This window comes from Littorina saxatilis, linkage group LG13 (assembly GCF_037325665.1).
Source record: "Littorina saxatilis isolate snail1 linkage group LG13, US_GU_Lsax_2.0, whole genome shotgun sequence".
Lineage (NCBI taxonomy): Eukaryota > Metazoa > Mollusca > Gastropoda > Littorinimorpha > Littorinidae > Littorina > Littorina saxatilis.
In genome coordinates, this window is record NC_090257.1 from 1 (window position 1) to 144,179 (window position 144,179).

General features: G+C 43.7%; 3 protein-coding genes and 1 long non-coding RNA gene across 13 annotated transcripts in view; 1 reads left to right on the forward strand and 3 right to left on the reverse strand.

Moving 5' to 3' along the window:
* The first annotated feature begins 393 nt into the window (after window positions 1-393).
* Window positions 394-20,018, forward strand: LOC138946203 (beta-1,4-galactosyltransferase 4-like). 2 transcript variants are annotated; one of them, XM_070317712.1, is made up of 7 exons: window positions 394-496; window positions 724-918; window positions 1,530-1,765; window positions 6,623-6,819; window positions 7,517-7,639; window positions 13,226-13,333; window positions 19,805-20,018. In XM_070317712.1, the coding sequence occupies exons 1-7, from the start codon at window positions 400-402 to the stop codon at window positions 20,016-20,018; spliced, it is 1,170 nt and encodes a 389-aa protein (XP_070173813.1). In that variant the 5' UTR covers window positions 394-399. The 2 variants fall into 2 exon arrangements, with proteins under 2 accessions (XP_070173813.1, XP_070173814.1); XM_070317713.1 differs by having other exon boundaries at window positions 13,238-13,333.
* Window positions 20,019-27,737: 7,719 nt separating this feature from the next.
* LOC138946204 (leukocyte elastase inhibitor A-like) lies at window positions 27,738-57,696 on the reverse strand. Of its 2 annotated transcripts, none has more exons than XM_070317715.1 (9): window positions 57,496-57,696; window positions 41,952-42,164; window positions 35,671-35,877; window positions 35,101-35,314; window positions 34,071-34,228; window positions 33,385-33,493; window positions 31,199-31,421; window positions 30,575-30,682; window positions 27,738-28,702 (listed from the first exon to the last, which is right to left on the reverse strand). In XM_070317715.1, the coding sequence occupies exons 1-9, from the start codon at window positions 57,554-57,556 to the stop codon at window positions 28,520-28,522; spliced, it is 1,476 nt and encodes a 491-aa protein (XP_070173816.1). In that variant the 5' UTR covers window positions 57,557-57,696; the 3' UTR covers window positions 27,738-28,519. The 2 variants fall into 2 exon arrangements, with proteins under 2 accessions (XP_070173816.1, XP_070173815.1); XM_070317714.1 differs by lacking the exon at window positions 57,496-57,696 and adding an exon at window positions 49,669-49,945.
* A 6,624-nt stretch (window positions 57,697-64,320) lies between these two features.
* Window positions 64,321-66,032, reverse strand: LOC138946021 (uncharacterized). Its single transcript, XR_011449171.1, has 2 exons — window positions 65,170-66,032; window positions 64,321-64,879 (listed from the first exon to the last, which is right to left on the reverse strand). It is a non-coding gene; the product is annotated as an uncharacterized lncRNA (long non-coding RNA).
* A 9,753-nt stretch (window positions 66,033-75,785) lies between these two features.
* The window catches only part of LOC138946212 (E3 ubiquitin-protein ligase TRIP12-like), a 158,397-nt gene continuing 90,003 nt past the window's right edge, over window positions 75,786-144,179 (reverse strand). For 3 of the 8 annotated variants that reach the window (XM_070317731.1, XM_070317732.1, XM_070317728.1), the window contains exons 21-43: window positions 143,746-143,894; window positions 143,384-143,499; window positions 132,149-132,230; window positions 131,715-131,821; window positions 131,248-131,433; window positions 129,105-129,212; window positions 127,564-127,656; window positions 126,860-126,991; window positions 120,235-120,303; window positions 115,995-116,197; window positions 115,367-115,461; window positions 113,341-113,385; window positions 107,090-107,247; window positions 105,798-105,943; window positions 103,346-103,505; window positions 101,923-102,021; window positions 96,775-96,889; window positions 93,504-93,658; window positions 90,113-90,277; window positions 89,442-89,603; window positions 86,414-86,527; window positions 85,928-86,126; window positions 75,786-83,788 (exon numbers count right to left, since the gene is read on the reverse strand). In XM_070317731.1, coding sequence (XP_070173832.1) covers window positions 83,592-83,788; window positions 85,928-86,126; window positions 86,414-86,527; window positions 89,442-89,603; window positions 90,113-90,277; window positions 93,504-93,658; window positions 96,775-96,889; window positions 101,923-102,021; window positions 103,346-103,505; window positions 105,798-105,943; window positions 107,090-107,247; window positions 113,341-113,385; window positions 115,367-115,461; window positions 115,995-116,197; window positions 120,235-120,303; window positions 126,860-126,991; window positions 127,564-127,656; window positions 129,105-129,212; window positions 131,248-131,433; window positions 131,715-131,821; window positions 132,149-132,230; window positions 143,384-143,499; window positions 143,746-143,894 — 3,055 coding nt within the window. In that variant the 3' untranslated portion in view covers window positions 75,786-83,591. The remainder of the gene's footprint in view (window positions 83,789-85,927; window positions 86,127-86,413; window positions 86,528-89,441; window positions 89,604-90,112; window positions 90,278-93,503; window positions 93,659-96,774; window positions 96,890-101,922; window positions 102,022-103,345; window positions 103,506-105,797; window positions 105,944-107,089; window positions 107,248-113,340; window positions 113,386-115,366; window positions 115,462-115,994; window positions 116,198-120,234; window positions 120,304-126,859; window positions 126,992-127,563; window positions 127,657-129,104; window positions 129,213-131,247; window positions 131,434-131,714; window positions 131,822-132,148; window positions 132,231-143,383; window positions 143,500-143,745; window positions 143,895-144,179) is intronic. The other 5 variants (XR_011449207.1, XM_070317730.1, XM_070317729.1 and 2 more) reach the window with 5 other exon arrangements.

Sequence of the window (144,179 nt, forward strand, 5' to 3'; positions counted from 1 at the left end):
GTTCCTATTTTACAGGTCCCCTCCCCCCCCCCCCTCCCCCTCCCCCCCCTCCCTCCCTCCCCCCCCCCCCCCCCCCCCCCCCAGATCAACCTGAAGCTTGAGCGAGCATGCATGGCTCCATCACTTTTTCGGAGCCTAACAGGGGAGAGACGAACCTCAAAATAGACCGTATTCGCCAAGTGTTGACCTTGTTCCCAGAAGCGGCCACAAAGCTGCAGCTGAAGCACAGGGACGCCCAGAAAATCCGCGACAAGCTTTACACGAAACATGCCCCGCCCAATCGCGAATCCGCAAATAATAATTTTTACGTCATTTCACACTATTTTGAGATGCATAGTCGTGGTTGCCTCCCTTGCCAAAGTCATTCGGAGTTGCTTCCCTTGGACCGTTCTCATCACAATGCTTCCATTTTCTGTCTGCATCTTCCCGCCGTTGTTCTGGCCGATATTTACGGCGTTTTCTTCTTCTTTTCGCCTTTTTTACCCTTCTTATCATGGTAAGCAGTGACATTACTCGTTTATCCTTCCATTTATTACCTGGGTTACGGTTATCATTTTACCCGACGTCATCCGCCAATTCTTTTTATCTATGACGTACTTAGTTATGACGCTTTAGCAACAAATGTCAGTGCATCAACCATTCACACCCTGATGCGTGTTAAGCTTTTTCCAAAATGGCGCCATCTTGGACTATACCTTTTTGTCTTTTCCCTCATGTCTTCAGTACCCTTCATCATTTCGCTACACCGTATGTTGGCATCCCGGCTCACTTCCAATGCCTATCTTCAACTTCAAAACATCATCGACGCGCACACAACTCTCACAGGGCATTTCAACGTTAACACAGTCACCCCAAATTGTACTGGCGTCTTGGCAGAACCGTATTTACCTTGGTGTCCACAAAGGCCACACATCAAAGGTAACATGTCACATGTCACCATTCTGTCTGTCTCAATCAATCAATCAATCAATCAATCAATCAATCAATCAATATGAGGCTTATATCGCGCGTATTCCGTCGGTACAGTTCTAAGCGCAGGGATTTTTTTTATTTTATTTTAATTTTATGCAATTTATATCGCGCACATATTCAAGGCGCAGGGATTTATCAATGCCGTGTGAGATGGATTTTTTTCTTTACACAATACATCACGCATTCACATCGGCCAGCAGATCGCAGCCATTTCGGCGCATATTCTACTTTTCACGGCCTATTATTCCAAGTCACACGGGTATTTTGGTAGACAGTTTTATCTATGCCCATACAATTTTGACAGGAAAGACCCTTTTGTCAATCGTGGGATCTTTAACGTGCACACCCCAATGTAGTGTACACGAAGGGACCTAGACTAGCACTTGAACCCACCACCTAGGTTAGCAAAAGGGGGGAGAAAATTCCTAACGCCCTGACCCAGGGTGGAACTCGCAACCTCTCGCTTCCGAGCGCAAGTGCGATACCACTCGGCCACCCAGTCCTTTACGGTTACGGTTAATACTTACTTTCTGTCTCTTATTTCTTCTCCTCTCCAGAATATCTTGTGCCTTTAAACCTCATGGAAATAACATACCCCCAACTGGTGGCCCAATATGGTACCGTCATGAAATCAGGTGGCCACTACTCACCACCAACCTGTCAATCAACTGAAAACCTAGCCATAATCATACCATACCGGAACCGGACACGGAATCTGCATATCCTGCTCAACAATTTGCTTCCCTTCCTATGGCGACAACAAGTGCAGTTCACAGTGTTTCTCGCTGAGCAGGTAAGCAGCATACTCTAATATCATCAAAAATTATAATAGCGTCATGATAGTGTCACACTGTCTTTTTTTATATTTAGTCAAGTTTTGACTAAATATTTTAACATCGAGGGGGAATCCAAACGAGGGTCGTGGTGTATGTGTGTCTGTGCGTGTGTGTGTGTGTGTGTGTGTGTGTGTGTGTAGAGCGATTCAGACTAAACTACTGGACCGATCTTTATGAAATTTGACATGAGAGTTCCTGGGTATGAAATCCCCGAACGTTTTTTTCATTTTTTTGATAAATGTCTTTTATGACGTCATATCCGGCTTTTCGTGAAAGTTGAGGCGGCACTGTCACGCCCTCATTTTTCAACCAAATTGGTTGAAATTTTGGTCAAGTAATCTTCGACGAAGCCCGGACTTCGGTATTGCATTTCAGCTTGGTGGCTTAAAAATTAATTAATGACTTTGGTCATTAAAAATCTGAAAATTGTAAAAAAAAATAAAAATTTATAAAACGATCCAAATCTACGTTTATCTTATTCTCCATCATTTGCTGATTCCAAAAACATATAAATATGTTATATTCGGATTAAAAACAAGCTCTGAAAATTAAGACTATAAAAATTATTATCAAAATTAAATTGTCGAAATCAATTTAAAAACACTTTCATCTTATTCCTTGTCGGTTCCTGATTCCAAAAACATATAGATATGATATGTTTGGATTAAAAACACGCTCAGAAAGTTAAAACAAAGATCGGTACAGAAAAGCGTGCTATCCTTCTTAGCGCAACTACTACCCCGCTCTTCTTGTCAATTTCACTGCCTTTGCCATGAGCGGTGGACTGACGATGCTACGAGTATACGGTCTTGCTGAAAAATGGCATTGCGTTCAGTTTCATTCTGTGAGTTCGACAGCTACTTGACTAAATATTGTATTTTCGCCTTACGCGACTTGTTCTTTCTTTTTTTCTTTCTTTCTTTTTTTCTTTCTTTCTTTCTTTCTTTCTTTCTTTCTTTCGTTCCTTCCTTCATTCCTTCATTCCTTCGTTCGTTCGTTCGTTCGTTCGTTCGTTCGTTCGTTCGTTCGTTCGTTCGTTCGCTGTTTATTCTTTTCCCCTCTTTCCGTTAAAAGGAAGAAACAGGGTTGTGCCGTACTGTATGGCAGTTCGCTTTTCCCAAGTAGAACCGACGCAACCCGAATTTCCATGAGGGTAACCTAACACAACTATTTCATATTAGCATATAACTTACTTTGCCTGTCCCTACCTTACCTTTATACCTTATCTTAACTTTATACCTTATCTTACCTTTATACCTGATCTTACCTTTATAACTTATCTTACCTTTATACCTCATCTTACCTTTATACCTGATCTTACCTTTATACCTTATCTTACCTTTATACCTGATCTGACCTGACCTTTTCTTTCCTTACCTTACACCCCAATCACACACAGATGCCGCTTTTAATACGTTGTAAAATTGGCCTCACCTCACCTCACCTCACCTCACCTCACCTCACTTCACTTCACCTTACTTCACCTTACTGTACTGAACTCCGGTATGTCTCCCCCCCCCCCCCCCCCCCCGAAAAAGATTTTTAACTTCATCAAGATTTTTAACTGGGAGATCAAGATTTTTAACTGGGAGATCAAGATTTTTAACTTGCACATCAAGATTTTTAACTTAGAGATGAACATTTTTAATGTGGAGATCAAGATCTTTAACTTGAAGATCAAAACAAGTCGCGTAAGGCGAAAATACAACATTTAGTCAAGTAGCTGTCGAACTCACACAATGAAACTGAACGCAATGCCATTTTTCAGCAAGACCGTATACTCGTAGCATCGTCAGTCCACCGCTCATGGCAAAGGCAGTGAAATTGACAAGAAGAGCGGGGTAGTAGTTGCGCTAAGAAGGATAGCACGCTTTTCTGTACCTCTCTTTGTTTTAACTTTCTGAGCGTGTTTTTAATCCAAACATATCATATCTATAGGTTTTTGGAATCAGGAACCGACAAGGAATAAGATGAAAGTGTTTTTAAATTGATTTCGACAATTTAATTTTGATAATAATTTTTATATATTTAATTTTCAGAGCTTGTTTTTAATCCAAATATAACATATTTATAGGTTTTTGGAATCAGAAAATGATGAAGAATAAGATGAACGTAAATTTGGATCGTTTTATAAATTTTTATTTTTTTTTACAATTTTCAGATTTTTAATGACCAAAGTCATTAATTAATTTTTAAGCCACCAAGCTGAAATGCAATACCGAAGTCCGGGCTTTGTCGAACATTACTTGACCAAAATTTCAACCAATTTGGTTGAAAAATGAGGGCGTGACAGTGCCGCCTCAACTTTCACGAAAAGCCGGATATGACGTCATCCAAAAGCAGTTCTATAGGGCCACTGTAGAAAGCATTCTGTGTTTTTCAGTCACCGTGTGGTTTAGCGGTGCCAGTGCTAGGAACAAGGAAGAGCTGGAGCGCATTGTCAGACAAGCGTCTCGTATTGTGGGTTGCGAACTTCCGTCAGTCGCCTCACTGTACAGCTCACGTTTAGCAAAGAGAGTTAGGGGTATAGTGGCAGACTCATCTCACCCAGCCGGCCATCTGTTCGAGCTCCTCCCGTCAGGCAAGCGCTTCCGCGCTCTGAAGAGCAGGACTTCTCGTTTCAGAAACAGTTTCTTTCCTGAGGCAGTCCTTGCGGCCTCAATGGTGGATCGTTCTTAGATCTGTTAGATCTGTGATATGTGTCAGTTAAAGTTTTGAAATGGATCGAGTATCCTTAAATGAAATATCTTAATAGATGTAAGGGTTGTGTCCCTTGAATAACTGTGTTAGCATGTACTCGGATTTATTATATTGATGACTATATTTTTAGATATGATTTTTAGGGAATTCATTTATCTTTATCCATGCAACCTGTGATTGCTCCTGTCAGATTGGTGCTAAAGGAACAACCAGTCCGTTTTGAACTGTCTGGTTGGTGTGCACACGTAGTGGGCCCAGTGAGATTGAACACTTTGTCTGTACATAGTTGTTGTGATATATGCGTGTGGAAGGAGTGTGAAGTTTTATGCATACACCATAACAAAATCCTGTGCTTTGCATTTGGTAAATAAACTGTTTGACTTGATCAAAGACATTTATCAAAAAAATGAAAAAAACGTTCGGGGATATCAATCCCAGGAACTCTCATGTAAAATTTCATAAAAATCGGTCCAGTAGTTTGGTCTGAATCGCTCCACACACACACACACACACACACACACACACAGACAGACAGACAGACACACACACACACATACACCACGACCCTCGTCTTGATTCCCCCCTCTACGTTAAAATATTTAGTCAAAACTTGACTAAATATAAATACTAACAAGATTTCAATAAACAAATGTAAAAGTCATAAAGTTTTATAACCTCCTTTTCACAGTGATACACCTGATTGTTTATCGCCGGTACTCTGCAAAAAACCAAACTTGCATCGGTCTCCAATAGCAAAATCAGCTGGGGGGAAATTTTAATAATAACCAACCAGCCAGCCAGCCAACCAACCAACCAACCAACCAGCCAACCAACCAACCAACCAACCAACTAACCAACTAACCAACCAACCAACTTTTCTGTACTCAGGCATTACAAATCTCCGCGATTTCCAAAGAAAAAAAGAACAAGTCGCGTAAGGCGAAATTATAACATTTAGTCAAGCTAACAGAATGAAACTGAACTCACTGCATTTTTACAGCAAGAGCGTATACTCGTAGCATCGTCAGTCCACCGCTCGATGCACAGGCAGTGAAATTGACAAGAAGAGCGGGGTAGTAGTTGCGCTGAGAAGGATAACACGCTTTTCTTTATCTCTATTCTTTTGAACTTTCTGAGCGTGTTTTTAATCCAAACATATCACATCTATATGTTTTTGGAATCAGGAACCCACAAGCAATAAGATGAAATTGTTTTTAAATCGATTTCGGAAATTTTATTTTAATAATAATTTTTATATTTTTAATTTTCAGAGCTTGTTTTTAATCCGAATATAACATATTTATATGTTTTTGGAATCAGAAAATGATGAAGAATAAGATGAACGTAAATTTGGAGCGTTTTATAAAAAGAATTTTATTTTTACAATTTTCAGATTTTTAATGACCAAAGTCATTAATTAATTTTTAAGCCACCAAGCTGAAATGCAATACCGAAGTCCGGCCTTTGTCGAAGATTGCTGGGCCAAAATTTCAATCAATTTGATTGAAAAATGAGGGTGTGACAGTGCCGCCTCAACTTTTACAAAAAGCCGGATATGACGTCATCAAATGTATTTATCGAAAAAAAGAAAAAAACGTCCGGGGATATCATTCCCAGGAACTCTCATGTCAAATTTCATAAAGATCGGTCCAGTAGTTTGATCTGAATCGCTCTACACACACACACAGACAGACAGACAGACACACACACACACACACACACACACACACACACACATACACACACACACACACACACACACACACACACACACACACACACACACACACATACACCACAACCCTCGTCTCGATTCCCCCCTCTACGTTAAAACATTTAGTCAAAACTTGACTAAATGTAAAAAAGGGACTATAACAAACATGTTTTAAAGTAAAACCTAGGTGAGAGGGACACAATACTTTGTTTTTTACATGCACATGTTATCTTTCACCACATATTAACAAGGTCAAGGCCAAATAGCTTCAACTTCTGGGGGCGTTGCCACCAGACTCCCCACCTACGCGACCCCCGGGACCCCCCCCCCCCCCCCTCCCGGCTCTATTTATTTGATTGAAACTCATTCTTCCTTGTTGGGATGACCTGCTACTTTGCAGACGAAGGACTATGATTTCAACAAAGGACTGGTGTTCAACGCTGCCTACAGAGAAAGTCAAAAGTTGGGCAAGTTCACGTGCTACATTATGCAAGACACTGACGTCATTCCCATGGACTACAGAAACCTGTACAAGTGTGACGATACGAAGCCCAGACATCTGTGCCAGGCTGTTGGTCAAAAAGAATGGCCAAAAAGGTAGGTTTTGGGAAGCGGGGGGGGGGGGGGAGGGGGGGGGGGGGGGGGGTTTACTGAAGGGTGTGGGCATTTTAGCATGTAGGGTTTGGTTGACGGACAGAACAAATGGGCAGTTTGGGGTGTTGTGTGTGTGTCTGTCGGTCTGTCTGTCTGTCTGTCTGTGGGTGTGGGTGTCTCTCTTTCTCTCTCTCTCTCTCTCTCTCTCTCTCTCTCTCTCTCTCTCTCTCTCTCTCTCTCTCTCTCTCTCTCTCTCTCTCTCTCTCTCTCTATTTGTAAGTGTGTGATTGTATGTATGTATGTATGTATGTATGTATGTATGTATGGGGCGATTTATATAGCGCTTGACGTTCTCTAAGCGCTTTACATATTCATTTCTGCCGTGTGAGATGGAACTTTTTTACTCAATATATCACGCATTCACATCGGCCAGTAAATCTCAAGCCAATTAAGGCGAATATCTACTTTTCACGGCCTAGTATTCCAAGTCACACGGGTATTTGGTGGACATTTGTATCTATGCCTATACAATTTTGCCAGGAAAGACCCTTTTGTCAATCGTGAGATCTTTAACGTGAACACCCCAATGTAGTGATTGATTTATTGACTAACTGACTCTTAGATGCATACAATGATTGATTGATTGATTGACTGACTGACTGACTGATTGACTGACTGATTGATTTTTGTGTCGCTCCAGGCTAAAATATGCGGGATCATTCGGAGGAGCCATTGCATTTCGACCGAAACACTTTGAGATAGCCAACGGATTCTCAGTCTCTTATTACGGCTGGGGCTTGGAAGACGATGACCTTTGGCTAAGGTGACTACTTTTCAGAGATGCCGATCGTCATACATTTCCACTATCCCACAAAACAAATGAGATTAGCCAAAACAAATTTCTGTCACTGTCAGCCCACACAAATGTCCCACTGACCCCAACATGACCACCAGCACATGTCCACTGTAGTAGCCCACTAAAACTGTCCTCTAGCCCACAACAATTTCTACTGGCTCAAAGACTGTTATTTTCCTCTCCGAAAGGCAGTCTCTATATAAACACGTTTCAAAGCTTTTAAACCAGAGTGTTTGGGCCGAAAGGGGATCTGTGTATATAGACGAATAACAAACAGGGCTCTCAGGCCGACTCCCGGGCAAATGTCGTTTTATTTGACAGACAAATGCATGTAGTCTATGGAGCCACCTACATGTATCTATGGAGCCACCTACATGTAGTCTATGGAGCCACCTACATGTAGTCTATGGAGCCACCTACATGTAGTCTATGGAGCCACCTACATGTAGTCTATGGAGCCACCTACATGTAGTCTATGGAGCCACCTACATGTAGTCTATGGAGCCACCTACATGTATCTATGGAGCCACCTACATGTATCTATGGAGCCACCTACATGTAGTCTATGGAGCCACCTACATGTATCTATGGAGCCACCTACATGTATCTATGTACCCAAAACTGGCAGCAGCTATACACAATTTTAAGGCAAAGAAGCTCAAATATTTTCACAAATGCACCACAGGGCTAGAAAAAAACGGCAGTATCAGCTTAACCGCAGGCAGCAGAGTAAATATTTCTTAGTGAACTATCAAGTAATTGCAAGGAGTTAAACAGCAAGAGAAAAGATTGTTTGCGTGCAACACATAGGATCACCAGGAGGCCTTGCATTTCAGAAATTGGGTTACGGTTACGTCACGTCATTTTCACTTTTTTTTTGATTATGTCAAATCTTCTCAAAGACGTTTTGTAAGCCACAATCTAATTAAATGCAAATCAGAGAAAGTGCATTCATCGGGTGGCTCATAAATACTAAGTGTGAGAGTTAATTTCCGAAGTACGCCCCCAAAGTCTGTAAGTCAAAGTTATGTCATGAAAGCCTTTTGAGAGGCACTCTTACATGTAAGGGTGGAGTGTAATGGACCTAACATGTACGTTCATACAGACAAAAATGCCTGCTCTACGCGTAGGTGCAAACTATATAAAGATACCTGGGAAGAAATGTATGCGCGAGACGATAACTGGGTGATGAGTCTCATTCAGTAAAATAACGCCTTTAATTGCTTTTCATTACATTTAGTCAAGTTTTGACTAAATGTTTTAACGTAGAGGGGGGAATCGAGACGAGGGTCGTGGTGTATGTGTGTCTGTGTGTCTGTGTGTGTGTGTTGAGCGATTCAGACTAAACTACTGGACCGATCTTTATGAAATTTGACATGAGAGTTTCTGGGTATGAAATCCCCAGACGTTTTTTTCATTTTTTCGATAAATGTCTTTTATGACGTCATATCCGGCTTTTCGTGAAAGTTGAGGCGGCACTGTCACGCTCTCATTTTTCAATTAATGACTTTGGTCATTAAAAATCTGAAAATTGTAAAAAAATTATTTTTTTTATAAAACGATCCAAATTTACGTTCATCTTATTCCCCATCATTTTCTAATTCCAAAAACATATACATATGTTATATTTGGATTAAAAACAAGCTCTGAAAATTAAAAATATAAAAATTATTATCAAAATTAAATTGTCCAAATCAATTTAAAATCAATTTCATCTTATTCCTTGGCGGTTCCTGATTCCAAAAACATATAGATATGATATGTTTGGATTAAAAACACGCTCAGAAAGTTAAAACGAAGAGTGGTACAGAAAAGTGTGCTATCCTTCTCAGCGCAAGTACTACCCCGCTCTTCTTGTCAATTTCACTGCCTTTGCCGTGCGCGGTGGACTGACGATGCTACGAGTATACGGTCTTGCTGCGTTGCATTGCGTTCAGTTTCATTCTGTGAGTTCGACAGCTACTTGACTAAATGTTGTATTTTCGCCTTACGCGACTTGTTATATTTTGAGGCAGTGCTGGTTTTCATAACAGTTGCATTTCAACCTCCAAAATGCTCGTCAGTATAAAGTAAGAAGCTAGAATGTAACTGTGATTGACAATGTGCGCCATATTTATTGAACATTCACTGCGGATGCATACCGTTTTTGACGGTTTTACGTTTCACTGAAAAAAACCGGAATTGAGTGTGTTATACAAAACTCTCTAGTTACAGGGCCGGACCAAGTTCGTTTGAGAGGGGGGGGGGGGGGGTTCCAACTGAAGGCAGGGGTCCAGGGGCCGACCAGGCCCCGGTGGGGTGCAGGGGCAATTTTGCATTTGTGAGGTCATTTTTTGGTCTTTCCTTGCAATTGGGAATCAAAATTACACATTTTCAACAGTAACAAAATACTTCATATATTCATTTACCATAGTGGTTCAGTGGAATAATCCCAAAGACATATATGCCTAGTAAATAAGTCTGACAGGACTCTTTACTTTGAATATTACTATGATGATGGACTTATAACGGGGAGGGCAGGCCGTTGTCGACTTGATGTTGTTCATAATTTGAAATAGTTTTGGAAGACCAAATAAACTGAGGGAGTTGGGGGAAGAGCTTAAAAAGTCCACTTTTTTTTCTTCTCTGAGAGGTACATTGGATGGCCAGGGGGGGGGGGGGGGGGTTCCGGGAACCCAGGAACCCCCCCCCCCCCCCCCCCAGATCCGGCCCTGAGTTAACACGATTTACATAGAATACAAAAGTACAATTTATGCCATGTAGTTACTAAATGTAGGTTGAGCTTGCGGAATAGGGTTTGAATATTGCACCTGCAATGATGACGTCACACGTGACGTCCAAGCTACCTCACCAATTAGCGATGTGTAAAGTATAGAATGAGCACAGTATACTAGTCGGCCAACATGGTTCTCAGCCCGATTTTAATGCACAGTCGGTACTCCCGAGCAAATTTGCTATCATTTCAATAATAAATAAAAAAAATACTACATGGCTTGCTGTGTCGTACCAGATTTACACGATTTTTATTTTTAAATATTGAACTGCGACCTAAAGCGAGCTGTTCACTATTAGGGTTAGTTCTAAAAAATTCATCGAGCGGAATTAGCGAGCCCAATGTTTTTGCTATAATGACGTTTGTCTTGGTGACTTTGGCATTATAAGCAGAGAAAAAACAGGTTTGGTTGACATTACCTCATTTGCATTATTTACACACGTGTGGTTTGAACGAAAATATTTTCTCTGCTGCCTGCGGTTAAGCTAATATTGCCGTTTTGTGCAAAAATGTTTTTTTTTCTGAACTGCATTTAACAACAAAAACTGGGCTACATTGCCTTAAAACTGCGTATAGCTGCTGCCACTTTTGGGTACCAACAAAAGCTGTTTCACAGACTATATGAGTTGTTCTTCAGTACTGGTGACAGAAAGGGGGAAAAGTGGTCAAAATTCAAATCTCTAGTTTTGTTTTTGAAATATTGTTTTTCATAAAGCAGAAATACTGTAGTATCTGTTGTAGATAACAAAAAATCACTGGTTCACATGGTTCCTACATAATCTAACTTTTAAAGCTGGTTCTTGTGTGTCTGTGTGTATGTTTGTATGATGACGATAGGACCCGAAACGGCTGCACGGACTGAGACAGGAATTGCAGAGAATGTTCTTTGCCACTCGAGTCGTGTCATAGGGTACTTTTGGAATAGCAAATTTGAAAGGATTCTTCAAAAAACGGCGGAAAACATTATATACCCTGTGAGCTATCGAGGATCCTCCCCGTCTGGGCTGTCGAAACATGGTCTTGTTAAAAGACGTTTTCAAATGCGGTTAACGGGGAGATACACTCGAAGCACATTTAGCGAAGTTATGTTGCCAAATCATCAAAGATCAACATTTCACTACACGGATCGATGCACGGCACAGTCGAAATAGATGTGACTTTCACACGACCGAAGACTACTTACTAGCAGACTAGCAGACGACAAGATCTAAATATTTAGATCAGTGAGAGCAATCCGTTGAAGAACAGTTACTCCGCTTATTCGTCTTCAGTTAAGCTTATATCCCCTGCCATAAGTTTCCTTGCAGATCTGCAGTCGCGTAGTGAAATGAACTAGTGTCATCGGAAGATTCTTCTCAGTCAATGATCAAACCACAGTAAGTTCTATGCTGACAAAAGTCACTTTCGGACAACACGACGATTGACTTAATTTATGAGCCCAAAGGTAACAATATCGACAAGAATGTACGCATTTGACGTTAAATGAAACATTCATAGACAGTTTCCAACTCACCAGATCTGCCAAAGAGCCGTCATTCGTGAAAAAAACGATGATTTTAATCAGACAGGTATCGGAAACAAGTCTTGGTCACCTGCGTTATTCCTTCCGAGGCGACGTGACGGCGCCACATTTGTTTGTTTATGGCTGTTTATCGCGAAACAACACAGTTCAAATTTGTGTGTAAAATACCACAAATGTGTGGTGAATCAGTTCGTCATCTGCGTTTCGATGGTAATTCAGTCAGATTGGAGTTACTTTGAATCGAAGGCGAGGGTAACCTGCGTTATTTGTGTGACGGCGTGAACAAATTTGATTGCAATATTTTATACAGAAACAAAGTAACTTTCAATGATTCTGGCTCAGACTTGTAGATCTGTTATGCAGTGTTTTGGTAGTGTATCTGCTTTTCTGCTATGAAGCTCATTTGGAGTGATACGCTGATCGAAGTGGGGTACCCTATGTGGGACATCAGCCGTATGCAGATTACGCCTCAGAACACTCTCGCATTTCACAAAGACAACAATAATTTGCAACATTTCAAGAACTGCATCAGTTTTATTAGATACTATTTCAACAAAAACAGCACAAACACGACTATTATCAACAACACAGAACGGGAGGTAAGTCTTCAAAGACGCACTAAGTGTGCGTTCCCATTTTTGGACGCCATTTTTGCTAGCATTTTCACAGTAAATCTTAATATTTCCATATCTATTGAATGATTTTGGTATTTTCTTTGATTGTGCCGATTCTCCTATCTCTCTGGCATGTACTGGGTGCTTTGTGACCAGTTTCTCCCCTAGACTGTATTGAAAAAATGCGTCCGTGTGAGCTGACCCCCACTTGTGACCAGTAGCAAAGAACAACTCATATGCATTTGTCTGTCAAATGAAACCAAATTTGCCCCAGAGTACCTCATGTGCCTTAAACTCCTTAACTAAGCGCCTTTTTCCGATGTGGTTCCTCGTCTAATATGCGTGTGCAAGTCACAATGTGTATGTCCGATTTGTGCGTGCGTGCGTGCGTGGTGCGTGCGTGCGTGGTGCGTGCGTGCGTGCGTGCGTGCGTGCGTGCCTGCCTGCCTGCCTGCCTGCGTGCGTGCGTGCGTGCGTGCGTGCGTGCGTGCGTGCGTGCGTGTGTGTCTGTCTGTCTGTCTGTCTGTCTGTCTGTCTGTCTGTCTGTCTGTCGTTTCTCAAAAAACAGAACATTACATAGCATTACAAGCTCAAAAATTGAAATGTCAGATTTTCTTCCACGTTGACACGTCATACTTCAATAGTATTTATTGCAGGTTTCGCAAGTTTGCGTTTAGGATTGCTCGCTACCCCTTTCTGATTGGCAAATATCACCGGCTCGACCACCCAAAGCAGACACACAATCCTCGCTGGTAAGCATTTCTGCTCAAACTTTCTACATTTTATACATAAGTCCATGTAACGTTCGCTTGCGATGAACATTTACAGAGATAAGTCTTAGTGCTTTTGTGAACAAGAAACAATTGACAAGTGGCTCTATCCCATCTTCCCCCTTTCCCCGTCGCGATATAACCCTTAATTCGTGGTTAAAAACGACGTTAAACACCAAATAAAGAAAGAAAGAAAGAGATAAGTCTTTGTATTGTTCGCTTGCGATGAACTTTTACCGACATAAGTCTTTGTAATGTTCGCTTGTGATGAATATTAAATTACATTCTTATCCCAACTCACATCAAGCAATTTACTCCAGTTTAGTGCTAGGACGCTGAATAGCATCGCCTTGGTAACAAGGGGAGGTCACCCTAAAAAAGAGCTACCTTGACCCCTTATCATGACAAAGTCACGCGTGACTTCCTGACCTTGCCGCCATCTTTGAATCATTCACTCTCCAGCGATCTGTGTCTACAGACGTGTTTTGATTTTGCTCCGGCTTTCAGCCGGTTTGTCTGACTTCTGCCTTTGTCAGACCCTGCCTTGGTACTTGCACACGGTCCCTCTGCTCCTACTGTGTGTTTGGGTGAGCTTTTTTGTCGTTTGTTATCGTTTTGTGACTTAGGTTTGGTCGAATACTTAGCTTTGTTTACATTTTTTCCGTTCGCCATGTCGGATAAGGAAAGAATAAAAATGCTAAGTTGGTGGCCGAGCCTTCTCCCACAAAGAAGCCTTCTCGTAAGTCGTAGAGTTCGGCATGTTAAGCTTTGATTAAAGTCACAGATCCTTGACTAAATCCTCGTTTGATGTGCGATAGACTTACCTAATTCTCCGGCTATGCCTAGTTTGCCTTCAGCTGCTTCACCGGTCTTGTCCGGTTCAGGCCCTGTTAGCGAGAAGCAGGATGTTTATGCTATTTTGCACTCCTTGAGTGCTTAGATATCCTCTCTTTCAGCCGAGTTTTCGTCTACCAAGGCTGAGATGTGTCTTTGCCTTCCGGTGTGGGAGGTGTGCGTTCCCTTGCCAGGGTGTGTGTTCCGCCTTCCTCCACTTTTACGTCCGCCGACGTTCACGCCTCGTTTGAGGGCATCCGTGGTGTTTCCCTGCTGCGTTCCCAGGCCTCTTGGACTGACGACGATCAAGGTATTTATACTTCGCCAGTAACCGGGTTCTCCGGCCAAAACGAAGTGCGTGTTTGGAGAGAGTAGCCACACCGGTTCGTGTGCGCGAAAGCTTAGGCCCTAGGTCTACGTCGTTCCGATTGAGTGAACGTCTAGATCGAGGGAAAAGCCCAGACACGCGTTCGGTCTCTGACCGAACAGGGGAAGTGCGTCCTCCTACACTCCCTAGAGGAACAGTGGGTGCGGCAGCACAGCTTTCATAGCTTTCCCCGCTTCCGCCTTTCAGGCAGGAAGCAGTCCCTAGGGACGTACCGCTTGGGTATAAAATCCCTCGTGGGCGTCTCTTCCGGGCGACACTTCGTCGGACTATGGTAGTCACGGCGGAAGTGTCTTGCCTGACTTCACGGAAGTGAGGGACTACGAGTCGGATTTTGGCACTTCCGTCCAGGGTGACGAAGATGTCAACTTCCGCATACCGACTAAGCTTCCGCAAGCTCTGGCTTTAGCGGAGGAAGTGGCTTCACGGTATTTTGAGGAGGGGGTGACATTCCCCGCTTCCGCCCTCTGGGCAGGAAAGCAGTCCCTAGGGACACACTGCTTGGGTATCGCATCCCTCGTGTGTCGTCTCTTCTGGGTGACGCTTCGCCTGACTATTGTAGTCAGGGCGGAAGTTCGTTGCCTTGTTGCACGGATGTGCAGGATTATGAGTCGGATTTTGGTGCTTCTGTTCAGGTTGACAAAGATGCCAACTTCCGTGTACTGGTTGAACTTCCGCTAGCACTGGCTTTGGCGGCGGAAGTTACTTCAAGGTAGTTCGAGGAGGGTGCGGCAACACTTGTAGGCTTGTTGCCCAACCTCCTTCCGCTTTGGGGGATTCCCGTTCTGCGAAGGACGGAAACAGCAGTTCAGTTTTCGGAAATTCCCGTTTTCGGAAATTCCCGTTGGTAGCGTTTGAGCTGTCTATGCTACTGACTACTGGGCAGTACGGCGGTGCGTTTCACGCTGTACCGTGGTTAACAGCACAAGGTCTGGCTCCTGATTCAGCGCAGCCTTACCGTGCTTCTTTGTTTTTAGCCTCAGCTTTGCCTGCTGGTTTGGCTAAGAGGTTTACACTGCTGCATAATTCAGTCAATTTGATTGGCTCGTTTGCCTTGCCTCGTTCCACTTTTCCGGAACTTGCAGTCCTTAGGCAAGATGATACAGCAGAGACAGAGTAGTCCCGTTTTCGGAGAATTCTCTTTTGTCTTTGGAGTAACTGGCTTACGCTTGCTTGAGTTATCGTCTCTCTCTGAGACTTTGCAGAGATCTCTGTCGAGATTGATCGCGTCGTCATTAGACCAATTCAGGTTTCGTGACGATGCGGTAGAGAAAGTTGTCACTATTCTGGTAGGGAAGACGGCTACAGTAGAACAGTATGTTATACTGAGTCCTCTTTCTTGTCTCTGGGGGAATAAGCACATGATCTTTTCAAGTTATCCTCTGTTTAGGAAACTTTGCAAGATTTTTTTTATAGAGCTCTATCTTCTCTGCTCTTGTTAACTTCGAGTTTCGTCGTGACGCACGGGAGAAGGATGTCATGTCGCTTCTAGCTGCTTTGGCTAAGTCTTTTGAACAGCGGAGCCTCCCAGCGCTTTTCTTGGCACATTGCTTGGCTCAGGTTGCAAACAAGAGGCGGATCTACTCCGCTCTTTGCTTTTTGTGGTTCATCTTCTGGGAGAAGCTGTGATCTGCGTCGGCTGGCCACATTTGGCCTTTATTTAGGCAAGATACGGAGCTAAGCAAACACACATTGGGTTAAACCCTCTGCCTTAGGCAGCTTCGCGGTATGTACGCCCATCTTTGGTGCGGCATACCTCTTATTTTTCACCTTCTAGGGTGAAGTTGCTAAGGCCTCAATTTTTGTTTTTTGCCTCTGTGGTGAAAAACAAGGCAAGCTGTTAAAACTTTCTCGGCTTTTACGGCTTACGGAATTGCGCTTTCTCATCAGGGTCATAAGCTTTGGTTTCTGACAAGTCGCCAGAACATGTCCAAATTATGGGCTCACATTCTGACTAAATTTTTAGGCTCACTGAGCCATTGCTCGTAACCTCTCAGTCGGAACTTTTCCGGCTAAGCCTACCTCTTGAGGCAGTGGCTTCTGTCAGCGACTTTCGCTGCGCAGCACAAAGGACTCGCAGGAATTCCTTAGTTTCAGCTTTTCTTTCTAAGAGGTTACGGAAAGAACTAAACACCATCATGTGGCTAAGCCTAGGTTTGGCACAGACGTTTTTAGCATTGGGGTTGTTTTTCTTCCACACGCAAAGACATACACCGTCGATTGGCGGGTACGCCCTTCACAGAGAAGGGTGGACAGGTTGCAAAGTCTGTTTCGTACTCTGTCCTTGATAAAGAGAGCGGCTGTACGTGTTCTGACCTCTCTTCTTGGCCAAATGGAATCGATGGCCACTCTTGTGCCCTTAGGCAGAGTCCAAAAGCGGCCATTTCAGGCTGCCCTGAGTTCGCTGTGGAAGCCTTCTCTTCAGGGCTGGGAGACAGTAGTCTCTCTTGAAAGCTGGTTTCGGCACACAACGAGGCAGTGGCTGCTCCCTGGGATTTCACAGGGAGTGCCAATCTCGTTTGCCCCCCCCGGACGAGTTTCTGTTCACAGACGCGTCTATGGAGGGCTGGGGTGCCCATCTTTCTGTTCACACTGCGTCAGGTCTGTGGAACGAGACGCAGAGTGGGGGGCACATTAATGCCCTAGAGTTAGAGGCTGTTTTCCTGGGACTCCAATCGTTTCTGTCTATGGTCAGGAACGAATAAATTGGGGTTCGCACAGACAACACGACCATGGCGGCCTATTTCAACAAACAGGGAGGCACTTTGTCTCTCGCTCTTTCTGTCAGGTCAGGTCGGATTCTTGCCTGAGGCAGCCAGCACCTTATTCTGTTGTCAGCGAAGTACGTCCCAGGCATACTCAACGTTCTTGCGGACTACTTCAGTCGCCCGTAGTGTACGATGCACACGGAGTAGACTCTGACTCATCAGGTCCTACAACGTCTGGGTGGCATTTCAGCAAGCCTACAGTCGATCTGTTTGTGACAAGATTCTCCTGCAGGCTTCAGGTCTTTATCTCCCCCTTTCCAGACCCAGAGGGGAGGGAAACAGACGCCCTCGAAGTAAACTGGTCGCGTCTGAGCCTATGCTTTCCCCCCGTTTCATCTCTTGGGAAAGGTTCTCAGGAAGGCGGAGCGGGGACAGCCTTGCTTGGTGTTGGTGGCCCCTTGGTGGCCCAGCCAACATTGGTTCCCCGTCCTCCTTCGCCTCGCAGACGGCCCTCCTTTCTTTCTAGGTCGCTGCGCCGTTCTGGCTCCTCAGACGCTACTTTAGGCTTTGTCCAAAAGGCCCACAGGGAATCGACCAGCACTGTTTATGCGTCACACTGGTCAGCTTGGACAAAGTGGTGCTCGGAGAATGGAGTTACTGCTACTTCACCTCGCTCTATGCATGTAGCAAATCATCTCTCGTGTTTGGCTGCTCAGGGCTTGGCTCCTTCTTTTTTGAGAGTCAGGCGCTCAGCCATTTCTTCTACTCTGAAGCAATTAGGGCATAGCATTAACCTGGGCGGTGTAATTGCTAGTGTTCTTAAGGGGGCAGCGATTGGTTTTACGAAGGCTAAGTCCCCTCTTCCCGCGTGGGACTTATTTTTTGGTACTCAAGTTTCTAGCCTCTTCGGATTTCGAACCTTTAGCTTCAGCGAGCTTAGCTAACTTGACTCGTAAAGCCTTGTTCCTCGTTTTGTTAGCCTCTGCCAGTGGAGGCGGTGAGGTGCACGCTCTTTCGGGCCTGGCTAAGGATATTTCTTTTGAGAGCTATGGCTCTTTTGTTTTAAGATTTCGGCCGGAGTTCCTTGCCAAAACCAAAAACAAGGTCTGTCCTCCTCTGTTATTCGCATTCCTCCTTTAAGTAGGATTCTTGCGTCTGGTGACCCTGATATGGTCAATTGTCCTGTTCGTACTCTTACCAGCTACTTATCCCGTACCACGCCCATTAGGTCTAGGGACCATAAACTGCTCTTCATCTCAGTTGACACTGAAAGGAGCAAGGACTTGTCGCGGGTCACTTTGGTAAGATGGGTCTCTACGCTTATTAAACAAGCGTATGCGTGGTGGCACAGACAAGTTGGGATTGGGCATTCTGTCCTTCCTATGAAGTTGTCAAGAACTCATGAAGCCAGAGCCTGGGCTACTTCTCTGGCAGTCCTCCGCTCAGGCGTGCTGGCAGAGGTCTTAGGCGCTGCCTACTGGAAATCGCAGGGTGTTTTCATCAACTTTTACCTGCGAGATGTGGCCAGCACTCGTTATGGTGGCAGTAGCTCCCTACCAGCCATTGTCGGCTGGACAAGTGGAATTTTGTTTCCCCACCTCCTTCATTAGCATTCTGCTTGATGTGAGTTGGGATAAGAATGTAATTTAATTGAAAATTTTCATCTAAATTTTAATTTGATTATATACTTACCCAACTCACATAGTTGATACCCGCCCGCCTGCCCCGCTTTTGGGGTTTTTATGGGGGTTTTTTCCTAAAAAAGAGGGACATTTTTCTATGTTCGCTTTCGATTGAATGATTCAAAGATGGCGGCAAGGTCAGGAAGTCACGCGTGACTTTGTCATGATAAGGGGTCAAGGTAGCTCTTTTTTAGGGTGACCTCCCCTTGTTACCAAGGCGATGCTATTCAGCGTCCTAGCACTAAACTGGAGTAAATTGCTTGATGTGAGTTGGGTAAGTATATAATCAAATTAAAATTTAGATGGAAATTTTCAATTCACTGAGGTAAGTCTTTGCAATGTTCGCTGGCGATGAACGTTTACAGATAGATTCTTTGTATATGATGTTCGCTGGCGATGAACATTTACAGAGATAAGTCTTTGTGATGTTCGCTGGCGATGAACATTTACAGACATAATTCTTTGTAGTGTTCGCTGGCGATGAACATTTACAGACATAAGTCTTTGTTATGTTTTGGCGTGTGGACAAACATTCAACAAGCTTGACACTTATCCGTACACGCACGCACGCACGCACGCACGCACGCACGCACGCACAACACACACACACACACACACACACACACACACACACACACACACACAGACACACAGACACACTCAAAATTAACGTTGAGGTTTTTACGGATGCTTTGTAAAGCTAGAGCTTTGACTTTTGACACACTGAGGATTCTATGATCTCTGGTGTCAACATTTCAGGACAGGTAGGGGTCGAGTTAGGTAAAAGAGAATTACATTTTTATGTCCAAAACGTTTTACAAAATCCAGAACTCTCATGTTTCAGGACCAAACTGAAAAGGACTATTTATCAGCGGCGGGGCAAGGAGGGCCTCAACACGCTGAACTACACCTTGGTCGCCTCGGAGAGAAAGGAACTGTACACGCGCTTTCTGATTCAACCCCCTCCGCCCCCTCCATCCATCTACGGCCAACTGACTACTGTCGCGTCTCCAACTGCAAAGATAACTCAAGCAGGATCGCCCGCCGCGGGAAATTAGATGGTTCAGCGGCTCAGTCCTAACCGCTAGTGTTCCTGAAGGGTCAAAATACAGCGGTACCTGTAATAAAAGAAAACGCTTGGGACCACGGTACCTGTGATGAAAGGTCACGCTTAGAACCACGGTACCTGTGATGAAAGATCACGCTTAGAACCACGGTACCTGTGATGAAAGGTCACGCTTAGAACCACGCTACCTGTGATGAAAGGTCACGCTTGGAACCACGGTACCTGTAATGAAAGGTCACGCTTGGAACCACGGTACCTGTGATGAAAGGTCACGCTTAGAACCACGCTACCTGTGATGAAAGGTCACGCTTAGAACCACGGTACCTGTGATGAAAGGTCACGCTTGGAACCACGGTACCTGTGATGAAAGGTCACGCTTAGAACCACACTACCTGTGATGAAAGGTCACGCTTGGAACCACGGTACCTGTGATGAAAGGTCACGCTTAGAACCACACTACCTGTGATGAAAGGTCACGCTTAGAACCACACTACCTGTGATGAAAGGTCACGCTTGGAACCACAGTACCTGTGATGAAAGGTCACGCTTAGAACCACGCTACCTGTGATGAAAGGTCACGCTTGGAACCACGGTACCTGTGATGAAAGGTCACGCTTGGAACCACGGTACCTGTGATGAAAGGTCACGCTTGGGACCGCGGTACCTGTGATGAAAGGTCACGCTTAGAACCACACTACCTGTGATGAAAGGTCACGCTTGGGACCACGGTACCTGTGATGAAAGGTCACGCTTGGGACCACGGTACCTGTGATGAAAGGTCACGCTTAGAACCACACTACCTGTTATGAAAGGTCACGCTTGGGACCACGGTACCTGTGATGAAAGGTCACGCTTAGAACCACGGTACATGTGATGAAAGGTCACGCTTGGGACCATGGTACCTGTGATGACAGGTCACGCTTGAGACCCCTTCAAAGTGTCTCTACATTGTAGGTGGCTTGTCATGCATGAACATTTTGGTAAAGATAAAAGAATAAGGGCATCCAGAAGGTGTCCTTTCGTGGGAGGTGTCCACTCATCTGAGGGGTCTCACATTGCAGGTACCACCCTACAGTGAAGGCCGTTTGTTTTTAAATGCCAGTCTATCCTCATTTTCGTTTTCGACTGTGGCAGCTTATTTTGGGGTGTACTTTTCACCATGTTTCTTTATTTGTATTTTACCCGGCACTGTAGACCTTCGTTACAAAGACACTGTAGACCTTCGTTACAAAGACACTTGTGACCTTCCTTACAAAGACACTTGTGACCTTCGTTACAAAGACACTTGTGATGGGAGTGGTTGCACTGTAGACCTTCGTTACAAAGACACTGTAGACCTTCGTTACAAAGACACTTGTGATGGGAGTGGTTGCACTGTAGACCTTCGTTACAAAGACACTGTAGACCTTCGTTACAAAGACACTTGTGATGGGAGTGGTTGCACTGTAGACCTTCGTTACAAAGACACTTGTGATGGGAGTGGTTGCACTGTAGACCTTCGTTACAAAGACACTTGTGATGGGAGTGGTTGCACTGTAGACCTTCGTTACAAAGACACTTGTGATGGGAGTGGTTGCACTGTAGACCTTCGTTACAAAGACACTTGTGATCGGAGTGGTTGCACTGTAGACCTTCGTTACAAAGACACTTGTGATGGGAGTGGTTGCACTGTAGACCTTCGTTACAAAGACACTTGTGATCGGAGTGGTTGCACTGTAGACCTTCGTTACAAAGACACTTGTGATGGGAGTGGTTGCACTGTAGACCTTCGTTACAAAGACACTTGTGATGGGAGTGGTTGCACTGTAGACCTTCGTTACAAAGACACTTGTGATCGGAGTGGTTGCACTGTAGACCTTCGTTACAAAGACACTTGTGATGGGAGTGGTTGCACTGTAGACCTTCGTTACAAAGACACTTGTGATGGGAGTGGTTGCACTGTAGACCTTCGTTACAAAGACACTTGTGATGGGAGTGGTTGCACTGTAGACCTTCGTTACAAAGACACTTGTGATCGGAGTGGTTGCACTGTAGACCTTCGTTACAAAGACACTTGTGATGGGAGTGGTTGCACTGTAGACCTTCGTTACAAAGACACTTGTGATGGGAGTGGTTGCACTGTAGACCTTCGTTACAAAGACACTTGTGATCGGAGTGGTTGCACTGTAGACCTTCGTTACAAAGACACTTGTGATGGGAGTGGTTGCACTGTAGACCTTCGTTACAAAGACACTTGTGATGGGAGTGGTTGCACTGTAGACCTTCGTTACAAAGACACTTGTGATCGGAGTGGTTGCACTGTAGACCTTCGTTACAAAGACACTTGTGATGGGAGTGGTTGCACTGTAGACCTTCGTTACAAAGACACTTGTGATGGGAGTGGTTGCACTGTAGACCTTCGTTACAAAGACACTTGTGATCGGAGTGGTTGCACTGTAGACCTTCGTTACAAAGACACTTGTGATGGGAGTGGTTGCACTGTAGACCTTCGTTACAAAGACACTTGTGATGGGAGTGGTTGCACTGTAGACCTTCGTTACAAAGACACTTGTGATCGGAGTGGTTGCACTGTAGACCTTCGTTACAAAGACACTTGTGATGGGAGTGGTTGCACTGTAGACCTTCGTTACAAAGACACTTGTGATGGGAGTGGTTGCACTGTAGACCTTCGTTACAAAGACACTTGTGATCGGAGTGGTTGCACTGTAGACCTTCGTTACAAAGACACTTGTGATGGGAGTGGTTGCACTGTAGACCTTCGTTACAAAGACACTTGTGATCGGAGTGGTTGCACTGTAGACCTTCGTTACAAAGACACTTGTGATCGGAGTGGTTGCACTGTAGACCTTCGTTACAAAGACACTTGTGATGGGAGTGGTTGCACTGTAGACCTTCGTTACAAAGACACTTGTGATGGGAGTGGTTGCACTGTAGACCTTCGTTACAAAGACACTTGTGATCGGAGTGGTTGCACTGTAGACCTTCGTTACAAAGACACTTGTGATGGGAGTGGTTGCACTGTAGACCTTCGTTACAAAGACACTTGTGATGGGAGTGGTTGCACTGTAGACCTTCGTTACAAAGACACTTGTGATGGGAGTGGTTGCACTGTAGACCTTCGTTACAAAGACACTTGTGATGAGAGTGGTTGCACTGTAGACCTTCGTTACAAAGACACTTGTGATGGGAGTGGTTGCACTGTAGACCTTCGTTACAAAGACACTTGTGATCGGAGTGGTTGCACTGTAGACCTTCGTTACAAAGACACTTGTGATGGGAGTGGTTGCACTGTAGACCTTCGTTACAAAGACACTTGTGATCGGAGTGGTTGCACTGTAGACCTTCGTTACAAAGACACTTGTGATGGGAGTGGTTGCACTGTAGACCTTCGTTACAAAGACACTTGTGATCGGAGTGGTTGCACTGTAGACCTTCGTTACAAAGACACTTGTGATGGGAGTGGTTGCACTGTAGACCTTCGTTACAAAGACACTTGTGATGAGAGTGGTTGCACTGTAGACCTTCGTTACAAAGACACTTGTGATGGGAGTGGTTGCACTGTAGACCTTCGTTACAAAGACACTTGTGATGGGAGTGGTTGCACTGTAGACCTTCGTTACAAAGACACTTGTGATGGGAGTGGTTGCACTGTAGACCTTCGTTACAAAGACACTTGTGATCGGAGTGGTTGCACTGTAGACCTTCGTTACAAAGACACTTGTGATGGGAGTGGTTGCACTGTAGACCTTCGTTACAAAGACACTTGTGATGGGAGTGGTTGCACTGTAGACCTTCGTTACAAAGACACTTGTGATGGGAGTGGTTGCACTGTAGACCTTCGTTACAAAGACACTTGTGATGAGAGTGGTTGCACTGTAGACCTTCGTTACAAAGACACTTGTGATGGGAGTGGTTGCACTGTAGACCTTCGTTACAAAGACACTTGTGATGGGAGTGGTTGCACTGTAGACCTTCGTTACAAAGACACTTGTGATCGGAGTGGTTGCACTGTAGACCTTCGTTACAAAGACACTTGTGATGGGAGTGGTTGCACTGTAGACCTTCGTTACAAAGACACTTGTGATCGGAGTGGTTGCACTGTAGACCTTAGTTACAAAGACACTTGTGATCGGAGTGGTTGCGGTGTAGTTCTTGGCAACATCTATGTTCTTGGACTTGGTAATGAAACAAGGCGTGAACGAGGGCTTAAGTGGCACTTTATCCACTGTCTTAACTCTTAATGTTAATAATCTAAAATCAAGAAAGGTAAGTTGTTGGAACGTTGTTATTGACAAAAAAAATTACGTTACAGACACGAATATATATCGACCCAACGGTCTTTTAAGTGAACAGACAAACAAATATCACACAAAACTTATCTTCATGAAATTCAGTATTCGCCCACTCGCCAGGAAGCCGAGCGAATTTTCAAATAAACGAAAAATAAAGTGATTTTCGTCGTACAATCGTTCATTCGCTCGGCTTTCTGGCGAGTGGGCGAATACTGAATTTCATGAAGATAAGTTTTGTGTGATATTTGATTGTCTCTTTATTTAAAAGACCGTTGGGTCGATATATATTCGTGACTGTAACGTAATGTTGTCAATAACAACGTTCCAACAATTTACCTTTTTGACTCACATGCGTAGCAAAAGTGAGTCTATGTACTCACCCGAGTCGTCCGTCCGTCCGTCCGTCCGTCCGTCCGGACGTCCGGACGTCCGTCCGTCCGGACGTCCGTCCGGAAAACTTTAACGTTGGATATTTCTTGGACACTATTCAGTCTATCAGTACCAAATTTGGCAAGATGGTGTATGATGACAAGGCCCCAAAAAACATACATAGCATCTTGACCTTGCTTCAAGGTCAAGGTCGCAGGGGCCATAAATGTTGCCTTAAAACCAGCTATTTTTCACATTTTTCCCATTTTCTCTGAAGTTTTTGAGATTGAATACCTCACCTATATATGATATATAGGGCAAAGTAAGCCCCATCTTTTGATACCAGTTTGGTTTACCTTGCTTCAAGGTCAAGGTCACAGGAGCTCTTCAAAGTTGGATTGTATACATATTTTGAAGTGACCTTGACCCTGAACTATGGAAGATAACTGTTTCAAACTTAAAAATTATGTGGGGCACATGTTATGCTTTCATCATGAGACACATTTGGTCACATATGATCAAGGTCAAGGTCACTTTGACCCTTATGAAATGTGACCAAAATAAGGTAGTGAACCACTAAAAGTGACCATATCTCTTGGTAGAAAGAGCCAATAAGCACCATTGTACTTCCTATGTCTTGAATTAACAGCTTTGTGTTGCATGACCTTGCAAGGTCAAGGTCACATGTATTTTGGTAGGAAAAATGTGTAAAGCATGTGAGTCGTATGGGCTTTGCCCTTCTTGTTTTGTTTTTTATTCTGAATTTTTTAACGTTGTTAGTCTTATTTCATTAATGTTAATAGTTTTAATTAGGGTGAAGGATTTACAAACAAAAAAATTAGTCAGAGCATACTTGGATCAACGTTTCCAAGAGTAAACGTCCAGTCATCCTAAAATGTGTGCATTATTTCCTTAGCTGAAGTTCATACAGAGATGAGCTTACTTTGGACAATCTAAGCTAAAAAGATAAAAGCAAAATTGTCAGGTTGTTATTTCCCGATTGTGACCTTGACCACCAAAAAAAAAAAACACTCTGAAGAAGGGTTCAATGTTTTGAACTCTGTGAGGCCTGTACATTGCATATCCGACGAATGCCATTCTGAAATGCTTGAGGACTTTCATACCTGTTGTGTATCATTCAAAATGGCGCACAACATGGCTTCCACATTTCAACATAGACGGAACTGTTTTTTGACTCACATGCGAAGCAAAAGTGAGTCTATGTACTCACCCGAGTCGTCCGTCCGTCCGTCCGTCCGTCCGTCCGTCCGTCCCGGCGTCCGTCCGTCCGTCCGGAAAACTTTAACGTTGGATATTTCTTGGACACTATTAAGTCTATCAACACCTGATGTGGCCTGATGGTGTATGGTTACAAGATCTCAAAAAACATGTGCGGCAACTTGACCTCACTTCAAGTTCAAGGTCACAGGGGGCGTAATTGTTGTCTTAAAAACGACCATTTTTCACATTTTCGCATTTTTTTTCTGAAGTTATCGAGAATGGCAACCTTAGCTATGTATGCTATACAGGGCAATGTAAGCCCTATCTTTGGACACCAGTTTGGTTGACCTTGCTTCAAGGTCAAGGTCGCAAGGGTCCTTTAAAGTTGGATTGTATACATATTTTGAAGTGACCTTGACCCTGAACTATGGAAGATAACTGTTTCAAACTTAAAAATTATGTGGGGCACATGTTATGCTTTCATCATGAGACACATTTGGTCACATATGATCAAGGTCAAGGTCACTTTGACCCTTATGAAATGTGACCAAAATAAGGTAGTGAACCACTAAAAGTGACCATATCTCATGGTAGAAAGAGCCAATAAGCACCATTGTACTTCCTATGTCTTGAATTAACAGCTTTGTGTTGCATGACCTTGGATGACCTTGACCTTGGGTCAAGGTCACATGTATTTTGGTAGGAAAAATGTGTAAAGCAGTTCTTAATGTATGATGTCATTGCTGTAAAGGTCAAGGTCAAGCATGTGAGTCGTATGGGCTTTGCCCTTCTTGTTTTCTCCTTGTGTTGAAAGTTCTCGCGTTGACTCTGCATTCAACTTGAACAGCGATTATACTGTTGCAGAAAAGAACTCTAACGTTTGTTGCATTAGTTAGTCAGTCAGTCAGTGTGTGTGTGTGTGTGTGTGTGTGTGTGTGTGTGTGTGTGTGTGTGTGTGTGTGTGTGTGTGTGTGTGTGTGTGTGTGTGTGTGAGTGTCCCCCCGCGGGTTAGGGGGAAGAATTTACCCGATGCTCCCCAGCATGTCGTAAGAGGCGACAAACTGATTCTGTTTCTCTTTTTACCCTTGTTAAGTGTTTCTTGTATAGAATATAGTCAATTTTTGTAAAGATTTTAGTCAAGCAGTATGTAAGAAATGTTAAGTCCTTTGTACTGAAAACTTGCATTCTCCCAGTAAGGTAATACATCATACGTTGCAAGCCCCTGGAGCAAATTTTTGATTAGTGCTTTTGTGAACAAGAAACAATTAACAAGTGGCTCTGTCCCATCTCCCCCCTTTCCCCGTCGCGATATAACCCTCGTGGTTGAAAACGACGTTAAACACCAAATAAAGAAAGTGTGTGTGTGTGTGTTTGAGTGGGTTTGAGTGTGTGTGTGTGTGTGTGTGTGTGTGTGTGAGTGTGTGTGTGAGTGTGTGTGTGTGAGTGTGTGTGTGTGTGAGTGTGTGTGAGTGTGTGTGTGTGTGTGTGTGTGAGTGTGTGTGTGAGTGAGTGTGTGTGAGTGTGTGTGTGTGTGTGTGTGTGTGTGTGTGTGTGTGTGTGTCAACAGAAAAATACAATAATTTGCACCTAGTGATTCGGAAGTTTGAAATCTACTGTGATTGGTAAAGGAGGTATAAATTCGTGAATATATAGATTTTAGCAATGTGTGTGTGTACTCTTGTATGTTTGTCAGTATGTGTATCTCTTTGTTTCTTTGTTTGATCTCCTTTTGATACTGTCAGCGTGACTTTTCAAATAAAAAGTAAAATATGTTAAGAGTTTTCAGCATTGCTCTCACATTCTCCACCCGAACAGATAATACGACAATGTGAGAATCATGTATGAATTATTTGAATCATATACATAACTTTTTCATTTCACTTCAAATTGATCAACAAAGCACATTTTCATCTATTCTCTCCCCTTAAGCAAATTAAAGGGGACATTACTCTTACAAATAAATTAATAAGCAAATACTCTCCTCTTTCATTGGATTTGATGCCATTTTTCTGACATCTCTACTCAACAAAAAAGAAGAAAGACAAATCTAAAGAAAATATATCACTGCGTAGTTGTATCTAAATAATAACGTTAATCATATCCTTTTTTCTTTTTTTAACACGGAGGTACACGAAGTCTATAAAAACATCATATAACACTGACTACATAGGCCTAGTACCCTCTCCTAACAGTCAATTGGAATCCAACTTCTGCATTTTACTTTTTATTGTTCTCATTTTATCTTCTTTTTTTGTTAACCGATTATATGCAGCCGATAGATAACAAAACATTATAAAACCAAAGACACAGCACGTTTCGCCCTGCAGTCCGGACTGACGATCTAACAGCGAACGACAAGAAGAAGAAGAAACCAAAGACACGCTCACTTTCAAGTTTACACAAAAAGGCTCTAAAGAAATCAAAGTAACATTCAACTGAGATCCGTCCCTTGACAACTCGTCAAGCAAAAACGTGTTCAGTTTCTCTGAAGTTTAGAAGACAAAAAAGGCGGGGCCACTCTAAAGAAAGCAGAGTATCACTGAACCGAGTTCCTTCCCCTGACAATCCGTCGGACGCCCAAGTGACCAGGCAAAAGACAGCCAGACCCTCACTACTGCCGGGCGTTGTAGCGGCCCATGAAGAGCCAGACCTTGCTGAGCTTGTCTCGGATGCCGTAGATGAAGGGATGGTCAGCCTTGACCTCAATGGGGTTAGGTGCGAAGGACCTGAGGCCGATGACAACTCCCGTAGCGGCCGCAGCCTCCGTCCCCTCTTCCGACACCTCCACCACCGCCTGGTTGCAACAATGGATTAATTATGTTGATTGACTTAGTAATTGATGGTGACTGATACTTGTTTCTGACTGTTTCTCTATTTATTTCTCTGACTCTCTCTCTACCTCTCTCTCTGTCTCTCTAGCACTAACACACACACACACACACACACACACACACACACACACACACACTAAAGCGACACACACACTCACACACACTAAAGCGACACAAACACACACGCACACACACTGACACACACACACACACACACACACACACTAAAGCGACACAAACACACACACACACACACACACACACACACACACACGCACGCCCATCTGCAGAATGAGGAACGGATTCATCTCTGCACTAAAAATTGCGTTTCAAAAACATTCCAAAAAACACGATCTTGCGTTGTGCACATACCGCTGAAAGAAGCTTGGAGTGAAGTAAAAGTACACACACTTCTCGATGCAGACATACTTTACTCACAAAGTAAGAAGAAACAAAGCAAACAAGCAAACCTATCTGATGGATGCCATCCCAAACAAACCTATCTGATGGATGCCATCCCAAATAAACCTATCTGATGGATGCCATCCCAAACAAACCTATCTGATGGATGCCATCCCAAACAAACCTATCTGATGGATGCCATCCCAAACAAACCTATCTGATGGATGCCATCCCAAACAAACCTATCTGATGGATGCCATCCCAAACAAACCTATCTGATGGATGCCATCCCAAACAAACCTATCTGATGGATGCCATCCCAAACAAACCTATCTGATGGATGCCATCCCAAACAAACCTATCTGATGGATGCCATCCCAAACAAACCTATCTGATGGATGCCATCCCAAACAAACCTATCTGATGGATGCCATCCCAAATAAACCTATCTGATGGATGCCATCCCAAACAAACCTATCTGATGGATGCCATCCCAAACAAACCTATCTGATGGATGCCATCCCAAACAAACCTATCTGATGGATGCCATCCCAAATAAACCTATCTGATGGATGTCATCCCAAATAAACCTATCTAATGGATGCCATCTCAAATAAACCAATCCTGCAATGTACTAAACGCTGCTCTTGGAAGACATTCGAGAAAATACTCAGACCACGCTGAAAGAGGCATCAATCTGAGGTCAGACAACGCTGAAAGAAGCATGAATCTTAGGTCAGACCACGCTGAAAGAAGCATGAATCTGAGGTCAGACCACGCTGAAAGAGGCATCAATCTGAGGTGATGTCAGATCACGCTGAAAGAAGCATGAATCTGAGGTCAGATCACGCTGAAAGAAGCATCAATCTGAGGTCAGACCACGCTGAAAGAGGCATCAATCTGAGGTGATGTCAGATCATGCTGACAAATAAACCTATCTAATGGATGCCATCTCAAATAAACCAATCCTGCAATGTACTAAACGCTGCTCTTGGAAGACATTCGAGAAAATACTCAGACCACGCTGAAAGAGGCATCAATCTGAGGTCAGACAACGCTGAAAGAAGCATGAATCTGAGGTCAGATCACGCTGAAAGAAGCATCAATCTGAGGTCAGGTCAGACCACGCTGAAAGAAGCATGAATCTGAGGTCAGGTCAGACCACGCTGAAAGAAGCATGAATCTTAGGTCAGACCACGCTGAAAGAAGCATCAATCTGAGGTCAGACCACGCTGAAAGAGGCATCAATCTGAGGTGATGTCAGATCATGCTGAAAGAAGCATGAATCTGAGGTCAGATCGCGCTGAAAGAAGCATCAATCTGAGGTGATGTCAGACCACGCTGAAAGAGGCATCAATCTGAGGTCAGACATGGTGTATGCAGACAAAAAACACTATGACATGCTAACAAACAAACAAACTAACAAACCAAACCTGATGGATGACGTCCGATATAAACAAATCGTGCGACGTGCAGATGCCGCTGAAGGACGCCCGTGTTTGACTGAATGGATCGCTCATGCCCATGTTCTGCAGAGCTTCCTGAAAAAAAACTGATCGTCAAAACTAAACTCGTTCATTAACTCACTCACTCACTCACTCACTCACTCACTCATTGACTCACTCACTCACTCATTCACTCACTCATTTACTCACTCATTTAATTACTCGCGCATTCACTCGACCCTATTGGACCTCAATTTCCCCAGGAGCTGGCGTCGAAACTGAACTCACTCATTGACTCATTAATCAAACCCTCACCACCTCACCTTCAAGCTAAACTTGCTCTCGCTCTTGAATCTGTGCAGAAGGAGCTCGACTTTGTTCGACCTTAACGTCTGCAAGAGCAGGTCTTCGAAACTGCACTGATTGACTGTCTCCCTCCCTCCCTCACTCACTCACTCACTCACTCACTCACTCACTCACTCACTCACTCACTCACAAGATCACTCACTCACTCACTCACTCACTCACCCACCCAACCAAACACCCACCCACCCAACCAAACACCCACCCACCCACCCACCCACCCACCAAACCCTCACCACACCAACTGACCTTCAAGCTGAACTTGCTCTCGCTCTTGAACCTGGGCAGGTGGAGCTCGACCCTGTTGGACCTCAAGGTCAGCAGGAGGTGGTTGAGGGTCTCCAGGTTGAGTCCAGCCTCCACCTGGTTGAGCGCGCCCCGTGTCTCCGGCAGGATGACGTACATGGAGAACCGGCCGTCCTGGTAAGGCAGCTCAACCACGTGCGCTTGTAGAGCTTGCGAATGACTGTAGCTGTACAAGATGTGTCAGTTATGTTAAACACGTATAAAGCGGCTGACAGCTGACCAAAAAATGTTTCAGTGACTTGTCTGTCATGCTGTTGGTGTCGTATATTTTTAATTTTGTATGTGTTTTTCTTTTTAAAACAGTATAGTAATGTCAAACTACATACCACACCTTCAGCAATTGATTTGGCTTGCAGACGACGGAAATGCGTGGAGCTGTAGAAAAGATTCGAGATGGTAAAGTCATACGATACCAACGATATCAGAACCGACTGTCCTAGTACGGCAGCTCAACGGCGTACGCTTGTAGACGTTGCAAATGGGCGTCGCTGTAGAAGAGAATATAAATGTTAACAAGAAGAGCAAACGCTCGATCGAGTCACTTTCGCAGTTCTGAATATTATATGAGGCATCAGATGGACAGGAAGAAATTGCTATTCACAACACAATGAGTCACGTTCACATAAAATTTGAGCCCGGTCACTTTTATAGTTTCCGAGAAAAGCCCAACGTTAAGTTGTGTGTTGCCGAACAGAAAAGGCTAGTTATCTCCCTTGTTTTTCTGATAACGTTCGTAAAAGGCTACAGATGTAAATACTTTGATGTAAAGAATAATCCTACAAAGTTTCAATCACATCCGATGAACTTTGTCAAAGATATAAAATGTCTAATTTTTCCTTTGACGCGGCTGACCTGTGACCTTGAAAAAGGTCAAAGGTCAACGAAACCATCGTTAAAGTGTAGAGGTCATTGGAGGTCACGACTAAACAAAATATGAGCCCGATCGCTTTGATAGTTTCCGAGAAAAGTCCAACGTTAAGGTGGTGTCTACGGCCGGCCGGCCGGCCGTCCGGCCCGGACAGACTAACACTGACCGATTACATAGAGTCACTTTTTCTCAAGTGACTCAAAAACCTGAACAGCATATTATCCGACCAGTCTGTAACAGCAGCTCCATCGCACGCGCTTTCAAGACGCGAATGCGCGCGTTTGCAATTGACGCGTATGTTTGTAGCTAAAGCAGAGGATACAAATGTTAAAAACATACACCAACACGATGTGAACCGACCTTCATGCGACGGGAGATTCACCGCGTGTGCTTGCAGACCGCGCGAATATGTGTAGCTGTAGGAGAGGATTGACTAGGGTCTGTGATGTTAAAAACATACGACACGACCAGCATGATAATGTATGGAACACAGGTTGTTTTCTCTCAGCTGTAGGAGAGGATTGACTAGGGTCTGTGATGTTAAAAACATACGGCACGATCAGCATGGTAATGTATGGAACACAGGTTGTTTTCTCTCAGCTGTAGAAGATGTTTGACTAGGGTCTGTGATGTTAAAACCATACGGCACGATCAGCATGGTAATGTATGGAACACAGGTTGTTTTCTCTCAGCTGTAGAAGATGTTTGACTAGGGTCTGTGATGTTAAAAACATACGACACGACCAGTATGATAATGTATCGAACACAGGTTGTTTTCTCTCAGCTGTAGAAGATGTTTGACTAGGGTCTGTGATGTTAAAACCATACGGCACGATCAGCATGGTAATGTATGGAACACAGGTTGTTTTCTCTCAGCTGTAGAAGATGTTTGACTAGGGTCTGTGATGTTAAAAACATACGACACGACCAGTATGATAATGTATCGAACACAGGTTGTTTTCTCTCAGTTGTATGCGACTTTTTATCATGCGAAGATTAGGTCATCGTCTCAGACTCGGACATTTCAACCATAAATGTTGATCGGCGTTGGATTCTTATCATGCCCAACACAAAATGTTGCACGCATTCTTTCATTCTCATTTTGCTAACTTTAGTATCTCATTCCTGTCAAATTGGGGTCGCTTCTTCCATGTGCAAAGCTAGCAGCAAGAGTCGCGTTACACAGGAGTGGGAGGTGAGTGTTATTTGTAATCAGCCACCAGCATTTCTTATTTATTCATCGTGAATACCGTTGGCTTACTTAAAATTTGCAGTTCTCTTCATCATCTGCACGGGGACCGTTGATCCTCTCTCTTGATAGAAAGTCTGCTCAGAGGTCTCATCCGGCTCAAACTTCTCCTTCCAGTTTCCTGAAAAGTTAAACAAAATACCCTAGATTAAAAAAGAAAACAAAAAGGACTAAAATATTATACTGTTTGGCAAGCCAATAAATTAAGGTAGTACTGACATCATCAATGCATGCCATGAGCAAAGTAGGAAGAACTGACGTCATAAATGGATGTCGTGAGCGTATAAGATAGTACTGTCGTCATAAATGGATACCGTGAGCAAACTAAGAAAGTACTGACGCCTTGGATGGATACCATGATCATACTTACATATTACCGACGTCATAAAGTTCCTTACTTTATTCTTTCTGATCAAACCGATGATGTTGTTATAGTCTACAAAACGATAACAACAAATGTTCCCACCATTTCTTCAAGGGTTGATAATTTGCTTTACTTTAACACACACACAAACATACACACACACACACACACACACACACACACACACACACACATACTCACGCACACACACAAGCACGCACGCACACGCACACACAAACGCACGCTCACACACACACACGGCACACACACACACACACACACACACACACACACACACACACACACACACACACACACACACACGGCATCTGACCTTTAAAGTAGATGGCATTGACGATGACCATGGCGGTGAGTGGAGTTATAGTGCCGCGCTCCAGCAGGTCAGTGACCTTGTCCTGTGTCATGCTGGCCACCCAGCGGTTGATGGGCACCTCCGGCCCGTTCTCCGCCTCGTAGTCAAACACGTCAAACCTCGACACCAATATTAGCTTGTAATGATATACGACACCGATATTAGGTTGTAATGATATACGACACCGATATTAGGTTTTAATGATATACGACACCAATATTAGCTTGTAATGATATACGACACCAATATTAGGTTTTAATGATATACAACACCGATATTAGGTTTTAATGATATACGACACCAATATTAGCTTGTAATGATATACGACACCAATATTAGGTTTTAATGATATACGACACCAATATTAGGTTTTAATGATATACGACACCAATATTAGCTTGTAATGATATACGACACCGATATTAGGTTGTAATGATATACGACACCGATATTAGGTTTTAATGATATACAACACCGATACCTGCACAGCCTGGCGGTGAACTTGCGATTAATTTTCTATTGGTGGTAATGTCAAAGTCACTGAGACCAACTTCGTTTTTGAAATATGTTTGTCACTTTCTCGGGAAACATGCAGAAAAAGTGACAGAATGTTTACGTGACGCGTTTATCGACGTTATGGCGTCTTTTCAAACTTGCTTTGGATTTTACCAAACAAAACTAGCTACCCATGATAACACGCTAGCACCGACATGGCCCGTAGATCTTCAGGTTGGTCGTGAAGGTCTCATCTATGGGCAGCTTGGCCCCCCCCCCCCCCCACTTCCCTTCCCCCTACCCCTCCACCCTGCACACACCCACCAATAAAAAAAAAACACCAAACAAACAAACAAGAAAAACAACACAAAAACAGCCCGATGAAGAAGTAGCACTGACTCCAGCTTGGCTCAGAGGACATCCTCTATTGTCAATCGGGGTTTGCTGTAAACGGCACCCACCCCCAGACAAACATCGACTCAGCACCAGCACTGACTTTGCCTTGTAGAGGTTGACGAGGTTGGTCCTGAAGGCCTCCTCTATGGGCAGCTGGGGCTTGCTGTACACGGCGTTGGCTGTGTTCAGGGTGACGTTGCCCGGCTGGGCCAGGCTGGTGGTCAGGGCGGCGTAGGCCACGTGGGCCTTCTGCTTCTTCAGGCGTCGCAGACCTAGGGTCCTCACCATCTGTCGGGCCGTTCTGTCGCGCGCACCTGGGATCGGGGAGATAATATAGAGAAGTTGCACACACAAACATACCCACGCACACAAACACAAATGGATGTCACGTTTGTCTCGTTCCATCGCACTTGTTAAGAAACTCCGGCATGAATAATGGCTGGCATCATCTTTGCGAGCCAGCCTAACAAGGATCCAATGTAGATCATGGTGAGCGCGGTGTGGATGCTGTGAGGAGAGAAGATCTCACACACACACACACACACACACACACACACACACACACACACACACACACACACACACACTCACTCACTCACTCACTCACTCACTCACTCACTCACTCACTCACTCACTCACACGATCTTTGCGAACCCGACAACATCCTTACCCATGTAGGTCATGGTGAGCGCGGTGTGGATGCTGTGAGGAGAGAAGATGAGTTCTGGTCTGTCCTGCTTCAGGGTGGAGTACATCTGCAACGAGAACTGCGCGTTGGCGTCCGACAGGCGTCCGACCAGGTTCATCTCTCGGCGACTGAAAGGCGGACGTTGTCCTCGTCCTCTCCCTCGTCCACGTCCTCGCCCACCACGTCGTCCTGATGACAAAAACGTGCAACGTTCAAGCCCCAGCTATGTTGTCACCGTGTTGTTATTTCGTGGTGTTTGCTATACTTTGCTTTTGGCTAATGTCCTCAAGGAAGATCGGGTGACTAGCCCCAGCTATGTTGTCACCGTGTTGTTATTTCGTGGTGTTTCCTATACTTTGCTTTTGGCTAATGTCCTCAAGGAAGATCGGGTGACTAGCCCCAGCTATGTTGTCACCGTGTTGTTATTTCGTGGTGTTTGCTATACTTTGCTTTTGGCTAATGTCCTCAAGGAAGATCGGGTGACTAGCCCTGGGGATAGTGTGCAGCGACATCCGCGCTACCCACTATTTTTACTCGAGAAGAACAAATTTACCATGCATCAGAAGTAGGAACAAAATCACTAAAACTGTTGATAATAACTCGAAGACTTTCAAAAGCCCCGAGACTTTGAATGGTTATCAAAAGTTGCAGTAATGGGGTCAGTACGGAGGGATATGGGCGTTTTAAATGTCTTGTTCGGTAGGCACAGTGCCATGAAGGAGCTCGTGCTTCACGCGGGGTAAGACCATCTCTTCACTTGCACATTGGATTGGGGTAAACCACAAGTGCATGAAATACTACATATTATCATAGGCTTCTGGGTAAACCACAAGTGGATGAAATACTACATATTATCATAGGCTTCTGGGTAAACCACAAGTGGATGAAATACTACATATTATCATAGGCTTCTGGGTAAACCACAAGTGGATGAAATACTACATATTATCATAGGCTTCTGGGTAAACCACAAGTGGATGAAATACTACATATTATCATAGGCTTCTGGGTAAACCAAATCGTGTACACGAGAAAGACTGTGCCTTTAATGTTGACAAACAACGCATAAACCAAAGCCTAATAAAATAGCTATAACTTTAGCTTTAATGTTGACAAACAACGCATAAACCAAAGCCTAATAAAATAGCTATAACTTTAGCTTTAATGTTGACAAACAACGCATAAACCAAAGCCTAATAAAATAGCTATAACTTTAGCTTTAATGTTGACAAACAACGCATAAACCAAAGCCTAATAAAATAGCTATAAATTTAGCTTTGATGCTCAAAAATACATTGTCAAACCTGATCAAAAACCGTGAATCTGACAGTGTGCCCTGTTCCGGTGCTTATTTTATCATATTTTAAATATTTGTTTTGTGTTATTGGTTTTTTCATATTCATGTAACCTTAGAGATTTGTTTAAAATACTCCGTCACGGCGGAGGGCTGACCGTGCACCCAAAAGCGGACTCTACCAGATGGGTATTTTTTGGAAGCTTGGGGCCTGCCAAACATAAAAATCGATGTTAACAAGAAATATTCAAGGGCGCACTTTCTCTTCTCAGTCAAAATTCAACTATACCCTGAAGAGTGATGCACGAGCATTTCAGACGCTTGCCTCTGAAAAAAGAAGTTCTCAGCCAAATTACAACTTAAACTGGTACTTTTTACATATAAATGTGTTAGTTGGTATCTTTTGATTATCACAAAACAACTTGCGACTGCTTTGGCCGAGGATGCTGGTGACAGTATCATTATTATGAACCCTACCCTAAATCTAGTAAAGACTTCGTCCAAAATGTAGGTAAGTTTTGATTAAAAATAAATTCACACAAGACTAGCATTGTTGTTTGGCTTCAGTGGATACAATTGCGTCAAGTATGATGTCTTTACATACTATTTGTAAAATATGAATGGATTCTATGTCACTATGACCTTCCAATCTTCCTAACCCCCAGCCCAGTAAAGCGTGCGAGACGTTCCCTGAAAAAATGTCGCTTTGTGGTGCGAGTTCAGTGTGATACGCATAGTTTCCAGAACCCCATTTTTGACTTTCAAAGTTTATCTACATACATTTAGCAATGCACTAGCAAAATATGACAACTTAATGGTGCCTTTTGGTTTAATGCTATGGTAAAAAGGCTAGTGATAGTGTTTACAGGTTGAAACAAAAAATAACAGAGGGGAGTAGTCTTCCTCAGTTTGGTTCAGAGCATAATGTATTACGATTTTAAGAGGTAGCATTATTTCTGATAAGAGCAAGAGCCAATATAATGATGCTGAATATTTGAAAAATGAGCTTTGTGACTCATCTGGGTAGCAGGAGAGCCTTCGTGATCGTCATCGTAAGGCTTGCAGTCTTCAAGGCTATTCCCAGATGAACAACTTAACACTGCGTTCGTTTATTCGCCCGTTTCTTAAGCTAGAGCTTTGAAACTTTACACCTGTCAAGGGCTATATGAATGCTTTACAATACGTAAATATAGTTGACTCTCGCATTATCTAAAGGTCACAACAAGGTCATTACCAGGTAAAAACGAGGGAAAACCGGAAGAAAATACCATTTTCTGCAACTTGTGTGTAAGTAAAAGCTTTCAAACTCCATCTTCTTCTGGTATTGGCGCATCTCTAGACATGACAATCATCTGATTAACAGTCCTCAATTTTCAAGGTCACAACAAGGTCATTACCAGATAGAACCGAGAGTAAACCGAGGAGTACCATTTTCTGCAACTTTTTTGTAAGTAAGAGCTTATAAACTCCATCTTCTTCTGGGATTAGCGCTGATTTCAATGACCCTGAAGTCCGAGTAAAGTTTTCTTGACCTGTGCTTAGTTTGAAGATCATGACAAGGTCAAATGTACACGTTTTCTATATGTGAATATTTTTTTGGACGTTCGGCTATTTACGAAGCTAAAGCTTTAACACGTTACATACGTCTAGGGATTTATGAGATATAACGCAAATATTGTTGACTCTCGTAATATTTAAAGGTCACACAACAAGGTCATTACTGGGTCAAACGAGGGAAAATATATCAACTGTAGGACTCGTCTTAGTACCAGGAGAGCCTTTGTAATCGTCAGCGTCAGGCTTGCAATCTGCAAGGCTATCAGTAGATAACACATTTATATTGACTTGTTCTTCTCTCTCCCCTTCTCGACCACCCCTTTTATACACAAAACCCTCTACCCCCCCCCCCCCCCCTCACGTACACACAATGCGACATTTATTTCCAGCAATAGTCATTAATTCATTACAGTGTCTCACATCAATATTTCAACTGAATCTTCTCACGGTCACATGAATAAGCACGATTTCAAAGCAGTCAACTTTCACCTAGTCATCATCTGAATAACAATAAGATGTGTAGTCCGCTGCATGCATCGTTTTCTTCCATATCTGATGCATCTTAAAGAATATCTTCAATCACCTGTTCAGGCAGATTCATGACATCTTCCTTCGTCCACAGGGGCTCTATGGGGGGTGGGCGGGGCTGAATGTAACAGGGATAGAAGAGAAGGGGAGAGAGAAGAAACATGCAATGTCAAGTTGTTCATCTAACGATAGCCTTGCGGTCTGCAAGCCTGACGCTGACGATTACAAAGGCTCTCGAGTCCTGGCACTCAGACGAGTCATAAAGTTTATATATTTTCCCTCGTTTTACCCAGTAATGACCTTGTTGTATGACCTTTAAATATTAGGAGAGTCAACAATATTTGTGTCATGTCCATTATGTCCTAGACGTGTGTACAATTTCATCCTTGTCATGACCTTCAAACATGGCATGGGTCAAGAAAAGTTTCTACAGGCTTCAGGGTAATTGAAATCAGAGCTAATCTCAGAAGAAGATGGAGTTTATAAGCTCTTACTTGCAAACAAGTTGCAGAAAATTGTATTTTCCCTCGGTTTTATCTGGTAATAACCTTGTTTTGACCTTGAAAATTGAGGACTGTTAATAATATGATTGTCATGTCTAGAGATGCGCCAATCCCAGAAGAAGATGGAGTTTGAAAGCTTTTGCAAGTTGCAGAAAATGGTATTTTCCCTCGGTTTTCCCTCGTTTTTACCTGGTAATGACCTTGTCGTGACCTCCACAATTGATGACTGTTAATCAGATGATTGTCATGTCTAGAGATGCGCTAATCCCAGTAAATAATTGAATTTGAAAGCTCATTCTTACAATCAGTGGCAGAAAATGGTACTTTCCCTTGGTTTTCCCTCGTTTTTACCTGGTAATGACCTTGTTGTGTGACCTTTAAATATTCCGAGAGTCAACAATAATTATGTGCGTTATGTCTCATAAATCACTAGACGTGTGTAAAGTTTTAAAGCTTCGAAAATAGCCGAACGTCCAGAAAGTATTTTATTTGATCCTAAAAGATATTCACAAATAGAAAACGTGTAAACTTGACCTTGTCATGACCTTCAAACTAGGTATTGTTCAAGAAAACTTTCCTCTGACTTCAGGGTCATTAAAATCAGCCTTAATCCCAGGAAAAGATGGAGTTTATAAGCTCTTACTTACAAAAAAGGTGCAGAAAATGGTATTTTCCCTCGGTTTTCTCTCGGTTCTATCTGGTAATGACCTTGTGACCTTGAAAATTGAGGACTGTTAATCAGATGATCGTCATGTCTAGAGATGCGCCAATACCAGAAATAGATGGAGTTTGAAAGCTTTTACTTACACACAAGTTGCAGAAAATGGTATTTTCCCTGGGTTTTCCTTCGTTTTTACCTGGTAATGACCTTGTTGTGACCTCCACAATTGATGTCTTTTAATCAGATGATTGTCATGTCCAGATATGCGCTAATCCAAGAAAACAATTGAATTTGAAAGCTCTTTCTTACAAACAGTTGCAGAAAATAATACTTTCCTTCGGTTTACCCTCGTTTTTACCTGGTAATGACCTTGTTGTGACCTTTAGATAATGCGAGAGTCAACTATATTTGCGTATTGTAAAGCTTTCATATAGCCCTAGACGCGTGTAAAGTTTCAAAGCTCTAGCTTAAGAAACGGGCGAATAAACGAACGCAGTGTTAAGTTGTTCATCTAGGAATAGCCTTGAAGATTGCAAGCCTTACGCTGACGATCACGAAGGTTTTTCTGCTACTCAGATGAGTCACAAAGCTCATTTTTCAAATATTCAGCATCATAATATTGGCTCTAGCTCTTATCAGAAATAATGCTACCTCTTAAAATCAAAATACATTATGCTCTGAACCAGATTGAGGAAGACTACTCCCCTCTGTTATATTTTTGTTTCAAGCTGTAAACACTATCACTAGCCTTTTTACCATAGCATTAAACCAAAAGGCACCATTAAGTTGTCATATTTTGCTCGTGCATTGCTAAATGTATGTAGATAAACTTTGAAAGTCAAAAATGGGGTTATGGAAACTACGCGTGTCACACTGAACTCGCACCACAAAGCGACATTTTTTCAGGAAACGTCTCGCACGCTTTACTGGGCTGGGGGTTAGGAAGATTGGAAGGTCATAGTGACATAGAATATGGTTCAAATCCATTCATATTTTACAAATAGTATGTAAAGACATCATACTTGACGCAAATATATCCACTGAAGCCAAACAACAATACTAGTCTTGTGTGAATTTATTTTTAATCAAAACTTACCTACATTTTGGACGACGTCTTAACTGGATTTAGGGTAGGGTTCATAATAATGATACTGTCACCAGCATCCTCGGCCAAAGCAGTCGCAAGTTGTTTTGTGATAATCAAAAGATACCAACTAACACATTTATATGTAAAAAGTACCAGTTTGAGTTCGTAACTTGGCTGAGAACTTTTTTTTCAGAGGCAAGCGTCTGAAATGCTCATGCATCACTCTTCAGGGTATAGTAGAATTTTGACTGAGAGGAGAAAGTGCGCCCTAGAATATTTCTTGTTAAACATCGATTTTTATGTTTGGCAGGCCCCAAGCTTAAAAAAAATACCCATCTGGTAGAGTCCGCTTTTGGGTGCACGGTCAGCCCTCCGCCGTGACGGAGTAAAATACATTGTGCCCTTTGCTTTGCCTTTTTTCTTCCTAACCTGTGTAAATGTAGCCCTATTTGAAGACTGCCTCCTTTTCAAGACCTTATCCTTTTCAAGACCTTATCCTTTTCAAGACCTTATCCTTTTCAAGACCTTATCCTTTTCAAGACCTTATCCTTTTCAAGACCTTATCCTTTTCAAGACCTTATTCTTTCACATTTTTGAAGGTCTCAAAAAGGGGGGCTCCCCTGTGACACGTACCACCAGCGCCATTGTTGTTGCGCCGGTTACCTCCCCTGCGACGCCCTCCATTTCCAGCTCCGCCCCCTCTTCTGCCAGCAGGGGTCTCTCCGTCCACCGCTATTCTCTCGTTACCACGGCGATTCTCCCAGTCCAGGTTGCGCATGCCCCGAGCCAGGGCAACGTCACCAGCTGCGCGCGCATCATGGTTTCTGTTGGCCAACGCCAAGGAAGCTGCAAATCAGCCAAGTGCAAAACAAAGAATAAATATAGACACGAAAGAATAAATATAGACATGAAAGAACAAATATAGACATGAATAAATAAATATAGACATGACAGAATAAATATAGACATGACAGAATAAATATAGACTTGAAAGATTAGATTTAGACATGACAGAATAAATATAGACATGAAAGAATAAATATAGACATGAATAAATACATTTGTCATCATTTTCACGAGTTTTCATTCACAAGCACCTGGGAAATAAATCTCATGTTCCCCAGGCAATAAATTCCCGGTTACCATAGTCGCAGGGAGCAGGTTATACACGGGTAATCAAAAGCAAACCCAATAGAAACGCTCGGGGATTCTTCGGCTCTTTTCATTGGTGTTTCCCCAGACCTAAACAGACGACACGACACTGCTTTGCAAAGTTCCAAAAACGAACTGGCAAACTGGCAAAAGTAAACAAAAAACAAAACTACTTCATGAAAGGTCATACATTCATCAAAAACAAATGAAACCTAGCGATATGTTTTGTCTTCTTACCGAGTCATGGAGTGCGTGTATCTGTGTTTCGATACGTGAACAGCTCAGATCATGGGTCAATAAAGTGTTACACAGATGGTCAAAATTAAAGTACAAGATATTGCACTGGAAGTGGAACTACACTGTTGCTCAGTGTCTGTATGAAGCTAAAAGGTGAAAATAGAAAAAGAAAAACACGATTCTTGACTTTGATGGGCTTTTTCTGCTCGTAAGCACACATTCTTCTACTCATCACAGCATGCCCCATTATTGAGTTTAAAACACCAATTAAATTTGTTTTGAATAAAACTCACAATTTTACAATAAGAATTTAGAGACCTGAATCAATTAGGTATATCCTACTTAGTTTGACTTTTGCAAAACTAAGTAATTACACATTTAATTGAATCAGTCAGACAGACGGAGACATAGAGAGACAGACAGAGGGCAAACAGAAATCTGAGAAAGAAACCCCTTTAAAAATGTTACCATGTTTGAAATGAAACATCGCAAGGTGAAGCCATAATATTCATCACCTTTCAGTATGACGTCATGAGCGTGTTCCACACTTGAAATGACGTGTTTTTATCATGTTGTCAGCTGCACGGAGCTTGGAAGTATAATTTCCATTCAACGATCCGAGTTTGTTAAGTTTTAGCCTATTTTCAACGTCAAACACCATGAAACTATATATATTTGGAATCAGAAAATGGTAAGGAATAGATAGAAGTTGTTTTTAAGTGTCTTTTTTCATAAATAAAGATAGTGGTTATTTATCGGTTTTCTTTATTTTTAAGCATAATTATCAATACAAAACAACAAAACTATATAGTTTTAGATACAGGACGCAATAGGGAATACACCAATATAAATTTTTTGTTTCAAATATTAGTTTTTAAAAATTTGAAAAAATGACATATTTCGAACAAACATTTCAATAACAAAACTTTAAGTGACCAAACTGAAATGCAATCCCATAATCCGGCCTAGATCTGAGATTGTGTGATAAGAAATTCGATCAAATTGATGAAAAACTGTAACTGTGAAAGTGCTGCCTCGACCTTTTGGCAAACGGTAAAATATGACGTCATCAAACTGTCCTATCAATAAACGGAAAAACCTTCTATGAGAAAATCCAGTCAAAAATATCCATATCAAATTTCATAAAGATCCACTCCGTAGTTTTTGAGATATGATCTGCAGTGTGAAAAAACGCCCATAACGCCCAAAACGCAAACTCATTTGTCATGATTTGGTCGTGTTCTGCCGATACTATAATGTTTTTCTTTCCTAAAACACACTATAATAGTAGCCTTTCCCAATGTCTATGCTAAAACTGACTTGTCTGTGTTGTCAATGATTTTGCTACAGTGTGAGAACAAAAAGTCTAAACAATCTCACGCCCATAACGCTGTGACACGAAAACTCATTTGGTCGTGTTCTGCCGATACTGTAATGTTTTTCTTTCTTAAAACACACTATAATAGTAGCCCTTCCCAAATGCAATGCTAAAAATGACTGGTCTGTGTTGTCAATGATTTTCTGCGAGAATGCGATCTATCTGTTTGTCGCAAAGACCGTGTGACACGAAAGTTATGAGCGGAAGACAAATCTGCTGAGTGCAATTACGTTTCAGAAGATAGTTGGTTAAAACAGTTTATCACTCAGACACGCAAAGGAACACTATAACTTTATTATTCAGGCCATATTTGCTTTCCTTTGTCATGTATGAAAGTACTGGCCTTGGTTGAAGAAAGTGACCTGTCGCTGTGCAACAAATTTGTCGCCATTTTCCGCCGTGTTTTGTAAATAAAACGTGTTTACTGCCCACACATACAAAACGATGCTGTTGGTTCTTTTTATTTTCTTATTGTTTGATTCATGCTTAGCAGTTTAGTATGCTTTGTTTTCTTCTAAATTCAATGGATGGCTATAAAATAAGCATTTAAATGTGAAGGTGTTAAAATTACCCATGATCTGAGCTGTTCACACACACAGACGTTCGGAGAAACACGAACGTCAAGTTCAAGTAAAACGACACCTGACACACACATTTTGACCCGTGCACAAGACGTTGTATCGATAAACGAAGCACAAATAAGAAACAATAATAAAAGCAAAGAAAATAGCAACAAGATATGCAAACATCTAACAAAGCCGAGCAAGCAGAATGACAGGTCTCAATGAAAAACAAAGAGGTACCGAGTCGGAAACAAGATCGCGATTCTTTCCTTCGTTGCACGACGCAAATCTTCTGTGACCTTTGACCAAACGTAGCTTCCACATTCGATCACTCAGCTTAATATTTACAACAGAAAGCCGAGGGGGTGGAATACCGAGATGAACCTACAGAACTGTGCATCCTCAAACCTGACATATTCATCCCATCATTTAATGAACTCAAAAACACAGAAAGTTGCTTTCACACTCCATCTTTGATTGCCAGTGGTTATCAAACCGGGACTCGTGTGGTTATCAGCACCGAACCCGTGTTTCAAAGCATGGCTCCCTGGTTTGATTGTGCACTTATTTTCTCACTACCAAAATGATGACAAAAACGATGTTTGATGGTTTGTTGACAGACCACCTCGGGGGGCATATCGACTTTTGTTTACGATATGCTCCCCCTCGGACCGACAAAAAAACTGGTCTGTCAACAACCCATCAAACATCTTATAATAGACATGACAGAATAAATATAGACTTCAAAGTTTAAATATAGACATGAATGAATAAATATAGACATCAATGAATAAATATAGACATCAATGAATAGATATAGACATCAATGAATAGATATAGACATCAATGAATAGATATAGACATCAATGAATAGATATAGACATCAATGAATAAATATAGACATCAATGAATAAATATAGACATCAATGAATAGATATAGACATCAATGAATAGATATAGACATCAATGAATAGATATAGACATCAATGAATAGATATAGACATCAATGAATAGATATAGACAGGAATGAATAAAGTTAGACATGAACGAAGATGTGAAAAAGATGTCAGCGTAAAATCCTCCGTTTCAAGGCGTTTTAAATCAATCAATAAAAAATTTAAAAAAAGGAACAACAACAGTGGAAGCAGCAGCATGTTGTTGTTGTTGTTTAATCAAAGAAGTTGTTCAGGTTTTATTTATGCCAAATTAACGAACAACAACAACAACAACAACAACAACAGTGACGGCGTCGACGAAATTAAAAACTGAATCAATCATAGCAGCTTTGCGTACTTCGTCCAGATCGCATACACTGGCAGGCAGGTTTACATGATAGGATTCTGCATATAGCTAACACTGAAAGGCACAGGTTTCAAACGGAACACATAGGGAAGGAAGCCCTATATCAAACTTCCTAATTTTGAGGGTCTGTAGATCCAAATGTCGGGAACAGCTGCTGGAGTACCGCCGGAATCGCTAATCCTGATGGGCGTCGGCAGTTGTTGCAGATGTTTCCTGTTGCGTCTGAATACCCCGGATGGAGAGTTGACCAGATATGTGCGGTTTACCGGATCTGTGGCAACCACTGTCCCTTTCATGTCCCAAGTGTGCTCTCCGTCCGTCTTCATCAGGACCGGGTCACCTGGTTTCAGCGGTGCAAGGGGAACAACCCCGTGTCTCCGGTCGTATTGCTGTTTGTAATTCTGTTTGTAGTCTGCATCAGTTCTGCTTCTCTGAACATGCCATCGTTGACAGCCACCGGTCGCAGGTTCTCTGGTAGTACTGGCAGCTTTGTAATTCTGTTTGTAGTCTGCATCTGCTTCTCTGAACATGCCATCGTTGACAGCCACCGGTCGCAGGTTCTCTGGTAGTACTGGCAGCTTTGTAATTCTGTTTGTAGTCTGCATCTGCTTCTCTGAACATGCCATCGTTGACAGCCACCGGTCGCAGGTTCTCTGGTAGTACTGGCAGCTTTGTAATTCTGTTTGTAGTCTGCATCTGCTTCTCTGAACATGCCATCGTTGACAGCCACCGGTCGCAGGTTCTCTGGTAGTACTGGCAGCTTTGTTTTCAACAGCCTTCCCATGAGTGCTTGTGCTGGGCTCACACCCGTACTAGAGTGTGCAGTAGCTCGCTAGTTGAGTAGAGCAACATCCAGTAATTCGTGCTGAAGAATCTTCTTTGCGATTTTCACACCGCTCTCTGCTTCCCCGTTCGCTTGTGGAAACGCTGGACTACTAGTTTGATGCTTAAAGTCAAACTCTTGTGCGAATTCTCGGAATTCTTTGCACTGGAATTGCGGTCCATTGTCTGAAATGATCATGTCCGGTATGCCGTATGTGGAAAATAGCCGACGGAACCGTTTGATGGTTGCTGCTGCGGTGGTCGAGAAAAGTTGCTGTATTTCCAACCATCGACTGTAATAGTAGATTACAATGAGATACTCTTTTTCTTCGAATGTGCAAAGGTCTGCTCCCAACTTTGATGGACGTAGAGGCTCACTCCTCTGTGACGGTCTATTTTCTCTGCATATTCCGCAAGAGTCCACAAGCTGTTTCAAGTCCAAGCTCAGTCCCGGCCACCACACAGTAGCTTGTGCGTCTTGTCTGCATTTGTGAAGTCCCTGGTGTGTTTCATGCAGTTGTTTCAACAACTCTTTCCGTTGACTCTCAGGAACGACAATTCTTTCTCGATCTGAGCGTATCGACGTTCCGCGTCTGTGAGAGTTCTGGAAGCATAAGCAATCGGAATGAGCTGATCTCCGTTCCACTGCATGAGAATGGCTCCGAGACCATAACTACTGCTATCAGCGCTCACCACTGTCTTTCTCTCTTGACTGTAAAATCCCAAGGCTTGCGCTGAAGATATTTTCTTCTTCACTGCGTCAAACGCCTGTTGCTGATTTTCTCCCCAATGCCATTCAGTGTTGCCTTTCATCAGATCTGTAAGAGGTTTCATGAGCGTTGCCAGCCCTGACACAAATTTGGACAGATAGTTCAGCATACCACACACTGTGCGTAGTTCAGTCACTGATGACGGTGCGGGCATTTCAGTGATTGCCTTCACTTTCTCTGGATCTGGACGCAGACCCGACGCGCTGATAATGTGCCCAAAGTACTTCACCTCCTTCTTCTTGAAGAAACATTTGGACTTGTTCAGTTTCAAGCCGGATTCCTTTATCCGCTCAAGAACTGCGTTCAGCCTTTTGTCGTGTTCTTTCTCAGTCTTCCCGAACACGATTGTGTCGTCCATGATCGTGCTGCAGCCTTCTAGACCTTCAAGCGTCTCTTTCATCTTTTCTTGGAACACTTCCGGTCCAAGACTGATGCCCATGGGAACACGCTCAAAACAGAATCTCCCGAGAGGCGTCATAAACGTTGTCATGGTCATGCTGTCTTTGTGTAGAGGAATTTGGAAAAATCCAGAGGAAGCGTCTAGTGTCGAAAAGACAGTGGCATCTGCCATCTTCGGCGCTATGTCATCCAAGTTGGGAATCATGCAGTTTGGTCGTTTGACAGCCATATTGAGGAATTTGAAATCCACTGTGACACGAATTTTTCCGTTGGGCTTCACGACAGGAACCATGGGGGCGCACCACTCGGTTGGTTCTTTAACCTCACGAATGATGCCTGCTGCCTTCATTCGTTCCAACTCGTCCTTCACCTTCTTCTGGATGGGAAAAGGAACTCGGCGTGCAGTTGTCACACAGTACGGAGTAGCGTTCTCTCGTAGTCTGATTTGCACTGGTTCTGTTTTCAAGAGTCCCGTAGCGCCGAACACGTTTTCGTACACTTCATCCAAACGTTTGATCAGTCCCATTTTCACAGCGGCGTTCCTACTCAGTAGGTTGCTTCCACTTCGGTTTCGAACAACGATAACTCGGAACTTGTACGACTTTTCTTTGTAGGAAATCTTTGCAAAGAACTCTCCTCTTGTCATCAACTTGCCAGCTGGAGACGTGAGATGAACGTTCGTATGGCGAAGTTGTGGCTTGACTTTCATTTTCTCAAAACTCTTCTCCTTCATGATGGTGATGTCAGCACCAGAGTCAATCTTGAACTTGATGTCTTTTCCTTTGATCTTCAAATCAACCATCCAAGCTTCTGTGTCATCTTCAATTTCAGCTGAATCTAGCGAGAATTCTTCTTTCTCTGACTCGGTCAAAACTGTTTCTTGCACAGACCACAGGCGGAAGGTATCGTTCACTGGACGACTAGAAAGACTAGTCTTTCTATGGAAGTAGTGGTCCAGTGAACGATACCTTCCGCCTGTGCACAGACCTGCACTCATTCGCATAGTGTCCTTTTTTCATGCATTTTCTGCAAATTCGCCCTCTTGCTGGACATTCCGATTCTTGCCCGTGTTGTCTACCACACCTGTCGCATTCAGAAAAGTTCCGCTTGTCTCTTTCCTGACGAAATCTGCCTCGCCCACGGCTGCTTGATGACGCGTTCTTTTGATCAGAGTGGTGACTTCGCTCGTCCCGATTTTCTGCGTATGACGTATAACGCGTGGTTGACGTCATGTCCTCGTCTCGGTTCTGTCTGTGAGGCCTAGATCTAAATTCATCTCTCGCTTCATCAGACGATGCATTGAAGCCTTGCTGCTTCATCTGTTGTTTGATCTGCTCATGCTGTCTTGCAACCTCTATGGCTTTGCTAAGAGTGAGATCATGTGTTAACTGAAGTTTTTCTTTCAGTCTAACGTCTTTGAGTCCGACCACAAAACGATCCCGAAGTTGGTGATCTATGTGTGTGTACTGGCAATGTGCTACCATCTATGTCTGTGTACTGGCAATGTGCTACCATCTATGTCTGTGTACTGGCAATGTGCTACCATCTGTGTCTGTGTACTGGCAATGTGCTACCATCTATGTGTGTGTACTGGCAATGTGCTACCACAGATCTCAAAGAACAATAACATTCTTCAACAGTTTCTGTTTCTTTCTGCTTTCTTTCTTAGAATTGCGCGCGTTCATGAATTATGTTTCTCTTTACAATGAAGTAGGCATCAAACTTACTGATCAACGTCTCGAAGTCTGTGTCCACTTCTTGTTCTTCCCTGGCATCCGTTCCTTCCCCAACAGTGTGAACTCGAAATTCCAGGTTCGGCAGAATCTTCTCGGATTCTCGACCCATCACGTACAACAAAGTGTCCCGTTGAGTTTCACCACTTTTTTGATTTAGTTCTGATGCACTTCTGAAGCGTTTGAACTCTTGAATCCACTGGGGCCATTCCTCAGGTTTGAAAGAGAACTTCTCCGGCGGTTGTAATGTCGACATTCTTCTTCTTTTGGCACTTTTCGTTTACTTCTGGTTTACTTCTGACACCATGTTTGAGTTACGTTCACTCACAATGAATCCAAAGGCGTTGTTAACTGGAACGTATGTTTATTTTAACTCTTGTAAGCTTTTAACAACATGAACTAACTCCAGAACTGAACAAGAAGATGGCGACTGCCCACAGTGGTGCGCGATCACGTGACCCTTACTTTCGCGCCATATGACGACCACAGGACGTCATCACAAAATGACGTAATATCATAACACCCTCCCTTACTTGTAGGCATGAATACACAGAGCAATATGTGCAAACAGACTGTCATTGTACGTTCAATTAAACATCGCCCTTCATTTACCTCAAACAAGGGCGTGACGTCATATGGAGTGTAGTTGACTAGAGAGAGAGAGAGAGAGAGAGAGAGAAAGAGAGAGAGAAAGAGAGAGCGGAGAGAGAGAGAAAGAGAGAGAGAGAGAATGAGAGAGAGAGTGTATGTGTGTGTGTGTGTGTGTGTGTGTGTGTGTGTGTGTGTGTGTGTGTGTGTGTGTATACGTACTTTTTACTCTCAGTGTATGTCTCCAAGGGCGGATCTGGGGGGGGGGTTACACGGGTTACGTAACCCCCCCCACCCCCCTACCCCCCCAAAAAAAGAGGTAATTTATTGGCTCAGGATGCACCAGATAGCTCTATTTTGCTTCTTTGGATAAAAAAAATTTCCGGGGGGGCATGCCCCCGGACCCCCCTAGAGGCTTAGGCGCCTTCGGCGCCGTCAACTTGTATCTTCGCAGTCATTTTGTAACCCCCCCCTCCAAAGTGAATTGATCCGCCCTTGTGTCTCTGAGTATCTTTGCGTGCGTACGTGCTAACCTGCGTACGTGCGTGCTTGCGCGCGTGCGTGTGTGCGTAAGTGTGTGTGTGTGTGTGTGTCTATTTTACACCGACAAAAGAAAAGAGAAATAATTATAAACAATGTGCGCGGGTTTTTTCTGTAGTGTGAACATCCACAACATATCACTAGAACAACAATGGCAACGTTCCTGTTACCATGTTTTACAGACGGAATACGTGAAAAATCAGAATTTAGTCTCGGTACACAGACAAGACGGCAATTTCTAATGATTAGAGAGGACGCATGCGCAACCAATCACTTTTGGTTTCGCGCGTTACCAGGAAGCTTTCAGAATGTTTCTGTGCTCATAGAAATGGATTATTCATTTGGATTACAATGTGTTGGGTGAACTTTTTTCTTTGTGATGTGTGCCTCAGAGTGTTTTGTTTCGTGAGGACGATGTCATTAGCTCGGATGAGTCAAGGTGAGAACTGATTTTTCATGATTAAATTTCACGCCGGACGCTCGCCGGTTTCTAATTTTTGAAGATGGCGGATTCCGCAGCAAATAAGGATGCGGAGTCTGCTAGTACAAGTGGTGGACAAAACATTAACAATGAAATGGTGGAAACTGTGCGTGATTTGATGGGGTCGATCATGAGTCCGTTTTTGGATAAACTGAAATCTCTGGAATCGAAATATGACGATCTCTTTTGTAACAATGGTGATGATGAAAATCAATCTGAAAACAGTGATCTTGGCGATCAGTCTTTCTCCGTTTCATGCGGTGCTACCGGTGTTTCTATCGGAGATTGTTCCAGCGGTGCTACCGTGGAAAACGTGAAGAAAAATGAAGCAATTGTTGACCCCGGCAGAGGTTCTGTGGCAGAGGTTTCAACAGAATCAGAATTTGACTTTTGTGTCAAAGCATCAGCTCAGTCAGCGGATCAGCTTGATGATATTTTTGCTGCGATGGAGGCAGACTTGGAAGTTGAAGAGAAAATAGGCGGTGTAGTGGATGAGAAGCTCGCAAACATCACTATAAGCAGATTCACTGTCAAATTACCAGACCAAAAGCTCAAGGACAAGATGGAAAGTATCCTTATTCCGGCAAACTGTGTGGAAATAAAGGCTCCTATCCTTAATGAGGAGGTGATAGGGAAAGCAAACCTCGACAGAGGTGCAAGACAAAATGACACGCGACTGCTCAATGTACAGAAGCTGATTTCTAAATCAACCGCAGCACTTGTTACGGCAACAAGCAAACTTCACACCTTCACAAAAGAGGGGTGCACTGACAACAGCAATCGTAGTACCGTGACAGTAGAGAGTACGAAGTTCAGGGCAGAACTGAATGGGATGTTGTCCGCGTGTGGTGATGTTATCTGTCTGTTGGGAACAGCGCAGCAAGAGCTCAGCATCCGCCGTAAATACCAATTAGCTCGCGTTCTGCCAAAGGACATGGCAGCTATGTGCACAAACGAAAACCTCCCGAGTCGTGACATGCTTTTTGGCGGGGATATCGAGAAAGCGATCAAAGGTGCTAATGAGAATTACAAGATGAAAACTCCGCACACTTCAAGCTACAACAATCGTTTCCAACCATACCAGCGCAAGGGGCAAGGTGGTAGGCCTTTTTTAGGTCAAGGGAACACATACGGAAATCAACGAGGGCAGTCTTTCAGTCCCAGAGCTCGGGGGAGAGGTCAGAATCGGGGGAGAGGTCAGAATCGGGGGAGAGGTCAGAATCGGGGATTCGGAAAATTCAGAGGAAAACAGTAGACACAGAAGTTTCAAAAACTCCCGATGTGCGCAAAGACAAAGAGGTGAGGGAGTTTTATGATGAAGTTGAAAACATTAAAAATAGATTACAGGAACAAGCAGATCATTTTCAAGCAGGTCAAATTCGTTACTGCCTTCCCTCTTGGAAGGAAGTCTCAATAGATAAAGACATTTTGGAAATGGTACAAGGGATAAATATTGATTTCACAGAGACCCCTGTACAGAGAAAAAATCCTCAAAACTACAATTTTTCCAAAGAACAGACAACAGCAATTGATTCAGAAATTGTCGAACTTCTACAAAAAGGGGTGATAAGAAAAACAGATCACTCGGAGGATGATTTTCTGTCTCCAATTTTTGTGAGACCAAAAAAGAATAATACATGGAGATTAATTTTAAATCTGAGAGATTTGAATGAAAACATGATTTATCAGCATTTCAAAATGGAAACACTGAAGACAGCTTTGGAGCTAGTCACCAGAAATTGCTTCTTCTGTTCTTTGGATCTCAAAGATACTTATTTTTCAGTGCCGGTAAATAAAGCATCTCAGAAATATTTGAAGTTTCTCTGGAAAGGAGAAGTATTTGTTTTCACTGCATGTCCAAACGGACTAGCACCCTGCCCACGTTTGTTCACAAAGTTACTGAAACCAGTCATGGCCCAGTTACATAGACTAGGATTTCTTTCAACAATCTTCATTGATGATGCATTGCTTTTTGGAGATTCTGAAAAAGAATGTGTGCAAAATGTAAAAGAGTCATTGTCTCTTCTGGAAAAATTAGGATTTGTTGTGCATCCGGTGAAATCTGTTTTGATACCTTCCCATAAAATAAGATATCTTGGGGTTGAAATTGATTCAGAGGACATGACAGTCACTTTAACAACAGAGAGGAAGGAAAGGATACATAAACTAGCCACTGAGCTGTTACATCAGGGGTATGCCACAGTAAGAACACTCGCAAAGTTCATTGGGCAAGTAGTGTCTGCTTTTCAGGCGGTGAAATTTGGTCCTCTCTGGTACAGATGCATGGAACACGATAAAATTGCTGCTTTGAAGCAAAACAATAATGATTATGACTCCTCTGTGGAGTTCTCTGCCGAAGCCAAAACCGAAATGTTATGGTGGAGGGAGAATATCATGTCATCTGTTAATGATGTGGACACTGATCATGGTGACCCAGATTTCATAATGTTCACTGATGCATCAAAGAAAGGCTGGGGTTGTTCGTGTAGTCAAGGTAGAACAGGTGGACTATGGAATCAACAAGAAGCACAGCAGCACATCAATATTCTGGAATTGAAAGCTGCACTGCTGTCTTTGCAAACCTTTGCTAGGGACAAAACTAACATTCATCTCAGGCTTATGATGGATAATGTTACAGCCATTGCATGTGTTGACAAAACTAACATTCATCTCAGGCTTATGATGGATAATGTTACAGCCATTGCATGTGTTGACAAAATGGGGTCCATTTCGGTAACATGCAATGCAGTTGCTAAGGAAATCTGGTCATTTTGCATTATGCGAGGCATTTGGGTTTCATCGGCATACATACCAGGGATAGACAATGTAGAAGCAGATGAAGAATCTAGAGTACACAATCTAGATACAGAATGGGCCGTGAAGACTGACATTTTAACAAGTGCTCTGTATATTCTGTGTGCTAAACCAGAAATAGATTTGTTTGCATCAAGGATAAACTGTAAATTCCCTCAATATGTATCATTTAGACCAGACCCAGAAGCTGTAGCGGTGAATGCTTTCACTCTATCATGGTCTAATAAACGTTTTTATGCTTTTCCACCCTTTTGTGTTATTGCCAGCATGCTGCACAAAATCAACAAAGAAAAAGCTACGGGAGTTGTAGTAGTTTCAGACTGGCCCAGTCAACCGTGGTATCCAAAACTGGCAAAGATGTTGATAAACAATCCGGTGCTTGTGTCAGCAGGGGAAAATCTGCTATTCATGCCCTCAAATCTTCAGGAAAAACACAGACTGAGAAAGTCCTTAAGGTTGATCATTTGCGAAGTCTCAGGATCAGATATCGAATGTCAGGACTTTCGGCACAAGCTTCAAATATCATCTTTTCGTCATGGAGAGAGGGAACTAGGAAAGTTTACGCGTCCTATATCGCAAAATGGAAAAGCTATGCGTGCAGGAGAGGTAGGCCTATACATACCGTTTCGCCGACTGTGAATGATACGATCAACTTTCTAGCAACACTGTTCAGGGCAGGACTTGGCTATAGTGCCATTTGTGCGGCCAGATCGGCTCTATCTTGTTACTTAGTCATAGCAGGATGTCCTCAATTTGGTGAACACTGTTTAGTGAAACGGTTTGTGAAAGGTGTGTTTGAACTTCGACCCGCTTTTCCTATAGCTGGAACTGATATTCAGTTGGCTTCTCAAGTACGAAACCTCGGTGTCATCTTCGACGAAACTCTCTGCTTCAAACAACAAGTCTCCACTGTCTGTAGAAATGCCTACTATGAACTGAGAAAAATTAGCTCCATCCGCCACTGCCTTTCTTCCGATGCTACAAAAACCCTCATTTGCTCTCTCGTTCTTTCAAGGCTAGATTACGGAAATGCCCTTCTTTCTGGTTCATTTGACTATCTCATTGAAAAACTGCAGAAAGTACAGAACAACTCCGCTAGATTAATCACAAAGACCCCTAAAAGACACCACATCACACCTGTTTTGAGATCCCTTCACTGGCTGCCTGTAAGAAGTCGTATTCAATACAAAATTGCATGCATTTGTTTCTCTTTCTTTCATGGTACAGGACCTGCTTATCTCTCTGAGATGTTATCAAAATATTCAAACCTCTCCTCTCTTCGCTCTGCAACAGATACCAATGTACTTAGTAAACCAAAAAGAAACAGAAAATCAACTAACTATGGATTTGAGAGATCCTTCAAGTACCAGGGACCTCTTGTCTGGGAGAAAATCCCCCGGAGCATTAGGGATTCCCAGTCACCATCTGCCTTTAGAACAGCCCTCAAAACACACATGTTTAAGTTAGACCTCTGAAGGAGATCCCATGATCGGTGAGTCATCGGCGCTGCCACGTGTATTATCTACTAAAGTGTGGCGTTCATGAGGATGTGTATGTGCCTGTGTGTGTTGTACTAGAATAACGTATGCGTACATGGAATGACATTGCGGGTTACCTGAACATTGACAATGACGAAAGAAAGATTGTGTGTGTGTGTGTGCGCGCGCGCGTGTGTGTGTGTGTGCGTGTGTGTGTGCGTGCGTGTGTGTGTGTGTGTGTGTGACCATGTTTGAATTTATTCGGATTTAGTTCTCTTTCCTTGTTTGTATTATGATTGTGTAAGTGTAAAGCGCTCTGGGCTCGTCACCACGAGGTTTACGCGCTATATAAGTAATCGTTATTATTATTATTATTAAATATGCGTCCACATGGAATGTGGATGTTGTGCTGGAGCATTTGGAATTGTACTATCCACATGAACAAATAACACTGAAGGAATTGTCATACAAACTTGTAATGCTTTTGGCATTGTTATCTGCGCAAAGATGCCAAACTCTTCACAGTCTGTCAGTGAATTCAATGCATCTTTCCAACTCAAAATGTGTGTTTTATTTGAATGTATTGCTAAAACATTCCCGCAAAGGAAAACATTTAGCACCGCTGGAATTTTTAGCCTTTCCACAGAACAAGGCTTTGTGTATTGTGTCTGTGCTCAAAGAATATTTTCGAAGAACTAAGGAGTTTCGGGGATGCGAAAACAAACTGCTTTTGAGCTATCAAAAACCCTACAAACCCATCAGCAAGGACACCTTGGCTCGGTGGATGAGAGACGTTCTCACACGAGCTAATGTGGACACCCAAGTATTTGGTGCACACAGCACACGGGCAGCAAGTACGTCAGCTGCAGCATCACGGGGGGTCCCCATGGATGTTATCCTCAAAGCTGCAGGTTGGAGCAGCGAGTCAACGTTTTCACGCTTCTACCACAAAGCAGCGACCGTAAATTTGGGGCAGTCTCTGTTGGACTCCTATTTCTGCAAGGCTTAGGGTGAGTTTCTATGTAATATCAAATTGTATTGGGGGTTGAGCAATATGTCACAAAGGCAATCTCTAAAAAATCATTAGAAATTGCCGTCTAGTCTGTGTGGGCTGGACCTGATTTAGTAGAGGTACACAGACTGTGACGGCTGTTCTAATCCCACCCTTAAGTGAGACTGTAATTCCCTCCGCATTTGGGATAAAATTAGGGCACTAAATTATTTCAAAACATGTGTTTGACTTTGTAACATATTGTTATCTGAAAGGTGATTGGTTGCGCATGCGTCCTCTCTAATCATTAGAACAGCCGTCGCAGTCTGTGTACCTCTACTAAATCAGGTCCAGCCTTCACCTTACCAGGTAAGCCTCGTCTGTCCTTTCAAATTAAGACAAACTTACAAACAGGCCATAATGATTAGTTCTGGAACTGACAAATTTATTCAGTTTCTTTCTCTTCTATTTTTATCATATTTCAACAACGATTTGTATCCAAACTTTTCAACCAGATCGTTCATAAGTAACTTTTATTTATTTGTTTGTAAAAAAAAAAAATGATTGCAAGGTGATCCAAGGTCGCTCAAACATTACTGTCTGCATGTTCCTTTGTAAAATATAAACTTGGCCAGAAACACACACACACACACACTCACACACACTCGAGTCACACACACACACACACACACACACTCACACTCACACACACACACTGACACACACACACACACACACACACACACACACACACTCACACTCACACACATACACTGACACGCTCACACACACACGGCACACACACACACACACACACACAACGACAACGTAAACACTGAACAGAACTCTAAAACAAATTTCAGAGAAAAAAACAGAAATATCATTGAATTGCAACAAAAATCATTCAATGTTCAAAACAAAATCCTTACCAGCCACCAAAACGAGGGCGACAACGCAGACGACAGTGAATGAACCACAAGAAGACGCCATTTTGATCCCGTATATTTCCTGCGTTTCCTAGTTCACACTGCGCGAGATAAACTTGCCACTTAGCGATATCGGATGTATGACCCGGTGGACTGTTACACAGCCGCTCGATCATGCCTTGGTCACAATGACAGAACTGTGACTAGAAGAATGTATTCGTTGTTGGAGCAAGGGAGAGTGCGAGGTGGTGGTTAGGGTGTGTGTGTGTAGGAGCGGGGGGGGGGGGGGGGGGAGAGAGGGTGTACAGTTAGTGGTTTATTCCCAAAAGTCAGTCCAAAATCCTCCAGTGCGACAGCCAGTGGCGCGACTCCCACTCGCGCGTAATCCCACGGGTACGACATTCCACGGTAGCGACATCCAACAGTGACGACTCTCACTAGCACGACAACCACTATAGTGTCACACACACATGCAGTCACACACACACATACACACACACATATACACACACACACCACACACACATACACATACACACACACACACGCACACACACGCCGTGGATCGTGGCGAGAGGGGTTCACTAGTCCGAGGGTTCACTAGTCCGAGGGTTCACTAGTCCGAGGGTTTACTATAGACGCCTGATTTTCCAGTTATTATACCGCCCCTTAAAAAGGCGGTATATAGGTTTCACTGCGTCTGTCTGTGTGTGTGTGTGTGTGTGTGTGTGTGTGTGTGTGTGTGTGTGTGTCTGTCCGCAAATAGATATCCGATGTTTGAGAACCGATTTCAATGAAATTATGTGTGAGGCTGTAGTACAACCCAGGCTCGATCCTCTCCATAATTTAGGTCGGTGGGATAACTAACTGACCCTCACGGGCAAAAGGAAACCCGAGGTGCTATATAGTATGACTAAAAACTGTAGGCAGTTCGATCACGTAATTGTCCAGTCGGGGCGGTATCCTGATAAATTTAATATCCTTTCTTCAGTCAAAATATAAATAACTAAGTTTCTTGGGGGAAATAGTCTGAGATTTCTTCAGTCAAAATATGAAACACCGCATTATCTTTTTGAATGAAAACAACTCAGTGTTTTTTATGAGAATATTCTTCGATTTGGTTCCCCCAGCAGTGAAAAACACACGCACGCACGCACATCCACGCACACATACACACACAAAATAAAAACAAATCAAATTGAATATCCTTTGTTCAAGCGTCTATAGTGAACCCTCGGACTAGTGAACCCTCGGACTAGTGAACCCTCGGACTAGTGAACCCTCGGACTAGTGGGACGTTCCCGATCGTGGCACGCCTAGTTTTTTCCACCGCAGGAACAACACCCAATATTCGTTCCCCCGCACGCGGAAGCAAAATTGTTATCTCGCAACCTGAGGAATTGCCCTGTGAAGGTACGTTGTCACGATCGGGTGACAGAGACCAAGAAAGTGTCACTCAGTGGAGTGCCTGTTCTTGGTCGATTATGATAGAAAGCGCCTGTACGTGATATTGGGCTACAGCAGAGTTTGCTGACAGTGCTCAACTAGCACGGATGTTTCGTAGCGCACGAGTTTCACAGTGGGGGTTTCTGCTGTCATAGGGCTGACGGTTTTTCGCTGACAGCGCGCACGGGATTTTCACGGATTGAGTTTCTCGTGTCTTTTTTCTGCTTGGGAGGCAGAATTGTGTATAGCTGGACTGGTTTTGTGACAAGGTCAGTCACGTGTTATTGGCTAGGTTGTCTGAGAGAGACACAAGGACGGGGCACTTGACACCCAGCGGCAGAAGGGGAAGGATCTAATACACAGTTTCTAGAGTATGATGGTTTTTCACCGAATATTGTATTCGGCACTCTAGGGGAGCTTCCACCGGTTATTTCCTTCACACTGCCACATATTTTGCTGAGGACAAGTCGTCAACATTCCTTCGTCGGCGATGGCTTTCGCATAAGGATTCGACAAGGGGTTCTGGAGGTTTTTGGTCACTGTTGACGAACAGAGGCTGTTCCAGGGAGGAAGCGGACTTTGCTTCCATTGAGAGTACAATCATAGGCTTTTGAGGTAATAAATCATTATTTAACGCTGTTGATGAGTCTGTGTTGTGGAATGAAATACTCTCTGTTGTTCTTTCCAGGTTAGCGCATAATTTACTCTCTGTGACGCTAAAATACTAATCTGTATATGGTTTTTGCAGATAGGGAGAGAAGGACGGAAAATGGCTGTTTTGTTGTTGTAAAAAGTCCGTTTTGTGCAGGCCCACGTGCTCGATGAGGTATTTAAAGATGACATGTTTTAAGGTGGTGGGTGAGGGGTAGCTGACATGTTTAGTGCACCGATGCTTTCTGTTTGCAGCCTCCGTTCGTTTCGCTTCGCTTCGTTACGTGTTCCTGTAACGTCTGCACGGCTGACTTTGGCGGGACCTGTTGAAGCTACGCTAACCAGGAGACCGGCTAACCAGCGGACCGGCTAACCAGCGAACCGGCTAACCAGCGGACACGCTAACCAGCGAACCGGCTAACCAGCATACCGGCTAAGCAGCAGCAGCAGAGATAAAGCTAAGTGCACCATGTCGTACGCACCCCGTTGACCACCGTTGTCTTTTCGTATCTGTGATTTCATTGGAGTAGTGACAACGTGGGGTGTGACCCCTGCACGAACTAGAGCTTTTCGAACAGAACATTCGCATTTAACTATATTTACACGGGTTCAGCGTGTTACTATAATTTTCTATATACTACTGGCATTTTGTCAGTGAACACTGGTTTTTTACGTGTTGAGAACGTAAAAGGAACATATTTTGAGTGAAGGCTCGAGGGAGGTGGAGAGTTTATACATAAACAGGCGTCTGAAACTTATACTTTTGTTGACTCTATTTAATTGTATGACTGCGAGAGTGGATCGTGGTGTGGTTAGTTAATTAGTAGTAATTAACCGGTTCATAATCACCTTAAGTGATATATTGAAACGTGACATACGTTGTGGCAAATCACATTATTAAGTATAGATATTCTGAAGCAGAATTGCCTAGGCTATATGTCTTGTTGTGTACTCGTGAACAGTGGCGTTCGATTTTCTGCCGAAGTCCGTGAAAATTATACAGAGAGGTCTCAATTTCGTACAAATTAACCTAGAACTACCATTTAAAGCACTATTTTAACCTTTGCCGTGCTTCCTGGGTTCACCTGTACCCAGAGACACACTAAAATCATTGTAACTCTGGAACCATTAAAGGTATCGTTTTGAAATTTTAAGTATCTCTCACACACCTAATTTGCTCTCTGTCTGCAAATTTTTAGTGTGTACATGACAAAACATTAAAATTAATTGATTATGATAATTTACATAAACACTACCGATGGCGCGGGTTCACACAAACCCATACTTTTAAAGAGTAGTAGTGATTGTAACTATCCCTCTGCCGACGGCGCGGGTTCTGCTACACCCATAATTACCAAAGCGGCGGAACAGTGTCTGTCTGCCTGTTTGTCTCCAAGAGACTGTCTGTCTCTCTGTCTGTCTGTCCGTATCTCTCTGTATGTCTGTTGTCAGTTGCTCTGTCTGTCTGTCTGTCTATCTGTCTATCCGTCTATCTGTCTGTCTATCTGACTGTCTCTGTCTCTCTCTCTCTCTATGTCTCTCTCTCTCTGTCTCTCTCTGTCTGTGTCTCTCTGTCTGTGTCTCTCTCTCTTAGTCTCTCTCTGTGTCTCTCTTTCTTAGTCTCTCGCTCTCTCTCTTTCTTAGTCTCTCTCTCTCTTTCTTAGTCTCTCTCTCTCTCTCTTTCTTAGTCTCTCTCTCTTTCTTAGTCTCTCTCTCTCTTTCTTAGTTTCTCTCTCTCTCTTTCTTAGTCTCTATTTCTCTCTCTTTCTTAGTCTCTCTCTCTCTCTCTTTCTTAGTCTCTCTCTCTCTCTTTCTTAGTCTCTCTCTCTCTCTTTCTTAGTCTCTCTCTCTCTCTTTCTTAGTCTCTCTCTCTCTCTCTCTCTTTCTTAGTCTCGCTCCCTCTCTCTTTCTTAGTCTCTCTCTCTCTCTTTCTTAGTCTCTCTCTCTCTCTCTTTCTTAGTCTCTCTCTCTCTTTCTTAGTCTCTCTCTCTCTCTTTCTTAGCCTCTCTCTCTTTCTTAGTCTCTCTCTCTCTCTTTCTTAGTCTCTCTCTCTCTTTCTTAGTCTCTCTCTCTCTCTTTCTTAGTCTCTCTCTCTCTCTTTCTTAGTCTCTCTCTCTCTCTTTCTTAGTCTCTCTCTCTCTCTCTTTCTTAGTCTCTCTCTCTCTTTCTTAGTCTCTCTCTCTCTCTTTCTTAGTCTCTCTCTCTCTCTCTCTTTCTTAGTCTCTCTCTCTCTTTCTTAGTCTCACTCTCTCTCTCTTTCTTAGTCTCTCTCTCTCTTTCTTAGTCTCTCTCTCTCTTTCTTAGTCTCTCTCTCTCTCTCTTTCTTAGTCTCTCTCTCTTTCTTAGTCTCTCTCTCTCTCTTTCTTAGTCTCTCTCTCTCTCTTTCTTAGTCTCTCTCTCTCTCTTTCTTAGTCTCTCTCTCTCTCTCTCTTTCTTAGTCTCTCTCTCTCTTTCTTAGTCTCTCTCTCTCTCTCTTTCTTAGTCTCTCTCTCTCTTTCTTAGTCTCTCTCTCTCTCTCTTTCTTAGTCTCTCTCTCTCTCTTTCTTAGTCTCTCTCTCTTTCTTAGTCTCTCTCTCTCTCTCTTTCTTAGTCTCTCTCTCTTTATTAGTCTCTCTCTCTCTGTCTTAGTCTCTCTCTCTCTTTCTTAGTCTCTCTCTCTCTCTTTCTTAGTCTCTCTCTCTCTCTTTCTTAGTCTCTCTCTCTTTCTTAGTCTCTCTCTCTCCCTCTCTCTTTCTTAGTCTCTCTCTCTTTCTTAGTCTCTCTTTCTCTCTCTTAGTCTCTCTCTCTCTTTCTTAGTCTCTCTCTCTTTCTTAGTCTCTCTCTCTCTCTCTTTCTTAGTCTCCCTCTCTCTCTTTCTTAGTCTCTCTCTCTTTTTCTTAGTCTCTCTCTCTCTTTCTTAGTCTCTCTCTCTCTCTCTTAGTCTCTCTCTCTCTCTTTCTTAGTCTCTCTCTCTCTCTCTTTCTTATTCTCTCTCTCTCTCTAGCTCTTTCTTAGTCTCTCTCTTTCTTAGTCTCTCTCTCTCTCTTTCTTAGTCTCTCTCTCTCTTTTAGTCTCTCTCTCTTTCTTAGTCTCTCTCTCTTTCTTAGTCTCTCTCTCTTTCTTAGTCTCTCTCTCTCTCTTTCTTAGTCTCTCTCTCTCTCTCTCTTTCTTAGTCTCTCAGTCTCTCTCAGTCTCTCTCAGTCTCTCCCTCCCCCTCTCCCTCCCCCTCTCCCTCCCCCTCTCTGCAAGAAGTCGGTGAAGGGAGAAACTCGATGCACCCACTGAAGTAGCGCTGTGAGTTTCCCTGAACCCACCCCGTCGTTAGAGAAATAAACGGTAAAAACCCTCTTTCAAATGTATGGGTTCAGACAAACCCGCATCGTCGTTAGAGAAATAAACGGTAAAAACCCTCTTTCAAATGTATGGGTTCAGACAAACCCGCATCGTCGGGCGTGTGTAGTCAAAAGCGGCATCCGGCAAAGGTTAATACTCACAGTTTAATCTTCGATACCTTGCAGCCTTGTATGCGCGTTTTTGGGCACCAGCATCGTGGGTAAGCTGCTCTAATCTAGCGTTATTTTGTGGTACTCGATTCTCAGTGGGTAAGGTCACCCGCAGACACTAGATATTAAGGTCCCCCGCAATTTTGCCGGAGTGCCTACTACGCCCCCCCCCCCCCCCCCCCCGCATATGCGCGCTGACAAAGCACATCATGCACAGCAAAACTGACCCGTTTGAAGCGTTTTTATTTGACAGATGGAGACCAGCGACCACACGCTATCTGCCGGGGAGGTGTCAGGGGAAGTAATCGACAGCTACCTAGACATCAGTAATGCGGATCAGCATACAAACACAAGCGAACATTGGACAATCACAAACGTGAGAAACATGGCAACGAATCTCGTTTTGATGCATAGTTTGTGACAAGAGGTTTGGTCGACAGGTAGATTACCAGTCTCATATGAACAAGCATGCAGGCACCAAACCTTTCGGCAGTGTGATGACGGTTTGCAAAAAATCCTACGCACACAAACGCAGTCTGGACAAGCATATATGTCTGAGTGAAAAGCCGGGGTGTTCTTGCCCCTGTGTGTGGGCCGGGGTGTTCTTGCCCCTGTGTGTGGGCCGGGGTGTTCCTGCCCCTGTGTGTGGGCCGGGGTGTTCTTGCCCCTGTGTGTGGGCCGGGGTGTTCTTGCCCCTGTGTGTGGGCCGGGGTGTTCTTGGCCCTGTGTGTGGGCCGGGGTGTTCTTGCCCCTGTGTGTGGGCCGGGGTGTTCTTGCCCCTGTGTGTGGGCCGGGGTGTTCTTGCCCCTGTGTGTGGGCCGGGGTGTTCTTGCCCCTGTGTGTGGGCCGGGGTGTTCTTGCCCCTGTGTGTGGGCCGGGGTGTTCTTGCCCCTGTGTGTGGGCCGGGGTGTTCTTGGCCCTGTGTGTGGGCCGGGGTGTTCTTGGCCCTGTGTGTGGGCCGGGGTGTTCTTGCCCCTGTGTGTGGGCTGGTTTTCTTTCACTTTATTTACGATTCTCTTTGTTTCTGTGTGTCGTAATATATAGTCCGTAAACCGCCGTTTGTGCTGTTAAATCGTTTGTCAAGTAGTCACCTTTAACCAGTTCTTGTCGCTTTACCTGCTGATTCCCCTACTGTCACGTTTCACTATATCACATAAGGTGATTATGAAACGGTTAGTTACTTCTAACTAACTAACCACACCACGATCCACTCTCGCAATCATACAATTAAATAGAATCAACAAAAGTATAAGTTTCAGACGCCTGTTTATGTAATAACCCGCCACCTCCCTCGAGACTTCACTCAAAATATGTTCTTTTACGTTCAAAACGTAAAACCAATGGTCACTGACAAAATGCCAGTTAGAATATAGAAAATTATAGTAACACGCTGATCCCGTGTAAAGTTAGGAAATATGACTGATCTGCCTAAAGTGCTGGTTAATGCAGGTGTCACACACCCCACGTTGTCTCCACTCGAATATAATCACAAATATAAAAGATGACAACGGTGGTAAACAGGGTGCAAAGACATGGTGCACTTAGCTTTGTTTTGCCACTGAGTGGACGGCCTGTAATTAGTTCATAGTCTCCACAACTGCTCCGTAGAATGTAGTGCCGGCTGGCGTTGTTACGAAGCAGGGAAAAGTGGAGACATCAGGCGCCTCACCCAGTCGCTGGTTAGCTGGTTAGCCGGTTAGCTGGTTAAATCACTCCACGGACGATCTTGTTGTAACAGTGTCCCGCAGACAACAGCGTCCCGCAGACAACAGCGTCCCGCAGACAGGCAGCAACAGAAGATAGAAAGGCTGCAACAAAAAGCCTCGGTGCACTAGACATGTCATGCTACCCCTCACACCCCACCTTTAAACATGTCACCCTGACATATTTCATCGAGCACGTGGGCCTGCACAAACGGACTTTTACAACAACAAATCAGCCATTTTCCGTCCTTCTCTCCATATCTGCAAAAACCATATACAGATTAGTATTTTAGCGTCACAAAGAGCAAATTATGCGCTAACCTGGAAAGAACAACAGAGAGTATTTCATTCCACAAACACAGACTCGTCAACAGCGTTAAATAATGATTTATTACCTCAAAAAGCCTATGAATGTAGCACTCTCATGGAAGCAAAAACCGCTTCCTCCTTTGAATGGCCTCTGTTCGTCAACAGCGACACACCATTCAACCTCTTGCCGAATACTTTATGCGGTGAAGAACCATCCCCGCACGGCGAAGAGAAATTGACGACCCGTCCGTCAGACCGCATGTAAAAAGAGAGAAGGTGGTCTCAACTGAAGTTTCCTGGAGCCCCTCCTGTACATGCAGAACGGCGCGTTGAAATCAAAGCGATGAAATCCATCAAAGCTCGCAGGAAATATAAGACACGACCGTCCTCCCCAGCGCTGAGTGTTCGAGTGTCTAGATACTTGTCCTCACACAGACAACCTTGACGAAAACACGTGACTAACCTTGTCACATATCAAGTTCAGCTATAGCTGAGTTCTGCTTCGACAGCAGAAATCATCCCCGTGAAATCCGTGCTCGGCTATGCATGGTTAGCAAAAATCTGCCGTAGCCCAGACTCACGCACAGGCGCTTTCTGTCGCAATTGACCAAGAGAAGGCACCCCACCGAGTGACACTTTCTTGATCCATGTCACTAGATCGTGACACATACTTCCCTTAACTTCCTCAATTAAGCCTTGTTGTTCTCTCAGTGCACAGAGAGATAGACTGTAAGAGCTTTGTCCTTCCCTTTAGTGACTTTTAACTTGTGAGCCCTTATAGTTTCCACCCTTGTTTGTTCTTATTAATCGTTTGGCATATATTTAATCTGTTTCCCTTTCTGCCTTTGTCAGTGCGTTTGTTGTTTCGTGTTTTTGATTTGAATTCTTCTCTTTCAAGACTATTAGGAAACGTTTGGCCTTTGCTAAGTAAGTCTTCAGCTTGCTTCCTTTGTCCCAGCGAAGCTGGAGGTATCCCGTGAACGCTATACTGTAATCGATTTGAGAAATGTGCACACCGAATAATACATGATAAAGAAGGATTCGTTGTGCCCGGCTACGTGCTACAGTTGGAGATGGAAGTTCACCAAAAATGGGGACCATACTAACAAAAATACGGTGGGTAAAATAGGCGCCCCCATTTTTTCAGCAAACGCCACCCCAGGCCGCTTTGGACGGGTAGAAATTCCGTAGTTTCCAAGTCTATGGATAAAGCTCGCGTAAGAAGAATACGTCACGGTCGAAAGTCTTTGACGTCAATTAATGCATCATGACGTCATGCCTCCCTGTAGTCTTTCTCTCTCGCGCAGTGTGTGTATTTGTGTTCATTTTGTGCACATGTGTTAGTGTTACTGTGTGTGTGTGTGTGTGTATGTGTGTGTGTGGGCATAAGTGTATGTGTGTGCGTGTATGTGTGTTTGTTTGTAAAGGTGTGCATGTCCGTCTGTCCATATGTGCGTATGGGTGTGTGTTTTGTGTGTATGAAGTTTTTTGTTAGAGAGTGAGTGAGTGCGTGTGAGTGTGTGTGTGTGTGACTTGGTGTGTGTGTGTGTGTTTGAGAGAGAGAGAGAGAGTGTGTGTGGGTGTGTATGTGTGAATGTGTGTGTGCATGAGTTTGTGTGTATGTTTGTGTGTGTATGAGTGTGTATATGTGTTTGTTTGTAAAGGTGTGTGTGTCCGACTGTCTATGTGCGTATTTGTTTGTTTGTTTGCTCAACGCCCAGCCGACCACGAAGGGTCATATCAGGGCGGTGCTGCTTTGACATATAACGTGCGCCACACACAAGACAGAAGTCGCAGCACAGGCTTCATGTCTCACCCAGTCACATTATTCTGACACCGGACAAACCAGTCCTAGCACTAACCCCATAATGCCAGACGCCAGGCGGACAGCCACTAGATTGCCAATTTTAAAGTCTTAGGTATGACCCGGCCGGGGTTCGAACCCACGACCTCCCGATCACGGGGCGGACGCCTTACCACTAGGCCAACCGTACCGGTCTATGTGCGTATAAGTGTGTGTTATGTGTGTATGAGATTTGTGTCAGTCAATGTGTGTGTGTGTGTGCGTGCGTATGTACAGTGTGGGTGTGGGTGTTTGCTTGTTTGTTTGCTTAACGCCCAGCCGATCACGAAGGGCCATATCAGGGCGGTGCTGCTTTGACATATAACGTGCGCCACACACAAGACAGAAGTCGCAGCACAGGCTTCATGTCTCACCCAGTCACATTATTCTGACACCGGACCAACCGGAGTGTGTGTGTGTGTGAATGTGTGTGTGCATGAGTTTGTGTGTATGTTGGTGTGTGTGTCCGTCTGTCTATGTTCGTATTTGTTTGTTTGTTTCCATAAGGCCAAAAAAAAAAAAAAGGTCTGTTTACGGTAACCCGACCGACCCTAGTTTTTTCGCGCGACCCTAGACTTTTTTTTGGCATTTGGGGAAAAAAAAAAAAAATCTTGTTTTTTTGGCAAAATAACGTAAAAATATGGTTTTTTGAAAAAACAAAACAAATCCCGACCTACCGACCCTATTTTTGGGCCTATGTTACCGTAAACAGACCTATTTTTTTTTGGCCTAATAATATCAGGGCGGTGCTGCTTTGAGATATAACGTGCGCCACACAAAAGGCAGAAGTCGCAGCACAGGCTTCATGTCTCACCCAGTCACATTATTCTGACACCGGACCAACCAGTCCTAGCATGCACTAACCCCATAATGCCAGCCGCCAAGCGGAGCACCCACTAGATTGCCAATTTTAAAGTCTTAGGTATGACCCGGCCTGGGTTCTAACCCACGACCTCCCGATCACGGGGCGGACGCCTTACCACTAGGCCAACCGTGTATGTGCGTATGAGTGTGTGTATTGTGTGTATGAGATTTGTGTGAGTCAATGTGTGTGTGTGTCTGTGGGTGTGTGCGTGCGTACATGCGTGCGTATGTACATGTGTGTGTGTGTTTGTGTGGGTGTGTGTCTGTTTGTATAAGAGATAAAGAGAGAGAGAGAGAGAGTGGGTGGGTTGGTTTGTGTTTGTGCGTGTGCGTAAGTGTATGTGTGTGTGTATGTGTGTTTGTTTGTAAAGGTGTGTATGTCCGCCTGTCTATATGTGCGTATGGGGGTGTGTTTTGTGTGTACAGTGAAGTGTGTGTGAGAGAGTGAGTGAGTGCGTGTGAGTGAGTGTGTATGTGTGTACGTGTGTAACTTGGGTGTGTGTGTTCGTGTGTGTGTGTGTTTGAGAGAGAGAGAGAGAGAGAGAGAGAGAGAGAGAGAGAGAGAGAGAGAGAGAGAGAGAGAGAGGTTTGTCTTTCGCTGGGGTATGCAGTGCCTTGGCGTTGCACATCTACTTAATTTTAGTTGTAGGTTTTGGTCTGAGGGAAAGAACCGCTGTAAAGTTACTTTTTCTAATCCCGTAGGTTGTCTTCTTGACCCGTGTGTTCGATTATGTGGTAGAAAGTCAGCGTGTCGTCAGTCCAGTTTTTACGTCATTATAAAACGTCACGTTTTAGTCGTCACTTATTCGTTTCGCTCAGCGGCTTTTGGTGCACGGTGACTCCGTGAAATAAAGTCACTGCGGCTTTTGTGTGTTTTTTTGACGCCATATAGGGTATGTACTAAATATGATATAGGGTATGTACTAAATATGATATAGGGTATGTACTAAATATGATATAGGGTATGTACGCGTTTACTTTAATGTTGATTTCTTGTCTTTTTCTTTATAAAGATTTGCATACATGTGTACCTTTGCTCTTTATCTTTCCTTAGAACCTGTTTTTGTCTCTGTATCCTGTGGTGTTCACTGTCTGTTATTCTCTCATTCTGTCTCCTTCTTTCTCTGTTCAGTATTTCTGTCTTTCTCATTTCTGCTTCACTTTCTAGTTTTCTCTCCTTCTTGCTCCTTCTTTCTCTGTTCAGTATTTCTGTCTTTCTCATTTCTGCTTCACTTTCTAGTTTTCTCTCCTTCTTTCTCTGTTCAGTATTTCTGTCTTTCTCATTTCTGCTTCACTTTCTAGTTTTCTCTCCTTCTTGCTCCATTGTTCTCGTTTTGTTTTCTTGTTTGCTCTCTATTTACGTTCCCTTTTTCTTGTTTGCTCTCTATTTACGTTCCCTTTTTCTTGTTTGCTCTCTATTTACGTTCCCTTTTTCTTGTTTGCTCTCTATTTACGTTCCCTTTTTCTTGTTTGCTCTCTGTTTACGTTCCCTTTCTCTTGTTTGCTCTCTATTTACGTTCCCTTTTTCTTGTTTCTGTTTACGTTCCCTTTCTCTTGTTTGCTCTCTATTTACGTTCCCTTTCTCTTGTTTGCTCTCTATTTACGTTCCCTTTTTCTTGCAGTGATTGAGTGCTGTAACTCCGTTATATTTGTGCAGTTTTCACCGGACGCAGAGTAACCTAAACGAAATAAAGGAAAGAACATTGTTCTCAGAGTTGTTCTGTGTTCCGCGTTGTCCCTTAAGGCAGAACCAAAAGAGCCGCAGCTATACGGGGTTTGAGTGCCAAACCTGTCAAAAGTCGTTCATGAGAAGAAAGTATCTGGGTGGCCGAGTGGTAACGCACTTGCGCTCGGAATCGAGAGGTTGCGTGTTCGACCCTGGGTCAGGCCGCTATTTTCTCCCCCCTTTCCTAACCTAGGTGGTGGGTTCAAGTGCTAGTCTTTCGGATGAGACGAAAAACCGAGGTCCCTTCGTGTACACTACATTGGGGTGTGCACGTAAAAGATCCCACGATTGACAAAAGGGTCTTTCCTGGCAAAATTGTATAGGCATAGATAAAAAATGTCCACCAAAATACCCGTGTGACTTGGAATAATAGGCCGTGAAAAGTAGGATATGCGCCGAAATGGCTGCGATCTGCTGGCCGATGTGAATGCGTGATGTATTGTGTAAAAAAATTCCATCTCACACGGCATAAATAAATCCCTGCGCCTTGAATAAAAATTGAAAAGAAAAAAATCCCTGCGCTGAGAACTGTACCCACGGAATACGCGCGATATAAGCCTCATATTGATTGATTGATTGATTGATCTTCGTGACCACCAAATCGGCTACGCTTATTTATGCAATGCGTGCATGAAGCCGCGGTTTAAGCATCGCTCTGGTCTTGCCAGGCATAGGCGTCGGGCTCAAGATGGAAACTGCTGTTAGACACCATGTTTTCGTTTAGATTTATCCTGTTCTGTCGCTCCATTCACAGACAACACACAGACAACAAGGAATGTTGATGTTGTTTTTTTCAAATGTGAAGCGTAAAAAGTATGAAAATCCCTTTTTTTTTCAACAACACACGGAAACTTCAGTAAGTTTTTTAATGTTTACATTCTTTTTAATTTGACTGGCAAGGTTGTGATGAAAATCAACAGTTAATATTCATTTTGAAGTTGAAACAGAATGGTTTGACAATCACGTTCTATGATTGTTTATTTTTTTATGGGCGTTCTTGAGTTATACATTTTAAAGACAATTGTACTTGCAGAATGTGTGTGTGTGTGTGTGTGTGTGTGTGTGTGTGTGTGTGTGTGTGTGTGTGTGTGTGTGTGTGCTTGTTTGTGTGTGTGCTTGTGTGTGTGTGTGCTTGTGTGTGTGTGTGTGCTTGTGTGTGGGTGCTTGTGTACTTGTGTGTGTGCTTGTGTGTGTGTGTGTGTGTGTGTGCGTGCGTGTGTGCGCGGGTGATGTCCATACATGCATAAACACACCACCTCCACACCACTGCGGTACTGCATCAAGAACCCTTGAGGAACACGCTTCGGTGGCAAAGAAGATTTTCTCAGTGCTTGTTTGAATGTCTGCACCAAACGTTCGGCGGCTCCATTGGTAGCAGGATGATATGGTGCCCCTGTCAGGTGCGTGATCTCCTGTTCCTTGCACCAGCTCTGAAATTCTTCAGAAGTGAAGGTCGGCGCGTTGTCAGTGACAAATGTGTGAGGCAATCCAAAATGAGCAAAATCTTCTTCCAGCAGGTCTAGAGTGGCTCTAGAGGACGTGGATGACGTAGGATGAATGCATGGATACTTGGAGTAAGCATCCGTGATCACCAGCCAGTCTCTACCCATGAAGTTGATTGCATGGTCCAGGTGTAAGCGGCTCCACGGCTTTTCTGGTAGCATCCATGGGTGAACTGGAGGCTTGGATGGCTTGTTCTGATGTTCACCGCACGAGTCACATCGTCGAGTAGCCATCTCAATAGCAGCATCGATACCGGGCCAGTAAACAGCAGTTCTTGCCAACTGTTTCATGCGTTCCATGCCGAAGTGTCCGAGATGCAGCAGATCAAGGATCTTGGACTGCAGGCTCTGTGGAATCACCACTCTCGATCCATGGACGAGGCATCCGTGGCAGATACTGAGAGAGTCCGACAACTTCCGGAACTTGTTGACATCTTCATTGATCTCAGCGTTCTTTGGTGGCCAGCCTTCACGGACGTAGCGCATCACAGTAGATATCACTGGATCTTTTCCTGACTCTTGACGGAGGATATTGGCATCCACAGGCTGGACTTGAAGACTGAGAACCTTGATGGCACACACCATGTCCATGTCTTCACCACTTTCCTCCCTGTCGAAGTCGATGTCATCTCCGTATGGCAAGCGACTAAGGGCATCTGCATTGCCATGATCCGCTGTTTTCCGGTACTCGATGGTGTAGTTAAACTGGTTCAGCCACAGGGCCCACCGAGCTAGTCTGTTAGCTGCGAGCAGTGGAGTCCCTTTCTTTGGTCCGAACAGTGATGTCAGTGGCTTATGATCTGTTACCAGTATGAACTGACGTCCGTAGAGATACTGGTAGAACTTCCGCAAACCAAAGATGATGGCCAGGGCTTCCTTGTGGATTTGGCTGTAGTTCCTTTCTGCAGCCGTGAGAGTCTTGTTGGCGATTGGGCGCTCGCTTCCATCTGGATAGCGATGAAATAGGACTGCTCCAATTCCAACGTTGGACGCGTCACAAGCTAGTCCCAAAGTCTTGTTTGGATTGAAGTGTACCAGAACTTGATCCGAGGAAAGCACATTTTTCAACTGTTCAAATGCTGCCTGTTCCTCATCTCCCCACTTCCAGGGGTTCGCCTTCTTCGTCAGGCGGTAGAGCGGCTCTGCCATGCTGGCCAGGTTAGGGATGAACTTCCCGTAAAACTGAACTGAGCCCAAGAAAGACTTCAAGCTTGAGACGTCCGTAGGGGCTGGCATTTTCAAAACTGCCTCGACCTTCGATCCTTTGGAGATCCCTTCGGCCGATAAGGTATGTCCAAGGTATTCCACACTGGCTTGTGCGAACTTGCACTTCTCACGACGACATCTGAGTCCTTTGTCGTTCAGACGAGTGAGCAAACGTTCCAGGTTGCTCAGGTGGTCGTTGGTGTCCTTCCCGCTGACGAGTATATCATCTTGGAAGACGGCAACACCAGGTAGATCACAGGTCAGGTTTTCCATGATCTCTTGAAAGTAACCAGGTGCTGACTTTATCCCGAAAGGAAGTCGTTGCTGCAGGAGTACCCCACGGTGAGTGCTGAGGGCTAGCCTGCGTTGACTCTCTGGTGCCAGCTTGATCTGGTTGTGGGCATCAGCAAGATCGATCTTGGTGTATCTGAATCCACCTCCTAGCTTCTGCATCAGTTCCTCTGGGAGTGGCATTGGATGACGGTGATCTTCAAGCTGATCATTGATGCCCACTGAGTAGTCACCACAGATCCGTAGCTTGGGCTTCAGGGTGCCCGAGGTTTGTGCCTTACGAATTGGTACCACTGGCGTTCCGTATTCGTTGAACTGGACTGGCTTCCAGACTCCTTTGGCGATGCCTTCTTCGTAGCCTTTGGCGAGGTCATCACGAAGAGCGAAAGGTACCGGACGTGCCTTGTGAAAAACCGGCTTCGCATCAGACTTGAACTTCACGTCCAGTTCGAAGTCCTTGAGACATCCCAATTCTTGTTTGAAGAGATTTGGGAATTTATCAGACAGTCTGTGACAATCTCGTTGCAGGGCAGCACAAGGCGCGTTGGAGGTCGCTGGATGCGTAGGTTTTGCACCCTCACTCTTAGCGTGACTCTCTATGCTCCTCAGTCCTAGAGCATTGTCCACAGAAATTCCCAGAGTCTGGATTGCGTTGCGTCCTAGCAGATTCAGATCAGGGATCTTGGACGGTGACGATGTACGGAATTGAGCTTTGCTTACCAGTCACTGGATCCTTGGTTTGCCCATGAAAGTTCCCAGCATGGGCAGGTCGTGCTTGCTGGCAGACTCGTAACGATGTGTGACGTCATCCAGCTTCGGTTTTCCTAGTTGTCTCCAGACCGGAAGAGAAACAAAATTTCCCGTAGTTGCGGTGTCTCCAGTTCCATGGTGAACTGTCGGTCCTGGATTGTTGTGGGTACATCCAACCTAGGAGTATCTTGGGGAACTTCACCGAGGATCGCGTTGACAAGCTCTGCTTTCGTGACTCTCTTCACGGAAGCCTGGGAATGTCGTTCCCGATTCTGATGTTGCTTTTTTCTACAGACAGCTTCCAAATGTCCTGTGACGTCACAGTATCAGCATTTGGCTTCTTTGTAGGGGCAGTCTGTTGCTTTGTGGGCCTTTCCACATCGGTAGCACTTCCTGTCTGTGGAATTAGACTGCTTGTGGTTCTTTTGTGGACCCCTAGTCTTGTTCTGGTGGACCTTGTTGACTGGCATGGTCTTGGAACCGTAGACAGTTTCCTTGGCAACCTTCGCTGCGTCTTCAGTCTCAATCGCGACTTGGACAGCACGTGCGAAATCCAGCTCTGTGTCCTTGATCTTGAATAGAGCCTTTAAGACAGCCTCATTGTTGACAGAACATATGAATCTCTGTCTCAGAGCTTCGTCTTGTGGGTTTTGGATCGAAGGAAAGTCACAGGTAGCGGCGTCTTGGCATATGCGCGCTGCCGCTAACTCCTGGAGAGTTTCGCATGGCTTCCGTTTCATGTCACTCCAGAACTGACTTGAATTGTTCACGCACTATGAAGAGTTTTGGGTCGAACTGTTCTTTCATGAATTTGACAATTTCGTCCATTGTCAAACTGTTGATGTCCTTGGGCGGATTTTGCTGAGTAGCCAGACTTGCCAGTTGTTTGTAGACCATAGCAGTCTGATTCGTCAAGAAAACTTGAGCCTTGCGCTGCTCCGGCACGGAGTTGGCGACCACAAACGTGCAAAATCTTGACCAGTAGTCAGGCCACAGTTCCGATGTTGCATCAAACGCAACAAAAGATGGGATTGCAGCTGCCTGTGTAGTAATGGGAAAACGTAGATTCGAAGCACTCGGATCGTCGTAGCTTTCCTCCCTGGCAGAAGCTGCGGCACCACTGAACACTTTCATCATCATCTCCATCTGGTGCATTTGTTGCTCCATATCTTCCTTGTGCTGGCGTTGCTGTTGCTCCAACTGCTCCCTTAGAAGCGTTATCAGCTGCTCTGTTTCCGTCATTTTGCAGTAATAAGTCACTCCGAATAGACAAGGGAAATAACTGTCGACGACACACAGCTAGCCACACGCACACACACAGACAACTCGAAATAACGGAAGACAGACAGACACCACCTCCACCACAACACTTTCTTTCTTTATTTGGTGTCGTCGTTTTCAACCGTTCAAGGTGATATCGCGACGGGGAAAGGGGGGAGATGGGATAGAGCCACTTGTTAATTGTTTCTTGTTCAAAAAAGCACTAATCAATAAATTGCTCCAGGGGCACCACAACACACACAACTCGAAATAAAGAAAGACAGACCGACAGCACCTCCACCACACAGCTAGCCACACACACACACACAACTCGAAATAAAGACAGACAGACAGACAGCACCTCCACCACACAGCTAGCCACACACACACACAACTCGAAATAAAGAAAAACAGACACCACCTCCACCACACAGCTAGCCACACACACAACTCGAAATAAAGAAAAACAGACACCACCTCCACCACACAGCTAGCCACACACACACACACACAACTCGAAATAAAGACAGACACTACCTCCACCACACAGCTAGCCACACACACACACACACAACTCGAAATAAAGACTGTGACAGACACCACCTCCACCACACAGCTAGCCACACACACAACTCGAAATAAAGACTGTGACAGACACCACCTCCACCACACAGCTAGCCACACACACACACACAACTCGAAATAAAGACAGACACTACATCCACCACACAGCTAGCCACACACACAACTCGAAATAAAGAAAGACAGACACCACCTCCACCACACAGCTAACCACACACACACACACACACAACTCGAAATAAAGACAGACACTACATCCACCACACAGCTAACCACACACACACACACAACTCGAAATAAAGAAAGACAGAAACCACCTCCACCACACAGCTAGCCACACACACAACTCGAAATAAAGACAGACAGACACTACCTCCACCACACAGCTAGCCACACACACAACTCGAAATAAAGAAAGACAGACACCACCTCCACCACACAGCTAGCCACACGTACACACACCTCGAAATAAAGAAAGACAGACAGACACCACCTCCACCACACAGCTAGCCACACGCACACACACCTCGAAATAAAGAAAGACAGACACCACCTCCACCACACAGCTAGCCACACACACACACACCTCGAAATAAAGAAAGACAGACAGACACCACCTCCACCACACAGCTAGCCACACACACATCACATCAACTAAAACACACTCTTACAACAGAATGAATGTTTACAGTTTTATTTTGTCTTTTTAACATCTTGAATCATCACACTTTTTAATAGTTATACAAAGAATAATTTCAATTCTTTACAAGATGAAAGAAGAACCACAACAGCCACAGTCATACAAACACACACACACAACCACACTTGAATCTTTCACTGCACTAACAGCAGCAGTGCATGTGTACTGAGGCTGGTGCACTCTCTCGATTAGCAGTACATCTGTACAGCAGAAAAAAAGCCAATGGATAAAATCCATTTAAATGATCATATAATAGACATTTTCATCAGGCCACATATAATATAATGTGGCATTATGCACCTAACGTAAAACACTAGCACAAAAAGTCTTTCAATTTCGAGCAGAACAAAAGTCAAGATCTCAAAGGAGGCAAACAAATAGACGGGAAAAAAGGTTCCAACATTAGAAGAATAAGAAAAGAACAGACAGGCACACATAAAATAAAACAACAACAACAGGCACACATAAAATAAAACAACAACAAAAGAAAATGAAAACCGTTAAAAAAAAAGAAGAGAAGAAATGAGAACAGTAATCATTGGATCTTTCTTTCTTTCTTTATTTGGTGTTTAACGTCGTTTTCAACCACGAAGGTTATATCGCGACGGGGAAAGGGGGGGAGATGGGATAGAGCCACTTGTTAATTGTTTCTTGTTCACAAAAGCACTAATCAAAAAATTGCTCCAGGAGCTTGCAACGTAGTACAATATATTACCTTACTGGCAGAATGCAAGTTTCCAGTACAAAGGACTTAACATTGGATAAGAAGTTAAAAAATGCAGTGCGTTCAGTTTCATTCTGTGAGTTCCACAGCTTGACTAAATGTAGTAATTTCGCCTTATGCGACTTGTAAAAACAAGTACAAGTCGCATAAGGCGAAATTACTACATTTAGTCAAGCTGTGGAACTCACAGAATGAAACTGAACGCACTGCATTTTTTCACAATGACCGTAGTCCGCCGCTTGTGCATAACGGAGTGAAACTGACGAGCCTGTTCAGCACGGTAGTGGTTTCGCTGTGCTGCATAGCACGCTTTTCTGTACCTCTCTTCGTTTTAACTTTCTGAGCGTGTTTTTAATCCAAACATATCATATCTATATGTTTTTGGAATCAGGAACCTACAAGGAATAAGATGAAATTGTTTTTAAATCGATTTAGGAAATTTAATTTTGATCATAATTTTTATATTTTTAATTTTCAGAGCTTGTTTTTAATCCAAATATAACATATTTATATGTTTTTGGAATCAGCAAATGATGTAGAATAAGATGAACGTAAATTTGGATCGTTTTATATAAAACAAAAATTTATTACAATTTTCAGATTTTTAATGACCAAAGAGTCATTAATTAATTTTTAAGCCACCAAGCTAAAAATGCAATACCAAAGTCCGGCCTTCGTCGAAGATTGCTTTACAAAAATTTCAATCAATTTTATTGAAAAATGAGGGTGTGACAGTGCCGCCTCAACTTTTACAAAAAGCCGGATATGACGTCATCAAAAGTCTTTATCGAAAAAAAGAAAAAAACGGCCTATTTGTCCCCATCATGAAGACTGCTAATACAAAAATGAACATCTAAAGAAAAACGGAATAAGGAAAGAAAGGAGAGAAACTGCACAAATGCAGTTCTCGTCTCAGATCTATTTCCAGTAAGCCTTTAAATAAAAGAAAAAAACCTAGAAATAACAGCCTATTTGTCCCTCTCTCCAACAACCCCCCGGCATAGTGCTTTTAGTTATGCGCTATAGAAATCTCCTTAATAAATAAATAAATAAATACTGCACATGCCTGATGCAACTCAAAATACAAATGCAGTCGATGGATCAAATCTTGGGGGGGGGGGAGGGGGGAAAGTAAATCAAATTTTTTTTAAATTTCGGATTGTAATGTCAACGAGACATAAATGCTTATGTAGAGGAGTGAACAGTTGGACTTCAAAAACAGGTTTCCCACCGACTACAAAAGTTGACCACTTACAACTTCATGCCGACAGACAAAAACCCAAAACAACAACAGCAAATGCAAACACTAACAAATCGGAAAAAAGCCGGAACAGTGGAACCCCCCATTTTGAGACCCTGAATTTAAGACTACCTCCTTTTTAAGACATTGTTTTCTGACTTTCCGTTTTGGTTAGGTTTCTAACTTCCTCCCTTTTAAGACATTGTTTTAGGGTTAGGGTAAGGGTTAGGTTTCTAAGATTTTGTTAGGTCTTACAAGGGGGGTTCCACTGTAATTGGAGGGGGGGGGGGGGGGGGGGGGGGTCGGAGAGAACATTCATAAAATCTTACCAGCAAACTTTAAAAAGACAAGCCCCTATAATGCAGAGGCCTCTAACTTGGCACTAGCCTCTAACTTGGCACTAACCTCTAACTTAGCACTAGCCTCTAACTTGGCACTAGCCTCTAACTTGGCACTAACCTCTAACTTAGCACTAGCCTCTAACTTAGCACTTTCTTTCTTTCTTTATTTGGTGTTTAACGTCGTTTTCAACCGTTCAAGGTTATATCGCGACGGGGAAAGGGGGGAGATGGAATAGAGCCACTTGTTAATTGTTTCTTGTTCACAAAAGCACTAATCAAACAATTGCTCCAGGGGCTTGCAACATAGTACAATATATGACCTTACTGGGAGAATGCAAGTTTCCAGTACAAAGGACTTAACATTTCTTACATACTGCTCGACCAAAATCCCCACAAACATTGACTATATTCTATACAAGAAACACTTAACAAGGGTAAAAGGAGAAACAGAATCCGTTAGTCGCCTCTTACGACAAGCTGGGGAGCATCGGGTAAATTCTTCCCCCTAACCCGCGGGGGGAACTTAGCACTAGCCTCTAACTTAGCACTAGTCTCTAACTTAGCACTAGTAGGCTTCTGTTATTCTACAGCTAACTTCATCCAGGGCAAGTTCTGTTCCACGCATTGTTTGTTCATGCACTAGTAGGCTTCTGTTATTCTACAGCTAACTTCATCCAGGGCAAGTTCTGTTCCACACATTGTTTGTTCATGCACTAGTAGGCTTCTGTTATTCTACAGCTAACTTCATCCAGGGCAAGTTCTGTTCCACACATTGTTTGTTCATGCATTAGTAGGCTTCTTGTATTCTACAGCTAACTTCATCCAGGGCAAGTTCTGTTCCACGCATTGTTTGTTCATGCACTAGTAGGCTTCTTGTATTCTGCAGCTAACTTCCTCCAGGGCAAGTTCTCTTCCATGCACTGTTTCTTCATACCCCTGTTGGAATCTACGCAACAAATATTCAAAATGTTCAGTCACTCTGTGCTGGTACAGTGGTACCTGTGATGTGTGGTACCTGTGATGTGTGGTACCTGTGATGTGTGGTACCTGTGATGTGTGGTACCTGTGATGTGTGGTACCTGCGATGTGTGGTACCTGTGATGTGTTGTACCTGTGATGTGTGGTACCTGTGATGTGTGGTACCTGCGATGTGTGGTACCTGTGATGTGTGGTACCTGTGATGTGTGGTACCTGTGATGTGTGGTACCTGTGATGTGTGGTACCTGCGATGTGTGGTACCTGTGATGTGTTGTACCTGTGATGTGTGGTACCTGTGATGTGTGGTACCTGCGATGTGTGGTACCTGTGATGTGTGGTACCTGTGATGTGTGGTACCTGCGATGTGTGGTACCTGTGATGTGTGGTACCTGTGATGTGTGGTACCTGTGATGTGTGGTACCTGTGATGTGTGGTACCTGCGATGTGTGGCCCCTCCGATGAGAGTAAACCTCCCTTTAAAGGACACCTTCTGGCGTCCGTTTTGTTTATCTCTACCAAAATATACCTGTCAATGTGTCATGAGTCCACAAAGAAACAGACTCAGGTACATAGATGAGCAGTAACCCCTAGTAAAGAGAGCAAATCACATTGCAGCAAGATATATTATTTAGCGTGTCGATACAGGCTATAATATATACACAAGAATGTTGTTTGATGTTGGCAGTCACCTACATGTCAACAACTTTGCCGACCGTTTCCACAGAACGAAATAACCTTTTTCTTGGGAGGGGGGAAGTGGCAATTGAGGCCATTGCGTGCCTGTACTTTTCGAACATTTCTGAAACTTTCATGGCCATTATTTTGGTCCAACTCAAGGTAAACAAGAGGCGAAGCCTTCAAGGCTCACGTAAGAAATAGACAAACAGTAACACAAACTCACTACACGAAGCTTCGCAAAGTCTTAATACCAAAAACCCGCAGCTACGGCGTGGTACTTTGACCCCAACATCGCTTCTCAAGTTTTGACATGCGAAGCTTCGCCGTAGCTCGCAACGAAGTTGGGTTTTTTTGTAAGAAGAGTGTTTTTCGATTCAAGATGGACGACGAAATCAGACTCAATACCATAGTGAAGAATGCATTTATCGACTTTGGTTGACCCAAAGTACAAGAACTAACCTCCTACCTGTATTATTTCATACTGCGATGCATTGACATGTCGAATGAAACTCGAAACCCCAGCGCTCACGCCAACTGGTCCCGGCCGTGCACAGAATACATATAGAACTGTTCTATTATGTATTCTGTGCGGCCGTGCTCAGTCAACGAAATAGAACACATACAATTAACTTACGTCATCATCAAGTACGTAAAGTACAATTTGTGACGTAAAGTACTCAGAAAGAAGCACACCACGCGCTGGTCGAGACTACGTGCATGCGCTTTCTGACTAATAAGATTTGAGACGCCAAGACATGAAAAGAAAAAGATAACTCTTGCCTTCCAACTAGTCTCGGCCCGCTCAAAACCGAGACTTTCAGTAATTCCTTCGCGTGATGTCTAACCCTCTTACGCCATAATGTGACGTCTTCAAATGACGAAATGTTAAAGTTTCTACCACAGACATACACACGCACAAACACACACACACACACACACACGCACAAACGCACAGACAGACAAAGTTACGATCGCATAGGCTACACTTACGTGAGCCAAAAACTAAACCTTGCAACATCCCTGTAAACACCACACAGTAGAACTCCCTCTTCAGACCCCCGGCTTTATGTTGTTTTATCTATATCTATATACGGCTTGTGTGTGTCTGTGTGTGTCGCGATGCACGGCCAAAGTTCTCGATGGATCTGCTTCAAATTTGGTGGGCATATTCAGGTACACCCCGGACACAATCTGGTCGATGAAAATTTTCAACATGTGCTCTCAGCGCTGAACCGATTTTGGTTATTATGGTTTTTCTGTACATCCATTCCCAGTAACTCTTCCTTATCTTCTCCAGTGTTTTGCGCATTTATCTCCCTTCCTTCGTGTGGCGTCAATCGCGTACGCCGGGTATTCGGCTCTACTTCTTCCCGGCGAAGCCGGGTATTCATCTAGTCCTACATATGTGAGAGTGACCATCTGTGTCATAAATAAGCCATACACTCACATGTGTGTATATCATATAAATGAGGACGTGTCAAACTAGTCTGGCAGGAACATCATTTTCCACCGCTCCTGATGGCAGTCACATAGACAAACATCATTCTGGAATCACTTTCGCGCTTGCTGGTTCTTTTTCAACATCATTTTTTCTGACCCATGCTCTGACTGCTGACACAGTACCCGGACTCACAGCAAAGAGGGACAGGTTGCAAGCTTGTTACCGTTTGTTTGAGCTAGAAATGTTTTGCTCACCAAATGCATGTCAAAATCTTTAAACACATGGATTGGCTCCCAATGTTCACCTTCATCACAATCATGTTACTACAACTTTTTTTTCCCAGTCGTTCTCCGTGAAAACCTACCAACTTTCTCTAGCAAAACTTGCACAAAGTATAGTAAACAGTAGGTGTAAATTTAACCAAAACTTCATGAAATCAACTTACAATCTGTGGTAATTTTCAAGAATCAACATATTGAATCTTACTGTCAATAGCAAGAAATAAAAAATATCAATCCAGTATAGACTGTTTAATGATAAGCTTTTAAGTACTGAAGGAGATATGATTTTACTTATTTTTTGGTCGATTTTTTCACACACAATACAAAACGAGGGTTTCACAAACATACAGCAAAGGACACACAAAGGCAGTCTGTGGGGAAAAAATATGTGAGAAACAGAGTGTGTGTGTGTGTGTGTGTGTGTGTGTGTGTGTGTGTGTGTGTGTGTGTGTGTGTATTCAGGGGGGTGGGAGGTGTAGGCTAAATACAAAATAGGATTTCCAAAAAGAGCAGGCACAATGGTCTCAGAGTAAATTTCTAAGCTCCGCACAAAAACTCTGAGAGAGAAAGGGAAGCAGAAGTTGAGAGAGAGAGAGAGAGAGAGAGAGAGAGAGAGAGAGAGAGAGAGAGAGAGAGAGAGAGAGAACAAAAAGGCATAGCGAGAGAGAGAGCGAGAGAGAACAAGACGGCATAGCGAGAGCCAGAGACAAAGAGGGAGCAAAGCGCTTATCACCTCTACACTTTATACCTTCTCCTATGCTCAGATTTAGTTATCAAAGTTCTATCATACGTAAAGCAAAATGCATCACTCTTAACACAAATCTAAGACGTATAATGGCCTTTAAAAATAACTTTCATACTCTTAGAGTTGCAGTTGAAATGCAATTCCAAACATACACAATCAAACTTGGACACAAACTTGTTCAACTTCATGGCTGTCCAAGCTTGCAGCACAATCAAAACAGGATACTTTAATTTCAAGGGTACGTTACTCAACACAGACTAACATTCATTTTGCATTTCAACTTCTGGTCATACCAAGGTAATTCATCCAATGAACAAAAAACAACAAATAAAAAAAGACGCAGATCTTTGCTCAGGGCTGTACATTTTCAGTTTCAAGCAATAAAAAAAGACAGAATCAAACATTTTAATGCAAAAAATTAAACAAGAAAGCAAAAAACGTTGACTCAAATATATACTGCAATGATGATGTTCCATGTTTTTATTTCACTGTGTATGTTATATCTTTCACTAGATATGCAAGTAATATCTAAGATGAAATGATGCAGAGTGGCATTACAATGTTAACACCGGATTGGCACGATTATTAATTCCTCAGATAAAATGTACTTCTTAAATTGTGACGCAGAGACAGCTGGCATGTCTTACAACAAAGGAAACTTTTCAACTCATTTTGAATGAAAGCATGTCATGTACCAACAACCGGGAGAGAACAACAAGTCAACAGTGAAATGGTTTAAAACCAGGATGCATATTGAGAAGGCTTTCAAGTTTGATTTTAATATCACCGCAGCACAAAATTCACAAACTATTTGCTTCGAACCTGAAATTGTCTGAAAGCCGACAAACACACTTTATACATTAATTCTGTTGAATTGTTGAGAATGACTAAACTTTTTAGCCTCACAGCACAGCAGTTAGACAACACAAGTACACAGAAAATGAAATTTGTGACAGACAAACAGAAACTACACAAATAAACAGAAACCGTTTGCTTATCATTGGCAACAATTGTTGTGACACAGCTGAAAAAAAGGAATACATCACTATCCTCGGCAATGAACAATGGTAGGAGAGAAAACAAAAGATAGCTCTTTTTGTTAACACAGTCTGATCAAAAGAGATGGAACCTGACAAAATCTAGGGTAGGAAAAAATATAAACCTTCTCTGTTATTTTCTTAAGTGCACAGCAATCTCGAGACACAAACACACGCTCCGGCCAGTCAGATCCCATTGACAAACAATGATCATCACACCACACGTCCGGCCAGTCCTCTTTCTCGACACGTCAACATTATGATCTGGATGAGCACAGCGTATAGATTGGCATACGCGCGAGTCCCGAGAAACTTTTCACTACGACAGGTGGAAGGACAGCTGGCCCTCCTTGGACGCCAGGGTCAGTCTCTCTCGCATCACCTCCAGGGAGGAGTAATCGGGCAGCTTCAGGTAGTTCACGCATGTCATCACCGATGGGAGGAAGTCATCCGGATTCTCGCTGGCCTCAAATGTCTTACGCACAATGGTCAAGGGCGGTGACAAACTGCGGAAACCTGGCGATATACAGAATAAAAATAGGTGTTCATTTTATTCTCTGTAAATTTGATGGAATGAGTGCCTGTGATCAGAATGGCACACACACATGTGATGGAATGAGTGCCTGTGATCAGAATGGCATACACACATGTGATGGAATGAGTGCCTGTGATGAGAATGGCACACACACATGTGATGGAATGAGTGCATGTGATCAGAATGGCACACACACATGTGATGGAATGAGTGCCTGTGATCAGAATGGCACACACACATGTGATGGAATGAGTGCCTGTGATTAGAATGGCACACACACATGTGATGGAATGAGTGCCTGTGATTAGAATGGCACACAGACGTGATGGAATGAGTGCCTGTGATCAGAATGGCACACAGACGTGATGGAATGAGTGCCTGTGATTAGAATGGCACACACACACATGTGATGGAATGAGTGCCTGTGATTAGAATGGCACACACACATGTGATGGAATGAGTGCCTGTGATTAGAATGGCACACACACGTGATGGAATGAGTGCCTGTGATTAGAATGGCACACACACATGTGATGGAATGAGTGCCTGTGATTAGAATGGCACACACATACATGTGATGGAATGAGTGCCTGTGATTAGAATGGCACACACACGTGATGGAATGAGTGCCTGTGATCAGAATGGCACACAGACGTGATGGAATGAGTGCCTGTGATCAGAATGGCACACACACATGTGATGGAATGAGTGCCTGTGATCAGAATGGCACACACACATGTGATGGAATGAGTGCCTGTGATCAGAATGGCACACACACATGTGATGGAATGAGTGCCTGTGATCAGAATGGCACACACACATGTGATGGAATGAGTGCCTGTGATCAGAATGGCACACACACGTGATGGAATGAGTGTCTGTGATCAGAATGGCACACACACATGTGATGGAATGAGTGCCTGTGATCAGAATGGCACACACACATGTGATGGAATGAGTGCCTGTGATCAGAATGGCACACACACATGTGCACGCGCATGCACACATTCACAATAGACAAACACACTACAAATAACAAACACACTACAAATAACAAACACACTACAAATAACAAACACACTACAAATAACAAACACACTACAAATAACAAACACACTACAACTACAAATAACAAACACACTACAAATAACAAACACCCTACAAATAACAAACACACTACAAATAACAAACACACTACAAATAACAAACACCCTACAAATAACAAACACACTACAAATAACAAACACACTACAAATAACAAACACACTACAAATAACAAACACACTACAAATAACACACTACAAATAACAAACACACTACAAATAACAAACACACTACAAATAACAAACACACTACAAATAACAAACACCCTACAAATAACAAACACACTACAAATAACAAACACACTACAAATAACAAACACACTACAAATAACAAACACACTACAAATAACAAACTCGCCCAAAATATCTCGTCTCCAACCCTCCCACACAACACACACACACTTCGAGCAACAAACAAATCCAAAAGATCTCACCTCCAGCACACACACACACGAACACCCACACACGCACGCACACACACACAAACAACACACACATAACAAACTCATCCAATATATCTCACCTCCAACACACACACACACAAACCAAACACATTCAAAATATCTCACCTCCAACACACACACGCACACACACACACCAAACACATCCAAAATATCTCACCTCCAAGACACACACACAAACACACACACCAAACACATCCAAAATCTCTCACCTCCAACACACACACACACAAACACACACACCAAACACATCCAAAATCTCTCACCTCCAACACACACACACACACACACACACACAAACACACACACCAAACACATCCAAAATATCTCACCTCCAGCGCACACACCCACACACACATCCAAAATATCTCACCTCCAACACACACACACACACACAAACACACACACCAAACACATCCAAAATATCTCACCTCCAGCGCACACAAACACCCACACACACCCACTCAACAAACTCGCCAAAAATATCTGGTTTCCAACACACCCACCCACACCCACACAACACAACCACCGACAAAACTGGACCAAACCATCTCACCTCCGACAGGTAATCGTGGGCTCCCCGTGACGAACTGCAAGAAGTCTCGTTGCTGCTGGAGGTCAAAGGTGGAGAGCAGCTGGTAGAGGTTGCGCACGGCCTTGGAGTCGTGCGTGTAGCCGTGGTCGGGCCGACAATTCTCCATCAGCATCTTGACATCCCAGTGACCCCACTGGCTGCCGCAGAACAGCTGTTCCAACTGGGCACGGAGAACAATAACTTTCATTAATGTTGAAATGAAATTATCGTGTCAAGAATGATAAGCATCTAATGCAAGACAAAAATATTAAGTTCACAATGTTACTGATGCCTGACAAAAACATAAAGTTTGCAATGTTACTGATGCATTTGATCAACAACAGTTGGTCATCTAAGACAACTACCTGCTATCACTGACAACACATATACACACATGCCAACACTGAAACACACACACACACACAAACTTACACACACGCACACACCCACACAGACACACCAACTCACCTCTTCAGGATAAAAACACTGCAGCGTGGAGAGAGGGAAAACGGATTCGAACCCCTCTCTGAAGGCCTCAAACTGCCGTGTCACGCCCTCCACCAGGCTCCAGTGAATCACAAGCTGAGGATCAAAGCACACACACCTCATTGCAACTTTCAACATAAATGCCACAATCCAAAATTCAGCTCTTTTATTACCACAACGGTGAAAATTAGTCTCTGTTGGATTTTTTTTTTATATATTAGCAACCCCCCCCCCCCCTCCCCCACCCTCAAGACCCAACTTTGTTTTGTGGTGAAAATGTGGTAGAAAACAGGATGGAGTCTTAAAATAGGGGTAAATTCAAAGATGTTGTGAACAAAAAATCTTTTACATTTTTGGTAAAAAGGTCTCAAAAGGTTAGGAGTCTTCTGTTTCTACTGGCTCTTCTACCTATCCGATCCAAGATGCACATTATGCCACAACTACAGCCTTGATTATCCGATCCAAGATGCACATTATGCCACAACTACAGCCTTGATTATCCGATCCAAGATGCACATTATGCCACAACTACAGCCTTGATTATCCGATCCAAGAAGCACATTATGCCACAACTACAGCCTTGATTATCCGATCCAAGATGCACATTATGCCACAACTACAGCCTTGATTATCCGATCCAAGATGCACATTATGCCACAACTACAGCCTTGATTATCCGATCCAAGATGCACATTATGCCACAACTACAGCCTTGATTATCCGATCCAAGATGCACATTATGCCACAACTACAGCCTTGATTATCCGATCCAAGATGCACATTATGCCACAACTACAGCCTTGATTATCCGATCCAAGATGCACATTATGCCACAACTACAGCCTTGATTATCCGATCCAAGATGCACATTATGCCACAACTACAGCCTTGATTATCCGATCCAAGATGCACATTATGCCACAACTACAGCCTTGATTATCCGATCCAAGATGCACATTATGCCACAACTACAGCCTTGATTATCCGATCCAAGATGCACATTATGCCACAACTACAGCCTTGATTATCCGATCCAAGATGCACATTATGCCACAACTACAGCCTTGATTATCCGATCCAAGATGCACATTATGCCACAACTACAGCCTTGATTATCCGATCCAAGATGCACATTATGCCACAACTACAGCCTTGATTATCCGATCCAAGATGCACATTATGCCACAACTACAGCCTTGATTATCCGATCCAAGATGCACATTATGCCACAACTACAGCCTTGATTATCCGATCCAAGAAGCACATTATGCCACAACTACAGCCTTGATTATCCGATCCAAGAAGCACATTATGCCACAACTACAGCCTTGATTATCCGATCCAAGATGCACATTATGCCACAACTACAGCCTTGATTATCCGATCCAAGATGCACATTATGCCACAACTACAGCCTTGATTATCCGATCCAAGATGCACATTATGCCACAACTACAGCCTTGATTATCCGATCCAAGATGCACATTATGCCACAACTACAGCCTTGATTATCCGATCCAAGATGCACATTATGCCACAACTACAGCCTTGATTATCCGATCCAAGATGCACATTATGCCACAACTACAGCCTTGATTATCCGATCCAAGATGCACATTATGCCACAACTACAGCCTTGATTATCCGATCCAAGATGCACATTATGCCACAACTACAGCCTTGATTATCCGATCCAAGATGCACATTATGCCACAACTACAGCCTTGATTATCCGATCCAAGATGCACATTATGCCACAACTACAGCCTTGATTATCCGATCCAAGATGCACATTATGCCACAACTACAGCCTTGATTATCCGATCCAAGATGCACATTATGCCACAACTACAGCCTTGATTATCCGATCCAAGATGCACATTATGCCACAACTACAGCCTTGATTATCCGATCCAAGAAGCACATTATGCCACAACTACAGCCTTGATTATCCGATCCAAGATGCACATTATGCCACAACTACAGCCTTGATTATCCGATCCAAGAAGCACATTATGCCACAACTACAGCCTTGATTATCCGATCCAAGATGCACATTATGCCACAACTACAGCCTTGATTATCCGATCCAAGATGCACATTATGCCACAACTACAGCCTTGATTATCCGATCCAAGATGCACATTATGCCACAACTACAGCCTTGATTATCCGATCCAAGATGCACATTATGCCACAACTACAGCCTTGATTATCCGATCCAAGATGCACATTATGCCACAACTACAGCCTTGATTATCCGATCCAAGATGCACATTATGCCACAACTACAGCCTTGATTATCCGATCCAAGATGCACATTATGCCACAACTACAGCCTTGATTATCCGATCCAAGATGCACATTATGCCACAACTACAGCCTTGATTATCCGATCCAAGATGCACATTATGCCACAACTACAGCCTTGATTATCCGATCCAAGATGCACATTATGCCACAACTACAGCCTTGATTATCCGATCCAAGATGCACATTATGCCACAACTACAGCCTTAATTATCCGATCCAAGATGCACATTATGCCACAACTACAGCCTTGATTATCCGATCCAAGATGCACATTATGCCACAACTACAGCCTTGATTATCCGATCCAAGATGCACATTATGCCACAACTACAGCCTTGATTATCCGATCCAAGATGCACATTATGCCACAACTACAGCCTTGATTATCCGATCCAAGATGCACATTATGCCACAACTACAGCCTTGATTCATCTAAACCATTTACAGCTTGGACTCAACTACAAGCCAGCTCACAGCTTTTCTTGGGGGAAACACCTGGGAAAATGCCCCCAATGGTTTCACAGCAATGGCGACAAAGCGCATTGACCCTCGTTTGACATAATGTTGGGCCCTACCTGTAAGTATTCCTGTAGATTATGCAGGGTGACCCTCGTTAGACATGATGTTGGGCCCTACCTGTAAGTATTCCTGTTGATTATGCAGGGTGACCCCCGTTAGACATGATGTTGGGCCCTACCTGTAAGTATTCCTGTAGATTATGCAGGGTGACCTGGCAGTCCTTGCCCCCCTTCTTCAGCTCTATGGTGGTGCCGGGCAGTACGAAGTACAGATCAAGGTCTTCAATGCTGACGCCGTCCAACGTCAGGCTGTCCAAGGCTAGCTGGCGGCTCTCCTCCGTCTGTTAGAGCAAAAAAACATGAATCAGTCATGTTGGTAAGTTTGACTGGTCTGCCTACCTGGGTTTCCTGGGTGCAGAATGGGGGTAGAAAGGTGATTGAAAACAACAGTTGGGAGACCGTTTGTTGTACGTAGGGGGTGGGGGAGAAAGGTGACTACAGATAAAGAGTTGGGGTGGAGGAGTGCTGTGCACACACACACACACACACACACACTCACACACACACTCACACACTCACACACACACACACACACTCACACATACACGCACACACACACACTCTCACACACACACAAACACACTCACACACTCACACACACACACACACTCATACACACACACACTCACACTCTCTTCCCCAACCCTCCTCCCCAAGCCCCACCCATACTTCACACACATTCTAGACAGAAAAGAGACTGGTTGGTGTAGAGGTGTTCCTTGTGGTGCAGGATGGCCTCTCTCCCACACACATACCTCCCCCACACACACTCACATACACAATGACTCACATGGGACTGGTCGGCGTAGATGTGTTTCTTGTGGTGCAGGATGGCCTCCAGCGTCTGGAAGGAGCGGGCCATGACGGGGTCGATGTGATGCAGGTCGGCAGAGTTCAGGCTGTGCTCCTGGTTCAGCAGCCACTTGTAGAACGTGGGGCTCAGCGGCACGTCAATCTGACAACACCAAAGGAAATGTATCGACTGTAGAACGTGGGGCTCACTGGCACGTCAATCTGACAACACCAAAGGAAATGTATCGACTGTAGAACGTGGGGCTCACTGGCACGTCAATCTGATTACACCAAAGGAAATGTATCGACTGTAGAACGTGGGGCTCACTGGCACGTCAATCTGACAACACCAAAGGAAATGTATCGACTGTAGAACGTGGGGCTCACTGGCACGTCAATCTGACAACACCAAAGGAAATGTATCGACTGAACATGGGATTTTTCTTCTTTGAGCCATGTGACATCAGAGTCTGACAACTACGAACATTTAGGTGACTAGCCGTCACAGTCTGACAACTACTAACATTTAGGTGACTAGCCGTCAGAGTCTGACAACTACGAACATTTAGGTGACTAGCCGTCAGAGTCTGACAACTACTAACATTTAGGTGACTAGCCGTCAGAGTCTGACAACTACTAACATTTAGGTGACTAGCCGTCAGAGTCTGACAACTACGAACATTTAGGTGACTAGCCGTCAGAGTCTGACAACTACTAACATTTAGGTGACTAGCCGTCAGAGTCTGACAACTACTAACATTTAGGTGACTAGCCGTCAGAGTCTGACAACTACTAACATTTAGGTGACTAGACATCAGAGTCTGACAACTACTAACATTTAGGTGACCAGCCGTCAGAGTCTGACAACTACTAACATTTAGGTGACCAGCCGTCAGTCTGACAACTACGAACATTTAGGTGACTAGCCGTGACTACAAAAGAGTGCTTGTTTGTGTGCGTTCACTCATACAAAATAAAAAGTTATTCTAACTGAAATCGATCGATACAAAAATGTTAGTTGTATTTTTGACCCAAGATTACAGAGCCAACCAGCAAATATAATGCATCGGCTTTGATCTGACCGCACAGATTGCTTGTTGGCCTTGAGATCTCATGTCAATGACAGATATTGAAACCAGCTTGTTGGCCTTGAGATCTCATGTCAATGACAGATATTGAAACCAGCTTGTTGGCCTTGAGATCTCATGTCAATGACAGATATTGAAACCAGCTTGTTGGCCTTGAGATCTCATGTCAATGACAGATATTGAAACCAGCTTGTTGGCCTTAAGATCTCATGTCAATGACAGATATTGAAACCAGCTTGTTGGCCTTGAGATCTCATGTCAATGACAGATATTGAAACCAGCTTGTTGGCCTTGAGATCTCATGTCAATGACAGATATTGAAACCAGCTTGTTGGCCTTGAGATCTCATGTCAATGACAGATATTGAAACCAGCTTGTTGGCCTTGAGATCTCATGTCAATGACAGATATTGAAACCAGCTTGTTGGCTTTGAGATCTCATGTCAATGACAGATATTGAAACCAGCTTGTTGGCCTTGAGATCTCATGTCAATGACAGATATTGAAACCAGCTTGTTGGCCTTGAGATCTCATATCAATGACAGATATTGAAACCAGCTTGTTGGCCTTGAGATCTCATGTCAATGACAGATATTGAAACCAGCTTGTTGGCTTTGAGATCTGATGTCAATGACAGATATTGAAACCAGCTTGTAGGCCTTGAGATCTCATGTCAATGACAGATATTGAAACCAGCTTGTTGGCCTTGAGATCTCATGTCAATGACAGATATTGAAACCAGCTTGTTGGCCTTGAGATCTCATGTCAATGACAGATATTGAAACCAGCCTGTTGGCCTTGAGATCTCATGTCAATGACAGATATTGAAACCAGCTTGTTGGCCTTGAGATCTCATGTCAATGACAGATATTGAAACCAGCTTGTTGGCCTTGAGATCTCATGTCAATGACAGATATTGAAACCAGCTTGTTGGCCTTGAGATCTCATGTCAATGACAGATATTGAAACCAGCTTGTTGGCCTTGAGAGATATTGAAACCAGCTTGTTGGCCTTGAGATCTGATGTCAATGACAGATATTGAAACCAGCTTGTAGGCCTTGAGATCTCATGTCAATGACAGATATTGAAACCAGCTTGTTGGCCATGAGATCTAATGTCAATGACAGATATTGAAACCAGCTTGTTGGCCTTGAGATCTCATGTCAATGACAGATATCGAAACCAGCTTGTTGGCCTCGAGATCTCATGTCAATGACAGATATTGAAACCAGCTTGTTGGCCTTGAGATCTCATGTCAATGACAGATATTGAAACCAGCTTGTTGGCCTTGAGATCTCATGTCAATGACAGATATTGAAACCAGCTTGTTGGCCTTGAGATCCCATGTCAATGACAGATATTGAAACCAGCTTGTTGGCCTTGAGATCTCATGTCAATGACAGATATTGAAACCAGCTTGTTGGCCTTGAGATCTCATGTCAATGACAGATATTGAAACCAGCCTGTTGGCCTTGAGATCTCATGTCAATGACAGATATTGAAACCAGCTTGTTGGCCTTGAGATCTCATGTCAATGACAGATATTGAAACCAGCTTGTTGGCCTTGAGATCTCATGTCAATGACAGATATTGAAACCAGCTTGTTGGCTTTGAGATCTGATGTCAATGACAGATATTGAAACCAGCTTGTAGGCCTTGACAGATATTGAAACCAGCTTGTTGGCTTTGAGATCTGATGTCAATGACAGATATTGAAACCAGCTTGTAGGCCTTGAGATCTCATGTCAATGACAGATATTGAAACCAGCTTGTTGGCCATGAGATCTAATGTCAATGACAGATATTGAAACCAGCTTGTTGGCCTTGAGATCTCATGTCAATGACAGATATCGAAACCAGCTTGTTGGCCTCGAGATCTCATGTCAATGACAGATATTGAAACCAGCTTGTTGGCCTTGAGATCTCATGTCAATGACAGATATTCAAACCAGCTTGTTGGCCTTGAGATCTCATGTCAATGACAGATATTGAAACCAGCTTGTTGGCCTTGAGATCTCATGTCAATGACAGATATTCAAACCAGCTTGTTGGCCTTGAGATCTCATGTCAATGACAGATATTCAAACCAGCTTGTTGGCCTTGCTTACTGGCACTGACCTTGGGTCAATAAACAGAGGACACCTTTCATGTCTGAGGACAAACATATTTCTAGTCTGTATTTTCTTTGTGCCCAAGTATTTTCTTCTTCACATTTTAACCTTAAAAGTGGGGGTTGCGCATTTTACAAGGAAGCGCCTTAATAGTCCCGAATATACGGTACCTGAAACTGAAGTTTACATACCATTCTAGAATCCATCAGCGCCTTGGCCATGAACTTGCCCAGGAACTTGAACTTGGCCTTGACCTTGTTGACAATGGCGGCCTTGGCATTGCGAGCCAGGGGTGCTGGGAACAAGCCCTTGGAGGTATGGATGTAGTCCACCTTGGAGTCAGGTTCTGCAACGACAAGAAGTTTTACAGTGGAACCTCCTTCTAGACACCACACCCCCTCTCCCCCTTGTGGCATATTAAAGCAGCTCTCACCAAATCTCAGTAGCACAGAACACCCCCACATTTATGACGCACCAATTTTAAATCCACTTTAAAGAATTTCTGTTAATTTGTTTTCCTGTTCATTCATCTGCATTTGAAGACTTCCTCCTTTGTAAGACGTCATTTTGTGAAACTTTCAGGGTCTCCAAAGGGGACGAGGATGGGGGGCGGGAAAGACCACTGTCAGCTGAATTCATGTTTTAAAGTAGTAGAAGAGAGCGGGAAAGACCACTGTCGGCTTACTTTATGTTTTAAAGTAGTAGAAGAGAACGGAAAAGACCACTGTCAGCTGACTTCATGTTTTAAAGTAGTAGAAGAGAGCGGGAAAGACCACTGTCAGCTGACATCATGTTTTAAAGTAGTAGAAGAGAGCGGGAAAGACCACTGTCAGCTGACTTCTTGTTTTAAAGTAGTAGAAGAGAGCGGGAAAGACCACTCTCAGCTGACTTCATGTTTTAAAGTAGTAGAAGAGAGCGGGAAAGACCACTGTCAGCTGACTTCATGTTTTAAAGTAGTAGAAGAGAGCGGGAAAGACCACTGTCAGCTGACTTCATGTTTTAAAGTAGTAGAAGAGAGCGGGAAAGACCACTGTCAGCTGACTTCATGTTTTAAAGTAGTAGAAGAGAGCGGGAAAGACCACTGTCGGCTTACTTTATGTTTTAAAGTAGTAGAAGAGAACGGAAAAGACCACTGTCAGCTGACTTCATGTTTTAAAGTAGTAGAAGAGAGCGGGAAAGACCACTGTCAGCTGACTTCATGTTTTAAAGTAGTAGAAGAGAGCGGGAAAGACCACTGTCAGCTGACTTCATGTTTTAAAGTAGTAGAAGAGGGCGGGAAAGACCACTGTCAGCTGACATCATGTTTTAAAGTAGTAGAAGAGGGCGGGAAAGACCACTGTCAGCTGACTTCATGTTTTAAAGTAGTAGAAGAGAGCGGGAAAGACCACTGTCAGCTGACTTCATGTTTTAAAGTAGTAGAAGAGAGCGGGTAAGACCACTGTCAGCTGACTTCATGTTTTAAAGTAGTAGAAGAGAGCGGGAAAGACCACTGTCAGCTGACTTCATGTTTTAAAGTAGTAGAAGAGAGCGGGAAAGACCACTGTCAGCTGACTTCATGTTTTAAGGTAGTAGAAGAGAGCGGGTAAGACCACTGTCAGCTGACTTCATGTTTTAAAGTAGTAGAAGAGGGCGGGAAAGACCACTCTCAGCTGACTTCATGTTTTAAAGTAGTAGAAGAGAGCGGGAAAGACCACTGTCAGCTGACTTCATGTTTTAAAGTAGTAGAAGAGGGCGTGAAAGACCACTGTCAGCTGACTTCATGTTTTAAAGTAGTAGAAGAGAGCGGGAAAGACCACTGTCAGCTGACTTCATGTTTTAAAGTAGTAGAAGAGAGCGGGAAAGACCACTGTCAGCTGACTTCATGTTTTAAAGTAGTAGAAGAGAGCGGGAAAGACCACTGTCAGCTGACATGTTTTAAAGTAATAGAAGAGAGCGGGAAAGACCACTGTCAGCTGACTTCATGTTTTAAAGTAGTAGAAGAGAGCGGGAAAGACCACTGTCAGCTGACATCATGTTTTAAAGTAGTAGAAGAGAACGGAAAAGACCACTGTCAGCTGACTTCATGTTTTAAAGTAGTAGAAGAGGGCGGGAAAGACCACTGTCAGCTGACTTCTTGTTTTAAAGTAGTAGAAGAGGGCGGGAAAGACCACTGTCAGCTGACTTCTTGTTTTAAAGTAGTAGAAGAGAGCGGGAAAGACCACTGTCAGCTGACTTCATGTTTTAAAGTAGTAGAAGAGAGCGGGAAAGACCACTGTCAGCTGACTTCATGTTTTAAAGTAGTAGAAGAGAGAGGGAAAGACCACTGTCAGCGGACTTCATGTTTTAAAGTAGTAGAAGAGAGCGGGAAAGACCACTGTCAGCTGACTTCATGTTTTAAAGTAGTAGAAGAGAGCGGGAAAGACCACTGTCAGCTGACTTCATGTTTTAAAGTAGTAGAAGAGGGCGGGAAAGACCACTGTCAGCTGACTTCATGTTTTAAAGTAGTAGAAGAGAACGTACTTAAGAAGAAAATGGGAGTAAAAAATGTGCATGATCCCATTGCAGTCCTCATCGACTCATCGACATGCACAACACAACCATTTCAGTCTGGAAACATCAGCGTACCTCGAACTATCAGCGTACCCAGAACTATCAGCGTACCCAGAACCATCAGCGTACCTAGAACCATCAGCGTACCCAGAACTATCAGCGTACCTAGAACCATCAGCGTACCCAGAACTATCAGCATACCCAGAACTATCAGCATACCCAGAACTATCAGCGTACCCAGAACTATCAGCTCTAGTGAACGACAAAGAAGAAGAAGAAGCGTACCTAGAACCATCAGCGTACCTAGAACTATCAGCGTACCCAGAACTATCAGCGTACCTAGAACTATCAGCGTACCTAGAACCATCAGCGTACCCAGAACTATCAGCATACCCAGAACTATCAGCGTACCTAGAACTATCAGCGTACCCAGAACTATCAGCGTACCCAGAACTATCAGCGTACCTAGAACCATCAGCGTACCCAGAACTATCAGCGTACCCAGAACTATCAGCGTACCTAGAACCATCAGCGTATCTAGAACTATCAGTGTACCCAGAACTATCAGTGTACCTAGAACTATCAGCGTACCCAGAACTATCAGCGTACCTAGAACCATCAGCGTATCTAGAACTATCAGTGTACCTAGAACCATCAGCGTACCTAGAACTATCAGCGTACCCAGAACTATCAGCGTACCCAGAACTATCAGCGTACCTAGAACCATCAGCGTACCCAGAACTATCAGCGTACCTAGAACTATCAGCGTACCTAGAACTATCAGCGTACCTACAACTATCAGCGTACCTACAACTATCAGCGTACCTACAACTATCAGCGTACCTAGATCTGTCAGCGTACCTACAAACATGAGCGTACCTAAAACCATCAGCGTATCTAGAAACATGAGCGTAGCTAAAAACATGAGCGTACCTGTCTGACTCGACATCTGCACCTGTTCCCCTTTCCACAGCTCCAGGTCTGCTCTCTGCAGTTCTTTGGACACCAGGGCATAAAACTCTAGGGTAGGGCCCAGGCCTGTTCCCACCTGGACAAATAACAAAGGGTTAGGGTTAGGGTTAGGGTTAGGGTAGGGCCCAGGCCTGTTCCCACCTGGACAAATAACAAAGGGTTAGGGTTAGGGTAGGACCCAGGCCTGTTCCCACCTGGACAAATAACAAAGGGTTAGGGTTAGGGTTAGGGTCCAGGCCTGTTCCCACCTGGACAAATAACAAAGGGTTAGGGTTAGGGTAGGGCCCAGGCCTGTTCCCACCTGGACAAATAACAAAGGGTTAGGGTTAGGGTAGGGCCCAGGCCTGTTCCCACCTGGACAAATAAAGGGTTAGGGTTAGGGTAGGGCCCAGGCCTGTTCCCACCTGGACAAATAACAAAGGGTTAGGGTTAGGGTTAGGGTAGGGCCCAGGCCTGTTCCCACCTGGACAAATAACAAAGGGTTAGGGTTAGGGTTAGGGTAGGGCCCAGGCCTGTTCCCACCTGGACAAATAACAAAGGGTTAGGGTTAGGGTTAGGGTAGGGCCCAGGCCTGTTCCCACCTGGACAAATAACAAAGGGATGAATGAAAAGCAGGACCAATTCTTTCTTTCTTTCTTTATTTGGTGTTTAACGTCGTTTTCAACCACGAAGCAGGACCAATAAGACACGAACAAAAAGCATAACTACTTATAGTGATCCCTCACTTTTTAACTTCTAATTGTTGTGTGCACATAAAAGGGTCCAGCTGGGTGTGAACCAAGCTCCCAAGTCTGATTGGTTAAAATTGAGGTTTGTTAGTGACCTTGGGTCCCAACCAGTTGGGCACTTTCTCCTGCACCCCACTCAAGACGTCTAAGAATAGAAGTTTTCAAAAGAAGTAGATATTTCAAACTGGTTATGAAGAGAATATCTACCGGCCCCCGTGGCGCAGTGGTTAGCGCATCGGACTGCGGGCCGGGAGATCGTGGTTCGAATCCCATAAGGGGAGCGTGGGTTTTTCGAGCTTCGGTCGGCTCCTACCCAGAGTGGAAGTGCTAAAGTTCCAATGGGAAGGCTGGGATCACACAGCCGAGTGTCATTCACTTCACGAATGCGATTGACTCAGAAAGCGCAAAAATAAAAAATAAATTGTCTCGATTCTTGTGACCCTTCCTGCTCAGGGCTCTCGTGGTGACCTTGGCTCCAGTGTTCCTGCTCCAGCCATCCCTGAATATTCTGCTGCCAGCCTGGGATGCTCCGGGGGGGTTGACGGAAGGACGCAGTGGCGGTCTGCTCTCTGAGGAGACGCTCACTCAGTCTGGCTCCGTGACTTAACAGTCAGTGTCATAAGTAGAGGGCTTAGTAGGTAGCGGTGCCTGTGTCCCTTGCCAGGAACAGGACCAATACAGAGATGAGATTCCCTAAAAGTGTTTTGGGAGGAAATTATTTGGCGGGGGTTCGGGGGCCGTAGAAGGCCCCCAGTGGGGTCCAGGCCCCCTGAAGCTGAAGATTTTTTGACACTTTGACCATAAAAAAAGACTTGGAAATGAGTCCGAGCAGTAGAAGCATACAACATTTTGTCAGTCATATGTGCAACATTTAAGTAACTTTAGCTCAGGAATTTCCCGGAACAGTCAACTTTTTAATAGAATCTCCAAGTCGGAGCGACAGTTTTCTCCCGCGTAGTTCAGACGTGACGATTTCTTCCTACCATTTCGGAACCCACTTATTCTTCACACCCTGGTCGATCTCCGACGCCAAAACATGTTCGCTTTCCGTCAATGTTCTCACCGACGCATGTTCTCACCGACGCCATCTTTGTAACTGAGCAGGCTAAAGCCGACAGCTGAATCAGCCCGTTTATGAATTTTCGGAATGAAGACACTCGGTGAAAGGGAAACTTAGTCCCAAATGGAAAGTTCATATTCGGGTCGAAGGTCCACTTCCTTCGATACGGAGGTTATGTTGTCATTATTTTATCGGAGATTTGATCTGTAAAATCGACTTTAGGGTTGTAGGTAGGACTTTACAGATCGAATCCAATGTAACCACAACAATTACTCTACCCCCCCCCCCCCCCCCCCCCATTTTTTCTCAACGGATTTAGACGATTCAGAAAAATGGTCCTGGGAACGAACTTTTGGGCGGAATTCCGCCAATTGGCGGAAGAATCTCATCCCTGCAATACTGAACACCGTCGAAGTGACTCTGCAGCAGTGCAGTGTCATCTTCCGAGGGTAACCTACCGCAGCGGCCTGACATCCTTCCCTGGAGTGTCTGTAAAATTAGTGAGGGTGCCCAGGTGTCTGACCAACACTGGGGGCTCATTGATTCGACAAAGTCTGGCGGCGGAACGAAGTTCAGGGGTGGATGTTGCAGTGAGTGCTGGGACGGGGCGGCGTGGGTGCATACTGGGAGAAGGAACAAGCATAGGGACAAGCAAAGAAGAAAAAGAGAAAAGAGGGAAAATAGAAAGAGAAAGTGAACAGGAGGAAGAGGAGGAAGAAGAAAAAAAGAAAGAAAAAAAAAAAAAAAATTAAGAGAATATCTGGGAAAACAAGGTATCAAAATAGGGCTCTCAGTGTAGTCAACATTTTGTCACATTCTTTAAGCTGTACAAATTCTCAGTGTAGTCAACATTTTTTCCCATTCTTTAAGCTGTACAAATTCTCAGTGTAGTCAACATTTTTTCCTATTCTTTAAGCTATACAAATTCTCAGTGTAGTCAACATTTTTTCCCATTCTTGCTATACAAATTCTCAGTGTAGTCAACATTTTGTCCCATTCTTTAAGCTATACAAATTCTCAGTGTAGTCAACATTTTGTCACATTCTTTAAGCTGTACAAATTCTCAGTGTAGTCAACATTTTTTCCCATTCTTTAAGCTGTACAAATTCTCAGTGTAGTCAACATTTTTTCCCATTCTTTAAGCTGTACAAATTCTCAGTGTAGTCAACATTTTTTCCTATTCTTTAAGCTATACAAATTCTCAGTGTAGTCAACATTTTTTCCCATTCTTGCTATACAAATTCTATGTCAAAGTGAAGTGTCTTGGTAATCTTGATTTTTGATTCCATTTAATCAATGCACACAAATCTTCTTCATTTTCTTCTTCTTCGTTCATGGGGTGAAACTCCCACGTTCACTCATGTTTTTGCATGAGTGGGTTTTTACGTGTATGACTGTTTTTACCCCGCCATTCAGGCAGCATACGCCTATTTCGGGGGAAGCATGCTGGGTATTTTCGTGTTTATACAACCCACCGAACTCTGATTACAGGATCTTTTCCGTGCGCACTTGGTCTTATGCTTGCGTGTACACACGAAGGGGGATAAGGCACAAGCAGGTCTGCACATAACTTGACCTGGGAGATCGGAAAAATCTCCACCCTTAACCCACCAGGCGGCCACGGACCTAATTCGAACTCACGACCTTCCGATTAGGAGGCCGATGTGTTACACACCGCTACTGCGTCCGTCGCACACAAATCAACATTCAATGACCTTTTTTTCAGTAAAAATATTTTGAACAAAACTTCTCCCCTTTTCTTTGAAATTTGTATCTCCATCTGTCAATGCGGATCTTGTAACATCTGTAGGTTAACAAAGAACCAAGACAGGTTTTCTATAGCAGAAACCCACCCCCCCCCTTCCCCTAGCCTAAGACACATCTAGATAAGTGTGCTTACTTAATTGCCTAAGACACATCCAGATAAGTGTGCTTACTTAATTGCCTAAGACACATCCAGATAAGTGTGCTTACTTAAAGGTGGTCGTCTACATTTTTGCTTTTTTTCAATAATCTTATGGTTAGATTTCAATATAAAATTATGTCAAATGATGAATGAACCATGGGGAAAAAAGTTATAGAAAAAAAAAATATGTAAAAAAAGATTTTATTTTTGGGTAGCGTGACTCACGCTTCCAATATTTTGTTTTCTGTTTGCTGAGAACATGTGCTTTGCCTAAAAATACTGACCAATCAAATTCATGTCACTATGCTTATAGCCACGCCCAAACAAGTGCAGCAACAGTTTGACACTGGAGCGCTGTCCACGCTTTTTTTTAAACGCACAAAATGCAGGGGATTTGAGAGGAGTTTTGCGCTTGGCATTTTCCAAATAAAGATATCCTACTATGAGTACTACGCTGGAATACTACAATGAATTTTCAAACGGCTACACTGGCTTTGTCTTTCCTGATCGAAAGGGGGTGTATTGTTGATATTTGTAGATAATAGACTCTGCATTTTAATGGTCAAATGGCGATTTCATGTAAAAATGTAGACAAGGACCTTTAATTGCCTAAGACACATCCAGATAAGTGTGCTTACTTAATTGCCTAAGACACATCTAGATAAGTGTGCTTACTTAATTGCCTAAGACACATCCAGATAAGTGTGCTTACTTAATTGCCTAAGACACATCCAGATAAGTGTGCTTACTTAATTGCCTAAGACACATCCAGATAAGTGTGCTTACTTAATTGCCTAAGACACATCCAGATAAGTGTGCTTACTTAATTGCCTAAGACACATCCACAAAAGTGAGCTTACTTAATTGCCCAAGACACATCCAGATAAGTGTGCTTACTTAATTGCCTAAGACACATCCAGATAAGTGTGCTTACTTAATTGCCTAAGACACATCTAGATAAGTGTGCTTACTTAATTGCCTAAGACACATCCAGATAAGTGTGCTTACTTAATTGCCTAAGACACATCTAGATAAGTGTGCTTACTTAATTGCCTAAGACACATCCAGATAAGTGTGCTTACTTAATTGCCTAAGACACATCCACAAAAGTGTGCTTACTTAATTGCCTAAGACACATCCAAATAAATGAGCTTACTTAATTGCCTAAGACACATCCAGATAAGTGTGCTTACTTAATTGCCTAAGACACATCCAGATAAGTGTGCTTACTTAATTGCCTAAGACACATCCAGATAAGTGTGCTTACTTAATTGCCTAAGACACATCCAGATAAGTGTGCTTACTTAATTGCCTAAGACACATCCAGATAAGAGTGCTTACTTAATTGCCTAAGACACATCCAGATAAGTGTGCTTACTTAATTGCCCAAGACACATCCAGATAAGTGAGCTTACTTCATTTTCATATCCAATTTCCAGCAGTGCCTTAGAGTTGCCCAGCTCATCCATCACCTTCTCTGCTTGCTTCATCAGGTCCAAGCGACTCACTGTTCTCTGCAATTAGGGTTACTATAACAACATCAAGTGCATAACAAATCTTCCTTACAGGACATTGAAACTCTCCTGAGGCTAAATACTCGCCCAACAAGAAAAAAAGGTCAACGTTGAAAGTTATTCTATGGCTGATTTCAGCTTTCATCAAGGTCAACGTTGAAAGTTATTCTATGGCTGATTTCAGCTTTCATCAAGGTCAACGTTGAAAGTTATTGTGTGGCTGATTTCAGCTTTCATCATGGGTGGGTACATTATGAACACCAAATCAAATGCATCAACAGAGAAGAGATCATGAAATTGTAAAATAAAAGCCGTTCAAGTCTCCTCAATGAGTCGGAGTAAACCTGATGCCTACTCTGACTCGGGTGTTGATGCGTTCATTTCTTGTTCTTGTTCTGCGGTCATGGGCTGCCATTTCTATGTACACCCATGTTTCTGACCCATGTTTCTGACCCATGTTTCTGACCCATGTTTTTGCATGAGTGTGGTTTTAGGTGTATGAGCACGTTTGGGCGAGTTGTTAATTTCAATGAACTTGCAAAAGCCAGGGCCGAATGTTCGTAACATGTCCACAACGGCAGGCCCAACAAACACCCACCCACATGTTTGGAATATCACAAGTCATGTATAAGAATTTCATTCTAAACAGAAGACCCTCAAAAATAAACCCCTTACTACTCAACTGAGCAAACGTAAGAGCAAATATCCACAGATCCCAAAAAATCACACTCACACGTTTCAAATCTCACCTGTTCCTTGTAACAATTTCATCATTAACACAAAACCTTCCAAACTAAACCCCTGACACCACAATAAGCCACAGCCTTATTTCTCATACTTATAATTTTACACGAACATTGTTGAAATCAAAACTAAACCCCTGACACCACAATAAGCCACAGCCTTATTTCTCATACTTATAATTTTACACGAACATTGTTGAAATCAAAACTAAACCCCTGACACCACAATAAGCCACAGCCTTATTTCTCATACTTATAATTTTACACGAACATTGTTGAAATCAAAACTAAACCCCTGACACCACAATAAGCCACAGCCTTATTTCTCATACTTATAATTTTACACGAACATTGTTGAAATCAAAACTAAACCCCTGACACCACAATAAGCCACAGCCTTATTTCTCATACTTATAATTTTACACGAACATTGTTGAAATCAAAACTAAACCCCTGACACCACAATAAGCCACAGCCTTATTTCTCATACTTATAATTTTACACGAACATTGTTGAAATCAAAACTAAACCCCTTACCACCGACTCAACTGAGCAAAGCAAAAAATGAAACATTGGCCTGCCTTTACCCTTCGCCTGTCCAGCCGAGGGGCCACCCTCTCATTTTCATGGGAGGTGCTGTCGCCTGTGGTATCTTGCTGCAGGCGCATCATGGCACGGTCGCGGTCGAACGCCGTGGCAAAGAACAGCAACTGGCGGGTGTCGAAGGGGAAGAGGAAAGGGCTGGAAAAGACAGATAAAGAATGAAAATTAGAGAATGTACAGAGATGGGAACAAGGATTCATGAAAAAAGTTTGAAAGTGACGTAGGGTTCCAAAATAATACACAACTCTGAGAAAAGTTCACTAAGAAAAGCTCTGAAATTGTGTTCAATGGGTCTGAAACTGTGTTCATTGGGTCTTAAACTGTGTTCAATGGGTCTCAAACTGTGTTCAATGGGTCTGAAACAAGTCTTAAAGGCACAGTGCAGCTCACAGCCTTCGTTTTGCGTTTTTGTTTCAGCTGAGTGCATTTACAGTTCAAAAATCCTCCTATGGTAGTAAAACAAACCCAAAACTACCCAACGACGACATCTGTGAAGCTCGACAGTTTCTTGTTCACGCGAGTGCATAAATTAACCTAGTTATTACGTGGTGTTTGGTCTGAGTTCGATTCACCTGAGCGATTCCGGCCTCCATTTTGTTTTACACAAACTCATGATGATGTCTGACATAGTTTGCTAGTGACGTGTCTTTTTGTGCATGATGTGGTGATCTACCTGATCTAAATTTAAATCCAAAAATAGGTCAAGACCAGCCGGGTCCGAAATTAATTCGTAAAAAAATCGCAGTTCTTGACTCTTTGGGTGCAAGTCAATGAAACTTGGTAGTTCTTCTAACGGATAGCTGCCTGAGGTATGACTAAAAGCCCCAGGGGCTCCGTGCACCTGGATTTGACAAGTTCAGTACTTTTAATCTCTTGTCTTTTTTTCTTAAAGCCCTACTACACCTCACATGAGGTTTACAGAACGATGGAATCTTTCACGAAATAAGCTTTTCTAACCTAATGAAACACACTTGCACTAGCATTTAACAACAGTACATGACACAGTTCACTTGAATGGCTATTTAGTATGCGTAAAACACACACCAGTTCTCATGGTTTATTCAACCCCAGAGCGATCGTGGACCAGTGTGACCCACTTTTCTTTTTTGACAATTTAGTCGTCAGTTTGTTGTCCAGGGGCCGCCCAGGCCCTGGTGGGGTGCAGGGGCAATGCCCTGTCAGGGGGCCCAGGTTGAAAAAACGAAAAATCAGGCTTTTTAAGGGTAGGCCTCTTTTTGTTTGTTTGTTTGTTTGTTTGCTTAACGCCCAGCCGACCACGAAGGGCCATATCAGGGCGGTGCTGCTTTGACATATAACGTGCGCCACACACAAGACAGAAGTCGCAGCACAGGCTTCATGTCTTACCCAGTCACATTATTCTGACACCGGACCAACCAGTCCTAGCACTAACCCCATAATGCCAGACGCCAGGCGGAGCAGCCACTAGATTGCCAATTTTAAAGTCTTAGGTATGACCCGGCCGGGGTTCGAACCCACGACCTCCCGATCACGGGGCGGACGCCTTACCACTAGGCCACCGTGCTGGTAGTAGGCCTCTCCTGGTATCTCAAACACACAAATTTGCACAGTAAACAATGGTAACAAATGCCAAGCTGTAGTCCGATAATTCGCGCGTTCGGTGAAACAAAGACTCAGCTATGTCCGGTCACTGTGTTCGAGAAAATACTGATCGGATCGCTGGCGAATTTTTTTTTAGTTTTTATTATTTTTTTTTTAAAGATTTTCAAAATAGGGAATTCCTTATTTGACCAATTTCATTTGGTAAGGCGGAAAAGTTTCACCCATGAGTATTCTCAAACAAACTTGGTGTATTTTTTGGAAAAATGAGTGTACTCCACACAGCATTTGAACATCCATGATTCAAACATGCTTCACACACGTCCGTCGCACCGTTAATTAAGTTTTCCAATACATTTAAAACAAATGCTTCTTCCAATGTTCACTGACAAAACCTGTAATGTGTCAAAATACTGGATGGGATTCGGGACAAGCTTGTGAAAAAAAGTAGTCTAACAATTTTTCTTGTCGTATTTTTTTTTAGACTGACCATACTGGTCGTATTCCTGACAATGATGCGTACAAACTACGGCGAAATGGTCTGGGTTCCCAGGTCTGCTGGTCGTATTCCTGACAATGATGCGTACTAACTACGGCGAAATGGTCTGGGTTCCCAAGTCTGCTGGTTGTATTCCTGACAATGATGCGTACAAACTACGGCGAAATGGTCTGGGTTCCCAAGTCTGCTGGTTGTATTCCTGACAATGATGCGTACAAACTACGGCGAAATGGTCTGGGTTCCCAGGTCTGCTGGTCGTATTCCTGACAATCATGCGTACAAACTACGGCGAAATAGTCTGGGTTCCCAGGTCTGAGTATGCCCTCTCTTCCACTCATTGGCATAAGACTTACGCAGCGTTGCCGATCTGACTGAGCCAGCAGGGCAGGTTGCCCGTCATGATGATGAGCGGGTCCTGCAGCTGTCGCGTTGCTTTGGCCGTCAGTTTGGAGCTCAGGTACTCCGTGGACGACAGGAGGGGCTGGGCGAAGAAGGACACCTGCAGAGAAAGCGAGCGACATAAGTTTGATGTTGACACCGCGAGTCATACAGGGTGACACACAGGGTGTAACACCAAGACTGGGAGGCAGAGAGACATCGCTTTCAACAGACAGTTATTTATAAAGCTTACGTAATATGAACAGCAACAGCACAACGGAGTAAGGAATTGGTCCATTACTGATATCTGACCTTTGACAAAGCTTCTGTTAAGGAAAAAGCAAGTTTACCTGTTTGTGTCACACATACCCATCACCCCCCCCCCCCCCCCCCCCCCCACACTGAACACTCACATCATAGAGCGAGGCCCAGTGCCGGTTGATGGCGTGCAGGACTCACACACACACACATCATAGAGCGAGGCCCAGTGCCGGTTGATGGTATGCAGGACACACACACACTCTCTCACATCATAGAGCGAGGCCCAGTGCCGGTTGATGGCGTGCAGGACACACACACACACACACACACACTCTCTCACATCATAGAGCGAGGCCCAGTGCCGGTTGATGGCGTGCAGGACACACACACACACACACACACACACTCTCTCACATCATAGAGCGAGGCCCAGTGCCGGTTGATGGTATGCAGGACACACACACACACTCTCACATCATAGAGCGAGGCCCAGTGCCGGTTGATGGTATGCAGGACACACACACACACTCTCACATCATAAGCGAGGCCCAGTGCCGGTTGATGGCGTGCAGGACAGACAGACAGACACACACACACACACTCACATCATAGAGCGAGGCCCAGTGCCGGTTGTTGGCATGCAGGACAGACAGACAGACAGACAGACAGACAGACACACACACACTCTCTCACATCATAGAGCGAGGCCCAGTGCCGGTTGATGGCGTGCAGGACACACACACACACACACACACACACACACACACACACACACACACACACACACACACACACACACTCTCTCTCACATCATAGAGCAAGGCCCAGTGCCGGTTGATGGTATGCAGGACACACACACACACTCTCACATCATAAGCGAGGCCGAGTGTCGGTTGATGGCGTGCAGGACACATACACTCACACACACTCTCACATCATAGAGCAAGGCCGAGTGCCGGTTGATGGCATGCAGGACACATACACACACACACACACACACACTTACATCATAGAGCGAGGCCCAGTGCCGGTTGATGGCGTGCAGGACTCTGAGCAGAGCGATGGTATCCAGGGAAGCGTCGGTGACGGTGACAAAGGCGGGCAGACGGTCGGTCAGGTAGGTGGTGAGGATGGGCACGGTGATGGGACAGGGACTGCCGCTGTCTGTTGAGCCACACAAAAAACGCTCATTACAATTTGATCCACAGGTAGTATGCCCTCTGCACAGCTCTCGGCCCAAGGTAGGGGGTGGGCGTTTACTCGATACTTGGCGTATACAAGGTAGTTTACGGTAATAACAATTTGAACTCCAACCGTTACCACCTTACAAGGGTGGTTATGTCTTCCGTTCACACACTGCAACAGGAAACTGCCCTGACATGCCAGTGTGTCAAGATTTTAAGATTTTATTTCAGGTTTTGGCTCCAGGGGCTTAGAAACCAAATGTACAATACCAAGCATATATCACTATCATGTACAATACCAAGCATATATCACTATCATGTACAATACCAAGCATATATCACTATCATGTACAATACCAAGCATATATCACTATCATGTACAATACCAAGCATATATCAGAGGCTCCGCTTGATTGGAATCCGGGCGATCGCCCGGGTGCGCCCGGGTGAAGTATTTTCAATCAAGTACAATCGGGTCATCAACCGGCTTAAGCCCGACCAAAACACATCGGCTGATGCGAGATCAAAATGGCCGCCACGGGTGGAAAGTAAGTGAATCTTTTACTTCTGAAGAGAAAGTTGTACCTTCAGGCCGTGTTCACGCTTCTGTGCTTAATTATTGGGTTGAATCTAAGTACTCGTGATTGTTTAAAGTGTGTTTTGGGGCTTAGATAGGATTCATTGAAGTAATTTCAAGTGAAGTTGAATGTGAATCGATGACGATTCCATGCAGATGACTTGTCAAATGACAAGATCACAAGATTCGAGGCTTTTGACCAGTCAGCCAGTCCCTTCAATTGGTCAATATCTTGCAAACCATTTCAACCGGAGATCAAACATAATTATGTGTGACTTCCAATATATATGTGTAACTTCCAAGCATTCACACTCCATATTGTAGGCGTATTCCGCATCACTATCATCACTAAAGAACAACTCGTCCAACAGCAACAAATTGACAGCCATGTTTATGGCCCGATTGCGCTTGATTGGTACTTTAGATCAAATCGCCCGCGTCACGTGGCGGGCGATCGCCTGGTCGCCCGCTTTGAATCCCAATCAAGCGGAGCCAGAATCATGTACAATACCAAGCATATATCACTATCAACCCCCCCAATTCCCTCTCCTAGCAGATCCTCCTTGCCGTATGCTCTCCTCTCCTAGCAGATCCTCCTTGCCGTCTGCTCTCCTCTCCTAGCAGATCCTCCTTGCCGTCTGCTCTCCTCTCCTAGCAGATCCTCCTTGCCGTCTGCTCTCCTCTCCTAGCAGATCCTCCTTGCCGTCTGCTCTCCTCTCCTAGCAGATCCTCCTTGCCGTCTGCTCTCCTCTCCTAGCAGATCCTCCTTGCCGTCTGCTCTCCTCTCCTAGCAGATCCTCCTTGCCGTCTGCTCTCCTCTCCTAGCAGATCCTCCTTGCCGTCTGCTCTCCTCTCCTAGCAGATCCTCCTTGCCGTCTGCTCTCCTCTCCTAGCAGATCCTCCTTGCCGTCTGCTCTCCTCTCCTAGCAGATCCTCCTTGCCGTCTGCTCTCCTCTCCTAGCAGATCCTCCTTGCCGTCTGCTCTCCTCTCCCAGCCCAATATTTCAAAGCACCATTTCAATCCTTGAGAATGCAGTCCAATTTAACACTGCCAAACACTCCCCAGCCATCCAACAATACATTCTTCAATTAGCATTTTAGCAAATTCTACTGGGAAACATAACATCCCTCCTTTTTGTTAAAGCATACAAATAAAACGCATACAACAAAAGGAGGGGGGGGGGGGGGGGGCCCTAACCTAAACAACCAATCATATACAGAAGTGCCTTAGCTGGAGTGTGGATGGGAAAAAAGAAATATAATCTGGAATCCCTTCTAATTTATGCCATTGCTAGAATCAAGACATGTGTCAAAGGGTACAGTGACTACCACTTTTGCACCGAAAAGCTGAAGCAGATTCCTGAAAGTGGGGTTAGATGGGGCAGGGTGTTGAGGGGAGAACCTAGATGACACGGTCTATAGATGGGGCGGGGTGTTGAGGGGAGAACCTAGATGACACGGTCTATAGATGGGGCAGGGTGTTGAGGGGAGAACCTAGATGACACGGTCTATAGATGGGGCGGGGTGTTGAGGGGAGAACCTAGATGACACAGTCTATAGATGGGGCGGGGTGTTGAGGGGAGAACCTAGATGACACGGTCTATAGATGGGGCAGGGTGTTGAGGGGAGAACCTAGATGACACGGTCTATAGATGGGGCAGGGTGTTGAGGGGAGAACCTAGATGACACAGTCTATAGATGGGGCGGGGTGTTGAGGGGAGAACCTAGATGACACGGTCTATAGATGGGGCGGGGTGTTGAGGGGAGAACCTAGATGACACGGTCTATAGATGGGGCAGGGGTGTTGAGGGGAGAACCTAGATGACACGGTCTATAGTTGGGGCGGGGTGTTGAGGGGAGAACCTAGATGACACGGTCTATAGATGGGGCAGGGTGTTGAGGGGAGAACCTAGATGACACGGTCTATAGATGGGGCAGGGTGTTGAGGGGAGAACCTAGATGACACGGTCTATAGATGGGGCGGGGTGTTGAGGGGAGAACCTAGATGACACGGTCTATAGATGGGGCGGGGTGTTGAGGGGAGAACCTAGATGACACGGTCTATAGATGGGGCAGGGTGTTGAGGGGAGAACCTAGATGACACGGTCTATAGATGGGGCGGGGTGTTGAGGGGAGAACCTAGATGACACGGTCTATAGATGGGCAGGGTGTTGAGGGGAGAACCTAGATGACACGGTCTGTAGATGGGGCAGGGTGTTGAGGGGAGAACCTAGATGACACGGTCTATAGATGGGGCGGGGTGTTGAGGGGAGAACCTAGATGACACGGTCTATAGATGGGGCGGGGTGTTGAGGGGAGAACCTAGATGACAAGGTCTATAGATTGTTTGTTTGTTTATTTGTTGCTTAACGTCCAGCCGACTACGCAGAGCCATATCAGGACAAGGAAGGGGGGGATGAAGGGGGCCACTTGTCAAGCGATTCCTGTTTACAAATGCACTAACCCATTACTTGTGTCCCAGCAGGCTTTAGTAAAACTAAATTAATACCTACTGGAAGATTACCAGTTTCCAGTATGTTAAAATAGGCTTAACCTATCTACTGCTGGACTTACATCAGAACACTAACAGATTAAACTATACATGAATCGCGAGACAAGCGGCAAGAGAAGAGATTTTTGGAAAAAATACAGGTGAATGAGCAAGAAGGCAGAAAAAAGAAAAGAATTCATGAAGAAAAAGAGAGCATGACAGGAAAGAGGAACCAAAAATCTACCTAACAGCAAACTAGAAAGCTCCTGCGGTTCCAGAAACAGGAGGGGCCTTTAATTTCATAACCGCAGTGCCCCACTGCGGGAGGTCTATAGATGGGGCGGGGTGTTGAGGGGAGAACCTAGATGACACGGTCTATAGATGGGGCGGGGTGTTGAGGGGAGAACCTAGATGACACGGTCTATAGATGGGGCAGGGTGTTGAGGGGAGAACCTAGATGACACGGTCTATAGATGGGGCGGGGTGTTGAGGGGAGAACCTAGATGACACGGTCTATAGATGGGGCAGGGTGTTGAGGGGAGAACCTAGATGACACGGTCTATAGATGGGGCAGGGGTGTTGAGGGGAGAACCTAGATGACACGGTCTATAGATGGGGCAGGGTGTTGAGGGGAGAACCTAGATGACACGGTCTATAGATGGGGTGGGGTGTTGAGGGGAGAACCTAGATGACACGGTCTATAGATGGGGCAGGGTGTTGAGGGGAGAACCTAGATGACACGGTCTATAGATGGGGCAGGGTGTTGAGGGGAGAACCTAGATGACACGGTCTATAGATGGGGCGGGGTGTTGAGGGGAGAACCCAGATGACACGGTCTATAGATGGGGCGGGGTGTTGAGGGGAGAACCTAGATGACACGGTCTATAGATGGGGCGGGGTGTTGAGGGGAGAACCTAGATGACACGGTCTATAGATGGGGCGGGGTGTTGAGGGGAGAACCTAGATGACACGGTCTATAGATGGGGCGGGGTGTTGAGGGGAGAACCTAGATGACACGGTCTATAGATGGGGCGGGGTGTTGAGGGGAGAACCTAGATGACACGGTCTATAGATGGGGCAGGGTGTTGAGGGGAGAACCTAGATGACACGGTCTATAGATGGGGCAGGGTGTTGAGGGGAGAACCTAGATGACACGGTCTATAGATGGGGCGGGGTGTTGAGGGGAGAACCTAGATGACACGGTCTGTAGATGGGGCGGGGTGTTGAGGGGAGAACCTAGATGACACGGTCTATAGATTGGGCGGGGTGTTGAGGGGAGAATCTAGATGACACGGTCTCTAGATGGGGCGGGGTGTTGAGGGGAGAACCTAGATGACACGGTCTATAGATGGGGCAGGGTGTTGAGGGGAGAACCTAGATGACACGGTCTATAGATGGGGCAGGGTGTTGAGGGGAGAACCTAGATGACACGGTCTATAGATGGGGCAGGGTGTTGAGGGGAGAACCTAGATGACACGGTCTATAGATGGGGCGGGGTGTTGAGGGGAGAACCTAGATGACACGGTCTATAGATGGGGCGGGGTGTTGAGGGGAGAACCTAGATGACACGGTCTATAGATTGGGCGGGGTGTTGAGGGGAGAACCTAGATGACACGGTCTATAGATGGGGCGGGGTGTTGAGGGGAGAACCTAGATGACACGGTCTATAGATGGGGCGGGGTGTTGAGGGGAGAACCTAGATGACACGGTCTATAGATGGGGCAGGGTGTTGAGGGGAGAACCTAGATGACACGGTCTATAGATGGGGCGGGGTGTTGAGGGGAGAACCTAGATGACACGGTCTGTCTATTGTTTCGCCTGCATCATAGCTGCCAACTTTTCCCAGATAAACCTAGAATGCTAGGGGGGTCTGGGGGCATGCCCCCCCGAAAAAATTTTGAAAAAAAGGATGCAAAATGGTGCAATCTGGTGCATTCTGAGGATTATAATTGCCAGTTTCTGGCAGCAAATTTTGTCACAAAAAAGGAAGAATGAGCTGGAGAGAGAGTAGATGTAGTGACTTACCAATGCACGTCAAGCTTCCTTCTACAGTATTTCATACTTCTTGACAGTCACATCTTCCAATGGTGTGTGGTAATCTTTCTCGTCTTCTCGACGGCTGTCCCCCGGTTCCGTTCATGTTTTGCTGTTCTTGAATGAGCTTCAATATCCCCCCGGCCTCCATGTCCGATGCTGATATCTTCGCGGCACTTGGTGCAAAACGCGAAATGTTTGCCGCGTCTTGTCGATTCGGAGATGAAGTCATACTCTTGTTTGTAACTCTTTTGAAATTTTACAAGAACTTTCGGGCCGACTTTCGTCCGCTGGACCGTTGTTTTCTTCATTTTGTGGTCGTCTGCTGCTGCTTCTTCTTCTGCTTCTCATCCACATTCGACTGAAGCGCATGCGCTAGCCACAAATCTTGCCTATTCTCGTTTACTTTCGATTTCGATCACAGCGTTTGTGTGACGAAGCCTCGAGCTGAACGAGATTTCAGAAGTGAAACTACGCCGAGTACAGGCGCTTGAAAATACACTCCAGTCATTATATAACTATACTCGAAAAAATTTTAATCGGGAAACTTTTGCACTATTCGGGAAAATCCGGAACTGGACATAAAATGGGGAATTTCCCGGTTTTCTAGGGTTAGGGTTGGCAGCTATGCCTGCATGCACATCTATGTTTTTCACAACCAAATTTCAGTAAAGCAGCTCACTGCCGAGTTCAATCTACCCGTAGTAAAGCAGCTCACTGCCAAAGACCATTCTGCTAACTGCTACATGCTGCTGCAAAATGTCACAAATTTTTACTTGTCACAAAAAAAAGAACTTTTAACAAAACTAGAATGTCTCGCATGCCAGAACTTCATGTCTCAACTGTTGAAGAAAGAAAGTGAAAGTGTACTTCATGTCTCAACTGTTGAAGAAAGAAAGTGAAAGTGTACTTGTTAACAAAATGCAACACAAAGGAACAAACGGTAAGCTCAGATGACAGGCCGTACTCACACAAACTTTCGTTTGAGCTATTGGAGCCCAAACTGACCTTACGCCCTGGAAAGCCAAAATATCAAAGAAAAAAATAAGCTTGGTGGACCACACATCCGTACTCTCTCACACACATACATGCGCAATCTCCAGATTTAGCCCCATGCGAGGTTCATCGTAACTCTGAATGAACCTCAAAGTGTTCATTCTTCTTTCTGTATTCTGAGTTAATAGACGTCCCTTCCACAGGGTTAATAGACGTCCCTTCCACAGGGTTAATAGACGTCTCTTCCATAGGGTTAATAGACGTCCCTTCCACAGGGTTAATAGACGTCCCTTCCACAGGGTTAATAGACGTCCCTTCCACAGGGTTAATAGACGTCCCTTCCACAGGGTTAATAGACGTCTCTTCCACAGGGTTAATAGACGTCCCTTCCACAGGGTTAATAGACGGTTTTCAGAAATAACGCCGTCGGGTTTCTTTAGGTGGCGAAAGAGTGAATTGCTTTTCTTCTGACACCCCGCGCGCTAGTGATTGGCCCCTCCAGTGTTCACCCCGCGCGCTAGTGATTGGCCCCTCCAATGTTCACCCCGCGCGCTAGTGATTGGCCCCTCCAATGTTCACCCCGCGCGCTAGTGATTGGCCCCTCCAATGTTCACCCCGCGCGCTAGTGATTGGCCCCTCCAATGTTCACCCCGCGCGCTAGTGATTGGCCCCTCCAATGTTCACCCCGCGCGCTAGTGATTGGCCCCTCCAGTGTTCACCCCGCGCGCTAGTGATTGGCCCCTCCAATGTTCACCCCGCGCGCAAGTGATTGGCCCCTCCAATGTTCACCCCGCGCGCAAGTGATTGGCCCCTCCAATGTTCACCCCGCGCGCTAGTGATTGGCCCCTCCAATGTTCACCCCGCGCGCTAGTGATTGGCCCCTCCAGTGTTCACCCCGCGCGCTAGTGATTGGCCCCTCCAATGTTCACCCCGCGCGCTAGTGATTGGCCCCTCCAATGTTCACCCCGCGCGCTAGTGATTGGCCCCTCCAATGTTCACCCCGCGCGCTAGTGATTGGCCCCTCCAATGTTCACCCCGCGCGCTAGTGATTGGCCCCTCCAATGTTCACCCCGCGCGCTAGTGATTGGCCCCTCCAATGTTCACCCCGCACGCTAGTGATTGGCCCCTCCAATGTTCACCCCACGCGCTAGTGATTGGTCCCTCCAATGTTCACCCCGCGCGCTAGTGATTGGCCCCTCCAATGTTCACCCCGCGCGCTAGTGATTGGCCCCTCCAATGTTCACCCCGCACGCTAGTGATTTGCCCCTCCAATGTTCACCCCGCACGCTAGTGATTTGCCCCTCCAATGTTCACCCCTCGCTAGTGATTGGCCCCTCCAATGTTCACCCCAGTAAAAAGCAAGGGCATTCACTCTTTCACAACCCATACAGTTATTTTCAGCATGCGTCTATTACGGAAATAGCACTTGCATACCCTCACACATCAATACTACCTGACCCACTTGCATACCCAAACACATCAATACTACCTGACCCACTTGCATACCCTCACACATCAATACTACCTGACCCACTTGCATACCCTCACACATCAATACTACCTGACCCACTTGCATACCCTCACACATCAATACTACCTGACCCACTTGCATACCCTTACACATCAATACTACCTGACCCACTTGCATACCCTCACACATCAATACTACCTGACCCACTTGCATACCCTCACACATCAATACTACCTGACCCACTTGCATACCCTCACACATCAATACTACCTGACCCACTTGCATACCCTCACACATCAATACTACCTGACCCACTTGCATACCCAAACACATCAATACTACCTGACCCACTTGCATACCCTCACACATCAATACTACCTGACCCACTTGCATACCCTCACACATCAATACTACCTGACCCACTGACCTTGACCCCATCCAAACAAGCAAAGCAGTAAAATGAGTGCAGCAGCTTGTCGGACACGCTAAACTAAAGCATCCATTCACTAAGTGTGGCGCTTGGTTCTGACCTTTCTTTTTGCTTGACCTAGAGCTCTTGGATTCTGACTTGGTTTTCTTGGGACTGGTGGCTGTGCCGCTGTCTTGATCAGAGGCTGGACGATACCTGTGACAAAGACGACAATATTTCATCAGGTAAACAACGTTAAAAAACACAGTGCTCTCTGCTATTCAAGGCTCTGCTTGCCTAGTTCAAATTCTGCAACTGACGATACCTAAGCAAATAAAATAACATGCAATTTTACAAAACAAAATTTCGACTGTTTAGCAATCATAATTTTGTGCAACTTTTTATTTTTTATTTTTGTTAATTTAAAAAAACATGTAAGCAAATTACGATCTTTAACTGATTCTTGTTTTAATTACTTCCTTTGCTGCTTTGTAAACAATGTTCTGAAACAATGCAATTCATATCTTCCCCCACGTGCTTAAAATTCTTATCAAGTATAAACGCTTAGCTTCATATTGTTCCTAACCTTCAACGGCAAAGACCTCATGTAAATAATTAATTTAGCAGGAACCAAATCCTATATTACGTAAACAAAAAAAAGCCAAGTTTCATATTGTCCTCAACCTTCAATGGCAAAGACCCCATGTAAATAATCAATGTAGCTGGAACCAAAACAAAAGCGGTCTCACCAGATAGTGTGGGTTTGAACCCATATGCCAGTGTGGCCAAGCGGATTGTCTGAGTCTTGATCGGTGTCTGTGGGGTCGCGGTCGGACGGAGGCGTGAACTGACGGATGGCCTGGTACACCGTCATGTTGTACGGCAGGACACGGTCCCCGATCAGAAACTCCAGGCGATGTCTGACAGTGCCTTGGCTTATGAACATTGCCGCCTGTAAGACAATAATTATCATATATACAGATCCCTGCTATAGTCTATACAGATTCAGACAGTGCCTTGGCTATGAACATTGCCGCCTGTAAGACAATAATTATCATATATACAGATCCCTGTTACATTCTATACAGATTCAGACAATGGCTTGGCTATGAACATTGCCGCCTGTAAGACAATAATTATCATATATACAGATCCCTGCTACAGTCTATACAGATTCAGACAGTGGCTTGGCTATGAACATGGCCGCCTGTAAGACAATAATTATCATATATACAGATCCTTGCTACAGTCTATACAGATTCAGACAGTGGCTTGGCTATGAACATGGCCGCCTGTAAGACAATAATTATCATATATACAGATCCTTGCTACGGTCTATACAGATTCAGACAGTGCCTTGGCTTATGAACATTGCCGCCTGTAACACAATAATTATCATATATACTAACAGTTAAGCCCGGCTTCGCCCGGGCGTAAGCGGAGCCCTGTAGCAATTTAAGACGCTCGCTATCCCATTATCATTAGCTTTACCTCCTTTGTTTGGATACAAAAAAAGAGTTATCTCCCTTACCTTCTAGAAATTTCCGGAACTGTCCAGTTAATTTTTCTTTCTTCATTTCTTCCCCTCATAGGAGCAATAGCGAGTCTCTAATATCACTGGCATGATGTGCTTGCTACAGGTGAACAGTAGGCACTGAACTGGTCTTGCACCATATAGGCTGTATTCAATAAATGGGAGGTCCATAATCTGAGAAAGGAAACAATGAATCAAGAAACTAAAACCCAGGTGCACATCTGCGGCACCTAGGGAGTGTACGTGCACACTACAGTAGTACCTGCCATATCCGGTCACCCATTAGTCATTGCAAAGGTGACCGCAAATATCAGGTGGCCGTTCATTACAGGCCCCCTCCTCCTCCAAAAAACCCAAAAAAACACGATCAAGTTTTCATGAAGAAAAGAAAGCGATCATCCACGAGCCGCCGATTCATTGTCTCTGTTAGTTTTGCTTTCGTTTATACATCTTAATTATTTGCGTGTTTAACTCGATCGTCCTGGCTAAGCTATTGTTTCGTATGTTTCTATGTGTGTTGTTTGGATTATTATATATGTATTTGAGTGTCAGATAAACAAGTGTTTCAAACTCACATCAGCTGTGATCGATCCGGAAGTGACTGCCGTAAATGTACATGTATGCGCATGTCTGTATTTACAGTTTGCGCATGCGTAAGTATTCATGTCGTCTGCTCGTGCTGTGCCGTCTGTGCACACAACACACACACACACACACCACAGGCGCTCGCCCGCGAAAGTGACAAGTGGCCGTTAAGTGGCCGCTCCTGTCGAGTAAGAGGGGCACCTTAGGGCAAAAATCAGTGACCGTTGACCGCGTCAGACAGGTTAACGGCCATTAAGAGTCAATTATAGAAGGAAAACTCATTAGTCATGGGAAAGCTGGCCGCTCCGGGTAGGTTCACGCCCACGAAAGGGCCGGAAATGGAAGGGACTACTGTATCTTGTTCCTGCCTCTTGCCATCTCAGAGGTATGGCGACCACAGACAAAAAAGAGTTATCTCCCTTACCTTCTAGAAATTTTCGGAACTGTCCAGTTAATTTTTCATTCTTCATTTCTTCCCCTCATAGGAGCAATAGCGAGTCTCTAATATCACTGGCATGATGTGCTTGCTACAGATGAACAGTAGGCACTGAACTGGTCTTGCACCATATAGGCTGTATTCAATAAATGGGAGGTCCATAATCTGAGAAAGGAAACAATGAATCAAGAAACTAAAACCCAGGTGCACATCTGCGGCACCTAGGGAGTGTACGTGCACACTATCTTGTTCCTGCCTCTTGCCATCTCAGAGGTATGGCGACCACAGACAAAAAAGAGTTATCTCCCTTACCTTCTAGAAATTTCCGGAACTGTCCAGTTAATTTTTCATTCTTCATTTCTTCCCCTCATAGGAGCAACAGCAAGTCTCTAATATCACTGGCATGATGTGCTTGCTACAGGTGAACAGTTATCTCCCTTACCTTCTAGAAATTTCCGGAACTGTCCAGTTAATTTTTCATTCTTCATTTCTTCCCCTCATAGGAGCAATAGCAAGTCTCTAATATCACTGGCATGATGTGCTTGCTACAGGTGAACAGTAGGCACTGAACTGGTCTTGCACCATATAGGCTGTATTCGATAAATGGGAGGTCCATAATCTGAGAAAGGAAACAATGAATCAAGAAACTAAAGCCCAGGTGCACATCTGCGGCACCTAGGGAGTGTACGTGCACACTATCTTGTTCCTGCCTCTTGCCATCTCAGAGGTATGGCGACCACAGACAAAAAAGAGTTATCTCCCTTACCTTCTAGAAATTTCCGGAACTGTCCAGTTAATTTTTCATTCTTCATTTCTTCCCCTCATAGGAGCAATAGCGAGTCTCTAATATCACTGGCATGATGTGCTTGCTACAGGTGAACAGTTATCTCCCTTACCTTCTAGAAATTTCCGGAACTGTCCAGTTAATTTTTCATTCTTCATTTCTTCCCCTCATAGGAGCAACAGCGAGTCTCTAATATCACTGGCATGATGTGCTTTCTACAGGTGAACAGTAGGCACTGAACTGGTCTTGCACCATATAGGCTGTATTCAATAAATGGGAGGTCCATAATCTGAGAAAGGAAACAATGAATCAAGAAACTAAAGCCCAGGTGCACATCTGCGGCACCTAGGGAGTGTACGTGCACACTATCTTGTTCCTGCCTCTTGCCATCTCAGAGGTATGGCGACCACAGACAAAAAAGAGTTATCTCCCTTACCTTCTAGAAATTTCCGGAACTGTCCAGTTAATTTTTCATTCTTCATTTCTTCCCCTCATAGGAGCAATAGCGAGTCTCTAATATCACTGGCATGATGTGCTTGCTACAGGTGAACAGTTATCTCCCTTACCTTCTAGAAATTTCCGGAACTGTCCAGTTAATTTTTCATTCTTCATTTCTTCCCCTCATAGGAGCAACAGCGAGTCTCTAATATCACTGGCATGATGTGCTTTCTACAGGTGAACAGTAGGCACTGAACTGGTCTTGCACCATATAGGCTGTATTCAATAAATGGGAGGTCCATAATCTGAGAAAGGAAACAATGAATCAAGAAACTAAAACCCAGGTGCACATCTGCGGCACCTAGGGAGTGTACGTGCACACTATCTTGTTCCTGCCTCTTGCCATCTCAGAGGTATGGCGACCACAGACAGACACACAGACAGACAGACAGACACTCTCTTTTATTTATATGTATGTATTTATAGATACAGATCCCTGTCACAGTCTATACAGATTCAGACAGTGGCTTGGCTAAGAACATTGCCGCCTGTAACACAATAATTATCATATATACAGATCCCTGTTACAGTCTATACAGATTCAGACAGTGGCTTCGCTTATGAATATTGCCGCCTGTAAGACAATAATTATCATATATATACAGATCCCTGCTACAGTCTATAATGATTCACACAGTGCCTTGGCTTATGAACATTGCCGCCTGTAACACAATAATTATCATATATATTGAGATCCCTGCTACAGTCTATACAGATTCAGACAGTGGCTTTGCTATGAACATTGTCGCCTGTAAGACAATAACATATATACAGTGACTCGCCTTGTGTTAGGGTTGAGTGTTAGCTCAATTCTATAGAGATCCCCGTTACAGTCCTGAGAGAGTCATACGTTTTCATATTCTATTTTTTATTTGTCCAATGTTCTCCCTATTACCAACCATGTTCAGATACAAGGATCAAAATCTCCGTCTTTTCATAATGTCAAATTCCTGAGGCAAGTTGACAAACATCTAGAAAATGACCAAAACTTTCAGAATAAACTTCAACAACACTGAATGTGTACCCATGCAGTTTTACTGTAAATTTGTTTGTAAAATCATTTCTGCTGAACCTCTAACAACATTCTGAACATTGACAATTCTCAACAAATTCAATATATATCCCATGATGAAAGCAGGACAAAAGTCTTACCAAACTTACCATGGAATCTTCCATTTCATCGTCAGAATTATCATCATCACTGATATCGTCATCTCCATCCTGAAATGAGAGAAGCAGAATATGATTATCAGAGATACGGAAGTAGATCATGAAAATGCATCCGGTCTCTTTTTGGATTCTGAAGTCTTGTCTTAACAACTGATTAACAAGTGGCATGAAGCGACAACAAAACATTTAGTCAGTCGGGATCAACACCACAAACCAGTCATCGCCCAGACTACATTTGGATAGTCTCGGCTAACCATCTCCGCGAAGCATGCGACTGTAGTACTTACTGAATCTATTTTCTTTCATCCTGAACATATTTTTAAAGTAAACATGACATATCTATATATCTTTTTAATTCAGAAGATGAGAAAAAAAATCCAATCATGTTTTGATCTGCTTCTGAAAATTCGATTTTAATGAGCAAACTAATTAATTAATGTTTAAAGGTCCTTGTCTACATTTTTATACCAAAATCGCCATTTGACCATTAAAATGCAGAGTCTATTATCTACAAATATCAACAATACACCCCCTTTCGATCAGGAAAGACGAAGCCAGTGTAGCCGTTTGAAAATTCATTGTAGTATTCCAGCGTAGTACTCATAGTAGGATATCCTTATTTGGAAAATGCCAAGCGCAAAACTCCTCAAATCCCGTGCATTTCGTGCGTTTAAAAAAAAAGCGTGGACAGCGCTCCAGTGTCAAACTGTTGCTGTACTTGTTTGGGCGTGGCTATAAGCACAGTGACATGAATTTGATTGGTCAGTATTTTTAGGCAAAGCACATGTTTTCAGCAAACAGAAAACAAAATATTGGAAGCGTGAGTCACGCTACCCAAAAATAAAATCTTTTTTTACATATATATTTTTTTCTATAACTTTTTTCCCCATGGTTCATTCATCATTTGACATAATTTTGTATCGAAATCTCACCATAAGATTATTGAAAAAAAGCAAAAATGTAGACGACCACCTTTAAGCTTCCAAGCTGAAATGTAATCCCATAGTCCGGACTTCGTCGAAGATTGCTTGACCAAAATTTCAATCAATTTGGTTGAAAAATGAGGGCGTGAGAGTGCCGCCTCAACTTTCACAAAAAGCCGAATGTGACGTCATCAAAGGCATTTATCCAAAAAATGAAAAAACCATCTGGGGATATCATACCCAGGAACTCTCATGTGAAGTTTCATGAAGATCGGTCCAGTAATTTTCTCGGAATCACTTTATACACACACACACACACACACCATGACCCTCATTTCGATTCCCCCTCTATGTTAAAACATTTAGTCAAAACTTGACTAAATGTGAATTGACTGTGAGACGGACAGGCAGACAGACAGACAGGAAGGCATTAATGGAGAGAGAAGAGTGGGAGATAAAAGACGCAGACAGACAGACAGAGAGACAGACAGACAGACAGGAAGGCATTAATGGTGAGAGAAGAGTGGGAGATAAAAGACGCAGACAGACAGACAGACAGACAGACAGACAGACAGGAAGGCATTAATGGTGAGAGAAGAGTGGGAGATAAAAGACGCAGACAGACAGACAGACAGACAGACAGACAGACAGACAGACAGACAGCCAGACAGAGAGACAGACAGGGGAACAGAGAGAAGACAAAATGTATAGCAATCATACAGAGTTTATTAAGAACTCAGACAGACAGACAGACAGACAGACAGACAGACAGACAGACAGACAGACAGACAGACAGACAGACAGACAGACAGGGGAACAGAGAGAAGACAAAAATGTATAGCAATCATACAGAGTTTATTAAGAACTCAGACAGAAAACAATATAAATGTTTTTGAATTCACAATACAGTGGAACCCCCCTTATAAACCCCCTCATTTAACACTATTGTGACTAGCATTGCCACGGCGTTAACGTCCTGCCTGCCCAAGCTTGCCACCAAGAAACTTCCCCAAAAACAGTAACTGTAAAGAAATCTGTCTAGCAAGCTTGAATTAAGTCCAATCACCACCAAATTTTGTGTACTAATTAAAAAATGGATGCCCAGTTCAGTCGTGCTATTTATAAGTTTGTCACGCGATTTGTTTTAGCAAAGGGGGGGTGAAAGGGGGATAATTTGTGTTTTTTAATGTTTTTTTGTGTGTGTTTTCTTTTCCACTGCTTTTTTAAAAGTTATTTTTTAACAGAAAGTATTATAAATAATGTTATAACCAAACAAGGTGTAAAACCTATGAATTAGCTGAAATATTGTTAACATTGTACACAGAAATAAGGAGACAGTACAAAGAAACAAGTCGCGTAAGGCGAAAATACAACATTTAGTCAAGTAGCTGTCGAACTCACAGAATGAAATTGAACGCAACGCAACGCAGCAAGACCGTATACTCGTAGCATCGTCAGTCCACCGCGCACGGCAAAGGCAGTGAAATTGACAAGAAGAGCGGGGTAGTACTTGCGCTGAGAAGGATAGCACGCTTTTCTGTACCTCTCTTCGTTTTAACTTTCTGAGCGTGTTTTTAATCCAAACATATCATATCTATATGTTTTTGGAATCAGGAACCGACAAGGAATAAGATGAAGGTGTTTTTAAATTGATTTGGACAATTTAATTTTGATAATAATTTTTATATTTTTAATTTTCAGAGCTTGTTTTTAATCCAAATATAACATATTTATATATTTTTGGAATCAGAAAATGATAAAGAATAAGATGTACGTAAATTTGGATCGTTTTATAAAAAAAATATTTTTTTTACAATTTTCAGATTTTTAATGACCAAACTCACTTATTAGTTTTTAAGCCACCAAGCTGAAATGCAATACCAAACCCCGGCCTTCGTCGAAGATTACTTGACCAAAATTTCAACCAATTTGGTTGAAAAATGAGAGCGTGACAGTGCCGCCTCAACTTTCACGAAAAGCCGGATATGACGTCATCAAAGACATTTATCAACAAGAAGAGCAAACGCTCGATCGAGTCACTTTCGCAGTTCTGAATATTATATGAGGCATCAGATGGACAGGAAGAAATTGCTATTCACAACACAATACAGATGTAAATAATTTGATGTAAAGAATAATCCTATAAAGTTTGAATCAAATCCGATGAATAGTTTCAGAGATATGATATTTCAATTTTTTTCCTTCAAGACATACCTGTGACCTTGAAAAAGGTCAAAGGTCACCAAAGCAGACGTCAAAGTGTAGAGGTCACTGGGAGTCACGTTCACATAAAATTTGAGCCCGGTCACTTTTATAGTTTCCGAGAAAAGCCCAACGTTAAGTTGTGTGTTGCCGAACAGAAAAGGCTAGTTATCTCCCTTGTTTTTCTGATAACGTTCGTAAAAGGCTACAGATGTAAATACTTTGATGTAAAGAATAATCCTACAAAGTTTCAATCACATCCGATGAACTTTGTCAAAGATATAAAATGTCTAATTTTTCCTTTGACGCTGACCTGTGACCTTGAAAAAGGTCAAAGGTCAACGAAACCATCGTTAAAGTGTAGAGGTCATTGGAGGTCACGACTAAACAAAATATGAGCCGGATCGCTTTGATAGTTTCCGAGAAAAGTCCAACGTTAAGGTGGTGTCTACGGCCGGCCGGCCGGACAGACTAACACTGACCGATTACATAGAGTCACTTTTTCTCAAGTGACTCAAAAAAATGAAAAAAACGTATGGGGATTTCATACCCAGGAACTCTCATGTCAAATTTCATAAAGATCGGTCCAGTAGTTTAGTCTGAATCGCTCTACACACACACACAGACAGACAGACAGACAGACAGACACACACACACACACACATACACCACGACCCTTGTCTCGATTCCCCCCTCTACGTTAAAATATTTAGTCAAAACTTGACTAAATATAAAAACAAGCAAATAACGCATTCACTCACAGCATCCTGACTCAAATGAAACAAAACTGGACACTCACCAAATGATGTCCAGGTAATCCATATTGAATATAAGTCACATTTTCACAACAATGTACCAACTGTACACCTATGAACATTTCCAAAAGGATTAGGAGGCTCCAGCCATCCATTGTTATCAGTGCTGCCACGCGCCCTTGCACCTACACGATTCCGAGATACCACAGTACCACCCCTGCCACGTGTACTTTGCTGACTCGTACTAGCAACAACAGGACTGTTTCTTCCTTACTATCACTGCTATTATCGCTTTCTTGAGGCGAAAACGACACGTCGGAATCATGATCTACAGGATCCCCAAGATCCAACATCCGGAAAATCTACTCCCGTGACAAGGCTCGCCTTCGATTCATTTTTTTGTTCGAAAAAACCACGCAAATCTGCACTAATTTGATCTGGGCGGAAGAGGAAACCACGTGTATCAAGGGAAACAACTCAATTTATTGCAAGCCCCCTTATAAACCCCCTGACTTAAGACCCTGTCTGTTTCACAATACAGTGGAACCCCCCTTATAATCCCCCTGACTTAAGACCCTGTCTGTTTCACAATACAGTGGAACCCCCCTTATAATCCCCTGACTTAAGACCCTGTCTGTTTCACAATACAGTGGAACCCCCCTTATAAACCCCCTGACTTAAGACCCTGTCTGTTTCACAATACAGTGGAACCCCCCTTATAATCCCCCTGACTTAAGACCCTGTCTGTTTCACTATACAGTGGAACCCCCCTTATAATCCCCCTGACTTAAGACCCTGTCTGTTTCACTATACAGTGGAACCCCCCTTATAAACCCCCTGACTTAAGACCCTGTCTGTTTCACAATACAGTGGAACCCCCCTTATAATCCCCCTGACTTAAGACCCTGTCTGTTTCACTATACAGTGGAACCCCCCTTATAAACCCCCTGACTTAAGACCCTGTCTGTTTCACAATACAGTGGAACCCCCCTTATAATCCCCCTGACTTAAGACCCTGTCTGTTTCACTATACAGTGGAACCCCCCTTATAAACCCCCTGACTTAAGACCCTGTCTGTTTCACAATACAGTGGAACCCCCCTTATAATCCCCCTGACTTAAGACCCTGTCTGTTTCACTATACAGTGGAACCCCCCTTATAAACCCCCTGACTTAAGACCCTGTCTGTTTCACAATACAGTGGAACCCACCTTATAATCCCCCTGACTTAAGACCCTGTCTGTTTCACAATACAGTGGAACCCCCCTTATAATCCCCCTGACTTAAGACCCTGTCTGTTTCACTATACAGTGGAACCCCCCTTATAAACCCCCTGACTTAAGACCCTGTCTGTTTCACAATACAGTGGAACCCCCCTTATAATCCCCCTGACTTAAGACCCTGTCTGTTTCACAATACAGTGGAACCCCCCTTATAATCCCCCTGACTTAAGACCCTGTCTGTTTCACTATACAGTGGAACCCCCCTTATAAACCCCCTGACTTAAGACCCTGTCTGTTTCACAATACAGTGGAACCCCCCTTATAAATCCCCTGACTTAAGACCCTGGCTGTTTCACAATACAGTGGAACCCCCCTTATAATCCCCCTGACTTAAGACCCTGTCTGTTTCACAATACAGTGGAACCCCCCTTATAATCCCCCTGACTTAAGACCCTGTCTGTTTCACAATACAGTGGAACCCCCCTTATAATCCCCCTGACTTAAGACCCTGTCTGTTTCACAATACAGTGGAACCCCCCTTATAATCCCCCTGACTTAAGACCCTGTCTGTTTCACAATACTGTGGAACCCCCCTTATAATCCCCCTGACTTAAGACCCTGTCTGTTTCACAATACTGTGGAACCCCCCTTATAATCCCCCTGACTTAAGACCCTGTCTGTTTCACAATACAGTGGAACCCCCCTTATAATCCCCCTGACTTAAGACCCTGTCTGTTTCACAATACTGTGGAACCCCCCTTATAATCCCCCTGACTTAAGACCCTGTCTGTTTCACAATACTGTGGAACCCCCCTTATAATCCCCCTGACTTAAGACCCTGTCTGTTTCACAATACTGTGGAACCCCCCTTATAAACCCCCTGACTTAAGACCCTGTCTGTTTCACAATACAGTGGAACCCCCCTTATAATCCCCCTGACTTAAGACCCTGTCTGTTTCACTATAACCCCCTGACTTAAGACCCTGGCTGTTTCACTATACAGTGGAACCCCCCCTTATAATCCCCCTCATTTAAGACCCTGTCTGTTTCAAGACCTGACTTTCTCACATTTTATTGTTATAACCTTACAATTGGGGGGGTCTTAAAAGAGAGGTTCCGGTGTTGTGAAGAATGTCAAGTCCATGATGACAAGACCAAGACCATGATGACAAGACCAAGTCCATGATGACAAGACCAAATCCATGATGACAAGACCAAGTCCATGATGACAAGACCAAGTCCATGATGACAAGACCAAGTCCAAGACCATGATGACAAGACCAAGTCCATGATGACAAGACCAAGTTCAAGATGACAAGACCAAGACCATGATGACAAGACCAAGTCCATGATGACAAGACAAAGTCCATGATGACAAGACAAAGTCCATGATGACAAGACCAAGTCCATGATGACTATATGTACCCCAAAAAAATAAAACCTTGTTAAAAAAAAAAAAAAAAAAAAGTCCATGATGACAAGGCCAAGACCAAGCGCCCTCGTACCTTGGTGTGTCCGTATCCCCTCATGACCAGGTAGCGCTCGATGGCCTGTACCAGGGCCAAGGGGTCGATCTTCACCGGCCCGCCCTTCCACTGCTTGAGGCTTGTGCACGACGGGTGACGCTGCAGCTGGCACTGCAAGGCACATACAACAAAATCATGATTAACTCAGCTGGCACTGCAAGGCACATATCAAATCTATAGCAATCATGTTTGTGTTTATTTATGATTAAACAGTTTGAGTTATCAAATCTATAGCAATCATTGTTTGTTTTTTATTCATGATTAAACCGTTTGAGTTATCAAATCTATAGCAATCATGTTTGTTTTTTATTCATGACTAAACCGTTTGAGTTATCAAATCTATAGCAATCATTGTTTGTTTTTCGTTTCTGAGATGTGGGATCAACAGTGCAAGCGTAACAGCTTACAACACGCTCACGTTGAGCTTTGACAAAATGTGTTTTGAGTAGCTTCTTACCTTCAGACAATCAACCCTGTAGCAACATGACAAAATGTGTTTTGAGTAGCTTCTTACCTTCAGACAATCAACCCTGTAGCAACATGACAAAATGTGTTTTGAGTGGCTTCTTACCTTCAGACAATCAACCCTATAGCAACATGACAAAATGTGTTTTGAGTAGCTTCTTACCTTCAGACAATCAACCCTATAGCAACAGACGCAAAGGGAAAGAGTTTCTACCCACCTTAAGCTGATGGGTGCTGAAGAACTTGAGAGCGTTGGGTCCTCGCCCGCTGGCGCTGCCCCCACCCGGGAGGTCATGAACTTTGACCTGGAACTGTAAACACAGAGAAAGTGTTTCAAATCAAGTCTAGGAACTGTAAACTAAGAGAAAGTGTTCAAATTCAAGTCTAGGAACTGTAAACAAAATTATAAAAGTGTTTCAAATTCAAGTCTAGGAACTGTAAAACAAGTCGCGTAAGGCGAAATTACTACATTTAGTCAAGCTGTAAAACTCACAGAATGAAACTGAATGCACTGCATTATTTCACAATGACCGTAGTCTGCCGCTTGTGCATAACGGAGTGAAACTGACAAGCATGTTCAGCGCGGTAGTGGTTTCGCTGTGCTGCATAGCACGCTTTTCTGTACCTCTCTTTGTTTTAACTTTCTGAGCGTGTTTTTAATCCAAACATATCATATCTATATGTTTTTGGAATCAGGAACCGACAAGGAATAAGATGAAATTGTTTTTAAATCGATTTCGGAAATGTAATTTTGATCATAATTTTTATATTTTTTATTTTCAGAGCTTGTTTTTAATCCAAACATAACATATTCATATGTTTTTGGAATCAGAAAATGATGAAGAATAAGATGAACGTAAATTTGGATCATTTTATAAAATCTTTTTTTTTTTTTTTTTTACAATTTTCAGATTTTTAATGACCAAAGTCATTAATTAATTTTTAAGCCACCAAGCTGAAATGCAATACCAAAGTCCGGCCTTTGTCGAAGATTGCTTGGCCAAAATTTAAAACAATTTGATTGAAAAATGAGGGTGTGACAGTGCCGCCTCAACTTTTACAAAAAGCCGGATATGACGTCATCAAAGGTATTTATCGAAAAAAAGAAAAAAATGTCCGGGGATATCATTCCCAGGAACTCTCATGTCAAATTTCATAAAGATCGGTAAAGTAGTTTGGTCTGAATCGCTCTACACACACACACACGCACAGACAGACAGACACACACACACACACATACACCACGACCCTCGTCTCGATTCCCCCTCTATGTTAAAACATTTAGTCAAGTTTTGACTAAATGTAAAAAGAATAAAAGTGTTTCAAATTCAAGTCTAGGAACAGTAAAAAAAGAATAAAAGTGTTTCAAATTCAAGTCTAGGAACTGTAAACACAGAGAAAGTGTTTCAAATTCAAGTCTAGGAACTGTAAACAACCAGAACTCAACTAATCCTGTTGCACAATGGATGCTAGCAAGTTGAACCAATGCTGCCTTCTCTCTCCAATCCCAAATTTTAAATTTCAACAGAGGCAACCTGCTCAGAAGGTGAATATAATGAGATGTTCCATAAACTTAACGCTTTAAATGTTTTTTTATTTTTGGTTTTGGAATGTTGACAGTTTACCCGTTTTGGACGTCATCCTCGAAATGTTGTGTAAATGAGCAGTTTACTTTGACGGCTGATCTACTGTCCTGTTCCAGCTGATCTACTGGCCTGTTCCAGCTGATCTACTGACCTGTTCCAGCTGATCTACTGACCTGTTCCAGCTGATGCAAGCAGCCGATGAGTTTCGTCAGGAGATAGGAGAGGTTGGGCGCTTTCTCTGAACATGATGGCTGCTCTTTCAAGTGGCTATTGTCAGGAGACTGCAAAAGTGTGAAAAGATTGTCAGCTGATGTTTTCACCATTCCATTGAGCAATACAATACAATAGTGTTTGAAAGAATTGGACCAAGGACCACAAAACATCATCACGTTCAGTTAATACTAATAGGAACATTATAAATGTCATGTCAATGTCCAAAGGGTCATCTCAGGAGACTGCGAAAATGTAAAAAAAGATTGTCAGCTGATGTTGCCATTCCACCGAGCAATACAATACAGTACTGTTTGAAAGAATTGGACCAAGGACCACAAAACATCACTACATTCAGTTAATAGGAACATTATAAATTAATCATCAACTTGCACAGCTAGGAACAATCTGAAACATTCCATGGAAAATACAGTGATGCCTGTAATGCAAGGCTACTCTGATGAGGGGACACCTCACATGAGGACACTTTTTCTGTTGCAAGGCTCCTCTGATGAGGGGACACCTCACATGAGGACACTTTTTCTGTTGCAAGGCTCCTCTGATGAGGGGACACCTCACATGAGGACACTTTTTCTGTTGCAAGGCTCCTCTGATGAGGGGACACCTCACATGAGGACACTTTTTCTGTTGCAAGGCTCCTCTGATGAGGGGACACCCCACATGAGGACACTTTTTCTGTTGCAAGGCTCCTCTGATGAGGGGACACCTCACATGAGGACACTTTTTCTGTTGCAAACTGTCTTTAAGCTCAATCAAACTGAACCTCTCGTGAAAGGCCACCTGCCATGTAGGGACACTTTTCAGTGGTCTCAAGGGTGTTGATTCATAGCAGGTACCACTGTGAATGAACGTACTGTCAGTATAGTCTAAGGGAAATAACCAATGTCTTGCTAATGGGATTGCTTCCCTTGCTCTCTCTCTGTCATGGCCATCTTCTTTGTGAAGTTTAGTTGCTCTTCTGAATCTTGAATAGTCTTCAATCAACCCCTCCCAGTCTTTAGCCCGATAGGAAAATCTCTGAGGGGGGTCATACCTTGCCATTTTCTTTGGTTGGTCAGTCCTGCTTGCCGTTAGAACCCCACTTCTGACACCATATCGAACTCACAACGCACGTGTTCGATGGTATGGGTTTATTAGCAAGCGGCCATGACAGAGAGAGAGCAAGGGAAGCACGTGTTCGATGGTATGGGTTTATTAGCAAGCGGCCATGACAGAGAGAGAGCAAGGGAAGCACGTGTTCGATGGTATGGGTTTATTAGCAAGCGGCCATGACAGAGAGAGAGCAAGGGAAGCACGTGTTCGATGGTATGGGTTTATTAGCAAGCGGCCATGACAGAGAGAGAGCAAGGGAAGCACGTGTTCGATGGTATGGGTTTATTAGCAAGCGGCCATGACAGAGAGAGCAAGCGGCCATGACAGAGAGAGCAAGCGGCCATGACAGAGAGAGAGCAAGCGGCCATGACAGAGAGAGCAAGCGGCCATGACAGAGAGAGAGCAAGCGGCCATGACAGAGAGAGTAAGCGGCCATGACAGAGAGAGCAAGCGGCCATGACAGAGAGAGAGCAAGCGGCCATGACAGAGAGAGCAAGCGGCCATGACAGAGAGCAAGCGGCCATGACAGAGAGAGCAAGCGGCCATGACAGAGAGAGAGCAAGCGGCCATGACAGAGAGAGCAAGCGGCCATGACAGAGAGAGCAAGCGGCCATGACAGAGAGAGAGCAAGCGGCCATGACAGAGAGAGCAAGCGGCCATGACAGAGAGAGCAAGCGGCCATGAAAGAGAGAGAGCAAGCGGCCATGACAGAGAGAGCAAGCGGCCATGACAGAGCGAGCAAGCGGCCATGACAGAGAGAGAGCAAGCGGCCATGACAGAGAGAGAGCAAGCGGCCATGACAGAGAGAGAGCAAGCGGCCATGACAGAGAGAGCAAGCGGCCATGACAGAGAGAGAGCAAGCGACCAGAGCAAGCGGCCATGACAGAGAGAGAGCAAGGGAAGCACGTACACTCCTAAAAGACCTAATATCTTTAATGTCATTCTCAGGGTTGAGATAATAAAGTCGATTCGATTTGATTTGATTTGACGTACCGGGCAGTGAAGGAAGACATGCAGAAAGCGACGCAAGCGTATCTCCCGGTCGACCGCCCCGCTCTGCGAGGCCAGGTACACCAACAGGGCTCTGATCAGCCCGCTGTGAATCACCTCGAAGGGAGACACGTCGCTGTCGCGCATCACCATGGCAACTGTCGTTAGGCACTCTATTCCGCTGTCCTCCTGAGGAATGGTGGGTATCATCATCATCATCATCATCATCATCATCATCATCATCATCAATATCATCATCATGGGGTTGATGCCATACAAAGCAAGGCGTTCACAAACAATGGGGGTTACTGGTATGTGTGTGCATTTTTATTTGTTTATGCGTGCGTGCATGCGTTTTTATTTGTTTATGCATGCGTGTGTTTATGCGTGCATGTGTTTATGCTAGTTTGTGTTTATACGTGCATGTGTGTGCGTGCATGCAGAAAGAGAGACACAAACAGTCTACCCACCTCTACAGACAGATCTCTGCATGCGCCACTCAACCTGTTGAGAACACCCAGGGCTGGATGCACCCCGGTATTGCTCAGGTCAAAGTACTTCTCCAAGAACCGTGTGGCTGTCAAACGCACACAAAATATCATTAACAGCATACCAAAATTACTGAGACAAACGAAAAATAGGTTGTTAATGCTCACCTGAAGAATAAACAACTTCTGTTTAGCCCACATTTTGTTTTGCATAGTACAGTCAAAAACTGTTTGCTAACCTGAAGAATCGACAATTTAGAAAAGCACACTATACTGAGACAAAAACAAAATTGGTTTTATTTTTCTCACTAGAAGAAGGGACAACTTAGTTCCATTTAGCTTGCATTTTGTTTTTCACAGACAAAAACTCTCATTTTTTTTATCTACTTTTGTTGAGTTAAAGTGGAAAGCCATACCTTGATCTTTGATCCAGTTTCGAACTTTCTCCTTGTTGATCGCGTTTTGGTTGACCGCAGGCTTGTGGGCCAGAACGTCTTGCTGAAAACATCAACCCCCATACGGTGTTACAAATCACTTGCTGTAAGACAACTTGTATCAGTGGATATCAGTGCATGTAGAGTTCATAAGGAAATGAATTACAGTGCTCAGCCACAATAACTTTCTGCATACGGTGATGTACATTAGCAAAGCACACACACACACACACACACACACTAAAATATGGTTAATAGGTAACAGTTAATACTGTCATATAAGTTTCTGAAAGGGAGCCCACGCTGACTTAGTCTGGCGGTGGATTGTTGGTAGGAGATCAAGACCACTACCCAGGGAGCCCACGCTGACTTAGTCTGGCGGTGGATTGTTGGTAGGTGATCAAGACCACTACCCAGGGAGTCTGGCGGTGGATTGTTGGTAGGAGATCAAGACCTCTACCCAGGGAGCCCACGCTGACTTAGTCTGGCGGTGGATTGTTGGTACGAGATCAAGACGTCTACCCAGGGAGCCCACGCTGACTTAGTCTGGCGGTGGATTGTTGGAAGGAGATCAATGTCCGTGTGTTTCAGACACACACCCTCGCTAGTGATTGGCTTATAATGTCCGCGTGTTTCAAACACACACCCTCGCTATTGATTGGCCTATAATGTCCGCGTGTTTCAGACACACACCCTCGCTAGTGATTGGCCTATAATGTCCATGTGTTTCAGACACACACCCTCGCTAGTGATTGGCCTATAATGTCCATGTGTTTCAGACACACACCCTCGCTAGTGATTGGCTTATAATGTCCATGTGTTTCAGACACACACCCTCGCTAGTGATTGGCCTATAATGTCCATGTGTTTCAGACACACACCAGACCTGTTTACCCCCCCCCCAAATGAAAATCAGGAATGCAGCTGGTACTTTTCCGTAATTTGAGGCATCTTTGAGTAATCTTTTTTATCAACCATAAACCAGCTCGAAAACGATTAAACGACACGTTTATTCGCGCGCTACCATGCAAAACAAGTACAAAATTGATAACCATGTTTAACAGTATTGTACTACACACACAGAAGCTCGATGACACACACACACAAACACACGACACCTGATATATAATATGCAAGTTAACTAAGACAAGTTTACTTTATCTAAAAAAAAATTAAAACAAGAAGGGCAAAGCCCATACAACTCACATGCTTGACCTTGACCTTTACATGACCTTGACCTTCAGCTAAACCTAGCAATGACATCATACACTAAGAACTGCTTTACACATTTTTCCTACCAAAATACATGTCCCAAGGTCAAGGTCATCCAAGGTCATGCAACACAAAGCTGTTAATTCAAGACATAGGAAGTACAATGGTGCTTATTGGCTCTTTCTACCATGAGATATGGTCACTTTTAGTGGTTCACTACCTTATTTTGGTCACATTTCATAAGGGTCAAAGTGACCTTGACCTTGATCATATGTGACCAAATGTGTCTCATGATGAAAGCATAACATGTGCCCCACATAATTTTTAAGTTTGAAACAGTTATCTTCCATAGTTCAGGGTCAAGGTCACTTCAAAATATGTATACAATCCAACTTTGAAGAGCTCCTGTGACCTTGACCTTGAAGCAAGGTAAACCAAACTGGTATCAAAAGATGGGGCTTACTTTGCCCTATATATCATATATAGGTGAGGTATTAAATCTCAAAAACTTCAGAGAAAATGGGAAAAATGTGAAAAATAGCTGTTTTTTAGACAACATTTATGGCCCCTGCGACCTTGACCTTGAAGCAAGGTCAAGATGCTATGTATGTTTTTTGGGGCCTTGTCATCATACACCATCTTGCCAAATTTGGTACTGATAGACTGAATAGTGTCCAAGAAATATCCAACGTTAAAGTGTTCTGGACGGCCGGCCGGACGGGGGGGGACGGCCGGCCGGACGGGGGGGGGGACGGCCGGACGGACGACTCGGGTGAGTACATAGACTCACTTTTGCTTCGCATGTGAGTCAAAAAACAGTACAGTGGTACTCCCCATGTAAGACCTCCCAAAATCTGACAAATTTAGGTCTTAAAAGGGGGGGGTCTTACATGGGGGGTGAGGTCAGGTCAGAAAAAGACAGTGAGAGAGAAAAAATCAGTGACAGAGAGAAAGAGAGAAATTAGAAATACCTTCAGGGTCCGTCGAAGTTGTGGCATAATTACAGTTGTGGTTTGGTGAATTAATTTGATAATCTAATTCAATAAAAAGCAAGAGGTATGTATTTTTTTTAATTTTTTTTTTACTTTAATTGTATCCTCTACATGTATTTAAAAAAAATATTTGGGAGTCAAAAGAGTTTATGTTCATATGGGTGTCAGTATTTGGAAGAGGACTATACACCTGTCACATTTTACACTGGTTTGAAGAAAGATTTCATGGAAGTCTGAGAAGCTTGAGACTTTCTCTTCAAGTGGTCTTTCTTAATTTGACTGTCAAAATTGAGCAAGACATCAGCCATCATCACAAAACCAACTCCAAACGCGTTTGTTGAGGGCACCATAAATACATTTCCTTGCCTTGGAGTATTTGCGGTCACAATTTTCGCCGGTCTCCCATCGATTGACCACGTTTTCTTGGTCGCTGACGATCGATTGAATCTGAGTTTTTCCTACCTCAAACGACCGCGCGATCGAAATTGCCGTTTCGCCCTTATGGCTCCGTTTCACCACTTCCATCCTCTGTTCCAGAGTCAAAATTTTCCTCTTCTTTCCGCGCGATTGAGCGTTTGAAGTTGAAGGAGAGTTCGAAGCCATGGTCGAAGAAGAAGATCGTTGATGCTCGCGCGTGTGTTTGTTGATTTTTCGAAAGGAAGTGGACAAAGAAAAGGGCATGTTGGGATCGTAAAATTGTGAACGCCGGACATGCGCAATCGAGACCTAAACGCGTCGTCTGTTATATTTCCGGCCGAGTGATTTTTGCGATCTTTTTTCAGAGATTCAAGCAAAACGTTACGATTTTTTGTTAGGTTTTGATTTGAAAATGTCGTTACAAGGTCGCAAATTGTAACAACTAGTCGGTCGCAAATCGGGTTCTGGGGGGAGTCGGCCATGGGGGGTGATTTATATAGCAAAACTAATCCGTCAGCAATAATGAGGTCTGAGAAGGGAGAGGGTCTCTGATGGGGGGGTCGTTCGTCGGGAGTACCACTGTATTCAGGGGCAGAGCAAGAGAGCGAGAGGGGGGGGGGGGGGGGGGGGTACAACCTGGGGTTCAGAGGTGAGGGGGTCTGGCTGAAGAATTTTAGCTATTTTATTAACAATTTGTAGCTTATCCTTGATTTTAAACATGATAAATTGGTGTCAGCAGCCACTCATTATTTCTTTTAAAGTTAGTATTAAAGAATGGCAATTTATCTTCACTGATATCTGCTCCCAACAACAACAACAATTTCACAGACAGAAAATGTCTTTAGTTTTATTTCCCACAGACTGATTTTTTTGTGTTTTTTTGTTGTTGCTTTTTTGACAGCAAGGGGGGGGGGGGGGGGGGGGGGGGTCCGGGAACCCCAGTAATAAAACCCGCCCTTGGAATACTTAGTCACTTGAAGATGCATGTGAACAAAACCCCCTTACATTCTGTCACATCAGACATCCTGCATTAAGTCATACTAACTCTCTCCAGAAGCTACCTTTAATTTTAGAGGACCGATTCGTTTATTTCATTTAAACATTTTGTTTTAAGTTTTTCGATTCAAAGAACTGTGATCTTTGCTATATTGGAGAAATATTAATGGAGATCAGTTTTAGACTCAGAAAGACTTGAATTTCGGCAACAGCCAAGTAACTGATGGGCGCGACCATAGACCTACATCTATGTCTCTGGCGCGACTGACCGTAGTGAGAGATCGGTTCGCAGGTCTGAGAGATTCTGTGGAAGTAGAGACCTAGGTCAAATAAACTCGATGCGAAGCAGGCTCATGTTTTGCCAAAAATAATTTCGTGTTTTTGTTTGTTTCCATGTTCATTTGTGTACTGCATTGCCATTTTGTTAAAACTAATGCTGCGTCTAACCTCGAGACACGTGCCGCGACGTGACTCGTAACTGACTAGCTTTGTTGTTGCACTGATCTCAAGTAGATCACCAAAATGAATGTGGTTCCCTCTTCTTAAATTCACCAGACACCGCCACTTGACTTAATAGTTTTGCCAATATTTCTGTACAACTTTTGCTTTTTGGGTTGGCATTTCGTCCCCACAGAGATCGGCCCTATATTACCCTTCGGACCAATGTCGATCTCAAATCCGCGGAATCCGACAAATACCTTGCTGTGCACATGCGCAGAAAAGGCTGTTTCGGTCAGCCTTGAAATCACAGTCCTGGTGACTACCACAATTTCGACTTCGAATTTTCATGCACGAAAAAAGGTTCTCTCGACCGGAATTTCCGGAATTTTTGGTAGTATTCCGTAATACCGGAATTTAGACCCCAAATCCTTTATAATTCCGGACAATCCGGGAGGGTAAACAGGTCTGACACACCCTCGCTAGTGATTGGCCTATAATGTCCGCGTGTTTCAGACACACACCCTCGCTAGTGATTGGCCTATAATGTCCATGTGTTTCAGACACACACCCTCGCTATTGATTGGCCTATAATGTCCATGTGTTTCAGACACACACCCTCGCTATTGATTGGCCTATAATGTCCATGTGTTTCAGACACACACCCTCGCTAGTGATTGGCCTATAATGTCCATGTGTTTCAGACGCACACCCTCGCTAGTGATTGGCCTATAATGTCCATGTGTTTCAGACACACACCCTCGCTAGTGATTGGCCTATAATGTCCATGTGTTTCAGACACACACCCTCGCTAGTGATTGGCCTATAATGTCCATGTGTTTCAGACACACACCCTCGCTATTGATTGGCCTATAATGTCCATGTGTTTCAGACACACACCCTCGCTATTGATTGGCCTATAATGTCCATGTGTTTCAGACACACACCCTCGCTATTGATTGGCCTATAATGTCCATGTGTTTCAGACACACACCCTCGCTAGTGATTGGCCTATAATGTCCATGTGTTTTAGACACACACCCTCGCTAGTGATTGGCCTATAATGTCCATGTGTTTCAGACGCACACCCTCGCTAGTGATTGGCTTATAATGTCCATGTGTTTCAGACACACACCCTCGCTAGTGATTGGCTTATAATGTCCATGTGTTTCAGACACACACCCTCGCTAGTGATTGGCTTATAATGTCCATGTGTTTCAGACACACACCCTCGCTAGTGATTGGCCTATAATGTCCGCATGTTTCAGACACACACCCTCGCTAGTGATTGGCCTATAATGTTCATGTGTTTCAGACACACACCCTCGCTAGTGATTGGCCTATAATGTCCAAGTGTTTCAGACACACACCCTCGCTAGTGATTGGCTTATAATGTCCATGTGTTTCAGACACACACCCTCGCTAGTGATTGGCCTATAATGCCCAAGTGTTTCAGACACACACCCTCGCTAGTGATTGGCCTATAATGTCCGCATGTTTCAGACACACACCCTCGCTAGTGATTGGCCTATAATGTCCAAGTGTTTCAGACACACACCCTCGCTAGTGATTGGCCTATAATGTCCAAGTGTTTCAGACACACACCCTCGCTAGTGATTTGCCTATAATGTCACGAAGGGAGCATGATTGTGGGCCGATGATGTCACGAAGGGAGCATGATTGTGTGGATTGTTTGTCTCAATAAAACCAAGGGTATTCACTCTTTCATAACCCATATAAACTTGACAAAGTTATTCCGGCATTGGTCTATTAAGGGGAGACAGGGTAGGCGGGCACTTTTTTTTTTTATTTTGGAAACAGTTAGCTGCTTGTTTGATTTTTGCAAGCAGAATAACCTAATTAAGGGAAACCATTTTAAATTTTGAGTGAAAAGCAATTTTTGGGGGTTTTATTCACCAAAATGTGAGTAAAACGTTATAAAATGTGCTTTTTTTAAAATGTTGCAGTTTGTGAACCAGTGCATGTTTTGATCCAATTTTTCTTCTTTGCAGCAATATGTGTGTGTTTAATAATTCTGTGCATCGAAAAGCATTTCTAAGCAATATATTATTTTAATTTAGCATTTTCAGTTACCGGTTCAGTTCTGATAAGAAAAATACATGAGATCCTAACTGTCAGACTCATAAAAACCCAACCAATGCACTGAACTCTTATTCCATGCACAGAACTGATGCTGTACAACTCATAAACAACATATGCAAAAACTGAACAAATCCATCAAGCCTTTCAAAAGTTGCAACATTTTAATTGTAGCGTTTTGTCTGAAAATTACATTCAGAGAAAACAGCATTTTAAAGATTTGAACCAGTACATACAAAAACAAGTAGCACAGTGCACCCTGAATTCATATGTTTTTATCAGAATGACCACTTTACTATGATGGGGAAATGATTTGACGATCAAATTATTCAGACTTTTTTCAAAAAATCATTTGAAAACTCATCTATGTTAGTGCAGATATGAATCAAAACGAAACTGTCGGACTCATAAAAACACAAGGAATCCACTGTATTCTTATTCCATGCACAGAAATGGTGCTTCACAAATCATAAACAACATATACAAAATTGGAACAAATCCATCTAGCCATTCAAAAGTTACAACATTTTAATTACCACATTTTGTCTCAAATTACATGTAGAGAAAACAGCATGTAAAAGAGTCTCACTAGTACCCCGGTAAACTAGTACCACAGTAGAGCTTGAATTAATGGGGTGGTTTTTTTTAACCAGAATAACACTTTAACTATGAAGGGGAAATGATTTGATAATCAAATTATCAGATTTTTTTAATTTAAAAAAAAATCATATGAAAACATTAAAAAAGTCAATTATCTGTGTTTGTGCTGATATGAAAATATTGATCAGAACCAAACTGTCAGACTCATAAAAACCCAACGGATGCACTGATTTCTTATTCCATTGCATAGAAATGATGCTTCACAAATCATCGACAGCATTACATAATTATATATACACAAATGGAACAAAGCTGTCAAGCCATTCAAAAGTTGCAACATTTTAATTACAGTATTTCTGTGCTCAATCCTAACACTGCAGCAAATTTCTGTAAAGCTGAATGTCCCTTTCCATGTACCAACATGGTCATACGCGGATTATTTTAAATGCAACTTTACCACCCGAAGCGTTGCAAACACTGGGAGAAGAGTAAACAACTGCAGACTTGAATGGACACTCATATGCACTCCAGATGCAGGGCCTGTGCAAATCCTTGGGCTGATGCATCACCTTCTTTCATAATCAGACTGCTATCAGACAAGCATTCAGTACAGGATACATGTATTGACCTTTCAGCAATAGATTGAGCTGATCAATGTTGACAAAAGCCCAACACATGTCAGCGGAGTGACGTTGCACAGTACCAGTATCCATATCTGCTTGTGATGGGTCAGAAGATGGCAAAGTATCTGTATCTTCTTATGGTTGGTCAGAAGATGGCAAAGCTGATGTTTCTGCTGTGGAAGAGGGTAGTTCCGGTTTAGCAAACTTTTCCATCAGGTCAATCTTTCTCCTCGCTGCCACCACAGGAGGACTGGCTCTCCCCTTGCTCCAACCTAATAAATACACAAACACTGATTTAATATTTGATACAACTGTCCATGGTTTTTGTTTGTAATAAGCTGCAAAATTTAAGACTCAATATAAACGTCAACAAGTGCTTGTACTTTATTTTGCAAATGACCATGTTACATGGGGTGTACCTCAACTTTTTGGCTAGGCCGGTAAATCAGAAATCCCAATCAGCCCCCAACCACTGAACCAGGCGGGTTTTCTTACAACCACCTCAGCGGCTCGTACCCACATATGTCGGTTGACGAACACACACACACACACACAAAAGACATTCATTAATTGGCCCCTATCACAAAATTTACATGTCAAGTTTACTATGGGATTTGAGTAACCACACAATCACATACACACAGGAACTAATACTGAAACTAGCTGAATTATTTTCTTTCTTTCTTTCTTTCTTTTCATATTTTTCTTTTAAAATTAATTTATTTCATCACACTTGCTATGTATTTGCTTGTTTCTTGTCTGTTGTCTGTTTTGTGTGTGTGTGTGTGTGTGTTCTGTGTGTGTGTATACATTTTCAGATTTCCTAAACCTAGCACTGTTTGCAGGTGATCTTTATGCTTTTGATTCATGAGTTGCATCCCCAGTCCTTTAGTTTAACTCTTTTTTTTTCTTTGGTGAAGTAAATTGGATCTATTTTTTTATTCCTTAGTTAATGGAAAAGATTTGACAACAATATTGCTGTCAATGATAGGTAGAGAACGCTCTCTAGTAGGGTACTTATTTTCCTACGGTCAATGACCAGAAACAAAAACTGTGTCAGTCGTACATCGCTCAGATGCTGCTTCTCAGTTTGACCCCAGACAAAGAATAATGATGACATGTTACACCATAGTAAGCTCTCAAGGACTGGCCAGCGAAGAACAATAAAATAGGGGTTGTGAAGACGATATCACAGAGATGATCGAGGGAGGGGGGGGGGGGGGGGGGGGGTGCGACGGCGGCATGGTCAGTAAATTGGATCAAGAAACACGCAAAATACTTCAGACACAAACTGTTTATCATTTACCTGCAAACCCTAACACATTCTTACAACAACAACAACATAACAATGTGCAATAAATCACGTTGTCAAACAAACAAGATCGAAAAGAGAAAGAAGCAAAACCCACCTCGTCGAGTCAAGAATCTAAAAATGTCATGTTGGTTCATTTCGGAGTGTTGTTACTTCCTTCTACTGTTCGCTGCTGCTGGTTCATCTTTCTCTGATATTTCTTGCCACTATGCCGAACATTTCCAATGTTAGGGTTGTTCTCCGCAGCTCAAAACTTTGAAAAATGCTGCTGAATCGGTGAAAACGTCATGGATTTGTTGACACCGGGGGACTGATAAGTTGTCTACTGCGCTTGCGCCAAATGCCTTTGACCTACATATATTTGCATATATTAATTCCGGGGTTTCGGTTGGAACGGATTCTCTCTCTTTGTGCCTATGTCAACGGAAATTCCCCAACGGTGATGACGTCATCTTGAAGAACGGAAATTTCCACACAGTTTGAACAGCGAAGGGTCATGTCATGTGCGCACATTTACCAGCACGGAGTATCCAAAGTTGACCATTTTTTCGATTTTTTTGATAAAACACAGACAAAAACAACAAAACATCGGTTTGAAAATGGTTTTATTTACATGAATACATGTCTAAAATGACAAAAGCAGATTATTGAATGCATTCCAGGATGTTCAAAGGTGTGAAAAATGCAACAACCCCAAAAAGGTGTATGAGACCAAAAATAACTCATTTTGCCTGCCCGGTCTCGCCTTAAGGGAGCTGTGTGGTACAGCCAAGGGGACAAGACAATTAGAAAGGTATGGTACAGTAAGAGCCAGGGTCCCCACTGGTTTTTAGAAACAAAATTCCATGACTTTTCCATGACTTTCCATGAGCCTCAATAACATTTTCCATGAGTAGATCCACAGGTCGCCATTTCCGAACACGCAAACTTTTTACGTCTTGTCACTGCCAGTTTTGACACTGGCTTGCTTTGCACTGAATTCGAGTCAGTTTCTACGCAGTGTCTCTTCGACAAGCATGTCAAGCACTTGCTACGCAGTCAGATTATCGGTAATGTTTGCTGGTCCTGTCATTTCACTAAACTGGACCAGCCACTGTTTGTATCCATCTGCACTTTCGTAAATTCCGTTTCGTAACCGTCACTGTGACTTGACGAACTGTCATTTTTTTCACCGCGATACACAGTTCATTGCGAAGATCTTCCTCGGTAATTCGTTCCAATTCCGCATACTTTTTGTTGTCAAGAAACAACTCGAAAGAAAGTTTCAAACTCATCATCCTCCATCTTGCTTGTCGAAGCGCTAAAGTACTTTATCGATGCAAAAACAAAAGCAGAAAACTTCGACGAAACTGACTCAAATGCAGCGCAGACGACACGACGAGATAACGGAAGGAAGTGAGCCTCGCTTTTGCTCAAGTGCCGTTAAAAATACCGTTATTCTCGTATGCAAATACAAACGAGAAGTTGGTCATACGAACAAGCCTTGTGCTGGCGACGCAAATCGCTGCTGGGGGGGGAATGGCTGGGCAACGAAAATTGCCGCTGGCGTGCTAAAGGTTAATTGTTTTTTCTTTTTACATTTAGTCAAGTGTGTGTGTGTGTGTGTGTGTGTGTGTGTGCGTGCGTGTAGAGCGATTCAGACCAAACTACTGGACTGATCTTTATGAAATTTGACATGAAAGTTCCTGGGTATGATATCCCCATACGTTTTTTTCATTTTTTTGATAAATGTCTTTGATGACGTCATATCCGGCTTTTCGTGAAAGTTGAGGCGGCACTGCCACGCCCTCATTTTTCAACCAAATTGGTTGAAATTTTGGTCAAGTATTGTTCGACGAAGCCCGGACTTCGGTATTGCATTTCAGCGTGGTGGCTTAAAAATTAATTAATGACTTTGGTCATTAAAAATCTGAAAATTGTAAAAAAAAAATTTTTTTTTATAAAACTATCCAAATTTACGTTCATCTTATTCTCTATCATTTGCTGATTCCAAAAACATATAAATATGTTATATTTGGATTAAAAACAAGCTCTGAAAATTAAATATATAAAAATTATTATCAAAATTAAATTGTCGAAATCAATTTAAAAACACTTTCATCTTATTCCTTGTCGGTTCCTGATTCCAAAAACATATAGATATGATATGTTTGGATTAAAAACACGCTCAGAAAGTTAAAACGAAGAGAGGTACAGAAAAGCGTGCTATCGTTCTCAGCGCAACTACTACCCCGCTCTTGTCAATTTCACTGCCTTTGCCGTGAGCGGTGGACTGACGATGTTACGAGTATACGGTCTTGCTGCGTTGCATTGCGTTTAGTTTCATTCTGTGAGTTCGACAGCTACTTGACTAAATGTTGTATTTTCGCCTTACGCGACTTGTTTATCTTTGTTAAATTCCATGACTTTCCATGACTTGAATTGAAATTCCATGACTTTCCAGGCCTGGAAAATTAAAAATCAAATTCCATGACTTTCCATGACCTGTACGAACCCTGAAGAGCAATTCAATGTGACAGCGACTGACCTTGGCCTGAGCGTGTCTGTCGGAGGATCCCCCCAGACGTCCCCAGGTCCTGGGGTTGAGACTAGGCAGGAAGGAGGACATCTTGGATCCGCTGCCGCTGGATTTCGGCTCCTTGCCTGTGAGGAAAAGACCACATGTTGGAACGTACACTCTATATGAAAATGTCGAAATCCTGGTTCGGTTAGGATGCGTTTGTGAAGAAAAGTAGTCTAGGAATTTTACTCGTCGTATTTGTTTTCCACTGACCATACTCATCATACTCTAAATAATCCTGCATACAAAATACGGCAAAATGGGACGGGTTCCCAGGTCTGCTGGTAAGCACACAGACAAACATCAACTACACTTCCCCATAAACTGACCTGAAGATGATTTCCCTCGCCCCAGAGAGGTGCGACTGGAGGGTGTGGTGTTTTTCCCTCCAGAGTCCGCCCCGTTATCCTCCCCCTTCCCTTTCCTGGTGGGTCCTCGCTTGGGTGGTCGCTTCCTCTTCAGCACGTCGCTCAAACGCCTGCACAACACAATGTCAGTACAGAATTAGTCACCGTGCTTTAAAACAGTCAGATGAACCTGCACAACACAATGTCAGTACAGTATTAGTCACCGTGTTGTAAAACAGTCAGATGAACCTGCACAACACAATGTCAGTACAGTATCAGTCACTGTGCTTTAAAACAGTCAGATGAACCTGCACAACACAATGTCAGTACAGTATTAGTCACCATGCTTTAAAACAGTCAGAAGAACACAACACAATGTCAGTACAGTATCAGTCACATTGCTTTAAAACAGTCAG

Bases quoted from the DNA above. Each gene is read 5' to 3' on its own strand.
- LOC138946203 (XM_070317712.1), top strand. From the start codon at position 400: ATGCTTCCATTTTCTGTCTGCATCTTCCCGCCGTTGTTCTGGCCGATA. The intron at 497-723 runs GTAAGCAGTGAC...TCATGTCTTCAG, and splicing joins TTTTTACCCTTCTTATCATG to TACCCTTCATCATTTCGCTA. The intron at 6,820-7,516 runs GTAGGTTTTGGG...GTGTCGCTCCAG, and splicing joins CAAAAAGAATGGCCAAAAAG to GCTAAAATATGCGGGATCAT.
- LOC138946204 (XM_070317714.1), bottom strand. From the start codon at position 49,930: ATGTCGACATTACAACCGCCGGAGAAGTTCTCTTTCAAACCTGAGGAA. The intron at 35,878-41,951 runs GTACGTGTCACA...TTTTGTCATCAG, and splicing joins CAACAACAATGGCGCTGGTG to GACGACGTGGTGGGCGAGGA. The intron at 34,229-35,100 runs GTCAGTGCTGGT...ATTGGTGTCGAG, and splicing joins GTCAACCTCTACAAGGCAAA to GTTTGACGTGTTTGACTACG.